A 104210-nucleotide genomic window follows, 5' to 3' on the forward strand; every position below is an offset into this window, starting at 1 on the left:
CCTAGAAAGAGGCTTTCCCAAAGGAAATCCGGAACCTACAAAATTCAAAACCTATTCCTAAAGACAGTCACATTTCTTCACTTTCACCTTACTTGGACGAGGAAGGGATTTTGAGGGTAGGGGGTCGACTGAACAAATCTGGATACAATTCATTGGAGAAGAACCCAGTTATTCTTCCTGGCAAACACCATACAGCGAAGTTAATCGTTCTTCACTTCTATGCCAAGGTTCATCACCAAGGTCGACACTTCATTGCAGGCGCTGTCCGCTCCGCCGGTTTCTGGATCACCGGGTCCAAGAGGCTAATCTCATCTCTCATCCATAAGTGCGTTCGTTGTCGTCGTTTACGTGGAAAGACCGCTGTTCAGCTCATGGCTGATCTGCCAGCAGATCGCCTCACTCCTTCGCCCCCATTTACATACGTTGGAGTGGACATTTTTGGACCATGGCATATCTCCTTTCGTCGAACCAGAGGATCCCATTCCCAGCAGAAAAGATGGGCTGCGCTATTTACGTGCCTAGTCATACGGGCGGTACACATCGAGGTCATTGAAGATATGTCGTCATCCTCGTTTATCAATGCCCTTCGCAGGTTCTATTCGATTCGTGGACCTGTCAGTGTTTTTCGGTCGGACAGGGGGACAAATTTCGTCGGATCCACCGATGCTGTCAGAATGGTGTCGATGGTGTAAGAACGACCTACATAAGGCCAATTACCCAGTTGGTACCACTAATTTCCACAGAGTGAGGTGTTCATTGATCTCTCAACATGGATTGTGCAAGATAAGTGATACGTGCAAACAACATTTGAATTTTATTGTAGTTGTGTTTATCGAAAGACACGTTCATCATATTTGTGTAGTAATAGATGCAATTGTATGACAATATATTAGTGACGTGTTTCACACGCCAGGAGGGGAGTGTGATGTTATAAAAATATATGTTTTCTGCTGTATTATGGAACGCGCATCTTTAAAGTTCTGCAAGAGTTATCGGACTTGTTGTGATTTCCAGTTTGTTTACATGTGTTTTTCAGTACAGCTAGGAGCTGTTTTACTCAATTATCTTCATGTGTCATTTAGATCTAGTGCTAACCATTGAGTAAGTACCATGTAAGATGTATGTACATAACAGTAATTTAGTGCATTAACTGTGTCAAAGTCGATAATCTTAGCTAGAACTGGGATTTATTCGAAGCGTGATTTGTAAACCGGAACACGTGTTTGCTTGGTAGGCCTTCTAATGCATTGAGATTTCTGTTATAGATCGAACATTTTATTAACTTCAGTTTCTTACCCTCTCCGGAGGTTCTGTGTGTGATACTGCTGTCCTCCCCGGAGACAACTCTTGCATGATAAACAGATAAATAAAAGTTTGAGACACCACACTTACAGTTGTTGAAATGTTCCCAAAACATCATTCTAGTCACAAATAATTACGGGAGATATTTCTCCTGTAGTCATATATTTTAGTTACATCTGTTTGATATTTATCTTTCAACAAAACAGATGAAATTAAAAGAAATTAAAATATTTCAGATATAGTATATAATCAAAGTACTGAAAGTACTGAAAGGCTAAACGTATTGAAAAATGTTCACAAATAACCGCAAAGCTATATTACTACAATCCAAATGATAAATAGCTCTGTGATGAAGTTGACTAAACAGAACCTTTGAAATACCCAAGATGTTGCAATTACTATCCTATCAATATGAGGATTTAGTCAAATCGAAAGGACTTTATACCTACTTCTTTATTTTGAATGTATTGCAAAGTAATAGTCCTTACTTATTATAACTGTATTTGTAGTTGAGGAAAGTAGATAAGGTGTACACAGCATTTCAGATAGATTAAAGTGTAAGTATTTACATTAAATGTATTTACATGCCTACCTTCCTTGAAGTATCATGGTTAGACTTTTCTTCCAGTAATTATGTCTATAAAAACATAGTTCTTTGAAATTAAACCAAACTTCCATATATATACAAAATTTACAACATTTTCACTATAGCTACTACTATTTCTGATTTCCAATGCATTAGATAATGTCACCATGACACGCTAAATGAATAAATATGTTATGGAAATATTTCGTTCTAGTTAATTGATAATTATAAACATGAATTTTTTTTATACGCGCTTTGTTTGAAGGAACATTTTCATTTCAAGGAACGTTGATACACATTAACAAACCTTGAGAAATCAGCACAACCAACCTTCATCAAATAAAACTAAAAGACAAAAAATATAAGTTATAACAAAGTCAACATCATGATCAGTACAATAATAAAAATATATTATTCATAAATCATGAGCACCAAATGTACCTTGCCTACGAAGCGCAAACTTTTTATCTACAAAAACTTGAAAAAGTGCCATGGCGGTGGGAATGAAAAACCTGAAAAAGTGTCATATCGGCGGGTGTGCGCGTGTGACGAACAGTCCAATTCGGTGACGTCTAATGAGGTAAAGTGATGCTATATATTAAGATGATCATGCCACAACGACAAGGATTAAAACAAAATTGATGTTCTGTTTGTAAGTTTTGTTTGTTTATAAGTGTTGTTAGTTGATAATTCAAACCAAGCCCCCAGACTAGCTTCTTATCAACTCGCACGTACAGTGTTCTGTACGCTTACGTCATGTCGAGAATTCCGTAAAATATATTGTTCAAAATTTATCACTAGTTCAACCACACTGTGCTTCTTTTTTGAAGTATATAGTAATCGTGTTGTTATTTAAAAAATAAACTAATTTTTGATGCTTTTAAAATAGCGATTTGAAAGATTGCGGCATTATTTACGCAGAAAATTGCCGCTAGAGGTCTCTAACTCTTTTCGATATTTCAGCCAATGAGAAGGCCAGGATCGGTAAATTTTGTCTGAAAGGCCGTCGCAATAGGCTATGCGTACTGAGTACGTTTAGCCTAAAAAGGATAAACGAATTCAACATTGAGTTGCCTCCCTTGTTTTGACTACTAAGAGAGATAACTCCGACAACCCTACACATCACTCAGAGAAAGAAGGCCATACAATTTTGACGGATGATATTGGAATTGTTTGAATTGGAAATCAATCTGATGAAAAATTCATTTAAAATTAATTGATTATTTTAATGGGATTTAATTGTAGAAGAAGTGCATCTAAAATTCACAAAAAATATTGAAAGTTTACTTACAAGTAACATAATCTTCAAGTGATTTATCTACACATAACTTACAGCAAGCGTATAACATATTAACAGACGAATATAACTTTTGCCCCAACTTTAATAAAATTCATCTCCAATAACGAAACACATCACCTGTATAAGATTGTACAAAAGACACAAAAATGAGCAGCACCTTTCAAGAAAATTTAGAATAAGATGCAATAATGTCAAATGATGAATTAAACTGCATCTTACAGCTGATTCGTCCTCCTAGGACAAAATTCTTTATCAGAGTTTGCATATACACGAATGTGTTTGTTTATATATACATATATAATGAAAAGTTATGCAAAAAATAAGTTGGATATATAAATGGAAAGGACGGAGAAGAGGAAAGAGAGGGGTTGTCAATCATGTTATGAAACTAATTATTTCATGATATTTAGATGATGATGATAAAGAGAAGAGTTTAAATCGACAGCCTGCATTAGGACCTAGACAGACAAGTGAAACCGGTAACATAACGTGATGTAAATTACCTCTAATAGTTTTAGTTTGTTGTTGTTTTACGTCCTAATAACAGCCAGAATCATTTAAGGATCTGTGAAATTTGGGTGGTGAAGGAAAGCCGAAATTCCTGTATGAAAACCAACGACCCGTGCTCAGTACCTGGCGACAGTCCCGTCCATGTAGGTATCGAACCCGTGACCCAGAGGTGGAGGGCAAGTGATAAAGACGGCCAGACCTCTCCACCACTCGGTCAACGCGGCACCATCAACTAGGTCAGAATGAACTTTTGTGAAACATTCCAAGGTGTTATCATCGTATTCTAGGACGGATGGGCGGGAATGACATTTGTTTTTGTGTTTATTGTTTAACGTTTCAATGTTTAAGATTAAAATTTCCCAGCTAACTTCCCAATAATTCATGGATATTTATTAGTATCATAATTCAAGGGGGCACCATGGTCCAGTGGTTAAGAAATCTTAAAGTGTTTTGATTCACAAGCTCAAACAGAAATGAATCTAGCTGTTAAAAGGACGTAAAACAAGTAACAGAGTAACTGTATAAAACTGTATAAAATATTTTACTCAAAAAGTAGATAAAATACAGTGGAGTCAAATAATCGATTAAACTGCATCATACAATTGTTACAACCTTCTAGAACTGTGGGGGAGGGGCGGGGGACGGATACAATATTCTGTACATGGGGGAGGGGCGGATACAATATACTGTACATGGAGGAGGGGCGGGGGACGGATACAATATACTGTACATGGGGGAGGGGCGGATACAATATACTGAACATGGGGGAGGGGCGGATACAATATACTGTACATGGGAGGGGCGGATACAATATACTGTACATGTGGGAGGGGCGGGGAACGGATACAATATACTGTACATGGGGGAGGGGCGGGGCGGATACAATATACTGTACATGTGGGAGGGGCGGGGAACGGATACAATATACTGTACATGTGGGAGGGGCGGGGAACGGATACAATATACTGTACATGGGGGAGGGGCGGATACAATATACTGTACATGGGAGGGGCGGATACAATATACTGTACATGGGGGAGGGGCGGAGGTGGATACAATATACTGTACATGGGGGAGGGGCGGATACAATATACTGTACATGTGGGAGGGGCGGGGAACGGATACAATATACTGTACATCGGGGAGGGGCGGGGAACGGATACAATATACTGTACATGGGGGAGGGGCGGGGAACGGATACAATATACTGTACATGGGGGAGGGGCGGATACAATATACTGTACATGGAGGAGGGGCGGGGGACGGATACAATATACTGTACATGTGGGAGGGGCGGGGAACGGATACAATATACTGTACATGGGGGAGGGGCGGATACAATATACTGTCCATGTGGGAGGGGCGGGGAACGGATACGATATACTGTACATGGGGGAGGGGCGGGGAACGGATACAATATACTGTACATGGGGGAGGGGCGGGGCGGATACAATATACTGTACATGTGGGAGGGGCGGATACAATATACTGTACATGGAGGAGGGGCGGGGGACGGATACAATATACTGTACATGGGGGAGGGGCGGGGACGGATACAATACACTGTACATGTGGGAGGGGCGGAGGTGGATACAATATACTGTACATGGGGAGGGGCGGGGGACGGATACGATATACTGTACATGGGGGAGGGGCGTGGGACGGATAAAATATGCTGTACATGGGAGAGGGGGGGACGGATACAATATACTGTACATGTGGGAGGGGCGGATACAATATACTGTACATGGGGAAGGGCGGATACAATATACTGTACATGGGGGAGGGGCGGGGGACGGATACAATATACTGTACATGTGGGAGGGGCGAATACAATATACTGTACATGATCAATCCATTGTAAGCACCAATCTGAATATTATGAACAGGCTTGTTAGGATATCATTGAAAGTGTTCCCGTATTGAGGCGAGTATCAACGATACAACATATATAGCTTCATTGACTAAATTGAGGATTCACATGATCTGGTCCAATAATTTGTTTATGACATCTACAGCTAGTATGTTAACGTTGGAAACTATCGTATACGGTTTTTTTTAATCCTTTTTTTTCTTACCGATATTTGTTTTGTCTATAAACTCCGTCTATGATATAATCTTTATTGTAATACAAACATAACGAATAAAGCTGTATCAACTTGTAGTATCAATCAATCACTGTTAACTCAGATAAAACTATTTAAGGGGTCTTACCGTGGGAGGAAATGGAGTAGCTTGGAAAAGCCCATTTGATAGGGCGGACGAAGAGTGCACTACAACATTTGGTTGGATCGCACAATGATGAACGTATAAAAAGATAAAATTAAAACATCGTTTCAACACCCCCCCTCCCCTTCGCTAGCCCCATTTCACAGAACATTTGACGAGAATAAAGTTTTCGAGTCAATTATAGGAAGAATACGAATCAATAAAGAGCGGGTCTAAACGACCGTTAAGTAGTCAGGGGACAATGAAAAGGTCCGGACAGTGTTTAAACTATAATTACAATTTTGATACAGAGTTCATTGTTCATTTAAATGCCATTAAGAATGGCACTCGACTATGGGGAAATCACCACCTACCTACCTATATTGTCAACAAATCAAAATGGACGATTTTATAATCACAATAAGGAACAAATACAACCTGATTAACAATATCGATGGTTGGGTGGACGTTTTCTGTGTGATTTTAAGTAAGTAGTTCTCGGCATGATGAATGCGGCGACTCGGTCACGCCACCTACAGGTAAACATTGACGGTCCTGACTAAAACCAAGAAATCGGCTAAATTCACTGTTAGTCAGTATATGCCAAATAGAATTACAGAAATAAACTTAGATATTGTGTTTTATCAACCCATAAAATTTTCAACAAAAAACAAGCAAACATGTTGTGACGTGACAGGCAGGCAGGCAGGCAGGCGAACACATAAACAGACACACAAACACAAAATGTTAAAAAAGCAAAAAAACCAAACAAATTAACAAACAAAAGTAACTGTATACAGACAAACAAAAGTAACTGTATACAGGCAAACAAACAAAAAAGGAAAAAAAAAACAGCAAAATATCAAAAGGAAAAACATCAGTAATTCCAGCTCCGGTCGATTTAACGAGGTGAGGTATACGGGTTTAATTAAGATTGTTGGAAATGAACAATAAACCAGACAAGATTTACCAAACGTGTGAAATAATTAATATCAATTGATGTAGTAGAGGCTATGTATACCGGGTATCACACCAAATTGGTATTGTAAAGAAAATATCACCAAGGTCAGTTGATTACAACGTACACATCCAGAGTGAACATCCTATTTCATCGCCCTGATACAATACACATTAACAAGTTTCACGATATCAAACAAGGGATGATAATGACAATACAAACTAGACATAACAAACTAAGGCATATACCAGTATTTTTCTAATAATTACGTTCACGATAACCACGTTATGAAAATAAAAATACAAAAATGACCTAGAATCTTCTTCGTTTAAATATGCTTATATTACAATACGGCAACAACTACTCTTAGAATCAATAGATAATTCCATGAATATTTTAAATACTTTTCGAAAAGGTTTCCCAAAGGAGAATAGATCGATCAATTTATACCAGTCTTATGTAGAGGTGGTAAATTGACAGATCCGAAACCAAGACTAAACGTCGGGTTTATTAATCATACTCTACAAGTCTTTGTATTGATCGCGGATGTATTTCTGATTTGAAATATTACATTTTGATATTTTCTGTCCTCTTTCACGTCATAATGAAAATTCGTGACGCGTTCCTGGTCTGACGTCACAACATGGAGAAAAAACAGCCAACCACTACCGATTTCATCGCATGTGATATCTTATCGTAAAAGATTGTTGGGGATGGACACGGTATTTCAATTGGGAAGAGAACCAAGAACTCCGACCTCCTATGAATATCCGGAGTTAGTGGTTCGATCCAGAGCGGTGGTATCCGAGGTCATGGAACCTCCTCTCTTGCCATTACTGAAACCTTAGGGAAGATACTTAACCCCAGTTTTTTTCCGTATATCATAGAGTGGTCCTCCCGCTCGGTTTTCATTGAGGTAGTTACCGGACTATTACCAGGCCAACCTGGTATCAACATTACGCGGGCTGTTCTCGGAGCGATGACAGAGATCTCAACAAACAAGTAAATAAACAATGACATGAAGAAATCGATGTAATCTATGTAATATTTGGAAAGGTTTTTTTTTCTTTTATTAGGAAATAGAAAAAAAAAACCCGCCGATTCAGTAGACGGCTACCATCGACTTGAGATTCCAATATACAATTATACACAGAAAGTACATGTTCCATTGTGTGTGGCTGTAGATAAAATACCATTGTAGTGTTGGATGTCGATACGTCCGTACCTTAACCAGATGCTGGTACGTAGTTTTGTGAGTTAATTCTACGGAGACCTTCCTACTGTTCATCTATCGGTTTCTACTTTACGACCCAATAAAACGTTAATTTTCTGACGGGGACGTGCCTAGTAAAGCAATAAGACATTTACACTGAAAACACTACACTTCTATTTGCTAGGGAGTTATTGATTATCTGCAGGCTTTAAGATTGTACATACCTTTTAACCGATGTAATTTCTTTTGCTTCGGTTTGTTATCAATCAGATATTAAATGGTTACCTTGTAACGTTTGATAAGAGGGTTATCGTTCCTCACATGACTGCAGAGGGCGTTAGAATCGATTGTTTGCCGTCTGAACAGTGACATATACATATAGCATAAAAAAGCTAAACAGCACCAGAACACCCCATATAAATGTTAGGTGATTCTGTCCATCTCCTTTTGTGGCGTTGGCGGGAAAATTAATCTTCATGTCTAGTGATCGCTCTCTTTATGTATCTCTCTCTTTATGACTCGGCATCTGTCTGTGGTTATGTCTCGGCATCTGTCTGTCGTTATATCTCGGCATCTGTCTGTCGTTATGTCTCGGCATCTGTCTGTCGTTATATCTCGGCATATGTCTGTCGTTATGTCTCGGCATATGTCTGTCGTTATGTCTCGGCATCTGTCTGTCGTTATGTCTCAGCATATGTCTGTCGTTATTTCTAGGCATCTGTCTGTCGTTCTGTCTCGGCATCTGTCTGTCGTTATGTCTCGGCATCTGTCTGTCGTTATGTCTCAGCATATGCCTGTAGTTATTTCTAGGCATCTGTCTGTCGTTCTGTCTCGGCATATGTCTGTCGTTATGTCTCGGCATCTGTCTGTCGTTATGTCTCAGCATATGCCTGTCGTTATTTCTAGGCATCTGTCTGTCGTTCTGTCTCGGCATCTGTCTGTCGTTATGTCTCGGCATCTGTCTGTCGCTATGTCTCAGCATCTGTCTGTCGTTATGTCTCAGCATATGCCTGTCGTTATTTCTAGGCATCTGTCTGTCGTTATGTCTCAGCATCTGTCTGTCGCTATGTCTCAGCATCTGTCTGTCGTTATGTCTCGGCATCTGTCTGTCGTTATGTCTCAGCATCTGTCTGTCGTTATGTCTCAGCATCTGTCTGTCGTTATGTCTCAGCATATGCCTGTCGTTATTTCTAGGCATCTGTCTGTCGCTATGTCTCGGCATCTGTCTGTCGTTATGTCTCGGCATCTGTCTGTCGTTATGTCTCAGCATCTGTCGTTATGTCTCGGCATCTGTCTGTCGTTCTGTCTCGGCATCTGTCGTTATGTCTCAGCATCTGTCTGTCGCTATGTCTCGGCATCTGTCTGTCGTTATGTCTCGGCATCTGTCTGTCGTTATATCTCGGCATATGTCTGTCGCTATGTCTCGGCATCTGTCTGTCGTTATGTCTCGGCATCTGTCTGTCGTTATGTCTCGGCATCTGTCTGTCGTTATGTCTCGGCTTCTCTCTCTCTTTATGTCTCAGCATCTGTCTGTCGCTATGTCTCGGCTTCTCTCTCTCTTTATGTCTCGGCATCTGTCTGTCGTTATGTCTCAGCATCTGTCTGTCGCTATGTCTCGGCATCTGTCTGTCGTTATGTCTCAGCATCTGTCTGTCGCTATGTCTCGGCTTCTCTCTCTCTTTATGTCTCGGCATCTGTCTGTCGTTCTGTCTCGGCATCTGTCTGTCGCTATGTCTCGGCTTCTCTCTTTATGTCTCGGCATTGATCTATCTAACTGTAAAATATGTAAGTGATCGGCTGATTTGTCATTTAAACATATTTATTGCCGTTCCATAGCCAAGGGATTAGGTACAAGTTAGATAAACACTGGAAAGTATCTCCCTGCAGAACCGACCATTTAAACCAAACTCAAAATGGCAGATTTATCACACTACTATATATTATCCACTGAAATTATGCAAAATCAATCTACACAAATATGTACAGCTGATATAATGTTTTTGCATTATTTTGTTTTTATATTGCACGTCTGAAAAAGAGAAGTAGATTCACGATAAGATGAATACCTGTATTAAGCGAACGATCAATAACTCAAGTTTCTTTGTTCAGCGTAAGTATTACAGTTAACGCGTTCATTGGCGTCAGAATGTTTGACTTTTTTCAGTTGTTTGCTTTGCGTGTTAATCTACGTTTTTATGCTGCTATCTGATAAGAATAGGTTACAAAACTGTGTTTATATACCAAATTCCGGGGGTTGGGGTTGGGGGATTCTAATTCAGTGACAAAATTAACAATCATCAGGATTTTTTTTAGGAAAACCAGTCTATTCAACCTTCGCATCGTGTGCGTCGGAACAGGAAAATTGGTAGTCTCGATCACCCAGCCGCTTGATCAGGTGTTAACACCGTTGATGTAACGTAGGCAGACAAAAAGAGTCTTGTTGAACGAGATTAGAAAATGGACGAATTTCAATGCAGTGATCAGAAAGCACCATCAGGAAGCACCACTGTAATTGGTTAAAATTACGAAAGTTATATCACCACTGGAAAAGTGATATAATATTTAGATATTTCAAAATGATGAATTCCTATACTTCAATGGCAGGATGTATTAGGAAGTAGATCAAGCAGGTTAAGCCATTTTTCTCTCCAATGTCTTATCTCAACAATACAAACATACTTCACAGCAATATTCAAAGATCGGAAGAATATTCTAATTCATGGACGTCGCTAATGGGTATATCTTATATATCATATAACGCGAGGGAAAGCTCATTGATAATATATATTTTACTTATATGATCTACGTGATTTGTCATCTTACAATTTGATTCCATGATAACTTTATTGTGATAGCCGAATCATTTGAATACTGACATAATTAAAATGAATTTCAGTAACATGACCCAGCTCACTACTAGATATACAATGCCAGTATACCGTACTATTATGAACTCAAAATTAAGTATTTTTAAAGATCGGTATTGAATCTCAGTCCGATCCTTTGTGGAGATCTATCAGACCATGAAAGATACATAAAAGAAAGACAGAATGAGTGACAGGATTTTTATATTGTGTGTGTAAAATAAAAAAACCAAGGGCATTAGACCAGGCCTGAAGTCTGTGTTTGTAGATACGCACACTCCTGAATCCTTCGATTTAAGTAGTATATCAATCTAAAATTACTTACTTACTTTTACGTTTTAAGTTTGTTTGATGTCATTTCCTTCTTGGATCGGTTTGTGTTTTACCGGTTGATGGCCCTGATGACGTTTTATGTGTTGACGGGCCGTTAAGATTGTAATAATAATGATAATAACTTACTTACTTGTATACATACATAGAGTCCATATCTAATAGCGAGGTTAAACATTTCTTCATTAAAAGTTTTTCAAAATAGACTTGTGCGTGTTTCAATAACCCGTAATGTTAAACTCCTGGAAGATCTGTGGTATGTATCAAGACTCTATCTGTCTGCATTTACTACTGTACACGCGACCAGCTTGTCAAATTATACGTACATAAAGTGTATACATGTGTCTTTTTATACACGTATTCACTTCATCTCTATAGAACCCATTGCAATAACTCTTAACACAAAAACCACAAATTCTTGACAAATTTCTTGCTACACAACAGATCCAGCAGCTTGTTTGATCGGTGAATAACAAAAAAAAAGCATATCTTGTGAACATGGTTTTCAAAAGTTTTTGAATCATCACCGATTTTAACCTTTCTTGCTTGTCAAAACTAACATAACATCAAATCTGAGTTATATAAGAGACAGAATCGTGTGTTTTTCGCTTAGTGTCATGTAGTTATTTTTATCTCTTCGAGGGAAATTTTTGAAACACATCACAGTTCACTTGTTTGAATTTTCTGGTTCGTGAACATAAATTTGCAGTTTTCGTTCAATGTGTAATTTATGATTTTTTTTTGTTTTTGTTTTGTTTTGTTTTATTGGTTACTAAGACAAATCGTTGATACACTTCACATGTCCTAACTGACGAGTATAAATAACCTTGTAGAAATCCGTTCCTTAACATTTCCGTCGGGTTTGCGAGTTTTCCGAACACCTGGCCTTCGGACTATTTTGGGTTCAGTGTAAGAACCCGGTAAGATCTATATATGCATCTGTCTGAACCCTTTCCCCTTTGGTTATACGGGTTCGATCCCTAGGAGAGGTACTCTGGTCCTTTACTGTTAATTAAAAACAAGGACAAATACTCGTCAATTGAAATATTGTCTTTAACAGTTCATGAACCATAACTGATTATTAATTTGTGCATGTTTGTAAAATAGCAGTTTCAGTGGACACGTTTAGATAAGTACACAGAATTGTATGTTGCACATGTTAAAATCCTTGATTCCAGACTCAAAATGTATTACTCGATAGCATTTTTTCTGTTAATAAATCAACTTTGATCTACCTATAGGCATCAAATTAAAAAAAAAATCTATTTATAAAATCAGGCAACGCGTCTTTATTGTCCAAACAATGCTGTTTTGATAGGTCGCGTCACGCATGATCTCCAGGACGGAACCGTCTTATCAGATCTGATATCAACTACAGGTTTGTATCGATAATAGCAGTCTTCGCCATTGTTTTTAAAACTTATCTTTGCTAACGTGTGAATACACAGTCGTACACCGAAAAAAGGAACGAGCGTTTAAAAAAAAAATCGACACACAGTCATAAACCTTGTCGTGTACGGACTCGGCTACGCTGTTAACTAAATTCCGCTCCGGCGTAGATGTATAAACACAAAACGATATTTTCAAAAATACGCAAATAGACGACGAAGAGGAACATAAATGCTTGAATTCGAATCCAACGTTGTTTACGATAATCTTAGTTACTGTTGCTTAGACCTGGAGTTCGATCCCGTTACAGAAGGAGAATATTTTCAATCGAGCACAACGCAAATACGGAATTTAAAGGAAGGAAAACGACAACACGGCGGACGTTGTTTGTAGACAGTGAAGGTATTGAACGATATTGTAGGTATATGGCGACCGTGTGGTAGACTGTCGATTCTGGCACAGCTATCTAGATCTATTATTACGTGGTTGGTGTGTATTATGCTGTGTCGTATCCGTATTAACGGCTGAGCGAGTTCGGTGCAGCAGCCATCTAACAGGTTGAGTCTCATTGTAAACATACCGATATATATACAAGGTATTAACTCTAATCCCAGACGTGTGCTTCACGTTATGATGTCTGCGAATGTGTCAAGAGCTTTGTAAGGAACCAATAAATAAGGACTTTGAAGCTTTTAACGGTGTCAAGCGTTTTATGGACACGGAAACATTTTATCAACACTGATCTAGATTGGATTGAGACATCGATATATTTAGCCACAAAGCATCAGAAACATTCTATTCGTAACATCAGAACACATCGGAGAGTATACAGGTCTATAAAGCTTTACCCGTTCAAACGTTAATTGTTAGAAGGAAGGAAGAGATCACGGAGCCCCTCGTGTTGATGCCTTTGTTTCACGTGAAAGTGTCAAGTTTTTCCGAAGGTGACCATGTCCGCAAAATCCATCATGCTTTGCTTTCAGCTGGAAGAAACACAGACATCGGATGACGGTAAATATTAACATTTTTATCTTAATGTTTGTTCGAATGTCAATTTATTGTGATAAAAGCAAATTTGTGGATACCTATCAATTGTAAATAATGTCTTCTAATCGGCAATGAAATGTACATGAACAATATCAAATTCGAAAATAAAACTAGAAACTAAAGCAGATCATATCCTTTGCTGATGGCTTTGTCAATCAGCCTGTCGATCTTTGATCTTAATAAAGCAGTCACGAAATAATTGTTATGTAACTGCGTGAATGCCCATAAGGTTATAAGTTAGGTCTTCATTCATAGGTCGCGATGACCAAAAGTGTAAGTGGTCTGACTGTCTTTATCACTAGCCTTCCACCTCTAGGTCGTGCGTTCGAGACCTAGGTGGGACAGTCGCCAGGTACTGGCCTCAGATCGGCGGTTTATCTCCTGGAACTCCAGCTTTCCTCCACCATCCAAACCTGTCACGTCCGTAAATGACTCTGGTTGTTTATAGGACGTAAAACAACCATGACCTAAACGTTTATCTAAAATTGGACATCATCAAAACACCCTACGTTGTAAGCTTTATCTATTTAACAATAATTGCGAACAAGCCGATGAGCATATATCACACACTCTTTTTAACTCTGTGGTTAAAAAGAGTGTTTGATTGAAGCACACAGTGGGAGAAAGTTAAATAAAACCCACGTGGTCGATTAGGTAACCCCATACTTTTCACGCCCAGTTGGGAATCGAACCCGAGACGTCTTCGATAGGTGAAAGGCGAGTGCGTAATCGCTTTGCTACCCGACTGAAGATACACTTTAAATTAATGTGTATCTTTTCGTCTGTAAAATGATGGTAAATTGTTTCATTAATATTACTTGGATGTAGAAATCATAACCACGGTTTAATTTTGAGTCAAAACATATGATATTCGGCATGCAACAAGGAGAACCAGATACATGTTTTCTATCTAACACCCTCTCTCACTCCTGTACGTAAACAAACGGAAATGGACAGAAAGGGAAGTCAGGAAGAAATCAAAGAAAAACATCAAGAATTAGGATATTCTGTTGATCCTGGACATTTAAAAAAAATCAGAAGTCAAATAAAATATCTGAAATGTCGATATATATATATATGAAAATGTATATGAGATAGACTTTTCCCTCCAAATCACATTTACAATCTTAAATCATCACAAACATCTACACGGTGCAATGATACCAAAAAGTACAACACGGATAACGCATTCAAGCTTGAACAATAAGGTGTGATATTATAGTTACGCCAAATTAATAATTGATTGATTTTTACGGACCGCTGCTCTCACTGAATCAAGCAGATTGTCTGACAAAGGAAAATACTGTGTTGATTTATATGTGAAACTCGTGTGACTGTTAAGATATTTATGGTAATATAACCTCAGAATGAATATGTCCCGTGACAACATGTCGTGTGCGTTTGATTGTTCGTCCCCGTGTATGTTTATTTTATATGTAGTCAGGGAGATAAGTCAGGGAGACGGAGTTTGTCCAACACGATATACTAATATGGTACATAGTTAAAACACAAAATAAAAGATGACCAGTCAAACTCTAAAAGAGTCGTTTGCTTCAACCAATTTGAAATTGGTGGAATCCTAGAAAAGTCCCACGTGCCGTTTACAAAGTTTAGCAGAAGAATCCCGAAAGAAAATGACCGGAGTTAATCGATCGCGGTCTTCACGTCATTGTCAATACAATGCTTTTTTACGTCATGAAATACACGTTTTTATCATGATGTCATAAATGTGTTTTTCTTTGTACTTGCCCTTGACCATACTGCTGTGACCGTTCATTTGAGCGAATGGCCATCTTCGTGTACTTAAGACAACATGCGAATATCTAAGTCGTAGATTTTGGAAAGAAAACCCCATAAAATTACACTGATAATGTATAGTAGACATTTTTTAATGCAGAGTGTTCACTGTTTCCCTCACACAATACTGACGTTGTAATGCAACGGTCATGTCAAAGCAACTCGTACCTTGAGTCAAAACCTCTTTCTCTTTAGTTATATAACAGTAACTACAAAATATCACATTCATCGCATTTCCTACTCGTACACAATGTTTCGATAAGATATACTTGTATTAAACAGTTATAAATATTGTTTTCTGTTTTGACAGTAAATTTAAGTGAATGTCGAGCTGTTCTGCTGTAATTTGCGCGTGTCACATGTGTGGCTCACATTTATTCAGATATGAGTGAACTGAGAAAGTTGACGTTAGCAGATCGTGAACCCAAAAATAACACTTACATTAAATTCCATTGAATCGTCAGAAAAAAATCTAGGGTTAAAAGAAGTTTGTCAAGTAAACAGTTATTTATGAAAGAATTACAAAAAAATCAGATTCTTCTGTGAAATGAACAAACGTTGATGAGAGGTTTTGTTAATATAACGAGTCAGTGACGTGACGTCAGTGAAACTTGATATGGAAACTGTTAGACATTGTCCACGTAAGACACGGCTATTATAGTGTCAACATACTGAACTATCATAACCTTGGTACAGTATTTAAACAATCGATTACATTATACTGACAATGGTATAACAAGATCATCCCTGTATCAACCAGGGATTCCTGGGCTGTTCACGATTAGCCCACATTTCTAAAGACAAAAGAAGGTGTTGCGAATAAAGATATAGCATATATTGCAGTCAGTTTTACTGTAAAACGCCATATCTGGGTGGACTGTCAGCTCTATATTGACATTAAACGTGTAGTGTGAATGTACTGTCAGCTTAACACTGAGGTGAAAAGTGAAGTGTGAATGTACTGTCAGCCTAACACTGAGGTGAAAAGTGAAGTGTGAATGTACTGTCAGCCTAACACTGAGGTGAAAAGTGAAGTGTGAATGTACTGTCAGCTTAACACTGAGGTGAAAAAAGAAGTGTGAATGTACTGTCAGCTTAACACTGAGGTGAAAAGTGAAGTGTGAATGTACTGTCAGCTTAACACTGAGGTGAAAAAAGAAGTGTGAATGTACTGTCAGCTTAACACTGAGGTGAAAAAAGAAGTGTGAATGTACTGTCAGCTTAACACTGAGGTGAAAAATAAAGTGTGAATGTACTGTCAGCTTAACACTGAGGTGAAAAATGAAGTGTGAATGTACTGTCAGCTTAACACTGAGGTGAAAAGTGAAGTGTGAATGTACTGTCAGCTTAACACTGAGGTGAAAAATGAATCACGTAATGTCCCATAATTAAATGAACAGCACGTACATTTTTATTATGGGTATCTTACATATAAGGATTCACTTCAAATATACGAATTAAACTTTAAAACAACAGAGTAGTCTACTTTTACACAGAAATATATTAAGAAGCTGATTACTGAAAAATCAAAATATATTTCATTGATTTGCAAACAAGACAAATATTTTTATTCGAAATGTTTTTAAATATTTAAGTGATATGATGGTCTCAATCTTTCAATGCGTAGATTCTAATCGTCGAAGATCCGGATATATGACATGTAAACACCGACACACGAATGCGTACATGCCATTCAACCTATTTCAGGTCCAGTAAAGCACACGTATGAGCTTGTTTTGTATCGTGATAATCTACGTACGTTGTATGTAAACATCACAGGAACAAGACACTAATTACCACGAACCTAGATCACAGTATTTTATAGAAGTTGTTTTTCTGATGTAACCCTTTGTATCATCACACGAATCAGCTCTGTTCCCAACGTCGAGATAATTTCCCTGTCCTAGTGACAAGAATTTGTCGTTAATGCATTTCTTATGGGATGCTACACATCATGGTCTATAAAACGAGCGCAGTATAATTATCCCTCTCACTGCAGTGTTCGGTGTCACACAGTGCACGTTCATACGGCACAAACTGCACATGTTTTACATGTACATATTGACAAGTACGCGCTTGTGTTGACAAGTGTATGCAATGGTATATATGTACCACGGCAGATCATATTTCAAATACATCCACAGCGAATTGAGCAATTGCTTATTATCGCACAGGGTATTGTGATGATGTATACCATTTTAAAGATGAGTATGGTAATATTGCTAATGTCAATCACAGGGAATAGTACAAATTTAATATGGTGTGAAAGAAGTGGGTCGGTGTGGCTTGTAGATATGGTCGCCCTGACACAGTGATGGAGCTTGCTTCTGTAGCCTAGTTAGTCGCGCAGTGGGATATCAGACCGGGGACCCGAGATTGAATTAGTATTGTCCTTGATTTACGTGTAATGAAAACTACCACCGCGGGATATTATATACAAAATATAGATATGGAATGATATTCGTATCTACCTTATAATTATTCATGTTAACCACAAAATAGGTGTGCTTATTTAAAACTCTTTCTCGACGAAACGGCCCATCAATTACGAAAGTTTGTGTTAGTGTTTATGTGAATTTTGAGTAAATAACAACAAATTCATTATTAAGCGAACGGGTAAACAATTTTTTAAACATCAATCATTGAACATTATATGTACAATGTATGTAGCTTAGCTACTGAAGCGTTAGAGATAGTGGTCTATTAAATATTTAAATGTCAATGACGTTTCTGTGTGTATGTGGTGGTGTTGGTGGTATGTGTGTGTCGGAGGGAGGGGGCATTTAGGATTGTTCATCTCTTGAAGACCTTCAGCATGATGTCTAATTACGTTAGAAGCTACTGCTCAAACATTATTTCATTAGGAACACACGTTACGAATTCTATTATATAATTGACATTCCCAGTCAGCAATAAAATTCGTTTTAAAGCTGTTTAAAGGAACGTACGCCGTATCAATATATATATAATGTATTTACCCTCATTTATTTATCTATAGAAATGATACCAGTATTATCGAAATGACTCTAATGACACACATCGCCGACATCTTTTCTGTCTAGACCTCTCAACTTAATGATGATTCGTATGTCGCGCAGTCTGTTCACAGGTGCACTGTGTACGAACTAGGGATTTTATAACGGGGTTTTACTGTATGTAAATAAGGGCATTATATCGAAATTTTACTGTATGTTAACAAGGGGCATTATATCGGAGTTTTACTGTATGTAAACAAGGGACATTATATCGGAGTTTTACTGTATGTAAACAAGGGGCATTATATGGAGATTTTACTGTATGTAAATAAGGGCATTATATCGAAATTTTACTGTATGTTAACAAGGGACATTATATCGGAGTTTTACTGTATGTAAACAAGGGGCATTATATCGGAGTTTTACTGTATATAAACGAGAGACATTATACCGAAGTTTTGCTGTATATAAACGAGAGACATTATATCGGAGTTTTACTGTATGTAAACAAGGGGCATTATATCGAGATTTTACTGTATATAAACGAGAGGCATAATATCGGAGTTTTACTGTATGTAAACAAGGGGCATTATATCGGAGTTTTACTGTATGTAAACAACGGGCATTATATCGAAATTTTACTGTATATAAACGAGAGACATAATATCGAAGTTTTGCTGTATGTAAACGAGAGACATTATACCGAAGTTTTGCTGTATATAAACGAGAGTCATTATACCGAAGTTTTGCTGTATATAAACGAGAGATTATACCGAAGTTTTGCTGTATATAAACGAGAGACATTATACCGAAGTTTTGCTGTATATAAACGAGAGACATTATACCGAAGTTTTGCTGTATATAAACGAGAGACAGTATATCGGAGTTTTACTGTATGTACACAAGAGACATTATATCGAGATTTTACTGTATATAAACGTGATACATTATATTGGAGTTTTGCTGTATATAAACGAGACATTATATCGGAGTTTTACTGTATGTAAACAAGAGGCATTATATCGAGATTTTACTGTATGTAAATAAGGGCATTATATCGAAATTTTACTGTATTATATAAAAACGGGGACATTATATCGAGAATTTACTGTATGTAAGAGAGGATCATTATATCGAGATTTTACTGTATGTAAACAAGGAGCGTTATATCAAAGCTTATTATATAAACAAGTCATTTATATTGAAGTTTTACTTAATAGAAACAAACAACACGATATCGAGAGATATTTTGTTAAAGTTTTATCTGTATAGATGATAAAAACTTGACTGAATTTCGTGATAGCTGACACGTTATGACATTATCTGAATACTTTTGAGGGTAAATCACGAATGCTGACTTAAAAGACTAGTCTTTTAAGATAACACTGTACACACCATTTCACGGTGCTATATACGATACTATTTTACTTTACCATAGATGTGCTAAACAAGCTCAAGGGTGTACCGGAAATGTGTCTATCCGGCCCTGTAATTGACGTCATCACACGGAATTTTGGGAAATCCCAAGGCCATATGGTCGTGGCAATGTCTGAAGATGGAAGGTAAAATTATATGAAAGTGTCTTTATATTGACGTAATTTGTCTTCAATAATATTTCAGAAATTGGCATTCCGTCCCATTGAAAAAATAAACGATAAATGTCAAAACTTTATCCTATTCTTCATTTCAAGACGAGGCTTTTACATTGAATTTATACACAAACATAACTGAATATCGTCTTACGAAAATTATTTTTCAGTCGAAGAAATATCTTAAAATACGCCTTTAGGTCCGGTTATGTTTAGTTATGAAATTAAAGTACTATATGCAAATATTGCAATATCAAAAGGGAGAAAACTCTTTAACAAAAACGTGTAACGTACTAAGTTGTACATATACTTAATGACGTATCGATGTACATCTAATGTACTGTAACAAGAGGCACAAATAAAATCTCCACCACAATATAATTCCGGAAGTGACGATTTAACGGTTGTAAAAACCATAAAAACGTTAAAAAAAAGATTTAGAATGTGTTCGGTATTTAACGTACATTATTTTTTTTATCATAGTCACGTGACAGTGAGGATGTATCCTACAGGCCTCGTGACGGTAGACGTACAACGACTAGTGGAGGGCGACTCGTCGACACCTAATAACAAAGATATAGCCGTGAGTATAATGTTACCATGGAGATAGAGCCGTGAGTATTATGTTACCATAGAGATAGAACCGTGAATATTATATGTTGCCATGTAGTTAGAGCCGTGAGTATTATGTTACCATGGAAATAAAGCAGTAAGTATTATGGTTTAAGTGATGGAACATACAATGTTACTGTTATATTACCATACCATAGATTGGTTAGACTTCCTTTAAGTGTGTGACGTAACTGATAGTCCAAGTAACCCGACCAGATAAAGAATATGTAGTGATTTGTGAACAAACCAGACGTTGATGTTGAAAGGTCATTCGATCGAATCGAATGATCTTTAAAAAAATGTATTATTATTAATTTTCTGCCAACTTGGTTGTAGGTAGTGAAAAACTTGGAGGTGAAACTGAAGAAATATTTCGGCAGTCTATGCAAGTTTAGTCGCAGGTAAGGTTCACATTTCCTCTAAATCATTCTGGTAAAAAAATGATCTACTAAATTTTTCCTGTTCCTGCTGAATGGAGTCTTTCCTAGATCTTAACATGTCAGAACATGTACGTACACATGTATGCAGTTTTTAAGGGGCGTGTGCAGTTGTTAAGGGATGCGTGCAGTTGTTAAGGAATGTGTGCAGTTGTTAAGGGATACGCGGAGTTGTTAAGGGATGTGTGCAGTTGTTAAGGAATGTGTGCAGTTGTTAAGGGATGTGTGCAGTTGTTAAGGGATGCGTGGAGTTGTTAAGGGATGTATGCAGTTGTTAAGGAATGTGTGCAGTTGTTAAGGGATGTGTGCAGTTGTTAAGGAATGTGTGCAGTCGTTAAGGGACGTTTGCAGTTGTTAAGGAATGTGTGCATGTGCAGTTGTAAAGGGATGTGTGCAGTTGTTGAGGAATTTGTACAGTTGTTAAGGAATGTGTGAAGTTGTTAAGGGATGTGTGCAGTTGTTAAGGGATGCGTGGAGTTGTTAAGGGATGTGTGCAGTTGTTAAGGGATTTGTGCAGTTGTTAAGGAATGTGTGCAGTTGTTAAGAGATGTGTGCAGTTGTTAAGGAATGTGTGCAGTTGTTAGGGGACGTTTGCAGTTGTTAAGGAATGTGTGCAGTTGTAAAGGGATGTGTGCAGTCGTTAAGGAATGTGTGCAGTTGTTAAGGAATGTGTGAAGTTGTTAAAGGATGTGTGCAGTTGTTAAGGAATGTGTGAAGTTGTTAAGGGATGTGTGCAGTTGTTAGGGAATGTGTGAAGTTGTTAAAGGATGTGTGCAGTTGTTAAGGAATGTGTGAAGTTGTTAAGGGATGTGTGCAGTTGTTAGGGAATGTGTGAAGTTGTTAAAGGATGTGTGCAGTTGTTAAGGAATGTGTGAAGTTGTTAAGGGATGTGTGCAGTTGTTAGGGAATGTGTGAAGTTGTTAAAGGATGTGTGCAGTCGTTAAGGAATGTGTGCAGTTGTTAGGGAATGTGTGAAGTTGTTAAAGGATGTGTGCAGTTGTTAAGGAATGTGTGAAGTTGTTAAAGGATGTGTGCAGTTGTTAAGGATTCCGTAGTGTTGCTCAAATTTCATAATAGTTCGATAATCTACGAAGTTATCCAGGAGTCCTTACATTTATTCTGTAATCCACAAATTCAGAAAAAAAATCAGAAATGTACATTCGTTCAAGGAATCCCTATAATTGTTGGAAAACATCTTCATTTGTTTTGTGTACTTGTTAAAAACACCATATAGCTTTTAAGGAATCAATTTGATTGCTTTAGAATCAATTTAGTTGTTCTGGAGTCATAAAAAATAGTTGAGATCTTTTTCATGAAGCCCTTTTAATTACGGTTGTACATGAAAGCCTACATTAATTTACATATCATTTTATGTATATTGTGTAGTAAACGATGAAATGTACAGCATTCAATATTGTCAATAATACATTGATGGAATATACAGCATTGTCAATAATTCATGGTTGGAATATACAACATTGTCAGCAATACATGGTTGGAATATACAACATTGTCAGCAATACATGGTTGGAATATACAACATTGTCAGCAATACATGGTTGGAATATACAACATTGTCAGCAATACATGGTTGGAATATACAACATTGTCAGCAATACATGGTTGGAATATACAACATTGTCAATTATACATTGTTGAAATATACAACATTGTCAGCAATACATGGTTGGAATATACAACATTTTCAGCAATACATGGTTGGAATATACAACATTGTCAGCAATACATGGTTGGAATATACAACATTGTCAGCAATACATGGTTGGAATATACAACATTGTCAGCAATACATAGTTGGAATATACCATTGTCAGCAATACATGGTTGGAATATACAACATTGTCAGCAATACATGGTTGGAATATACAACATTGTCAATTATACATGGTTGAAATATACAACATTGTCAGCAATACATGGTTGGAATATACAACATTGTCAGCAATACATGGTTGGAATATACAACATTGTCAGCAATACATGGTTGGAATATACAACATTGTCAGCAATACATTGTTGAAATATACAACATTGTCAATTATACATGGTTGGAATATACAACATTGTCAGCAATACATGGTTGGAATATACAACATTGTCAGCAATATATTGTTGAAATATACAACATTGTCAGCAATACATTGTTGAAATATACAACATTGTCAATTATTCATGGTTGGAATATACAACATTGTCAATTATACATGGTTGAAATATACAACATTGTCAGCAATACATGGTTGAAATATACAACATTGTCAATCATCCAAAAGCATTGTTTTCATCCTTTGATCTGATAGATACACATATCCTCGATTACATCAGAAGCGAGACGAGTCTGTAACAAAGTCCATCCATTATCCATCACGACGGAAGTCGTCCCTTTTAAAATACGTACATGTATAAACGAGAGAGAATTGAGGTGGTTTTAAATCAATATCGAGTGTCACTTCCTGTAGTAATTGTCTATGAGCCTGCATGTTTTCGAAAATCTTCAGATTTGTATATCAACTGAAAGCAACCAGCATTCTTTGAAATACAATATTTATGTTTTCAGTCGTAAATAAAACTATGAATATTCTCAAATTGAAATTGGGGCGAAATTTAGTAACCTATCACAAAAATACACTATTTTTTTAATTAAATTTATGATTAATTGAACGCAGAACCAGATGTTTTTAATACATACAGATTGTTAGAGATACATTCAGTATGTATATTTACGGAAAGGCATTAGTAATAGTGAATTTAAGAAACAATACCTTAGTTATCAAGTTTGTTATGTCATTATGGTCTCTTTCAGTATCCTTGGCCAGATCTGTCGCGGCGAAGTGTGTCCCTACTTCTCATCCGGGGAGGATCTTCTGTTTGAATACGGATCATTGAAACTAGTCTGCGAGAAAGAATCAAAATGGCAGAACATCAAAATCTACCACTCGGAGAAGTTTGGAAACATGTTGTGTTTGGATGATGATCTCAGTAAGTATCAATCACGTGATGATATCTCTGTGTAAACCCATGATGTATGATTTATTGTGAGGTCATGACTAGATAATGAAATGACGTCACATATTCGCTAACCACCTTATGGAGCCGATATGACAAGGATGAAGGTGTTTACTTCAATATCTACCGAGTTTATTGGTCATGTGATCAAAGTGATTCTGAACACGAATCCATTTTAGATATTGTTCGTGAAATCCGTTTCAAAATGATCTTTTTGATGATATCTAAATAAAATAATATCTCAGACTTGTTTCCTTGTTTATAAAAAAACAAAACTCATGGTTGGGTGGTGGAGAGGTAACGAGTTAGCCTTCCACTGAACGACCGAGGTACGATTCCTAGATCGGAAGTGAAAAAGCATGAAGTTGCCATCTGAGTCAACAAGAGTGATTATGTTTTTAGTTTTCACCCAATTTTTGTAAAGATCATTAACAAGAAATGGATCCCAGCATCTTAGAAAGGTTGCTGTTGCAAAAAAAAAAAAAAAAAAAAAAACTAAAATTTTCTTTATTTCTAATGAAATGTATATCAAAATAGATTTTTTTTTATTAGAAAGTATTTAAATAAACAGAAAAAATAAATAACTGAAAAACCCTGTTACAGCCATTCATGTTTTTAATTTTACTGATGTTGCTTTACGCACCTAACGCTGTTTGGGATGGTCTTAGAACAACAAAATCGTTTTTTCCGTGCTGGGATCGTTGACGTCACACTAAAAGTCACGTGACCTAATAGTTTCATTGTACATTGGGCGAGAGTTTTTTTTAGATAGTGTGTGGTATCTATTATAATATGTTGTAGTTGTATTCTGACAACAAACCCGAAGGCGGTCGTAAATAAAAATGACTATTCCCTGTTTTTTTCCTCTGGGACAATTTTAGTCGATACTAGGTACATATATGTATAGTAAATATTAATATCTAAACGTGGCACAATTTTCGCTACTCCTATTGAGATGAAATATTTATACGGCTTTGTCTGGTCAATAAATAAGCCGGGGTGTTGCACATCGTATCGATAAACCGCGGGAGAAAATGTTACCAGTTCCAACTTGTAGCTTTAATTCACATTTCACAAGTGAGTTCATTTATTCCTAATCGATCACGCATGTAGACGTTGTTGTGTTGACGGGCTTTGACTACCAGCAGAACTTGGCGGCATGTATTTTGCCTTCGTACTATATGCTAACAGAAATGACTATCCTACCCACTGCTGAATCTGGGGATTTGGGGAGGCCTGTCGTTAAGGTCTGTTAACCGCATGTTCACTGTATCGTTGAAGTTGTGACGTCACAGATGTGGGCTACTCTTCTTGAGGCGATCGCCCTTAAGTAAAAAATATCTCGCAAGCAGAACTGTTTACGACATTCGCACTTTCTATGTCTTTTATTGTATAATATGAGGTAATTAAAGAATTGTGCTGCGTTCTCACAAAATAATAAAAGCTAATCCTGACGTATATTTCCGCCTGTTGTACATGTGTTCTTTTCCTTAAATGTATAATATACGGTGGTGTGCTTCGTTGAAAATAAAGGAATGCATTACTTGAATGTTTGATTGTAATGATGTAGCGTGTACTTGGCTGGTGTCATCGATGAAGCACAAAAGCTTATTCTTCCGAAACACCTGGTCTGGTTCTCCGTTTACTTTTTCAGGGGTCTACGTGTAAATCATCCTGTTGTTCATATTTTGCCCGAGTTTTTGGGAATTTGAGTTTGGATTATGGCTGTATTGATATCTTGGCATTTTATTTTCGCTCTTATCGTCTTAATAAATGACAAAGAATGCAGTTACATATTTAGCGTTTGTTTACATGTAAAGCTCTGGCAGTCATATCGGCTATAAATGTAACAAGACAGTTCATTGTTTTTATTATTTTACATTTCCTCTGCATGTTACTGGCTAATGCTTTGGTAAACAGATCTAGAAATTTTGACGGCGAACTGTCTATGTTTTCATGTCTATAAAAATGTCGCGCTAGATGTCATTTATTGTCTAATAAATCCCTCTCCTTTCTGATAATTTTGGATAACGACAAACCGATATGAATGTTAGTGTAGTCAAATATGATCTCGTATAGGGCCGTGCAAATGAATCACCAGTAGATGTAGTTAATCATTTTATGTTTTGTTCCGACGTTATCCAAAGCTTGTGCATGTAAATTATAGCTAGCAAAATGAAGGGAGATAACTACAGATTGTTTATGTCTGTTAAACGTCCAAATACATTTCAGTACTTCAGTCTTTTTGACCCAATACTTTTGCTTCACTTTTCAGTGTTAGGAGAAAGTGACCTTATATACACACAGACTCTCTTGGGTGTCGGGCGTAACGACTTCCGGGACAAAACAGTGCTTATTCTCGGAGGTGGGGATGGGGGTCTCCTGTATGAGCTACTCAAGATGGAGCCACGACACGTGCTTATGGTGGAGGTATCCTTCGGTCAACACAACAATGACGTAACAGTGACGTCACATTGGAACGATCGTATTTAATTCTTTAACATTGCTTTATTTTTTGAATATTTTATATTGTAAGATCTATTTTTAGGTTTTATTCTTGACACCTCTAAGTAGTAAATGTAAAATATAGCTAAACATAGAAGATGATATAAAATGATGCAGTCGATGAAGGACCAATCACGGAAATTTAAAACTGATCGATAAACAATCGATTTTCCAGTGATTAATCTGTCTAATTATCTCAGAAATCAGTCACTTACTAATTATAACTCCTCAACAACTGAAAGATTGACGAGGAAGTGATCAAAGCGTGCTCCACGTATATGAGAGACGTCTGTCACGAAGTCCTGGAGAAATACGAAGGACCAAACCACAAGGTAGTGATCGTGTGATGATTAACGAACAGTTAACTATATACTTAGACCGTTGATAAGGATATCAATTTAGTAACTGTTAGTCATTTTGCACAAAAACACACGAAGATTTTATCGGAAACAATTTTTCACCTATGTGGATGGTGATATCATTCAGATAATGACAATGTGAAAACAAAAATTCAAAATATCAGAGAAATTGGAAAAAAAAATCCAGTGAATCATTACATCATTGTTATTTCGTTTCGTTTTTTTTTATTTAATGTCTAATCAATAGTGTTGTTCATTTAGGGACGAATTCGTTATCCATAGCGATGAATGCAGGTGTTGAGCGCGTGTGTTGAGTGCATGTGTTGAATACATGCGTTGAGTGCAGGTGTTGAATACATGTGTTGAATGCAGGTGTTAAGTGCATATGTGTTGAAAGCGTGCGTTGAGTGCGTGTGTTGAGTGCAGGTGTTGAGTGCAGGTTTTGAGTGCGTGTGTTGAGTGCAGGTGTTGAGTGCATGTGTTGAATGCGTGCGTTGAGTGCAGGTGATGAATACGTGTGTTGAGTGCAGGTGTTGAATGCGTGCGTTGAGTGCAGGTGTTTAATACGTTTGTTGAGTGCAGGTGTTAAGTGAATATGTGTTGAGTGCATGTGTTAAGTGAATATGTGTTGAGTGCGTGCGTTGAGTGTATGTGTTGAGTGCGTGCGTTGAGTGCAGGTGTTGAGTGCATGTGTTGAATGTGTGTGTTGAGTACAGGTGTTGAATACGTGTGTTGAGTGCGTGCGTTGAGTGCAGGTGTTGAGTGCGTGCGTTGAGTGTATGTGTTGAGTGCGTGCGTTGAGTGCAGTTGTAGAGTGCATATTGTTAGTACGTGCGTTGAGTGCAGGTGTTAAATACGTGTGTTGAGTGTTTGTGTTGAGTGTAGGTGTTTAGTGCAGGTGTTGAGTGCATGTGTCAAATACGTGTTTTGAGTGCAGGTGTTAAATATGTGTGTAGAGTACGTTTGTTAAGTACAGGTTTTGTGTGCGTGTGATGAGTGCAGGCTCTGAGTGCGTGTGTTTAGTGCAGGTTATGAGTGCTTGTATTGAGTGTGTGTTTTGAGTGCGTGTGTTCAGTGTAGGGTGCGATATGTTGTGCAAACTCTTTTGTGATTGCGTGAAACTTATGTATCTAATCAAATGCATATGCTTCCTTGCTTGCAAACATCTAGCTCAGATTTAAAATCAGGACTTCCCTCTCCAAAGCGGTCAAATTGCCTGGCCCCACTTAAGGGTGTTGGAAAAACATCTGTTTATTGTTTTGATTGTTTTAGATTCAGATTGGAGATTGTATGGACGTTCTCCGGGAGAGTGTTGCATCAGGGAGGAAATTTGATTACGTCATCAATGACCTCACAGAGTTTTTAGTCGGCACGGAAAACTGTAAGTTGAAATTGTGACTTTAAACCACGTTTATCGGCTATATTTACCAGACACCCCCGCTATTTTGTATTTTATCGATTATATGATCCCGACATTCTCGACCTTCTCTAACTCACACAGCCTTCCTGGCAGAAATATCCGATTCCGTGCACAATGATAGATTACACGACTATTTCAATCGGACAGCTCAATATACCAAGGGAGACGTCATTGAAGTAGCACTGTAGGCATCAGGGGAGAAATCATTGTCAATATAGAGGAAATTAATTTCTTCTGCTCATCGGATACAGTGTGAAATTTTCACGTCTGCAGACACATTCTGTGTAAATCTATACTAAATTTAGAAATATATTTCGTACAAGCGGCGACGTCTTGGTACAATAACAAAAAAGGTATTCATCTGATCTGGAATAATGAATATCTACAACTAGAAAATCCGCATCATGTGTTCTTGTATCTGTTTGTTCCCTAACATATCCAAGAGGACGGGAGAGACAAGAACGAACGAAGACAGTAAATAAACGAGCAAACAGAAAACAAAATGCAATAGATTTAGTTTGGGTTATTAACGGGCGACGGTGTCAAAAAGCTCAAAGAAAACGTATGTGCACCTCTAAATAAAACATGTGAAAACGTCTCGGTTGTCTTCTGTGCTAAAGACGTTCGTAAATCGTCCTGATATTCATTAGGTGTGGACTTTCACCCCAGATCAAGGAATAGACTGAATACATGTACCAGACTTGGGGCCGACATCTAGCATGGGAAAAAGATTGATTGATCTGATCTGATCAGGGTGATCGATTAATTGATTGATTGGTTCACAACATGCCAAACACACAATATCTATGAAATTATAGCTAAACTTATTTGAACATAAATGTTGGTGTTATTTTGATGAAAATACCGGAATAACTATCCGGCGTTAATTTCTTCAGATAGTATGTTTAATGGTTATCTCATTTAAATATAGGTAATGAAAAACTACATAACTGGAATTTGGAATTACTGATAACAACTGCCGTTTGAGAATTTACTTTGTCGACGAGAAACTAAGCACAAAATCGATACGACTCTAGTTCCTGCTTAATAGCACAGTCAAACGTGACTGTCTCCAGAATAGGAAGGTTTATTCTATTTCAGTTAATCTTTTATTGCACGCATGTCAAGCGTTCTGATGGACACTGATGTACATAATGTATGCATAGTGTGTGGCTTTACACATACAAATGTATAGAGTTTGTTGGTCTGACAGAAGAAATACGTTTCGTTGACAAAAATTTGAGAAGACGATTTGCCTGATGTTAATACAACTTATAAAGGCCATTTAAGTATTAAATTTTGGTATTCAAAATTTTTGCACTTGTTTTCCCTTTGATCTCAAATTCCTCTTGGTTATGTAAGTTATAGTATTATGACAACAATGAATTTTTTTTTTCTTTAAACATTTTACGGGTGTTATATAGAATAGTTATAATACATCGGATATTTCTTATGTTGTTTGTATGTTTGACACAATCATATGTTGATAATGACTTCAATATTTTGTCTTCCACAGCGTATATATATGACCTAGAGACATCTTCTCATAGTTTAGAATTTTCCATGAAGATTCTTAACAAGGGAGGGAAATACTTGTCACGGGTGAGTTATCTTCCTTGAAGTTGATATGGTTAGATTTAATTTCCAAATCTTTGATGTCACATGATAATGAATTAAAAGCCATTAAAAAACAGAAATTTTCTGTAAGCTTACTTTTAACTAGGTTCCAACGATCTGAATGTAAATTATTTTATCACTACAAAAAATTAACGAACACAACCGTTTCAAAATTAGAGGAATATTTGTAAGTAAAGTTATCTCCCTTCAAGTGAAGCGATCTTGTACGTTTTTATACACGCTTTAGTGAGCATTGCCTAGCTTGTTTGATTATGTCGATATCAGGGGTTTGCAATGTATTCTAAACGAAGATTATGTTACGTAAGATCTTCCGCCGTCGCCATATCGAACACCTTTAGAAGAAATTCAACTACAGATTTAAGCAAACTGAATTTCAGCATGATCATAACTTCTTAAAAAATCCAAAATATTTCCATACATCTGATTTCGTTTTCCCCCCTGGATGGGGATAAATCTCCTGTTGAGAGGAGTCCCGCGTTGAGTCCGCCATTTGGATAACATGTGGCGCAAAAGTAGTCTCCCTTCGTGGGTGCGTTCGTATGGAAAATAAAAGGTGCGTTCGATAGGCTGTTTTACCGATGATCGATCATAATTTTTCCATAATCGATCATCGAAACCGGTTGGCCTAATTAACCGCTAATCGATTAAAACCGATGATTGACCCATCACTATCTCAATCCGATCTGATCCGTTTGTGAATAAAACGCTATCTATTTTCGTTAAATGTACTTTCCTCGTTTCCGTTTAAAAGAGGGGAATGATCAATTATTTTTAGACTTCTTGGTTTATCGTCGAATCAAACAGTAATTTCGGCCGAGTATGTGCCTTTTGATGGTTTACAATGAGAGATTTTTGCGCAATATTTATTTAGCGTGAATATATGAATAAAACGAGAAGGTGTTTATTCCGTTTTGCTTAACTCTCCTTTGTTTTCAGGGAAACACTGTGCGTGCCAAAAACTACACTGACAAGTTTGAGGCTGACATCCGGGCTCTACAGCTTGAATTTAGTCGGTTTGAGGTTGACGTGCCTTCATTCCAGGAAACGTATCCTTTTCATGTCGACCGCTAACAAATCCGTCGACTAAGCAGGTGCTAACTAGGCCAATTTGCAAATGACAAATCTACGGGTTCAAAATTAAAAGTTTAAGTATATATAGATATAAAATAAAAAAAAGTAACCAATTATCTTTCTAATTTGTTAATTGAATACTATTAAAACAGCACATACAAATGCATTTCACTTTTGCAATCGGATATCTTCAGGCTTTTCCGGTATGCGTCTTACGGAAAACCCCGGACAATGCCGATGCTTATTATTTTGTTATTCACAATTTTCTGATAAAGGCATTATGAATTGAATTTTGAATTAACTACAAATTATGCACCTATCATATGAGCTGTTTTGTCGTCACTTGTCTTTTAAAAAACCTACTAAGCCATCATTATATATTTGCCCTTGACCTTCTGCAGCTATTGCCTTTACGAAGTATGGAAACCATAGCAACCGACAAACCAGATTTTTTTTAATTGACATTTTGTAACTTACTTTTTCTTTTAAAATTTAGTGATTTTTTCTAAAAAAAATGTCGTTTTAACATTTGTATTAATGAATTATATGCAGAAATTCACTATTGTTTATTGATTAGCAACAACAAACAACTTAGAACCAAGTGTCAAGAGAAAAGGAATTTAGGAAAGCTATGCAATATTGATATGGAGAATACACACTGTGATTTTGATATAATAGTATCCATTTTTTTGTTGAAATTTGTATTTCTTGACGCAATAGATTATGTTAACAGTACATTTTTACCCAAATCGTGGACATATTAGATGGTTAAGAAATTACTTTAATTTTAACATGGTGGTGTCTTTCTTGAAGTTTAAATTTTCAAATATTTTCTTTAATGATAGGAAATTGCAATATTTTAAGAGAGAGAAAACAAACAAACAAGCAAAACACTGGCAATATTTACAGAACTTTTCAACTGAAGCGTAACAGGCTAGCGATACACGTAAAGACATACTTGTTCGGTGTACCAGCGTATCGTATGCTGGAGTTCTGAGGGACCAATATGTGTAGAAGAAGTCATTATATTTTTTTTTCAATGCCACTGCTGGGATTCGAACCCGGGACCTCAGACTCACTTGATTCAAGTTCGCAACATCGAGCTAATTGCGGTTAGTATTTACCAGGATTGTACATTTAGTTTGAAAAAAAATTAGAAATATGGTTAAGTAAGTTTTTTTCCAACTTTTTGAAAACTTCTCCGAAAAACAACAGGACCATGCGATCTGATCCATAATGGTACCCTATTGTAAGGAAGGCAACTCTAGTAGAGATTGACAAACATACAGGGTTTTTGGAGCAAAAATTCCAAAATCTACCATACATATCTGATGTTTATAAATGGCAAATGCATTTTCTTTTATCATAAAATATTTCTATCTATGCACGATTTATTTAATACTCAAACCGTAGTTTTAATGTTTAATTAGAATTGATAAAAGTGTGTTTTATGAGCGTGATTTGGAGTGGATGTGTTTTAATATGAGTAATTGAGCGCGTGAATTTTACTCGTAGTTGGTTTTAAATTAACTACTTAATCTATTTTTCACTTTCATATCCACGGTAAAAATAAAATTGAGCGTTGAACGAGAGAATTTTGTTGTTTTTTTTTTTAAAGAGTAGCCTCCCTTCTTCTTAAATGCCAACATCAAGCGAGATACATACGGTAAATGTTAAACATTATTTACCACTCTGAAAGAAGAAAAACTAGTTTGAAACAAGAAACAAAAGCAATATATATGTACTTTCTCTAATATTTAATTAGGTGTGCTTTTGAACATTACGTATTTCGTAATGCGCAGATATGTTTGGATATTGATGTAAAAAAATCAATACTGATATTCATAACAAAATTCACATCATAGTTTTTTTTCTTTTTTTTGCCATTTCAATTTCGCAGCACTTATGACAGAAATAAAATCGACAAGCCAATTTTTCGCAGAGATAAGATTTTGTTTCCAATATCGCTTTTATTAGTACAAATGTAGTTTCGAGCTCAGACCGATAGGGAAGTATCGTCAGGGATTTGGCGCGGAAGACTCTTAATGTTATCAGCCAAGGAGATAGTTCACATAAAAAAGACGAGGACGTAATACACATACCTGAAGTAACCAAAGCAACAACAGGAAAGAAAATATTCTATTCAAAAAGATCACTGTCGAGAACCTCACATCAACAAGACATTTTGCCAAACGTCTCCCTTGTACTGTGCAAGTGAATTATAACCACTCCTAGTTTTCTTTTGTTTTTGAAAGTTAAACAGTACAATACTCAGGTAAAATGACTTTTGAAACATGATTTAAAAATGAGATGTTTTTAATTTTCTTGAGATGTGTCTTCAATTATTTGAATCTCTGCAGGAGTACACGGGTCGAATGCGCCCCCACACGGCCAATAATACTTGTCCGTCTTCACCTTCAGACAAATAAAACAGAATTTTGTTTGACAAAATTTCCGCGGACAAGTCATGTGTTTACAACTTTCGACCTCGTCGTATTCAATGACACAGTTACACACTGGGCATGCGCGAACGGAAGGGCAGTTCGGAACACCAACAAGTGTTCGCATTGAACAATTAACGAGAAGCTGTTTAACTTTCGGGATACTTTGTTTACATTCTGAATTTTGACAAGTTTTAAACATGACGCCAACAGATCCTAAACATCTAACACAGAATGAATATTTACAATAACGACACTTTACCACACTCCTCTCACATGTGTCTTGTTGGGCTTCATCACATTTCGGACACAAATATACATTTTTGTTCTTATCTTGCCAATTCAAAAACAATTTTGTGAGGAACAGATTTGTCTCGTCACATGACAGACAGGCGCGCGAACAAATGCTCTTGAACGTCCAAAGTTTGGCGCATTGCTCACTCGGTCTATTGTCGTCCGGTATGGCAGGGCACGTGACCTCAAGTTCGCCATTTGTTATTTTATTCCAAGCATATGTATAGAGGTTCTCAGGTGCTGAAACACAAGATGTAATTGTTGAAACACAGATACACGGAAGTAAATACAACACAACGAGAAGGTACCTATATTTCAACACATTCGCAGTTCTACTTCATTATAGGAAAACAAATCGTCAAAAAATGCCAAAAATTCATGAAAACCCTTAAAAGTACATGCATAATTAGACCGGACGTTTCTGAATGGTAATTTCAATGAACATCATCAACAAAAATCGATATACAATATATGTAGTTTGTAATTACAGAAATGATATGTTCTTGAAAGGAGAACTGTGTTGGTAACAGGGAAACCATCCAATATTTGTAAACATATCTAAATTGATATATGATTAAAGATTACATTTCTAAATTAGATCATAACGGTGTCCTTTATTTTCCGTAGGTATCTTTGGGTGAAATTATTTGATTAATCTTTTGTGGATTTATGTAAATATATGTCGTATATTTACACCGGAATTCCCTCATATCAGGTGATATTTCACAAATACGCGAACTGGATGTCAAAATGAAATTTGTGTACATCTAAAGTATGAACAGACATTTTCAACATTCCCTTGATATTCTGTGGTAAAATTTATGGACAGTTATCACAATCACCTCTATCTGACTGAGAAAAATTTATATCACACTTCCAAAAAAGGTAATGTATCAAAACACAGTATATGAGTCCCAGTGAAAATTTGTATCTAAATGTTTAAAATAAAACTCACATATCGCATGACCACATTCCATCCGAACACAAGTGTCGTCACTGAAAGGATCCGTGACGTCATTGTCCGACGTTTGGAATCTTAGAGGTGCGTTTCTAAATTTAGGTCTTCGAACTACATACAACTTTGTCAGTCCGGGATAGTCTGAGAGTGATTTCTGGTCATCTAACATGATGCTCCTGTTTTTTACCCAAAGGTCAAGTTGAAAAACGCCATTGTCGCCATTTTCTTTTAGTTCCCTTCGAACATTTTCGATGCATTTTGAAACACTCCAAGACTAAAACGTAATAATGCGAGAAACAGGAGAAATCACGAGATTGAACAATAAAGAGCGTTTCCTCTGACATAAACATTGAAAAGTTATTCAAGAGTAAGAAAAGTTAGCTAGTTAACAATTAGAAAAAAGTCAAATGATAACAAGTGGAGAGAGGGAGAAAAGTACATATCTTTAACCAGGAAGAATTGTACGAAAGTAACACAAGATAGTACAGCCATTAAATATACATTCAGAGATACACACGGTTTAGTCAAATAATTAAACTGCATCATACGACTGTTTCTTGTGGAAGTTGGAATGAGCTATCTCGCCCCCTCGACCTATAGACGACACTAAGGGCGTAAATTGTGGGGACCTTTGAAGCTCTTCCGAATTTAAATTCTTCTCAAATAAGATCGATCAGGCATGTTAAAAATTGTTTAATGTATAAGAGGGGGCTGCGTTATATAAATTCCTGTCACTGATTAATCACATTACTTCGACAAATCAAGGCGTACTTACTGAGACTATCAACATTTCAGATCAGAATATTTATAAAATAGCTTACCTTTAGGACTGTCACGAACAAATCGTTCTCTCCGAAACGCCACACACCGATGGAATTCCACGGTACTTTCACGGGGGATTTCTCAGAACTTGGACTAACCAATTTTTTCTTAGATATCGGGACATCTTCTTTATTGTTCCAGGGTCTCTTACTCATTTTCAGCGACGACAATATAACCTGTTAATTTAGAATTAAATAATTAAAACAGGGGCCTGATAATTAACACCTGAAACAAATAATTATCACAGGGATCTCGCAAAAAAAAAAAAAAAAAAATGTTTTCCCCTCGAAATATGCTGACGTCACAAATTCAGACTTATCTCTTTGTTTACCAAATGATAATAATTTCATCTATTAATAAAATTCTTGATAGTGGGTAAGTGTTATGTTATCAGAATAGTGCAGAAATTATTAAATAATTGCTGACGACCGGACCAGACATGCACAAACGCATTCTAAATAACTACTTAATAGGTTTTGTCATACGAACTGGCCTCGAAAACATCGGTGATCTTTCAAACTTACTCCAGAATTATACATCATTAGATGTGGTTTTGGCAGGTTTGTGTTTACTCGATGGGATTAGATAAGAAAACAGAGAGCAGTGTTCACAGATTTGTTAATTATATGTTAAGAAGGTTATAGTTGGGGAAAGCGATCCGCTTTACACATGATGTGTTTACTACTCTATACGTCTGTCTTTAAATAGGTTACAAATTCTTATTGACAGAACGTCACACACTCGTGCACGTGTGTTGTCTGGATTATAACAGTCTACGTGCTGGAGATTACCATTATCGATCCAAACTGCCATTTCAAAATACAATATCAATCCCAACCTTCCTATCTAGACAATATATACTGTAAACAAAAAAAAACAGTGTTAAGATCAGTAAAGAATCTGATATTACACTTACATTGCTCCAACATCTCGTTCACGGCTATCAACAGGTTTATATACGTTCTGTCTATGTGACAACTACGCATTCACCTGTACGCATGTGTCAGGTTACATTAAATACCCTTCGTTCTATTGACATTGACTAGCAAGCTCTAACTGATAAGGGTTTTAACTAGGTATATTTCTTGTACTGGGTTTTTCCTACTTTCACTTTCGTTTTCTAATATAGCTCCACGTAATATCAAAAGAACTTGACACATCTTCTTTTATATGTGTATAAAGTTGTTATTGAAAATCCCGACTCTACTGGTTTAGGTGCGAGTCTTTTTATACGGTTCAGTGTGTTGGTTTTAAATGCCGCCTTTAGTAGGCCATTAGACGGGATTTACGTAGGTATTGTTTGGTATTGTATATGACTAGAGTCAGATACCCCTGGATTTAAATTCCGAACATATGGTTTCCTCAATTCTATGATTAAGACATTTTGTAGATTGATTTATATATACATTTGTGTCTCTCCATTGTTTTTGACAAATAATTCATAAGTTCATAACAATATACAGCATTCATGATATATATATATACATATGTGTGTGTGTGTGTGTGTGTGTGTGTGTGTGTGTGTGTACGAAACAATTTTATTGTAAACAACCAAATCCAAAATATGAACACTTGGAAAGTTATATGGATTTCAAAATGATTATGAAAAATGACCCTTTCGATGTTTATAATGTACAAGCAATTATTGTCATCTGCCCGAGCTGTTTGTCCTTCAGTCCGAGAGAAATTATGTACTTCAGCTCTATATCTATATATAGTTTGTATGGTTGTTCTACACACGAATACAGACGTTACACTAGTATATTGCTTTCGTCGTTAGATATAAATTTTGTGGTTGTCTTAGCGTGAATGATGTGTTTATATTATCATTATTGAGGGTTTAAGGAAAAGAGAAGGACTCTTATGGAAGGTACTTGTTGTTGATGTTAGAAAACATTTTTGCATTGATGCCTTAAGATGTCTTTGCTATAATTTAAATCGTTTGATATTTATTACAAATATCAATGCCATTTTACAACAGAACAAATTTATGAAGTATTTTAACAGTATAACGGAGTCAGTAAATCAAGGTTACACTCCGTAACAAGGAACATAATACTTTAACATCATATATTTCCATTAATATTTTAACAGTTCGTTGACATATAAATTCGTAAATTAAGAATACCCTTGGAAAAATAAAAATAAATTGCTACCGAAAAGTAGAAACTACAGAGCAGAATGAATGACGCTGTATTAAGGTTTTACTGTATCAAGGCCTTACTGTATAAAGAGGGGCGCTATATTAAGGTTTTACTGTATCACGAGGGACGTTGTATTAAGGTTTTACTGTTAAATGATGATGTTATATTAAGGTTGAACTGTGTCACAAGGGGCGTGATATAAAGGTTTTACCGTATCACGAGGGACGTTGTATTAAGATTTCACTGTTTAATGAGGACGCTATATTAAGGTTTTACTGTTAAATGAGGATGTTAAGGTTGAACTGTGTCACAAGGGGCGTTATATAAAGGTTTTACTCTATCACGAGAGACGTTGTATTAAGATTTTACTGAAATAGAGGGCGTTTTATTAAGGTTTTGCTATAAAACGACAGGGCTATATGTGGTAAAGACAAAATAACATCATGTTTCATTCACATGTATTATCAAAACACTACCAAACATATATATATACATTGTGTATATATATATAAACGATGTATATTCTTTTTTCTTGCCATGGAAATAGTTGTGATGACGTCATATTTTGATTGGTGTTGATAATCACAGAAAACTTACAAATAAATACAACAATAAACAAAGAAATTAGGGTTTGATATAAAACCAAACAGTGTATGTTGATATAAACAGAATACTAGTGCTAGATAAAGCTGTATTTTGAAACACTTACCTGTTGAAGGTCAACCTCGTCATTCATCACCGTAGACTGGGGACGTTTGTGTTTAAACTTATTTTGTTTGCCCTCTTCGTCCTCGTTAATTGATAGATGAGGTGATATATATTTGCTAGTTCTGTTCATCCACTTATATGGTCTTTTATCAGCTTCTTTTTCAATCTTTGTAGTAAATATTTCTGATTTCTCCACCGCAGTGAACGATGACTGACTAGCACTCTGTGATTCTCGATTCGGTTTTTTAGTAGGAAGAGGAACGCTGGAACGCACATCTGGTTCTTTTCGAGGACATAACTCAGTGTTTTCTTCATCAATTGTTTTCTTTGAACGGTGTGTAGTACTTTGTCGTGTAAGGAAAACTTTCTCTTCTTCCAGTCCATTAGAGTACCTGCCTAAGGATTTTGTAACAGACGCCGGAAAACCTGGACCCAACGACGAGGGAGTGTTAGTTTTTGGAATAGATTTTCTACTCCATGCAGATATATCACTTAATTCAAGTCTGTCGTTGATAAACATATCAGATGGTTTGCTTTTATAGCGAGACTCTTTATTTCCTTCTTCGATGAAGCGTTCTTGAAATGGACTTTGTCTCTGCTTGTTACTTTTTTTATGAAGGTTTGGTGACGTCACTCTTTTGTTTCCTTCCTTAGGTCCGCCAATTGCGTCTTCTTGAACTCGATCGACGCACCTTTTCTTTTCTGATTGATCAGCGTGTGGTTTTCCGTTCATTTCAGAGTGTAGCAGTACCGGATGCTCATACAGAGAACATTTTCCTTTAAAACGTCTAGTTGGTAACACCTCGAATTTCTCAGATTCATTCTGACCCAGTCCTGCCTTTTCAACAGATTTGTCCTGTTTTTGGATATCAAGTCTTTTGTCGGCTCTTGTCTTTAGGCATGTGGTAAAAAAATCCATTTTCGTTTTGTTTTCTGTAGCGTTGTTTTGTTCAGGAAAACCTTTCTCAACTTCCTTTCCTCCACCTTGATTACCAGACGCCGGAACACTTGGATCCAACGACAAGAGAGTTTTAGCCTTCGGCATAGATTTTCTCCTCAATACGGATACATCTCTTAATTCAAGTCGGTCGTTGATAAACCTATCAGATGGTTTGCTTTGATAGCGAGACTCTTTATTTACTTCGTCGATAGAGCGTTCTTGAAATGGACTATGTCTATGCTTGTTACTTTTTCTATGAAGGTTTGGTGACGTCACTCTTTTGTTTCCTTCCTTAGGTCCGCCAATTGCGTCTTCTTGAATTTGATCGACGCGCCTTTTCTTTTCTGATTGATCAGCGTGTGGTTTTCCGTTCATTTCAGAGTGTAGCAGTACCGGATGCTCATACAGAGAACATTTTCCTTTAAAACGTCTCGTTGGTAACACCTCGAATTTCTCAGATTCATTCTGACCCAGTCCTGCCTTTTCAACAGATTTGTCCTGTTTTTGGATATCAAGTCTTTTGTCGGCTCTTGTCTTTAGGCATGTGGTAAAAAAATCCATTTTCGTTTTGTTTTCTGTAGCGTTGTTTTGTTCAAGAAAACCTTTCTCGACTTCCTTTCCTCCACCTTGATTACCAGACGCCGGAACACCTGGATCCAACGACAAGAGAGTTTTAGCCTTCGGCATAGATTTTCTCCTCAATACGGATACATCTCTTAATTCAAGTCTGTCGTTGATAAACCTATCAGATGGTTTGCTTTGATAGCGAGACTCTTTATTTACTTCGTCGATAGAGCGTTCCTGAAATGGACTATGTCTATGCTTGTTACTTTTTCTATGAAGGTTTGGTGACGTCACTCTTTTGTTTCCTTCCTTAGGTCCGCCAATTGCGTCTTCTTGAATTTGATCGACGCGCCTTTTCTTTTCTGATTGATCAGCGTGTGGTTTTCCGTTCATTTCAGAGTGTAGTAGCACCGGATGCTCATACAGAGAACATTTTCCTTTAAAACGCATCGTTGGTAACACCTCGAATTTCTCAGATTCATTCTGACCCAGTCCTGCCTTTTCAACAGATTTGTCCTGTTTTTGGATATCAAGTCTTTTGTCGGCTCTTGTCTTTAGGCATGTGGTAAAAAATTCCATTTTCGTTTTGTTTTCTGTAGCGTTGTTTTGTTCAGGAAAACCTTTCTCAACTTCCTTTCCTCCATCTTGATTACCAGACGCCGGAACACTTGGATCCAACGACAAGAGAGTTTTAGCCTTCGGCATAGATTTTCTCCTCAATACGGATACATCTCTTAATTCAAGTCTGTCGTTGATAAACCTATCAGATGGTTTGCTTTGATAGCGAGACTCTTTATTTACTTCGTCGATAGAGCGTTCCTGAAATGGACTATGTCTATGCTTGTTACTTTTTCTATGAAGGTTTGGTGACGTCACTCTTTTGTTTCCTTCCTTAGGTCCGCCAATTGCGTCTTCTTGAATTTGATCGACGCGCCTTTTCTTTTCTGATTGATCAGCGTGTGGTTTTCCGTTCATTTCAGAGTGTAGTAGCACCGGATGCTCATACAGAGAACATTTTCCTTTAAAACGCATCGTTGGTAACACCTCGAATTTCTCAGATTCATTCTGACCCAGTCCTGCCTTTTCAACAGATTTGTCCTGTTTTTGGATATCAAGTCTTTTGTCGGCTCTTGTCTCTAGGCATGTGGTAAAAAATTCCATTTTCGTTTTGTTTTCTGTAGCGTTGTTTTGTTCAGGAAAACCTTTCTCAACTTCCTTTCCTCCATCTTGATTACCAGACGCCGGAACACTTGGATCCAACGACAAGAGAGTTTTAGCCTTCGGCATAGATTTTCTCCTCAATACGGATACATCTCTTAATTCAAGTCTGTCGTTGATAAACCTATCAGATGGTTTGCTTTTATAGCGAGACTCTCTATTTCCTTCGTCGATGGAGCGTTCTTGAAATGGACTATGTCTATGCTTGTTACTTTTTCTACGAAGGTTTGGTGACGTCACTCTTTTGTTTCCTTCCTTAGGTCCGCCAATTGCGTCTTCTGGAATTTGATCGACGCACCTTTTCTTTTCTGATTGACCAGCGTGTGGTTTTCCGTTCATTTCAGAGTGTAGCAGTACCGGATGCTCATACAGAGAACATTTTCCTTTAAAACGTCCCGTTGGTAACACCTCGAATTTCTCAGATTCATTCTGACCCAGTCCTGCCTTTTCAACAGATTTGTCCTGTTTTTGGATATCAAGTCTTTTGTCGGCTCTTGTCTCTAGGCATGTGGTAAAAAATTCCATTTTCGTTTTGTTTTCTGTAGCGTTGTTTTGTTCAGGAAAACCTTTCTCAACTTCCTTTCCTCCATCTTGATAACCAGACGCCGGAACACCTGGATCCAACGACAAGAGAGTTTTAGCCTTCGGCATAGATTTTCTCCTCAATACGGATACATCTCTTAATTCAAGTCTGTCGTTGATAAACCTATCAGATGGTTTGCTTTTATAGCGAGACTCTTTATTTACTGCGTCGATGGAGCGTTCCTGAAATGGACTATGTCTATGCTTGTTACTTTTTCTATGAAGGTTTGGTGACGTCACTCTTTTGTTTCCTTCCTTAGGTCCGCCAATTGCGTCTTCTTGAATTTGATCGACGCGCCTTTTCTTTTCTGATTGATCAGCGTGTGGTTTTCCGTTCATTTCAGAGTGTAGTAGCACCGGATGCTCATACAGAGAACATTTTCCTTTAAAACGCATCGTTGGTAACACCGAGAAATTCTTAGATAGATTCTGACCCAGTCCTGCCTTTTTAACAGATTTGTCCTGATTTTGGATATCAAGTCTTTTATCGGCTTCTCTCTGTAGGCCTGTGGTCAAAACATCTTCTATTTTCGTTGTGCTGCCAGTAGATTTGTTTTGTTCACGAAAAACTTTCTCGGCTTCCTTTCCTTCATCTTGTTTAGCAGTCGCCGGAACACCTTGACCAAACGACGAGAGAATAAAACTCGTCGGCAGAGATTTGCTCCTCCACACAGATAAATCACTTAATTCAACTGATGGGTGTTGTTTTCCCTGATTCATGTGGTTTCTCTTAATTGCCTGTTGTTTGACATTTTGTCCATTTAGTGAACAGTTTTCTTGCAGATTGTTTCGTTTTGACATCTCTACTTTCCTCCTCTCCTTCGTATGGTGAAAGTAAGCTTTCTTCACATTTTTCAATTTCTTAAGTAAAACTTTCTAGTTTCCTCAACAGATATGACTGGTTAGTTCTTTATAATGTTTATTTGACTTTGAAGTAAGACAATGAAAGGTGGAACGATCATTTGGCTCCTGTTAAATAGAAAACTGTTTTAATCATATCAAAAAATTACATGTTCAATGGCAATTATCTACTCTTAGAAACAGGGACAAGTCTATCAAAAGAAATAAAATGAATAGTTCCTATATCTTGACAATAAAATCCTATCGCTGAGATTATCATCGGATTAACAAACGTGATTAGTTAAGAGTGAAATTTGTCATTTTAGTTTTTGTTAAAAGAGTAGCTGTAATGTTGCTTACCATAGATGAATATTCCAGTTTGATACTCGTTAATTTGCCTGTTGGATCCATTGTTGTAAACCATGTTCACATTTGAGAACGTGACATTACTTACTTAGATTGACCAAGGTTTACATGGCGGGAGTCGTCGATGAAGCAAAAGACGATTACTCTTTGAACTCCTTGTCTTTCTTTCTTTTGTACATATTTTGCCATAGCTTTATAAAATTTGAGTTTTGATTATGTTGCCATGTTTGTATTTTGTGGATGTTTTTGATGGCTCGATATATAGAAATATGCTATAATACAAGACAGTGAAAAATCTTAATATTTGAGCATTGACATTTTTACCTAAAATCTACGCAATATGTCTATTGATCAAGGAAGTCCACGTGGTCGGGCCGGTGACCTTTTGACGTCTGTTCCGGGAACCGAACGCAGGACGCGATAGGCTATTGCATTAACACTGTGCCAAACGAAAACTAAGTTGAAATTCTTAATAATCGAAGAGGCTTTTTAAAACCTCAAATTTTGTCTTTAGAATTCTAGATTAGACACAGTTACTGTTTCGCGTAAGTACAAATGCAAACATACAATTAGGAGACGTTAAGAATATGACTTATAAAAACATATCCTAGCTTTTATTCATGGGCTTATGCGTTTTTATTATAATTAAGATTTTATCTCAATAACATTGACAATAAGAATTCAAACACTTACCAACGTGAAACATGTTCATGTCTTTTCTTATCAAAGTATTATACATACAATGAAAATTACGTTGTGTCAGGGAAAGTACATTCTTCCACTTTCACTTACAGTGCATTTTACCTGTTCCATATTTAGACACACGTGATATGCTTCGTCCGGTTTTTCCAGAGAAAAGTCTATATTTAACGGTGGCTTTATAGCATTTACCTGGATGTGTCATTGCTGGTTTTTTGATATTATCTCGTGACTACCAGTCATTACAATAAACAATGGAGCGTTCGACCTGAAATATTTCAGCTAGAGGTAATCGAGGTGTTAAGATTTAGAGGGAGACTTACCAAGAATTCCTCACCCATGAGGTCAATATATACATAATAATGACAGGAATTTACCATGAATTCCAATATAACGGTCCATATATATGTATTATAATGACAAAGGGACTTACCACGATTTCCAAACCCACGGTCCATAGTATGTATAATAATGACACAGAAACTTACCACAAACTCCCAGACCACGGTCAATATTTATGTATTATAACGACCAATAGATTTACCACGATTTTCCATACTTTCTAGTGAGTATTTGATGAACGAAAGTGGCTGCGTAATGACTAAATTATGTCCTGATCAATACGGAAATGCGGAAATGTTTCTGTCGGGTTGAAATACGCTTCCAATAAGTGCCCTCATATCTATGCAGAAATCACACAATCTATTGCTAGATGTATAAAGTACCCACATACTTTTCTTTAATGTTGTGATGTCATGTGCATTATATACTGTACAGATTCCATAACATAATCAAGGTGTGTACTTTCTTTACCAACAACAGCAGTTTGTTTCCTCTTGTGTCATCAATGATTGGTACAAATTTAGTGAAAGATTAAAAAAAATATTGAAAAAAGATCAAAGACATAATTTCCATGTTTTGTAGTGTAATGCCGTACATAATATGAAAAAATGACTATGAACTAAGGAGGCTACAAAACATTAAAACACAATTTAACAATATGACGAAGGAGGTTAAAGCGAAATATCACACCATGACAGGCTCTTCGTATAGCCGTATAACTGAAGGTTTTCTTGTAAAATGAAGAATCTTATTGTTAGATGTTATTTGTTTGTATAAACAGTGAACAGACAAGGTGTACAGTTGATATGAAGCCAATGCGGGTGACAGGTAACGAGAATGGCATGTGGTAGAGAGACATGAATGTTTATCTTCCACTCTGCTGTAGCTACACTGATCAGGAATAACCCATACATAAAGGCGACAAGTTCTTCTTGGTGGTATAACACGATAATTCAAATCATTATTCAAGAGAGGCATAACAAAAATGACAATTTTGCATGAACAGAATAAGGATTTCAGATAGTAATTAAATTGCATATATTAGAAAAATGTTTCTTTAAACGACTGGGACTGGAACGACACGGCTCATAAGCACTCCCACATGTCCAATAACTCTGGTCCGTTTTCACCGTCAGACAAATGAAACAAATTTTCGTCTGACAAGAACTTCGCGGACATGTCATGTGTTTACATTATTCCTCCTTGTCGTATTTAATGACGCAACTACACGCTGGGCATGCGCGAACGGAAGGGCAGTTCGGAACACCAACAAGAGCCCTCATTTGGCAGTTCTGTAACAAAGCTTGTATCTTTGGCACACCCTCCTGGCACTCTGATTTGTAGCATTCTCTTTTCTAGCATCAGCCCCGTTACATCTGACACAGTATGAAAACAAACTTCCTCTCATTTTGGAGTAGGTGTATTTAAATACACTTGTACATTTACTGAAAATGGCTTAATCACAACCTGGACACAAGAAGCTGTTGGCTTCTCTTTCTAAGAAATTCGAGAAGAGTTGGATACAGAACAAGTAATCTTCATCGTGTAAATATATCAACATCTGATCAGAGAGGAAAACAAACTCCATCAAAAAGCATTCACAACGAATGGGCATGATGTAAATATTGTGTTTAAAAAGTCATCTGAATTCTAAGCAATACAATCAGGTTAAATAAAATGTGTTGCCACTAACGACGACTGAGATGAGCCGTAATTTCCGCAATAGGCACACAATTATTTTCCAGTGTTTCTGTGTCGTGTTGGTCCCAAAGTCAATTATGGTTCTTTTTTTTTAAACATTTGAATGGCAACACAATATGACTTTTATCGTTTAGCATTTACCAAACCTTTCAAAAAACACAGTATGCAAATAATGATGGGGTACAACACGATTCGATTCAAAGGATTAGTGGTGGTTGGGAGGAGAGAGAGGACAGTCTCTTGTTAATATATCGGTACCAACTAATGATGTTCGATTGCTAGATCAAATCGATTGTCGGGTTGATATAATGTTTGATCAACTTTGATTTCACTTTTGAAAAATGTATACAAAATAGCTTCCAGCTCTATAGCGAATAGAATGAAATCTGTGTTAGATAAAGTAATTAATTGCGACCAAACTGGCTTGATTTCGGGTAGGTACATAGGTATCAATACAAGATAAATATAGGACTTAATGCATTTCACTGAAGAGAACGATATTCCTGGTATGGTACTCATGGTCGACTTCGAAAAAGCATTCGATTCTGTGTTTTGGGTTTTTATGGACAAGGTTTTACGTCTTTATGGATTTGGAAGTAGTATTATTAAATGGTTCAAAACCTTACATAATAATGTCCAATCAACCATTAATCAAAGGGGAATTTATCAACATTTTTTATATTAAGAGAGACTGCAGACAGGGGGACCCTATTGCACCTTATCTATTTCTTCTTTGTGCTGAAGTTCTAGCCACTAGATTAAGGAATATCAGTGTTGAAAATATCCCTATTTTATTGTCTCAGTATGCAGATGATACATCATTAACTCTGGACGGGTCTGAAAATTCTTTGGAGGAGTCAATTTTAGAGTTGACAGAATTTGCCAAAGTTTCTGAGTTAAAGATTAATGCAGATAAAACACAAGTGGTATGGATAGGGAGCAAAAAATAAAGTACAGACAGTTTCCTTCTAGAACTCAATTTACAGTGGGGTAGAGAAAGATTTGTTTTGTTAGGAGTAGAATTTAGTGTGAATCTGCATGAGATCCCAAAGTTCGATTTTAATAAAAATATGGAATAGGAGATCTTTTACACCTATTGGAAAAATTAGTATTATTAAATCTCTTCTCATATCCTAATTTAATCACCTGTTTATCTCTTTACCTAACCGTGATGACAAGTTTCTTAAAAAGTTGAACTCGGTTCTTTATGACTCTCTTTGGAATGGTAAGCCAGATAAGGTAAAAAGAGAGGTAATTACTCAAAATCATAAAAGAGGGGGATTAAAAATTGTTAACCTTACTACTTTCATAGAGGCATTGAAACTTACCTGGATAAGATTCTTCCGAACAACAGAGAAATGGCAAGCTATTTTAAAATCATGTATCGATACATGTGGCAACATGCGGTATTAAATATATTAAACTTTGTATAGGTAAATGCAAAAATAAATTCTAAGTGCTAAATGTTTGGTATAAAGTTCAATTGCAATATCATAACTAAGTCTTTCAGGAAAACATTAGCAAAGTCCCAATTTGATATAACAGACAAATTCTGGTAAGAGGGAAAACACTTTTCATAAGAAAGTGGCACGAATGAAACATGATTATTGTAACTGATTTGATGATAAAGCCGAACACTGGAACTTTTTTGTATTTTGAAGAATTTAATCAAAAATACAGAGTCAACACAAACTTTTTAAGTATCAGGGTCTTATCTCAGCAATAAAAAAATTGTCCCAAACAATAGTGACAGTTTTGTTGACATACATTACTCACACATCCCTACCAATTTACAAAAATTTCTTAAAAAAGGTTCAAAAATATTCTATAATATTTTAAATAATTCTGACCTCATTCCTTCTGGCACTAAAATGGAACACATTAATACAGGACATTGACCAATCATCCTGGACAAGATATTATAAAATGCCACTTCAGGTGACAAATAGTGCAAAGCTTCAGTTGTTTCAGTACAGAGTATGTCATCATATCTTGTTTACCAATTCTTTACTGTTTAAGTTCAGGTTAGTTATCTCCCCTTTCTGTGTTCTCTGTTATACTGATATTGAGATAATTACTCATCTCTTATGTGAATGCAAGAAGTTTAAAACTTACTTCAATCATTTGAATCTTTTTGAATGTTAACAAATCTGCTAATCCTTTCCCAATTAATAAAAAATCTTTCTTGTTTTCTCATTTAAAATCCCCTTCCAAGTAACCGTGTTGTGAATGAAATAGTTATAATTATCAAACAGCATATTTATAAACTGAGGTGCTTTCACAACTCACTGAATATAAATGCACTTATAAACACAATAAAAGACAATTACTCAATCCAGAAATACATTCTAAATAATAAAGGGGACAAAGAAAAACACAAATTTGACAAAGAATGGGGAAATTGGGGTAAATTAATTAATCTGTAAATATATATTATTTATCCCACTCTAACTACACAATACATTAACGAAATATACACCGTATACTTATATACTCTATTCTTTTCACTCTGTGATCTCCCTGATACAGACGAAAGATATTAAGTTCTAATATGAAAGTTTATTATGTAATTAACCAATAATTAAATGATCTTGCACCATCTGCCCCCCCTTTCTACTCTCCCCCTTTCCCACTCTATATTCTAAAGTGTAAGTGCGAGAATGTGTGTGAATACGTTTTGTGTGCGTGCATACATGTGCAGGTGTGTGTAAGTGTAGGTGTGTGTGCATGTGTAAGTGTTCGTTTGTCTACGTTACGAAATGCAAGAATGTGTGATTATATGATGATGATGATGATGATGATGATGAAGATGATGATGATGATGACGATAATGTGATCGGGTGTGCCAGGTAATTGATGTCTTGGTTCTGTGATTTCTTAAAAATGCTTTGAACAATCATATAATTATAAAAAGAAATGTTGAAGTCACAAAAAAAATAGTAAAATTAAAAAAAAAAATTAACATTGGAGTAGAAGAATTCTCACACCTATAGCCAAAATAACTGTTAAAACAACGTAACTAATCTCTCAATTAAACCATTTATTTATTGTCCTTCCTAAACCAGATGACAAATACATTAAAACAATTAATAGCCTGATACATTAATTCCTATGGAAACGAAAAACCGATAGAATTAAAAGAGAAGTGATTATCAAACGTCATAAAGAAGGAAGATTGAAAATGATTTACCTTAAAACTATCATTACTGCTTTAAAAATAACATGGGTAAGACGACTATATAAAGATACAGGTAATTATACTTTTGTAGTTGAACCTTTATTGAAGAAATTACATTTAGCTAATTGTGGTTTGGTAAAAATGAAAGAAACTATTTCAGAAGATTTTAACCGGTTTTGGAAGGATGTAATTACCGCGTGGATGAATACTATTATTGCAGAGAATATATATAATTCAAAAATCATTGAAAACCACATCTGATGTAATTCACAAATAAAAATAGGTGGTCAACCAGTTTTCAATAAGAAAGGCATCTATTCTCTTCATATCTTTCTTACAGCTTATGGTAAATTTCTTCATTTTGAGGAATTTAGAGAAAAATATAAGGTAAAGATAGACTTTCTCATATTTTATGACCTCAAATGTTCAATAAAATCTTTGTTACTGAAAACCATTTTCTTCCCTTACCACAACTCCAAATGAATCTTCCAAGTATACTTATAAAGTTAAAATTATTGTTAAAAAGTCCTTAGGGTGAGGGGTCCTAACTAGACATAAAAGTAAGCCAACAGCTCAAAAGAAATGGGAAAGACTAATCGATCTAAATGGCAGCGAGTGGGAAAAGTCTATAAAATCTCTTTTCTGTCATCTTATCCAAAATTACAATGGCTTCAATATAGAATTAATCATTGAATTTTAACCACAAACACCTTTCTGCACAGATTAACCTTGACACAATCCCCTTGTCGTAGTTTTGTTAACTTTTCCTGAGACTTAGGACCATTTACTTACTTTGTGAGAAAATTCAAAGTTGTTACGTACTTTGTCATAGATATTCAAAAGTAATAATATTTATTTTGATTTTTCAAAAGAATATTTCATTTTTAGTAATGAAAGAGATAATTTCCAAAAACTTGAACTGAAAGTAACCAAAATTAATAATCAAATAGAACTTGAAGTTGATAAATATACTTACCTCACCAAAATAAATATACATATCTAATTATAAAACATATCTACTACCTCAGCAATGCAAATGTAGAATTAGAGGGGTTGCTGGTATATTTATTTTGTTTTTAGCATATATTGGCATGCTTAGGGCCAAAGTCAATAATAATATTTAGCTGTAAAGTAGTTTTATCAATTTTAACTCAAATTTACTGATTTCATTACTTGTTTTCAATTGTAGAAGTTTAAGTTCTACAATGCTATTAAACACTGTTGGATAAAACAATAAATAACAAGCAAATTTATGGAATTTATATCTCCCGCTTTCCAAACGTATTGTAAGTAAATATTTTAGAGGTTAGAAGTAGACACCATAATGCTATGTAGAATGATATAGTTTATTAATAAACTGATAATATTTATTGGACCTCAAGTTACATCTAAATCAGATTATATTTAGGAAAGTTAGAGCACAAAAACTGACTGACCATAGAAATGAAAGGATATCTTATTAGTATGCATAGATATTTACAGATGATGCTGATAGCTGAACTCAGTCTTATGTGCCCTAATATGCATCTGCTGACCACGTTTCATCTAAATCGAATTATATTTAGGGACGTTAGAGCACGGAAATGGACCGACCAATGAAATCAAAGGATACCTCATTAGTATGCATAATAATTAAAAGATGACAATGATAGTAATACTCAGTTGTAATGACCCCAAGATGCATCTGCTGACAAATTTTCACCCAGATTGGATGATATTGCGGGAAGTTAGAACACGGAAACGAAAGTGTGATAGACAGACTGACGGATGGACAGACGGACGGACAAACCCAAATTGATATTCCCCATTTCGGTGAAAGCGAGGGATAAAAAAAAGGAAAGTATAGAGCATAAAAGAAACTATAGTATAAAGTGTACATGGTGAATGAAGACAACAGGTGTATTGTGTACATCATGTTTGTTATGTATATGTTTGCCTGTCTTGTTTTGTCTTGTAAACTTGATGGGAATCCTGGCACATCTAGGGTATATATAACAGATCACTTATGGTAATGATAATAAAAAAAGTCTGCGTTTTAGAAGAATGTCGTAAGAAGGAAAAATCACGACACCGCCTCCAAATGCGTTCCTGATTTTTCTGAATATTGTCGGAAATTCGTAAGAGAAAGATCAGAATCAGAGAATGGCGGATCAAAAACAAGTAATCGAAGAGTAGTTTGTTGTTGATAGAGCAGTGAGATCAAATCGATATCTTAATGTGTGATGGTGAAGATGAATGAAAACATGCCTATTTTATTAACAGAAATTACCATGGCAATCGTTCTGTCGGGAACCTATACACATCACATGATCAACCACACAAGTCAAACATGTGGAGACCTACTCTTTTCCAGACGTCATCTTTGGGAGAATGTGCCCTACTATGCCTCAAATGGTTTGCTACATGTTTGAATTCTCTGAGGTGACTAAGGATTGTGACGTCTATACCGGAATCGCCACTGTCAACACTTTACCGTGTATAAAGGTAAAACAAGTGAGTAATGTATGTTATGTAGATCATCTTACCACTAAATGGTAGGTACTATTCATCTCCAAATGTGTCAATTAATCATTCAAATTGACAGCACACAGATAAATTTAACCTTAAACACGTTTTGATTAGTTGACACTGTGAACTGTGACCGTAAATCCTTATCAACATCACTATGCGGAACGCATGAACACAGACTGCAGTGAACAAGAAGATGGGAGATTACTTGTGCTGACCTCACCAACAAAGATTGACGAAGCATCGAAATATTTAACAAGTATGCAATAAGTCGATAGAAAATATACGAAATCAGATATGAAAAATATTTCGTTAACTTTTCCCTTAAGAACCTTAGGTCATATGGAGATAGGTACCCAAATGGATCTTAATGAAACAAAGAGCAGACATCATTTCTCATATACACATAACCTAGTGACATCGATACTTGAATTAATATCGTACTCATATCTAAATCCTAAAGTCCCGTCAACAATATTTAATCATAACTTTGCATGGTGCGCGAACATCACCGTTTGAGCATATTCCGAAAAATAGAATTAAAAAATAAAAATTATTCTCGACCTCTTCGGCTGTTAAGCTAATCGATATACCATCACTGACAGAGTGAAAACGAAGGTAGTAAATCTGGGAGGTCATAGGTCATGTATCTATTTAGTCGTAAACTATTGTGCAAATGACGAACTAAGAGTTTTAATAATCTGCATCAGCGCGGTAGTTATCTCTTATTCTTTTCTGTTCTTTTCCGACAGTCATGCTCATAAAAATATTTAATACACAGTATATTTACGGTTAACAGACTACAGTGTGATTTACTTTTCCCTTGTGCACCTGTATAAAAGTGGGGATTCATGTCCGATCAAATATTTAGACGATAGTTGCCATTTTACAGAGATACGGCTGACCTATCACACTCGGTCATTCGGAACGAAGTCAGGAAATGTTAAGCCGAAACTAGGTGACGCCTGAATGTTCGACTTTAGAAGGGATTTACTACCAAATATATTCAACACAAACACAGTATTCGACTCAACAGTGTTCGAATTATCAATTATTAATTTACTAAATCGAAGAAGAGGAAACATCTTGACCAAACAAAACATTCGACTCATCCGATTTATTTTAAATTTGACACTAGTGAGGTTAAATGTTTATATTTAATGTTAATTGTTGTAAGAGTTTTTCTATCAAGTTAGTGCTTCATTATCCTTGAAATATCAATTCTTCTATATGAGTTTTCATTTATATAATTGATATAATCATTCTATTGTCATCATCACTAAAAGTAAGACCAAGATGTTTATCAATAATTACAACTTTAAGTGGTTCATTTTATTTATTGATGATTGTAAAAATAATAATAAAAAAATGAATCCGATTTATATTCCATATCTTCGCCCAATGTTCAATATAAGATAAATCAACAATCAGGTTATGAGCCAATTCAATAGGGGTATCATCAGTTACCTTAGTTTCCTATCAATTGAAAACTTTTTTTAACCATATCATTAAATCCATGTGATAGAATATTGTTGTAACTTATATAAAAGTCATTTATGTTATACCTTGTGAAATGCTTTGCTAATGCCAGAAGAAGTAAATATGAAATCTTTATACTGGTGAAATCATTGTACCGTTGTGTTATGAACAGACAGGACTTGATTAACATTAAAATCTGAAGGCATGAGTCCTTATAGAGGTTGAGTAATAATATAATGACTTATGAGATAATTGTACAAGTAGTTAAACATATATATTTTCAGTCACCTAGCTAAATTAGGAAATGATATATATGGGTCAAGGGTTAGATACATCATTCATCAAATCGTTTTTGTTATGTATCGGACTTGTATTGAGAATATTGGCATTTTTTTCGAACTAAGAGGAATACCTTACCTTGTAATGTGTTGTCAAAGAGTCAAGTGAGAGGTAGAGTGAAAGAGAGTTCAACTTTTCTGTTGATTATTTCAGGTACATTACAATTAGGCCAAGCTGTTTATTTCCATTCATTAATAAAAGTTGACATCTAACATCTCACTATGATATTGTTATATTTTCTGTAGAATAAGAAAGATTTTAATTGATATAAGAAACAGGGTCAAAGTCTTCAGAATAGGTAGGTATAGAGTAACAGTAATCCTTAAGGAATATGGTTTGATAAAGTGGCTGTTGGAATAAATAATCTTCATGTTCAAGAGGAGGATTATGTATGTAGGTTTAAAAAAGTAAAAATGTTAAAGAACAGGCCGAATACATCCTGTCTGGTTCATTAGTGATATGAATACTTGTGAGCGGCGAAAAATCAAGGAGAAATACTATTACTATCTAACTATACTCATCTGTATTCTAGGTATTGAGGAAAGAGGTAATGATCTAGATACTTGTATAGGTTAACAAAGATAATACCTAACTATTAAAGGACATTTAGTGTTTTTCAAAGGAAAAACGTACCTATCAAAGGAAATACCTACCTATGAAAGGAAATTACTATCTATCAGCAGAATTCTGAACCCGTAAATCGATTAAAAATGACTAAAGAAAACTTATTTACTCAGTGACTTCCAAAAAAATACAATGATATTAAGTAATCTGGAAAATAAGTTTGTCTTACAAAATGTTATCTGCTATTTTCTTTCCTGAATGTGATGTATGTTCTTTACCTGTTTTACTGACCAGTTTTATAGATTGTTCAACCTTTGGAGCTTGACATGCCCCCGCCTTTAGTAAGGAGATGTAACGAGGCACCGTCATCACAATTGTCTGATTGATAATTAGTCTATAAACGATATAACATGGGATCCTGATTACAACCAATAAAAGTCGTTGTTGAGAAGTAGAAAATACCGCAGGCTGGAGTCATTAAGATGATATCCTTTTACACATTTTGCTGTACTTGGGATCTCAAACATTGGATGGATGCATAATATAGTTCAATAAAGATCTGGTAAGTAAACATAACTCATTTTAAGGAGACATGTTTACTTGATTACATTAAGTTTTAGATCGATATCTAGATCACACGTGATCTGTTTGTTATTAAATATCTAGATCACACGTAATCTGTCATGTTTACTGGAAAAAAAGTTGAGTGACGGATTTCAAGAATAGTTTAAGGGACATTAATTAATACAGTTTCAATGACCGATCTTTCATTTCTATAATAGGAATACAACGATAACCTAACAAATGCAAAAACAAATTAAAAAATTAAATGCGCTGTGGGCATTTTGAAATATTTACGGTATGAAATGGAATATGGAGAGATATGTGTATGATGTAAATCAATGGATTTGTATTGCTAGTTGATGCTGAAAACTAAGTATTCAATATTTCAGTTAATAACCAGAATATAGCAATATTATGGATTACGGAAATATTTTCGGATATCGAAATATTATGTCTACAGAAGTAATATAACATAAAAAATAAATTAAATGAGTTAATGCCCTTGGGCTGTTACAGAAGTGTTTTTTAAGGAAAGAAAAATAATATGACCCTCATTAGCCAGTCATTTATCTTATCCATACTTTCATGTTTTGTCAAAATGATAAGACAGGATGCTTAAGACATTTTCGAAGCTTGTACTTGAAGTTTTAAAACAACTTCGAATAAATGTTTTGAACTATTCAGATCAAAGTAAATTAAGATAGCATCCCTGTCTGCCAGCCTTTTAAACCATAAAATCAATTAGTATCAAGGATACCAAAGATTATACAAAAAAAAATTGCTTTCTCATTATCCGCCACAATAATACTGTTAAAGATTGTTTTTTTGTCTTACTGATCATGTATATAATGTTTTTTGGTGGAAACCACATCGAGGGTAATGAGGAATAATTTGTTATATACTTTAGCGTTAATTGACACTGGAAGGGGGACTGTGCTGACAGACTAGCATGGCTAATGACTTAGCCGGGGAGTTTGACCTGATATCAATGGGGCAGTCGCGGCTTTAGAGTTATTCCCATATACAACTATTAATTATGGATGTGTAGGGGATGTCTTCTCGGGGCACGGGGTGAGAGTGGAGTTCCTCTCTGTGTGTGACTGTCTTCGGATACTTAGCTGAGGTCTATTAGAGAAGGGTTCGAACTCTGTAGAGAACAGACGTGTGTGTGACTGTCTCCGGATACTTAGCTGAGGTCTATTAGAGAAGGGTTTCTCAGCTGGTGATCTGGACTAATATAGTTTGTGTTTTATAAAGTGTAAATAAGCCTGTTAATAATAGTATTGGTATTGTGATGTATTTTCACTGGCTCTGCAGATATATATCCACCCGGTCACTTTACAATATTAAAATATTTACCGTGACGCCCGACAAATAGTGGTGATATTTTAAACAGTACTTTAGTCTGTTGAATTCAAAGTTCCTATAGCCTCCTTGGCTGCCCTTCGTGTGAATGTTTTGTCGTTTATAAAACGGGAAATATGTCACGTCAACGTCCTCAGCATTCTTCAGCTTGCCTGATGTATTATCGACCATCCAACCGAGATTATAGGCCTGCTTAATCCTTAGACTTTATAAAGGAAACTACTTTGTGCTTATCAGTTTATTTGATTGTTGCATTTCTTTCATTCATAATTGTTTTTTGTTTTTCATATTTTCCCATCGAATTTATGTTTTAATAAGTTCCCGTTAACATATCGGCACTTTCTTCATTCCCACACATAACAACTATCCTTTTCCAAAATATGATATCTTACAAACAAATTAGTAATAAAAAAAAACATTTTTGATGTTTCGGAAAAAAACTTGATTCAATAAAATATGTAATTTAATATTTTGATCTAACTATATATACTCACATATATTCCATTATGGTAGAATTGACATAAACAATTTTTTCAAGTGTACATAATTTCAAAAGATACGTGGCAAAGGTTTGTTTGATTATGTTGAGATCGATATTCCCATTGGCGTATAACGCGTATAGCACACTTGATGATAAATGGATTTTTGATTGGGATATCACACAGTGTTAACCAGGAGAGAGAGAGAGAGATACAGAGAGAGAGGGGGGAAGAAACAGAGACAGAGAGAGAGAGAGAGAATGGGGAAGAGAGAGAGGAAGAGAGATACAGAGTGAGCGGGGGAAAGAAACAGAGACATAGAGTAGAGACAGACAGACAGACAGACAGAGGGAAAGAGAGAGAGATGAAGAGAGAGGGGGTAGAGACAGAGAGAAAGAGAGAGGAAGAGAGAGAGCCCATTATTTCTCACTACCGGATACGTTGCCGAAAAATAACGGTACATTAAAGGAAACTCCGCTAAAATGTACCATATTATACAACTGGCAACCGTAAACAATAAATGTGTCATCTGTTGGCATCCAAGACAAGGGAAGCTATGGTTTGTTTTTGCCCCCTAACTTAGAATACATAATGTCATTGAGACGTAAACACATATCGTGAATAAAAATCACGTGATTTTCAATGTGTTCCATATCTATTAGGTAATTGTATCCTTTTGAAATTGATTGTTTAATTACATTGGCTTAAGAGTAATCGAATTTCGCAAATTTTAATTTGAATACCTACATTTTATTGTTTTACAACATTAATTGTTTTGTGTCTAAAATTGAATGCTATCAAGTCAATAACATCCTGCTTTGTTGGTGTTTAGTTGGTAAACACCCACATCGACAAAGTTATAGATAATGTAATTACATCAATACTATGTACGTAAACTATCAAGAGATGAATCGCTAAAGTCATAATACAAAATCGATATCTTAATGAACTTGTGTTTTGAAGATAAATGAATGTAGTGCTCTGTAATAACAGAAATTATCATGACAATTGTTCTGTCGGAAGCCTGGACACATTACATGGTCTACAAGTCAAACATAAGGAAATTGTTATTTTCGGAAACAACATCCTCCTAGAGAGCATGTGCCCTCCTTTGCCTCCGAGGTGACGAATAACTGTAATGTGTTCGGGAAATCGCCACGTTCAACATTTTACCGTCTCTGTTGTGTATATGGAAATCGGCTTTTGATAGTGTTATCATACTGCAACGTCATTAACCTGATGGGTTGAACATTCACAGGCGATAACCAAGGAAACACAAACTGACCAAATAGTATATACCCAACAGTACCTTAACAATACAAGGTCAAAGATGTTTGTCTGGTTCTGATAATACAAACATATTTGAGTGTGACGTGTCGATGACTACATGATCATCCACCAGATTTTTTGTAATGCCTTTGTCCATGGCTACGATTACGTCTAGTTTGAATAGTGAATCAAGCTAAAACATTAGTGTTACTGCATTCAGGACTGAACTGTAGCAAAATGGCGCAGCAGAGCCAAAGCGTCTAATATAGTGTTCCTCACGTTGTCAACGGCACTCTGTGCTCGGTGTTAGGTCATATTTTTTTACAAAGTATGGACACTCATCGACAGTACAGAATGGTCCGGGAGGTTGAAATGTTGATACAAATATTGATGCTCTCCATGTTTTACTGCTGAATGACCGTTCATACGTTGTATTAAGTATCCCTTCCTATACCAACATATATTAAACCACACCGAGCATACTCAATACCATAGATAACATTGTTATCTGGTAATATAAACTTTACTGGTCAAAGAACTATTGTATCCATTTTCAGTAGTAATCAAAACGGCTTCAACGGCACATTGCCCCTTAAATTGTGTTATGTCTCTCGTGTGTTACAGGTATCAGCAGACTGTATTTCTTCATCGGACTGACGGATTGGGTGATAGAAGGAAAATTGGACTGGATTAATGGAACTCCACTTGATATTCAAATGTGGCCAAAGTAATCATGAATGACTTCAATTGAAATTATTCTAACGACAAGCAGATTGTGCTCGATCTTGTATTGCTTATTTGTAATGCATTTCATTTTTATTATTATTACTTTTGTTAAAAATGCAAACGACGACGTATCGCGTAACTCACGCTGAATTATCATCCGTTACAGAGGAAAAAATAAAATGTACTTGTAGTTCCAGACCAGTGATCATATTGTGTTGGTATTACGTAGATAATGGCACGAGTCATGTGTGATAGAATTTCGGCTGCTGATACAATAAAAGAAATATGAGAGGCTGGTGTAAGTTACAGAAAGCAGTCTGCTCTCATCAAGACCCCATATCAAATTACATTTATAATGTATGATGTTTATCCAAACGCATTTGAGGCAATCGAATAAAAAATTACGATGTCATCGTTTAAATGCTGTTTTAGATATTTTTGATATTTTAGGACGTCCATCTATCGTTACTTTGAGTTAAAATTTTGTTGTAGACAATATACATGTATGTGAATTGGTAATGTCGTAAAATAAGTTTTTAATTTCGATGTTGACTAACTTTTACTGAAATAGGTTAAATTAAATAAATGTAAAACAAATATAACGCAGCTTTCAACATCAAATTACATGAGGCTGACAATTAATATTTCAAGTATTTCAACATTTGAAAATCTGAATGAAATTATACACAATATACAGACTTTTGTTATGAATTCTTATTCAACATTTTTCCAAAGTGCTCTTAGAAAATTCTAAATCGATTTGAACTTTAACAAAGATGGTAGAATTACGACTAATGACACAATGCAATATGTATGAGAGGTTGGTTTGTTACAGAAAGTAGTCTGCTCGCATCATGTCCCCAATATCAATACGTACGTATAACCTATGAAGTGTGTCCAAGCGCAGTCGAGTCTAACGACTTCTTAATGGTTACATAATTACTAAAACATTAGACCCTCACTGCAACAAATAGAAAGCCATTGTCGAGAAGTGGAAACTACCACTGGCTGTATTTTTGTAAGTAGAACTGACTCATTTCAAAGATACATTCATCATTGTTAAGAAGTGGAACCTCCGCAGGGATCATGCATATTTATATATTTTGTAAACTTCAATTTGAAACCTTTCAGTTTTTCACAAAATACATTTTTTTAAAATCTAAAATGGTAGACAAATGCAAATTCAGAACATCCTGGTTTGTTAGTGCTTAGCAGTTAAACGCTGTCATCGAACAAATTCTAGGTTATGTAGTTCTATTTATATGGGAATATGGCAGGATTTACTTTTAATATAATTTGAATTGTATTGTTTACGTAATTGTTAAATCTTGTTTATTAGTTTACGTCTATACTGTATCTTGTTCATTAGTCTCGTGTATACTTAAGTGGTTAGTCTCATTATTATATTTTTATATAATGTCATGTGGCCATTGGTCAGCTGAATTTTGTCTTACCTCACAGTCTTATGTCGTATTTTATTGGTTCTTTTGATTTCGCGGTTTTTTGTAAGTTGTGGTCATTGTTTGACTGATCGACAGATGGATCGGACATTTCAGTAACAGCGATCGTGAAATACCTGCGAACCAGTAAAATAAGCAATATTTATTTTAATATCCGCCACACTCTTTATTTGAACTTTGGCTTAACTAATCTGTAACAGGTACAACTATGTACGTCGTGTAAAGATAAGATAAAGTCGACATCTTAATGAATTGTGTGATAAAAATTAATGGAAATATTTCTGTGTTATTCACAGAAATTACCATGACAACCTTTATGTCGGAAACCTGGACACATCACGTGATCAACCAAACAAGTCAAACATGTGGATATTTGCTCTTTTCGGAAGCAACGTCCTCCTGGACACAATGTGCCCTACTTTGCCTCCTTCAAATGGTTTGCTACATGTTTGAATTCTCCGAGGTGACTAATGATTGTGCCGTGTACACCGGAATCGCCACTCTCAGCACTTTACCGTCTCAGTTTTCTGTACCACGTGTGGTGTATAAAGGTAAAACAAGTAAGTAATGTATGTTATTTAGATCATCTTACCACTAAATGGTCGATACTATTCATCTCCCAATATATGAATGAATCATTCCAACTTACAAAACACAGATGAATTTAAGCTTAAACACGTTTTGATTAGTTGACACGGTTTAACAGACGAAGCATTGTTATATACCCTACAATCTTACGATAAATAGTCTCTTGCCAAAGTAAGGTCAAAATATGAACTGTTTGTAACATCCAAAATGACAAGGCTAAACCCAACAAATAAAGATTAGTACCGGTATAAGGAGAATGAACATTATTTTCAATGCGTAAATCCCTATCAAAGCACTTGTATGTCGAGGACGTTACATATATGTATATGTTATAACTGTCTGATAAACCAACACCAAGATAACAGGCAGTAAAATCATTTAAATGGTCCTGTAATCTTTACCTATTGGTTCCATAGGATATTGAATGTCGAGATGGTGTATACTCAAATCTTATAATGCTGTTGCAGATTGTCAACGTTCAGGATACACGTTCTTCGAAGACGGGAATCTTTGCATCAATGTAGTAGAGAAAAAAATGATTTGGGATAAGGCCAACCAGACATGTGAACAGGAAGATGGGAGGTTACTCGTGCTGACCTCGCCAACAAAGATTAACGGAGCATTCAAATATTTTAATAGTATGCATTAAGTCGATAGTAAAAATACGAAACCAAAAATGGATAACATTTTCTTAACTGTTCCCTTTAGAACCTTTGGGAACTTGATAAAAGTCAGAGAAGTTTGGATCAATAAAGGCACAACTTCAGTAGGAACAATCATTGAATTTTAACCTTAAATCTAAATTCTGCCGATTTCAATTTCTGTTTTTCGAATTTCCAATTATTTGAAATTGCAGATGGTAGACACTGTTGGTGAAGATTTTGTCATGTTTAAAAGGTCATAATTTCATTTTAACATGGGCTTCTTGTGAAGATTTTGTCATGGTTTAAAGGACCTTATTTCATTTCAACTTTGTCTGTGAAGTTTTCAGCTGTAGAAGTTGTTACAAATACAACATATGATATAATTATAATAGATGAAAAATATTTTTCTCTCGTAGTTTACAACAAAGTCCTGATGCAACAACAAAGTCAAAGGTTCGGTATTTTGTCCAAGAGGTAACATGCTTGAAGGAAGTATAGTTATATAATTTCACACAGGACAGGATTGATTGTTTTGAGGTTATCAAATTGTTAATCCTTAATCTCGATGACTATGTTTTTCGTATAACGGGTATCAACACCGAGAAGTTATACATTGGCCTGACGGATGCTGTGATGGAAAGACAATGGAAATGGATTGATGGTACTTCCTTTGAGACACAAATGTGGTCAGAAGCAGTTTTCAATAACTTCGATGCGAATCATCCTAGCATGCGCAGTGCAGACTGTGCAGTACTCGGTGTGTCTCAAAAATGTTTGATGTATATTGCAATAATCCTCGCAAATTTATTTGCGAGAGACCTCAGCTTGTGTAGATTACAATGGAAATTTCTCCATGTATCACTGGAACAGGGAAATCAATATGGCAGATGTTTGTGAAATATTCGAGATATCGGTCATAACTTATTTCAGCATACCATACCACTGTCATCATACCTGTCGCCTACAAAACAGTAATGAAAAGTGCAGTATGCTTCAAATTAAACAGGTGATTTTAATGACTTTACATCATTAGTCATTCAATTTATGGATGTAGAACATGAGCTTTAGTGTTAGTGATGGAGTAGTCTTTGATAAACCATAATGATTCTATTGTTTTAATGTTTTTTTTTAGATATCTTGCGTATTTTAGGACGTATGTTTTTTATCGTTTGTTTCTGATCGTTATTTTGATTTAAAAGTCTGTACACACATCATCTGTACAGAATTTGTTGCTTCCATACCAAATTAAATATTGAAATAAAGAACTGATTTTGATCTTTATCCACACTATATGCCGACGATTTGGAAAAGTAATACACAGATACAGTAACATGTTATGAATTTACATTTAAAATCAATACGTTCTGCTCTTAGAAAATTCTAAATCTGTTTGAACTGTAAATAAAATCCGAGGGAACACAGAAGTGTCCTATTTTCATCGAGATCATGTAGATGTGGCTTAATAACTTCTTTAAGACTTGGTTTTTAATAATTTATAATTTTAGGCATAATCAATAATTTATGTTGCTTTTTGCTTGATTCCAGATAGATTCCTCTGTAAAATCATTGTATTATGTTAGCAGCGTCAAATTGTAATGATTCCAATATTTTTTACAATATAATGAACAATTGTTCCATACGATAACAGTATATTCAAGTAAATGTGTTACAGTAAAACACGGATATGTCAAAGCCGACCGAACCACATTAAATTTTCGACTGATCCGAAGGTTCGACATCGCCGTGTTTCCATTAATTCTATGCATGGAGACACTGTGTTTGGAAGATTGACAATTTTTTGTTGTTGTTTACCGGATACGTGTTTCATAGCATTGCGTGACAGTAATGAATGAGTAATAAATTGATAGAACATGTCATATATGTTTGTACAATAACAATATTTTTATTTGAATAAATAGTTATAAGTACGAACAGGAAACAAAAGACGTGGAACACTCGTCATAGCAGCACACGTTTGAATATTCATCAATTCTCATATACAGAAAACCTAGTGACATCGATACCTGAAGATTGACCACAAATACGTATTCCACTCAACAGTGTTCGAGTTATGTATTATCAAATTACTTACTTGAAGAAGAGGGAAAATCTTGACCGAACAAAACATTCGACTCATCCGATGTATTTTAGATTGAAGCGAGCGTGTTATACACTAATGAGTTTTACTGTTTATATTTAATGTAAATTGTTGTAAGAGTTTTTATGTCAAGTTAATATTTCATTATTCTTGAAATATCAATTATCTTATATGCTTTTTGATAGATGGAATTGATATAATAATTCTATTCGCATCAGCACTAAAAGTTTATCAATATTTACAACTGTAAGTGGTTCATTATCAATATGTATCTATATATTTTGATGACTGTATTTATGGTTTTTGGAAAAAAAATGTATCTGTTTTATTTGAATTCCGTTTTATATTCTGCCTCTTCGCCAAATGTTATCAGTTTATTTATTAAATATTAGATAAATCAACCATCAGGTTATGAGCCAATTCAATAGGGTTATTATCATCAGTTACCTTAACTTCCTATCAATAAGAATATATATAATTATATATATATATTCAAATATAAAAGTTGAATTTTCTGTGTCCGGTGAAATATGTTAGAATAACTTAAAACAATTAAGATGTGTAACAAAATGTGGAGACCAATATATAGTGGAAGGAGAAACACACCACTTCAGAGGAATAGAATTCTAAGCGAATGCGAACATGTAATGCTCATCTAAAAACCTAATATACTGTATATATACCGGTTGCGACGAATATTGCATCGGACAAACTGGTACAACACTACGGGCACGCGTACGAGTCCATAAAAAGCACACCAAATATCCAGAATACAGAAAAAATAAAGTGAACCAAGTTAACATCGAGACATTTTCGGAAAGAAAACATTTAAAATCTTTACTTTCTACAAATTCTATTCGGAGAATCCCATTGAAAAAAAAAGAAAAGGAAATGTATTTTATTAGAACTATAAATCCAAACTAAACAGTATTGTTTAAGAATCATATAAAGTACGTAATGATCTCCTGTTCAATTATGACGTCACATAATCACTCTTGTTATTACGTCACAGACATATTATTCATCATGAAGATTCTGGAATGAAAGCGCTAATGCTTAATTCGATGTGTTGTTTTAAGTTATTCTAATATATATTATTTTTCTTTGGGACTGTTTGGAAATGATCGTTCTCTCCAAAACGCCACACACCTATGCAATTCGACGTTATATTAAGGTTTTAAGGTATAACGATGGGGCGTTATATTAAGGTTTTAAGAGGTTTTACTGTATAACGATGGGGCGTTTGATTATATATCACTTAATTAAAGTCAACCATTGAAACATCTATCACATTGTTTGCTTTTACACCGAGACTGTTTTACTTCCTTCATCGATGGAGCGTTCTTGAAATTGACCATGTCTATGTTTGGTACTTTTTCTATGAAGGTTTGATGACATCATTGGTTTGTTACTTTTTCGAGGTATATGAATGCCAGTTGTATCTACTTGAATTGGGTCAACACGTATTTTCCTTTCTGTTTGGTCAGATTTCTCCTGTTTCTCAATATCAAGTCTGTCATCGGCTTCTGTCTCCATGCATGTAGTAACAATCATTTGACCGAAACGATGACGTCTGACTAGTTTTCTGTGGCATTCAACTTGTTTTTGACTCATTTACAAGATCATATTTTTCTGTCCTGCATCAGGCACTGTTTCAAATGAGCCAGGCGAAACATTTACTCATGGCAAGAGAACCTTCTGATCAACTCTTATGGTAGAAAGTACGTTAGACGATTTTATAACGGACCCCGAATTATCTTAATCAAAATTAGCTGCAGATTCTGGACCCTGACTGACGTTTATTTTGGTAACAGATTTGTCATTTGTTTAGACCTATCACTGGTTGATGTCGAAGAAATATTAGTCAGGATCGGGACACTCCTTAGAAGGGCTACGATTCTCTTCAACAAATTCTGGGTGATGTCAATATTGAATTGATGAAGATATATGATTTTGTTCTCCAGTGATTTGACCGATATGTGTTGTTTTTTCTTGAATCATGTGGTTTCTCTTTTGTCTTAACTAAGTGTTGTTGGACATTTTGTTTATTTAGTGAACATATTTTTCACATTTCTTAATTCCTTAAGTAAAATTTTCTAGGTTCCTCAACATAAATGACTGTTATTTGTAATGATTATTTGGCTTCGAAGTAAGACAATGAAAGGTGAAACGAACATTTGGCTCCTGTTGAATAGAAAACTATCTGTTTTAATTGTATTCTATCAAAAGAAATAAAATGAATAGTTGCTATATCTTGACAATAAGATCCTATCGCTGAAATTATCATGGAATTATCAAACGTGATCAGTTCAGAGTGAAATTGATCATTTTTAGTTTTTGTTTAAAGAGTAGCTGTAATGTTGCTTACCATAGATGAATATTCCAGTTTGATACTCGTTAGTTTGCCTGTTGGATCCATTGTTGTAAACTTTGTTTACATTTGAGAACGTGACATTACTTACATAGATCGACCAAGGTTTACATGGCGGGTGTCGGTAATGAAGCAGAAGACGATTACTCTTTTGGAACACCTGGTCTTATTCTCCTTATAATTTTTCAGAAGTCTCCTTGTAAATCTTTCTTTTGTACATATTTTGCCATAGCTTTATAGAATTTGAGTTTGGATTATGTTGCCATGTTTGTATTTTGTAGACTTTTTGATGGCTCGATATATAGAAATATGTTATAATACAAGACAGACATATTTAAATATTTCAGCATTGACATTTTACCTAAAATCTACGCATATATTTATTGATAATAGAAATCCACGTGGTCGGGCCAGTGACCTTTGTACGGGAATCGAACCCAGGACGCGATAGACTATTGCATTAACACTGAGCCAAACGAAAACTAAGTTGAAATTCTTAATAATCGAAGAAGCTTATTAAAACCTCAAAATAAAATGTTTGAAATTATCGGCAGTTTTTTTTCTTTAGAATTCTAAATTATACACAAGTCCTGTTTCCCAGGTCCAAATGCAAATATACAATCAGGGGATGTTAGGAATAGGATTAAAAAAACATATCCTGTTTTTTAGCCCACCATCACCAGATGGTGGGATATTCAAATCGCCCTGCGTCTGTGGTCCGTCCGTCCGTAAACAATTCTTGTTACCGCTATTTCTGGGAAAGAGCTGGATGGATCTTTCTCTTTCTCAAATTTCATATGCAGGTTCCCCTTGGTTCCAGGTTGTGCATAGTACCTTGTAAGACTGATCCGAATTCAAGATGGCCGCTTGTCGGCCATCTTTTATTTTGAAAGTAAAAGTTTGATACCGCTATTTCTGAGAAAGTACTGGATGGACCTTTGTCAAATTTCATATGGATCTCCCCCTTGGTCCTTAGTTGTGCAGTGTACCTTTTTTGGACTGATTCGAATTCAAGATGGCCCACAGACGTCCATCTTGGATTTTGAAAGTAAAAGTTTGTTACCGCTATTTTATAGAAAGTACTTGATGGATCTTTGTCAAATTTCATATGAAGCTTCCCCTTGGTCCTTAGTTGTGCAGTGTACCTTTTTCGGACTGATTCGAATTCAAGATGGCCCACAGACGTCCATCTTGGGTTTTTTAAAGTAAAAGTTTGTTATCACTATTTCTGGGAAAATACTTGATGGATCTTTCTCAATTTCATATGCAGGTTCCCCTTGGTCCCTAACTGTGCATTTTACCTTTTTCGGACTGATCCGAAATCAAAATGGCTGACAGGCAGCCATCTTGGATTTTGAGAGTAAAATCTTGTTACCGCTATTTCTGAGTTAGTACTGGATGGATCCTTCTGATTTCATAGGTATTGGTTCCCCTTGGTCCCTAGTTGTGCATTGTACCTTTCTTGGACTGATTTGAAATCAAGGTGGCCCACAGGCAGCCATCTTGGATGTCAACAGTAATATAGTAGTTTGTTATGGCTGTGACAGGATCCTTCTCAAATTTCATATTTACCTTGTTAAGCATTTCCCATATTTAAGATGATCTGAAAAACAAAATGGCCTATAGCTCTCCATCTTGGATTTGAACAGTGAGTAATTGTTTTATGGCTATTTTTACCTACATGTTCAGTCATTCTCAAGTATCAGATTTTCTAAATTGAGTAAACATTGATAAATACACTGTTTAGGGTATGTATACTAAACCATGCAATGAATTGAGTTAATGGCATATGGGATGACACATGAGAAGTAACAGAAGAATTGGTTTATTAAAAACGTCAATAATTACTAATATGTAAGTGTTGTTGTTACAAAAACATTAATGTAATAAAATAAAATATAAAATTAAAAAAAAAAAAAAAAAAAAAAAAAATAAAATTATATTATACTTGTTGCGCTCTCAAAAAGATTTATAATAAGACTTCGTATCAAAGTATTGTACATACAATGAAAATTACCTTGTGTCAGGGAAAGTACTTTCTTCCAGTTCCATATTTAGACACACGTGATATGTTTCGTCCGGTTTTTCCAGGGAAAAGTCTATATTTGACGTTGGCTTTATAGCATTTACCTGGATGTGTCATTGCTGGTTTATCGATATTATCTCGTGACTAACAGTCAGTACAATAAACGAGGGAGCGTTTGTAGAAAAAGAGACATAATATCGAGGTTTTATTGTATCAAGAGGGACATTATATCGAGGTTTTATTGTATCAAGAGAAACATTATATCGAGGTTTAACTGTAGAAAGAGGGACATTATATCGAGGTTTTATTGTATCAAGAGAAACATTATATCGAGGTTTAACTGTAGAAAGAGGGACATGATATCGAGGTTTTATTGTATCAAGAGGGACATTATATCAAGGTTTAACTGTAGAAAGAGGGACATAATATCAAGGTTTTATTGTATCAAGAGGGACATAATATCGAGGTTTAACTGTAGAAAGAGGGACATAATATCGAGGTTTTATTGTATCAAGAGGGACATTATATCGATGTTTAACTGTAGAAAGAGGGACATTATATCGAGGTTTTATAGTATAGCAAGGGGTAGAAAATCAAGGTATCAATGTTAAAAGACGACCATCATGTCGATGTTTTCAAGTTGATGAATTTAAAATAAATCGAGGCATAAACATGGTTTGCTGTGAAATATAGTATATTCCGAGCGATATCATGTCAAGCTGTTACAGAATAACTGGAGAGCCTGTTTTAAAGTTTTCTGTATAACGAGAGGTAATACAACAGGTTTTACAATAGAAAGACATTAATGTTCCACAGTATAGTGTTATATGCAGTTTAGCTGTATAAACAAGTGTCATTTGATTGTGGGATATCTTTTAAAACCTGGAGCATTTTATTGACGTTTCACTGTTTAATGATTGACAGCATAACGAGGTTTATAGTGAATAATAAGAACATTAAGGCATTTTTTCTCTGTTGTGAGAAAATAATGAATTATCCAATCATGTTGACATTTTGCTTTCAAACGAATTATTTCATATCGTGTTTTATTATGTATTAACGACGGACATTTCACCATGATTTTAAATGTTCTGTATAAATGGAGGACAAAATCAATCATGTGTATGCGTTTTTATTCCTGAACAAAATAAATGAATAAAATAAAACTTGAATTAGAACAAATGTCAGTTACATTTTTATACACATATGTTATTTAAATATGACTCCACATACAATGTATCCGGACAAACAAATAGTTTGTCTTTGCAGACGCACACTTAGGAACTTCTGCTCGCTCGGTCCGGATTAACGAAGATTTTCTTTACATACATACAAAATATATATCCGGACTAACCAAATTGCGAATTGCAGACGCACACAAAGAGGCACCTCAACACTTTCCCCAGATCAACGAATACTAAGGAATATCTTCTCTACAATCATACGCAATACATTCAGATTAGCGACGATTCAGTCAACTTATTCACACTCTGTCCGGTATAACGGGTTTCTTTGAACACCGCATAATCAAACAGTATTCTGACTAACAGGGTAAACTGTACATATTGTACTGAAAAAAGGCAGACGAGGTTACGTTTTTCCGAACTCACATAAAAACAATAGTATATAGTACCACATATCCGGACAAAAGATTTCAACTATGCATGAAAATACGTCCTGTTTAAAAAAAACCCATCCTTATCCTTCCATGCCGGGTGTACAATGAGTAATTAATTAAGGTATATTTCCGCGGGTTTGATTTATTAATTTTTTTTTTTAATATTCCAGTTATTAAATTTACGTTTAACAAATAAAACAAAACAAGAAATCTTTATTACGAATATTCAGTCAAATCTATGTTATTTGGCTTATTTCTGATACATTGAACGATAGTTCGATTTATTCATGAACAGCATTTTGAAATTGACGGAAATATGAAAATCGTTCAAGAACGGAAGAGCGATTTAAATACATGGGTATGTCAATGAATTGCACAATAAGAAAAGAAAGGTTTCTTTAAACGATTTGTCTTGGAGTTGGACTGCACGGGTCGAAAGCGCCCCCACACGGCCAATAATACTGGTCTGTCTTCACCTTCAGACAAATAAAACAAAATTTCGTTTGACAAAAATTCCGCGGACAAGTCATGTGTTTACAACTTTCGGCCTCGTCGAATTCAATGACACAACTACATTTTGGGCATGCGCGAACGGAAGGGCAGTTCGGAACGTCAACAATAGTTATCATATGGCAGTTCTGTAACAATGCTCGTATTTTTGGGAGACTCTCTTTGCAATCAGGGTTGGAACACGTATTACGATACACAGCCTGGTGGCATTTGACGCAATATGAAAACGATCTCCCACTCTTTTCACAGTAGGAACATTTCAATATATTTGCACAATTACTGAAAATGGCTTCATTACAACCTGGACATATATGAATGTTTGATTCTCTTTCTAAGAGATTCGAAAAAAGTTTGCTACAGAACATATAGTTTTCGTCGTCAGAAAGACAGGCAATCTTGCTAATAGACTGAAAATCCCATTCCTTTGAGCATTGTTCGGCAGGTCTGTTAGTATCGGGAACAGCCGGGCATGTCACTTCGATTGTGCCTTCTTGTATCTTTCTCCAGGCGTATTGGTATAGGTTATCAGGAGCTGAAATAAGAGTGCAATATGTATTTTTTTTATTTCTTTTAGTAGCAAAAGAGGAGCAACATCTAATCCCGTTACAAGAAGACTGGTATTTCACTTGTATATGTGTATGATTTCGAACAACCAAACCAGATCCTCTGCCAACAGTTTATAAATAACAAAAGTTGTTCTTGTACAGAAACCAAATCATTCAAGTTCGTAATGCTAAACTTTCAGTCAGTGACAAGCAATCTTTTCCGATGTTATTACGAGGCATCGTTTCCCTTCAAAAGTGGCTGGTGACGCCTACCACTTTCATTTTGCACTACCTTTTTTCACATTTGTTTATCCTTGATGACTTAAATATATAAAAAAAATCTGACATTATTTCTATTTAATTATTTCACGTGAGATTTAAGGAGAAGGGCTTTATTTTTCCACATCATCGTTGAAGTCATGTAACTTTACATTTTGTTATCGTTATGACATCATAACATTATCTGTAAATGTATGATGTCATTATCGCTATATGACGTCATCACACGTCATGTTACTAGAGTTTAATATGCAGAACTATGTCATGGGCGTAATAATTTTATAAAATTACAACCATGTAATCTATCGGCCCATTTTTCATCAATGCAGAAAAGATGTGTTATGTGTTTCAAAATGGTTATTTAGACGATATGACAGTAGCTTGCATTTCATTTGTGAATTATTAACCGTGTAAAGCTAAAATTAAAAATAGTTTCATGAATCTTCTATCAATGGAAACGAATCCTTTATAAAACATCATCAATCACTTTGTCCAATATTGCAGAAAATTGTTCATGCCATGCTACAAGGCCTCTGAACTTTATCATCGTCATTGTGACGTCATAATGTGATGTGCAAATATTTGACGTCATTTCCCAATATGGTATATCAAACGACGCTATATTAAAGATGATTAATTTACTTTCTCAATATTTGTATGAAATCCACGTCCTGTAAAATATTACGACTAAAATCGGCGAATATTGATAACATCAATAAGTCGGCTAATATCATTCTGGCCGCGGCCTGGTATAAAGAAACCGCGCCAATCGAACGCACTCTCACGTTCGGAGTGCCTTGAAGGTTATTATCAAGAGATCCCAGTGGGATTTTGGCCCACCATTTGAGGATCTGTTTTCAGTTCTTGAAGATTTGTTTATTTTTTTCGTTTGCAGGAGTTGTAAATGTTCATGAACTGGTCTTCATTGAATGTACTCAATGATGGCACAAGATATTTTTATTAAGCACCTATTAGCAAATATCATTTGAAAAAGATCCAAAAGAATTATTAGATAGCAGTCAGTTACAGGTGGAAATAGACATGCCATTAACTCAATTCATTGCATGGTTTAGTATACATACCCTAAACAGTGTATTTATCAATGTTTACTTAATTTAGAAAATCTGAAACTTGAGAATGACTGATCATGTAGGTAGGAAAAAGCCATAAAACAATTACTTGCTGTTCAAATCCAAGATAGAGAGCTATAGGCCATTTTGTTTTTCAGATCATTTTTAATATGGGACAATGCTTAACTAGGTACCAAGAGGAAGCTAAATATGAAATTTGAGAAGGCTCCTGTCACAGCCATAACAAACTGCTGTAATACTGTCGACATCCAAGATGGCTGCCTGTGGGCCACCTTGATTTAAAATCAGTCCAAAAAAGGTACAATGCACAACTGAGGACCAAGGAAAACCAATACCTATGAAATATCAGAAGGATCCATCCAGTACTTCCTTAGAAATAGCGGTAACAAACTTTTACTTTCAAAATCCAAGATTGTTTTCCTGTCAGCAATCTTGATTTCGGATCAGTCCAAAAATAGCGGTAACCAGAATTGTTTACGGACGGACCACGGACGCAAGGCGATTTGAATAGCCCACCACCTTGTAATGGTGGGCTGAAAAGGTACCATTCTGATTGCGACCTTCCATGTTCAGCTCCCCGGCAGACGACAAAACAAAATTGACTTGATGTAGAAAAGGTCTAATAAAAACTTAAAAAAAAGCAAAAACAATTCCTTCCGTCATTAATAGGTTAATTTAAGATTGGCCTAGTTATTGGGCCTCTGTCTGTCATATTGGCCTATTTATTTGGCCTCTATTTGTCATATTGTCCTAATCATTGGGCCTGCCTGTCATATTTGCCTAGTTATTGGGCCTGTCATATCTTCTGTTTGTCATATTGGCCTAGTTATTGGGCCTCTGTCTGTCATATTGGCCTAGTAATTGGGCCTGTGTGTCATATTGGCCAAGTTATTTGACCTGTGTGTCATATTGGCCTAGTTATTGGACCTCTGTCATATTGGCCTAGTTATGGGGCCTCTGTCTGTCATATTGGCCTACTTATTGGTCCTCTGTCTGTCTTATTGGCCTAGTTATTGGGTCTTTGCCTTTCATATTGGCCTAATTATTAGGCCTCTGTCTATCATAATGGCCTAGTTATTTGGCCTATCTGTCATATTGGCCTAATTATTGGGCCTCTGCCTGTCATATTGGCCTAGTTATTGGACCTCTGTCATATTGGCCTAGTTATTGGGCATGTGTGTCATGTTGGCATAATTATTGGGCCTCTGTCTGTTATACTGGCCTAGTTATTTGACCTGTCTGTCAAATTGGTCTAGTTATTGGACCTCTGTCATATTGGCCTAGTTATGGGGCCTCTGTCTGTCGTATTGGCCTAGTTGTTGGTCCTGTCTGGTATATTGGCCTAGTTGTTTGGCCTCTGTCATATTGGCCTAGTTATGGGGCCTCTGTCTGTCGTAATGGCCTAGTTGTTGGTCCTGTCTGGTATATTGGCCTACTTATTGGGCCTCGATCTGTCTTATTGGCCTAGTTATTGGTCCTGTCTGGTATATTGGCCTAATTATGGGGCCTCTGTCTGTCGTATTGGCCTAGTTGTTGGTCCTGTCTGGTATATTGGCCTACTTATTGGGCCTCTGTCTGTCATATTTACCTAATTATTGGTCCTGTCTGGTATATTGGCCTACTTATTGGGCCTCTGTCTGTCATATTGGCCTAGTCATTGGGCCTCTGTCATATTGGCCTAGTTGTTGGTCCTGTCTGGTATATTGGCCTAGTTATTGGGCCTCTGTCTGTCATATTGGCCTAGTTATTGGTCCTGTCTGGTATATTGGCCTAGTTGTTTGGCCTCTGTCTGTCATATTGGCCTTAGTTATGGGGCCTCTGTCTGTCGTATTGGCCTAGTTGTTGGTCCTGTCTGGTATATTGGCCTACTTATTGGGCCTCTGTCTGTCATATTGACCTAGTTATTGGTCCTGTCTGGTATATTGGCCTAGTTATGGGGCCTCTGTCTGTCGTATTGGCCTAGTTGTTGGTCCTGTCTGGTATATTGACCTGCTTATTGGGCCTCTGTCTGTCATATTGACCTAGTTATTGGTCCTGTCTGGTATATTGGCCTAGTTATTTGGACTCTGTCATACTGGCCTAGTTATTGGGCCTCTGTCTGTCATATTGGCCTACTTATTGGGCCTCTGTCTGTCATATTGGCCTACTTATTGGGCCTCTGTCTGTCATGTTGGCCAAGGGCCGAGAACTAATATTCAGGCATATATAAAATTGGCCGATTAATAACAGTGTAATATTACATAACACATCTGATAACAAATGTTATTAATTGTATTTATAGTCACCAATGTACAATAACTTACAGATAAAATGTCCACACGACATCCCTACAGTCGTGCTGTCACAAAACGGGTCAGTGTCATCCTTGCATGATGTCGCATATGATGGATGTGGGTCTCTAGAAAGTGGTCTGCGGACCACGTGCAGTGATTTCAGGCCTGGGTAATCCGATAGGGACTTTCGCTTATCCAACATGATGCAGCGATTCTTTATCCAAAGGTCAATGTCACCATACCCATAACGTCCTATTTTGTTTCGAACATGCGTAATGCAATCGGAAACGGTCCATGCCTGTAAAATTAGAAATAGAGTTGTATAAATAGTTTTAATACACAGCTCAACATTCCGAAATATTTTAACGTTGATTGTTCTTAAAATGGAGGTAAGACATCACAGAGAAATATGGTTTTCTCTGAAACAATGGCAATCTATTGCTTTATAACGGATATGGCAAATGATCACACTGGTATAAGATTTTTTATACAAAATTTGTTTTCCGTTACTGATAGTCCAATTTAGAATATCGACTACTTATTTTTACACATCATTTTATACCTTTGGAACGGAAGTGAAGAAATTTTCATCGCCGAACTTCCACACACCAACGCTGTTTCCAGGAACTTGCATCACTGTTGGACTCTTCAAGGGTGTTAGAAATAATTAAAATCTTACATAATATTGCTGAATATTTCAAATGTAGATGTATCATTACTGACGTAATTTTGTTCCGATATTTGGGATCATTTATAACTAAATCATTAATATGAATCAAGCTTTGTACAGCAAAAAAGCTTATACAATTAAATCTTACACTTTAAAGTTTTCCAATTCAACCCCACGTTCAGCAAACATTCACTTACATACAGATTCACCATTTTGACAATCCACAATGGTCATTTACATGATTACGACATTCATGTAAGAGAAAAACTCTATATTGATCGAACAGGACCGCTTAACACAAATTATATTCAACTTTTCGTTTGTTCCTTAGTTCACACTAGGGGAACACTGTACGTTGTTCACTGAACACAAATGCTCCTTACATTGCCTTATTTCCATTAGATAAAGGCTCATTTTATTCTAATCACTTAACACGACTTTATTTTAGCTACCATTGGTTGCATAAATTATCAATTAGGGTTTAGTTTTGTTAATTAAATACGGACACGTTTTACTTCACTCATTTATTCTTATTTTTTAAAAAAAACTAATTTATCGAACCATACTATTCCGTCTTTTCTTAATGCAAAGTTATCTATCTGCTCTTCTGAGTAGAAATTAATTGTTAAGTTAAGGGTTTGTGAAAGTAACAACACATGCAATCAAGTGACGTAACAATCAATAAATGACGACAAGAGCAGATAATTCTGCATTATGAAAAGATTAAATACACCTCGTTGACGAGATCAGCAGTATTCGAAAATTATCATACTGGCTATCAAAATGTGGAAACATTTACCATACTTTAGGAAACATTCGTGTATTTTACTTACGGTAGAGAAACTATGTGATGTTTTCCTGTCGGCCAAGGCAGCATCTGAATCCAAACAAAAAGGATTAGTAGACCTCTTTACAAGACCAATCTTTGCTCTGGATTTTGCTTTTAATTTAGGTCTATCATTGGTTGGTACCGTTACATAATCTTGCATTCCGAATTTAGACTTCGCATTGTCAACTCTGAGCCTCCGACTGTCTCGCATAGACATTGTCCTCTGTAATCCACTTGGCTGCAATTCCGAGCAAATAGAAAACGGATTTCTCATCGCTGTTGTTTCCTTCTTAAGGGAGGTTTTGTTCGCGGGTGGCATTTGTGTTTTAGGATGTCTAGGGTTTGATGCATATGTTGCTTGATATGTTGGAAGCGCTCCTTCATGTGAAAAGTCTGAATACGGACGATATCGTGGTTCTGCAGAAGATTGGACTAAATCGAATGCTTGTTCCGAGGGTTCAGTATATTTAACAGTTGGATTACAATCTAAAAGTCCATTTGCAATCAAAGGTTTCTCTCCGTCAACTTGTGTGGTTGGTCCTATCAAAGGAATTTCTCCTTCTTCAAGTATGGACAAGTCTGCAAGTGGTCGGCAGTCGAGAAATTGTTCCTTACTTTTTCGGTCAAGGTCGGGTGTCGTCAATGTATTGTAATCTTGCATAGGTACATGAATTTGATTTCCTTGGATTCTTTGGTGATATTTATCATCGGGTTCTGTGGTTAAAGATGTGTTTTCTAATGTAATATATTCTGCATTCGGATTATCGTCTTGTGAACTTTTTTGGACCGTCATGTCAAAACGCGGGTAAAAACCAATTTCATTCTCCATCTTTAGAGAAAATGATGTCAGTTTAGATTGTGGTCCCCGAACTGATTGTGATCTACGCAAACGTAGGCTAGCCGCTGATAGAGACCTGACCCTATCACCTTCTTTCTTTTTCACACTAAAATGGTTATTCCATGGGAAGTCGTCTTGAAGTCGAATTGCATTATTACAAGTCTGCTGTTCTCTCGGCTGCTCTTGTGAAGGAGAATGCTTTCGAAATGTCTCCTCCGCAGGTAAACGTTGAATTGTTGTCCGATTTTCAAAGCTTTCTCTTATTGTTTTGCGATCTTTACTGTCAGCGGTTGTTGCTTCAAGTGGTGCAGTTACACACAAATCTTTTTTAAAACGAGGAGAAGGCATAGGTGCGGTCCGCCGTGGTGTGCGAATAGATTGCGATCTCCGAAAAGGGCTTGTGACAGGAATTACCCGTTCAAAATCTCTATCCCCACTCTCTGCCGACTTCATGATGTTATTCTTTTTCACAATTTTATCAATTATCAGTTTTACAAAGAATAATGAATTGAACCGTTTGCTGAAGGGTGAATATCCACCTCTATCTATGACAATAAGTAGTTTGAAAATACACTTTAATCTTCTAAGGAATATTTGAGAGTTTACTTCACATGCTGTGGTGTTGTCGTATCTGCAAACAAAAGTCGACTTATCCTTGATATTTACATTTTAAAACGGATACCAATATTTCAGTTTCCTTCACCGTCCCATAAAATCACACTAGTTACCAGATAAGAGATTGGAGAGTTATATTATCAGAACATGTCATTACAGCAACAGACCTAACATCCTTAATAGACATTATATACTGGGACATTTCATTTCAAAATATCTGATTAAATCAAAAACATTTGATGGGAATTGGGCAACAGACAATGTCTATATCAGTTGTCTCCCTTAGACTCCATACATTTCAATCAATAATATAATACCATTGTAAATATTGTTAAATTTCTTGGCTTGGAGCAGGAAGTAGTACTTTTAAAGAAAATTTTAAGTTTTGATGAACAGTTTCTAGAAGAACAGACTAATATGTATAAACAGAATGCAGGTAAATAAATAATCATTATGCATGCATATTCCAATGATATATCTACATTGTGGTATCAAATTGTGATAAAGGTTTAAGTGAGGCCTGTTTTAGCCCTATTCGTAAAAATAGTAAAATCTCTCATACATTAGACGGGTTGACAGAACAGAAGACTACAGGTTCTAGATACAACGGAATTGATCATTTGTTGGACACTAAACATCAAATACGTTCATGTAGTGAAATTGTTGACAATGTTGCGAATATAATCGCAAATCGACGTTAAAAAATATAACATTTTTGATTCGTTGAGAATACCAACAAAATGACAGACAATGAAACCTCATATATAAATTAGTTTACCGTACGTTATGATGAAACCTAAACGAATATAAATAATTTTAGTGCTTTATGAAGAAATCTCCACGAATATGAATTAATTACACTTTATGGTGAAATCTCCACGAATATAAATTATTTAACTGTACTTTATGATGGCTGGAGTCAATGAGTTTACATTTTCACGGGTTCATATTCAAATGCTGAACAGTTTGAAGTTCACGCAGTTGATTTTAGTATAACTATAGAGTTACTTACATTTCATTATGGTATTCAAATACATATGAATGTGACAAACAGCATGCTATATTTTTTAAAAATGTTTTTAATATGTTTCAGGGAACGGGCACAAGGGTTTCATATTGCTGAATATAATTTCATATTATCTTTTGAATGGAATGACGCAGTTAAAACTGAGCATTAAAGAAATATTATAAATATTTATGATTTCATCGGGACAGCAAATCAAAAATGATTTTCTGAAAATAAGCTAGTTTGATTTCTCAGATTATCCTACTTTCACTTTGCAATCCTACTTTCGTTTTACTTATAACACAAAGTGTATCCCCCATGATATATCTCTATATATTAAACTATCAAGCAATTGAACTCTAATGTTACAAATGTGCTAACTGCTTAAATGATCAGTATCCACTTCAAATTGTTACGGAATGTTCTCCAAAGTCAGTGTCTATTTGACATGTTAATTCTTGTGACCTAGGCAATTTATTGAACTGAATCCATTGCTGAATTTCTATAAATTCGTTCAGGAAAAGGTTAACCTTAAATTTGAAAAGATTTACTACTTCATATTGTCATTATTGTACTAGATGTGTATACTCATGTTGTATCTACAGGATATGATTATATATTAAGGGTTTAATATCACATATTTCCTTTGTTTGCGAAATATTTACAGGACTCTATTAGCTTTCTAAAACGTAATAGTATATACGCTGTACGAAATTCATCAAGAAAAACTCAATATTTGCTAGAAAATACCGACTTTATTTGACCAAATGTAAAACGTAATAGTTCAAAATACAGTAGACTTTGAGTTTGAAGCACGTTTAGTTTAAAATATTTGTTTTTAGATTAATATAAAAACTAGCAATATTCTACATCATTAATGAGAATAAGACACTCACCATCGAGATACTGTATCCGCTCCCTCCGAGGCCAGATAAATGATTGACGTCACGGAAAAGCCTTTTCTTTCACTTTAAGTTTCTGAAAATGTTCTTTTTTTAGACACATGCAATATGTCGCATTGGGATTTTCCACGAGTGTGTATATTTAGTTTCGTTTCGTGTAAATTATTGATATCCCGCCACGAAGTACATATAGATCGGCTTTGACGACGAATTTGGTCCAGTGTCAAAAAAGGTTTTTAATTCTATTGACACAAACTATAATTAAAACATCTACAATCATTTGAGGTAGATTATGACTCAGCATTCAGTATTTGAGTCCAGTTTATCTATGAACTGACGACATCAACAAACGTCAGCAAGATCATTTTTCAAGTGTTTATTAAATATTAACACAATCACTACAAATTGATTTATTATTTATTTCCGGGGAAATTTTCAACAAAAAAGTATCAATAATAAACAATACAAAAGTAAAATTTTTTTCAGTAAACCAACTACTGAAAATTCGTCATTAACATTGAATGGATTTTTGATCATTTTTATAGAAAGAATAGCAGCAGCTACTTACATATCCAATGGTGTGAGACCATCTGATTATTTCACGTGAAAATTTGTATTCATAGTATTTTCATACTGGTTTTCATAGTCTAATGTTCGTCATTTTCAGTTGGTAGATTCATTAAGAGAAACAACAGTCAGAATGTGTATATATTAATGTTACAAATAAAAATTCCATATTTAAAATACAATAGAACAAATGTATTCATAAGTCATTTAATACTCTTTTTCCGTGATCGTCAATAAAATAAAACGATAGAAGTAACCTGAAAACGATTGTTTCCCTTGTTTTTCACGCACATTAGTAAATTTGTAATCCACGGGAACCACTGAGAGTGAAAATATTAAAGGAATACTCCATATAATCAGCTCATTATAGAAGAGACGGATTCTTCGTTCCTTTTAAACGAAAATTGAATCCTGGTGAAATCCAAAGAAAGTAAAAACAGAACTTGTCCAGTTGTCCTTCTTTCCGTTGATAAGGATCCTGAGGTTGGTTTTATTTTAGTTTTCATAGTGTTACATAATTTTCGAACATTTTCACGCACCGGGTAATTTCCTTCCTCATTTTGGTCAGAGCAACTTCATAAGGTCATAATGAAGAATGTGATGTCATCAAAGCGCTAGGTATGATATTATTACACGATATAACAATACAACACTTGTAGTAAGAAAGTTATCTGATGATTTAACATAAATTCAGTTTGCATTAATGCAAAATGAAGAACATGTTGATATAAAAAATGATAAAACTAAAAAAAAATTAACAAAAGACCAAATATAAAAGTACTGGATAAAAGACTTACCTGTGTCGTCAGAGTCACCGGTAGTATTAGCAACGTTTGTTTCTGGAAGGTAAATAAAAAATGGAATAGTACACTGTACAGGAATAAATATTATTATAATATACATGTGTAATTAACAATGAAATTGCGTCTTGTATTTCTGATCGTTAAGATATGTCTGATTTTAGACTGGTCCCAGTCAAAAGGAAAGTGTAATAAGTAAGTGGAAAATGCAGTAAGTATTACCTAATAAAAGTTCAGGGCTGGAAGCCAGACTAGCCGTACTGTTTAATACAGCGGCAACGAAAACATTTTAATGTATGCTATTACAGTGGCTTCTGCTTATTGGTATTTTACATACCATAAGATAAATAACTTGGTCATTGAAGACTTCCCCTTCGTCAACAAACGGGATCATCGGGGAATTCCCTTGTCTGCTTTCACTTTCAACTGGGATTAGGATAGCGAAGAGTATAATTATCGTAAGAATTTCATAAAACGTTTTACAGTATTGGTTATGTACATGTGTTATTGAATAGAAAACGAAAGTGAAAGTAGAATTTAAACTTTCTCGACGGTCCAAGAGCCTTATTTTATCAGTGTCTGTCTATTCAAATGTAGAGTGTGGATGTGTATTCGGAGCACTGATCAAAGTTTTTAAATCAAAATCCTGGAAAGGAGGGCAAATAAAAATGATTAAATATAAGAATTATGGGAAAGTAAAAAGTAAAAACTAAAAAACCGATTGTGTAAGAAATTCGGAAATGTTATTTTAGTCCATCAAGCTCAAAAAGTGCATTTAGATCAAATTTCATATTATTTTATTTTTATACTTTGTTGAAAAGTTAGTTGAGATTTTCATACAGAACAATTTAATGTCGACGATATATTTTTTGGAGGAAGATGTTTTCAATATCCATACTATAAACGAAACTAATGCAGATCTGAATTATATGAAATCGACGGTAACAAGTTTCATTATATAGTCATAATGAAGAACAACAGTTTAATGTAACCAGGAACAGTTCAACAGAATGTTCTATTTGTACTTTCACTTTCGATTTTGAGGTACTGAATTAACATAGTATCAAGTATCAAAATATCTTTACCCGAGAACAAACTTCCTGTTCATGGTGACCCTGAGGTCTATATAGTGACATCTTTATGATGAATCTATTTGAATCTTCACGGCTTGCGCTTTAAAAAAAACAAAGCAATGACTATTTAACATGCCTTGTACGCACCACCATACGTTTCGGTGATAAAGCACGTGTTGTGGCCATAAACCTATTCTACTGTACTTGAATTAAGGAATACAGTTACCTGGAGTATCGTTGAGCGATTCTCCGTCAGTGGTTGTTTCTTTAGTTCCTGGTTTGTTCACAGTATTTTCTATACATATTTTAACAATTAGATACAAAGCAATTATTACTAGTATCTCCACCAACATGTCTCTGATAAATAACACAAGATCTTTGAATCATCTAAAATCGAAAGTGAAAGTACAAATGGATTGTTATATCCAACTTACTCTCTTATCAGGGTTAAGAACATCAGATTACTGTTCGAAGATTAGAATCCTATGATACCACGTCTACATTTAAATGTTGCACAAACAAACTCTTATTCAAACATTGCAGACTTTATAACTTTACAGTTACAGTGATATCTCAATAGGAATTCTTGTTCCCCATGATTGACTGAAACAAAGACCAGTAAATCTTGAAGATCAAAATGCTCTATGGGTAAAAAGTCCTTATATGCATTTTGAAAAGCTAGAAAAACATCTATCCATTTTGAAAAAAAAATCAGAAACAGTTTTCCAATAACAACCACTCTTCTTTTATGAACATGAACATAAATGCTTCATCTCTGAGGAAGGCGATCAATATTACAATATCGTTGATGAAAAACACGGCTAAGAACAAAGAATATACACTTAAGATGAAAGCCTGATAGTAAATATTTCGTTAACTATATATTCATAAACTTTGCTGCTAATATTTTTCAGCACGTGGTATGTGTACGTATATGAATAATAAAACAGTTGTTGTCTTCATAATGATCTATTTTGGAAACAGAATACCTCTGGATATGATAAGGTTGATACTCACAATTGGTGCGTAAGATCATTGAAATTTTAATTCATTCAAACATTGACATGGTTCAGAATATATGAAGGTACTCAAATGTTTTCTAAAATTACCTAATATATTGAAATTGTGATTTTTCATGAGGTGCTAATGCACATCACAATCTAGAATTTGAATATCGATTTTGATTTTCCTCAGTCGTTTTCTAAGTTTCAAATTTTAGGACCTTAGCATCACTGGTGAATACAGGACTGACGACACAGTTGTATCATGCAGTTTAAACATTACTTGGCTCTACCGTATCTAATTCTGAACTAGTATTAATTGGGATTTTTGTACAATCTCTGAAGTACGTTTAGATGTCCTAGATCTGGTCCCTTCGGAAGCTAAACACCTCTTACATTAAAAAACTGATTCTGAACTAGTATTAAATGGGATTTTTGTACAATCTCTGAAGTATGTTTATATGTCCTAGATCTGGTCCCTTCGGAAGCTAAACACCGCTTACGTTAAAAACTGATTCTGAACTAGTATTAAATGGGATTTTTGTACAATCTCTGAAGTACGTTTATATGTCCTAGATCTGGTCCCTTCGGAAGCTAAACACCGCTTACATTAAAAAACTGATTCAGCTTTTCTCTTTCATTCAAGAGTCGTCTTTTATATACCACAGAAAAAATGGATAAAAATGAATAAATAAATGGAGATGGACAGCGCTTACTTATCAGGTGGAATACGAGACGATACCGCTTTGTAAAGAGAACCCGTAACTCGTTCAAATTTTTAATTCCATCTCAAAGTAGATGACACGATTGGAAGATATGAACAAACAACGATCTACACAGATATGCTTAAACCGCATGAAATGTATCGGACCAAATATTACGGAAAGGTAAACGTCTTCTCCTTCATTGATGATAGCCGACTTGTTAATCCTAGTAAGTAATGTCACATTAACGGAACTACAAAGCATACTGCTGAAAATCAAATACAGTCGAACCTCGTTATCTCGAACTCGCGGGACCATGGGAAGTAAGGCAGGAATCGTCAAAATGCTTCGAATTAAACAGGGTCTTGGAGTTATACGAGTTCAACTGTACATCAAAGGTCATATCAAAGAATGAATTAGAACATTTCAAAAGGAGTTTTCGGTAACGACCATAACGCTCTCCAGGTCGTCATATGTCTCTCGAAACCTTGTGCTGTAATATTTGGAACAAATCGTTCAGTATCAAATCAATATCATCGTGTGAGTACCGCAAGTTCGTGATACATGTACTCACAGGTAGAGATTCGAGATAACCACGTTTAACATACAGCCTGGTGCAAAGTGGACACATATTTCAAGACTCATATGTGTTGCGATCAGGGTTATGTGCTTAATTTTTTAAGTGTTTTGTCATTTTTTTTTACAAACCTCTTTTCTTTCTTGTACAGCGATTCGATGTGTTAAAATGTTGATCTCCGTTGTCGTTTGCACTCCTACCTTTTACCACTGCTCTTTTCCGAAGTGTCTTGGTCGGACTGTTCAGCAGGAATGAATAAAGCAGAGAAATAAAACTACAACTATATGAACGGTCATAATGAAAATTTGTATCTCAATCTAAAAAATACTACGTATTCGTACCTAATAGATGAAAGAATGGTTCGTTTCAAAAACCGCCCTTATCCCAAACATTTCCATTGATATCACATCTGAAGTGGTGAACAAGGAATATGAAGATTTCAACTGCAGAATCGGAGCCTCTGTGACATCGACAGACGTGAAATGTATACACGCCTTGTTCAGTGATTACATCCGATAAATTCAAATATTTCATACAATGGCTGACTATGTTGACCACTAGTTTCTAATTATTTTGTTTAAGAAATAGATAAACAGCTTAATTTTCAGGTATTCATTATATCTTGTCTGCAAGATAATTATATCAATTTTCAAACAATGAGTTTGTGTCTATATTAACGTTATGACTAATAAATCACATCATACACAACCTGAGTCCACTATATCCATAAATATTCTACATCAAATTTATTCATTCCAATATAAGATTTTCCGTTTTCTGTATTTGCCTCCGGTCCTCTGTCTTTACTGGAATAGGAAAAATAAATTACTCTTAAAATATTTCAAATCTATTCCATTTCTACTTTTTAGTGGCATACAGTGGCATACACAGTATAGAATATATTCTGATTACCTATCTGCATCAGGAACACTCTCACGTCTCCTTGCTTCCACTGGTGCTGTATTGGTAGTTCTTGGTTGCGTTCCAACAGGATCTCTTTCTCTTCCTGCAACAAAATATTCACAACAAAAATAGTTTTGTTTTTATTTCATGTAGCTTTTCATCCTATCAACATCAAAAGTCATCTAAGGAAGACCATCCTATGTATGCTGGGCGAGTGCATGTCTTGAAGGGTGTGTGTTTCTCGGAGGCTGTGATATGTACGTGTAAGTCCCGTTGTGATAGCGCGGAATTTATGTCGTCATTATAGTGCTATCTCTATGAAACATATTGTCGGACATACATTATACAGCAGTACATCGCAACCGTACGGCGGAGACAGACAAGACTCTATGCTGTGGAGGTAATCATTTAAAAATACGCAATAAATATATTTTCATTAAAGTAAACGAAAAGGTATTAAGCATGAAAATTGTTTGACCCCGTAAGTTCTGTGATGCTTGAATAATTAATATACAATTAGCGATCCCTTTCATAAAAGTATTGTTGTAATGTTTGGGAATGTATTGATAATCCTATTGCTTGTCTCTAGGAAAGATTCAATATATAAATCGCGTATTTTGATATACTTGTATCAAAGTTAGATATTATATCTTTGGTCACAAATGCTGTGTTAACAGTGACGTCTTTGATCATTTGTATATATTCGCTTACTTTTTAACTGTTTAATAGTACACTGTACTTACGAAGAAAATAGTTATGACTTCAAAGTTTGAAGTAGTTACCATGTACTGTTGAATAATTGAAACTTTTCCATGGGACACGTAGAAATTGGTATCCAAAATAGCTAAGGTAAGACCTTTGTTATAAAATACACAGGTAACTCGTACCTGTCCTTTGTCTTGTTCCTGTGTCATATGTCTCTTCACTCAGTTCTCTTCGTCTTGACCTCTGGGGAGAGCTGGCAAGGAGAAAATGGAAACATTTGACAGGTGTGTCTAAAAATTGCGAGGATATTCTTATTGATAATGTTAAGTAGACACTACAGAACTAAAGATTTATATATATATACATATATAGGTAGATAGATAGAAGATGTTTGTTTTGTTTTTTTGTTTGCGTCTTCGCACCAGTCAGGGTCATAACATTACGGACGTCAAGATGGATATCAGGAGAGGAATATGAAGTACGGAAAGGAACAGCAGATAGTAAAGATAGGGCTCACTATTAGATAAAATCTCTCCAGACCTGCTGCAGACGGCCGCAACAATTTGCCATTTATCACCAAGTTGTGAAACACATGAACCGTATTTACTTCGCCGTCTTCTACACAGATGTGACACCATGCTTCTGTGAATTCACGCCATAAACAATTAGGAATAGATAACATCATTTACACTTATTACACTGCTCAGTGGTAAGATATCCCTGTTGGGATGTACGTTTTATAAGATGTATACATGAATATTGAGGTGAAAGGTAAGAGCAGACACAAGCGTATGCCATACATTCATACAGTGCTATTCACAAGTTAACTGCATTTACAATATGTAAGTGGTAAATCCATACAGCATTACGGATTGATCAATTGCAAAAAAAGGACAATAGTTCATGAATGACTTCCCTTATTGAATAATAGAAGGAAACTGCATTTTGTTATATACAATAAGACGACTCGAAATGGAATTCGCCATATGACCATTCCTTGAACTATGACTTCTATTGATCATCGATTGTGTGAATTTGTGAAAATTAAAAGTGAAAGCAATTATAACCGTTATGTATTATTGTTGTAAGATATGAAAGCAAAGGTAAAACAAATGGTTGTAATAAACATGTGTAAAATCCTGTCGCGATATTACCTGGCTGGTCCTGATTCTCCCCTAGCTCTTGTTCCTCCTCTATGTGTCTGTTCGGACGGTCTACCCCGTCTAAAATAATAAATTACAAAGCCTGTCACAACCCCAATTACAATACCAGTTACCAACGCCATTTTGATATTTTCTGTTAGGCACCTCATGTACACTATATATGTGTATATATCGGCAAAGGGTATGTTTAGGCATTAACGGGTGCACGTATTTGTGTTTTTAATCGATTTACTCAATACAAAAGCCACTGACTGTCGAGACAAAATTATATGATCAACAGTTTGGTTCAAGCAAGGAAAATACATGGTGTTTAATGTACCCAGTGTTCACATCACATGTGTAAACACATTCCTACTGGGAGCACAGCTGGCCCGTGGTTCAGCCAGTAACAAGTTATATAAAAATGATCGTCTTGATTTGACTTTCCTTCTCATGCTCAAAACAAGAACTTACTGTGAGGACGTTTGATTTTATGGATAAAGTTAGCAAAATAAATCTGCTCAAATATGTCACGGAGATTACGGCGAACCTCGCAGAGTAACAGTTAAGTTGTCTACCACCTGTAGTGTCTACCTCATGTAATGTCTACCACCTGTAGTGTCTACCACCTGTAGTGTCTACCACCTGCAGTGTCTACCACCTGTAATGTCTACCACCTGTAGTGTCTACCACCTGTAGTGTCTATCACCTGCTGTGTCTACCACCTGTAGTGTCTACCTCATGTAATGTCTACCACCTGCAGTGTCTACCACCTGTAGTGTCTACCACCTGCAGTGTCTACCACCTGTAATGTCTACCACCTGTAGTGTCTACCACCTGTAGTGTCTATCACCTGCTGTGTCTACCACCTGTAGTGTCTACCACCTGCTGTGTCTATCACCTGCAGTGCACCACCTGTAGTGTCTACCACCTGCATTGTCTACCATCTGTAGTGTCTACCTCATGTAATGTCTACCACCTGCAGTGTCTACCACCTGTAGTGTCTAACACCTGTAGTGTCTACCACCTGCACTGTCTAACACCTGCAGTGTCTAACACCTGTAGTGTCTACCACATGTAATGTCTACCACCTGTAGTGTCTACCACCTGCAGTGTCTACCACCTGTAATGTCTACCACCTGTAGTGTCTATCACCTGCTGTGTCTACCACCTGTAGTGTCTACCACCTGCTGTGTCTATCACCTGCAGTGTACCACCTGTAGTGTCTACAACCTGCAGTGTCTACCACATGCAGTGTCTACCACCTGTAATGTCTACCACATGTAGTGTCCACCACTTGTAGTGTCTACCACATGTAATGTCTACAACCTGCAGTGTCTACCACCTGCAATGTGTACCACCTGCAGTGTCTACCTCATGTAATGTCTACCACCTGTAGTGTCTAACACCTGTAGTGTCTACCACCTGCAATGTCTAACACCTGCAGTGTCTAACACCTGTAGTGTCTACCACATGTAATGTCTACCACCTGTAGTGTCTACCAACTGTAATGTTTACCACATGTAATGTCTAACACCTGTAGTGTCTACCACATGTAATGTCTACCACCTGTAGTGTCTACCAACTGTAATGTTTACCACATGTAATGTCTACCACATGTAATGTCTACCACCTGCAGTGTCTACCACCTGTAATGTCTACCACCTGTAATGTCTACCACCAGTAGTGTCTACCACCTGCAGTGTCTATCACCTGTAATGTCTACCACCTGCAGTGTCTACCACCTGTAATGTCTACCACCTGCAGTGTCTACCACCTGCAGTGTCTATCACCTGTAGTGTCTACCACCTGCAGTGTCTAGCTAAAAGTCAACTAGAAGTGTCTACCACCTGCCATCTCGGGGACTAAAAGTCAACTAGAAGTGTCTACCACCTGCCATCTCCGTGACTAAAAGTCAAATAGAAGTGTCTACCACCTGCCATCTCGGGGACTAAAAGTCAACTAGAAGTGTCTACCACCTGCCATCTGCCAAAAACCACCTGAAGTGTCTACCACCTGCCATGTCTACTAAAAGTCAACTGAAGTGTCTACCACCTGTATCTCCGTGACCAAAATGTCTACCACATGTAATGTCTACCACCTGTAATCTCTACTAAAAGTGTAGAAGTGTCTACCACCTGTATCTGTCTAAAACCACCTGTAAGTGTCTACCACCTGTAATGTCTACCACATAAAAGTCTCACCTGCAGTGTCTACCACCTGTATGTCTACCACCTGCAGTGTCTACCACCTGTAATGTCTACCACCTGTAATGTCTACCACCTGCAGTGTCTACCACCTGCAGTGTCTACCACCTGTAATGTCTACCACCTGTAATGTCTACCACATGTATTGTCTACCCCCTGTAGTGTCTACCACCTGTAATGTCTACCACATGCAGTGTCTACCACATGTAATGTCTACCCCCTGTAGTGTCTACCACCTGTAATGTCTACCACCTGCAGTGTCTACCACCTGTAATGTCTACCACCTGTAGTGTCTACCACCTGTAATGTCTACCACATGCAGTGTCTACCACATGTAATGTCTACCACCTGCAGTGTCTACCACCTGTAATGTCTACCACCTGCAGTGTCTACCACCTGTAATGTCTACCACTTGTAATGTCTACCACCTGTAATTTCGCGGATAAGTACAGCTCAGTAATTCTGATGATACTAATTCATCAACTCGAGGACGCATGAATTCGATGAATAAAAATAGAAATGAACGAAAAGAAAATCTCCACGATTATTAAAGATTTCGGTGTAATATTTCATATACCATATACTTTTAACATGATCAAGAAGTTTCTTTTGTTCATGGGTTTCAAGTCATTCAGAATAAAGTGGTGTTCTGTTATCGCAGTCAAGCTGAAACCACATCTATCTGTGTCAATTGTGGAGCACTATCCTAGTCGTTTAATGGTAGTATAGAATAAACATCTGTGAATTGTAGACGTGAAATCGAATCAAAACTTATTTCAAATATCATGCAGTGCTATATGAATCCCCTAAACTCTGAAAACCGTTCAGAAGATCGACGGTAGAAAGCGACAGATCTGTGGAGAAAAACAGGTGATGTCTGTTTATCCAACTTGAACACTGTGTATACATTGGTCGTACGCGACACGCTCTCCACATATACAGTACGCGTGGCAGAGATGTTTACTCGCGGTCCAGGTCATAGAGTGCGTATTATAGACTCATGTATCATGTGCGAATACCTTATCTAAGTTACTAATCTTATGTATTTATCATAAATAAACATACAACAGATTATCTACTTGGCTACATATCTAGACGATGTCATTAGGAAATAAATATCATTAGTTTCGATTTTCATATAAAATACATTCTGTTTATCTACATTGTAACAGCCAATTTTAATACACAACACACAGCATATATGGTTCCGTGGTGTAGTGGTTATCACGTCTGCTTAACACGCAGAAGGTCACGAGTTCGAAACTCGTCGGAACCTTGTTATTTTTATGACAGTGATCCAGTGCCGTTTTTTTTTTTAAAATCATTTGCAGGAATCTATTTTATAAATGCGTACATAAAAATGTACAATAGAATTTGAGATATCACGTGATTTTCAAGGAATTGAGATTTTCTTTCTTCTATTCAAGCTTCATGAAAATAAAAAAAATATCCAATCGTTTGACTTCTGACGAAGTACCTGCCTCTTTATGTGGATACAAACTAATGACGACAGATCAATGATTTAGACTGTTTACCGACTAGAAATGTGCTTTTACATTAACATAGAAGTAGTTAGAACATATCACACCAGGCATCAGAATCATAACACGGCCTTATAGTTGGATATCATTGTATACGTAAGATTGAGTAGATATGGAGGTAAGTGCAAGCGGAAACCTATTTTGTAACTAATGTGGAGTACTTAAAGTGTACCCTGAGAGTAATTTTATATTTAGATATAATGTTAAGAATGCCGTAAAAATAATAATAATGAAAACCCCGTCAAAATCCGTCGCCCCAGTGTCGAGTTATTAAAGCTCAAAGTTGTCGATTTTCACCTGTCCGCCCAGACCTAATCAGCCGAATCGTCATTTCCGCGGAATCGAGGCTCTTCTACTCGTGACGTCATAAGTTCAACAGAAATGGCAGTCAACATGACTGACAGTGACAACGACACCGCAACTGAGAGCGATTTGAGCATGAGTTTTGAGGAGTCTGATTATGGTGTGAATGATATGTCTGAAGACGAAATCCAGCCCTACCGATTTGAACTGGAATTACAAGACGATGTATCCAGTGAGGAGGAAAATGACCCTTCGAAAAGTGACGATCGCTTGGGCAACATAGATTGGCACGTACTTCACTGGGTCTCACCAGTAGTCGTGAAAGTAGTCGAACAGTGAATCGTCGTTTCAAAGAAACAAAATGAAATTGGATGTGGTTTTGGACTAATTCTACTATCCTCAAGTCTCGATCAACAATTTCTGACGTCGGGAAATCGCGTTTGTGCAAGACTATGCATACATTCACGAGGTGTCGGGAATTTTCTTACCGAAGAAGTTTCGTCCGAGGGGAATTTTTCTTTCCAGGGAATTTTCGTAGCACTATGGATATATATAGATAGGGTGTCAACAACCAATTATAACACCCTCCGCTGTGTTGATAATAAAAATTTGATGTTTTAGAAGTTTAAACAATTATTTGACTGGTTTTTACCCTAGCACTGGTACGCGTCTGTTGTTAGCCGACAGGCGTGTCGCCTCACAGGTGTCACAATTGTTTTTTCCAGCCACAGAGGTGCTAATTACCTAACCTGGCACAGGTGTGATTATGAGTTTAGATGACATCTCTACACTGTGAACTGTGTTTTCAAATCAAGATTGGTGATCTTATTGTTATTTTTACGATCGCAAAATTAATAACTAAACAACATCGTCTGCTGGAAGATCTAAAAACCAAATACACCTTATACAAACAACATACACACATAACCTATTCTATAAATTCTAATAATTCTATTCTATACTATATAATAGTAGTATGAAAATTCTCGGGTGAAAATTCCCGTGACCCATTCACGACTAGGCCTTCTCCGAGTATTAGGCGTTCACGATTACGAAGGAATAATATTCCTATGACCGCCCAAGTCATAGGCTAGCCTATCAATTTAAAATGTTTAGTTGTAGAATTAATAACAAAATATCAACCTAACAAATATACTTTTATTTAATCAACAATCAGTTTTATTTATCGACGTCATGCATCGACACCCCATCCGTGTTAGTGTTAGGACAATCATACACACCGCTTCCCTCCTCGATAGGAAACCATTTTAGCGGATTTAAGCGCTAATTCACCGACCCCTCGTTCACTACCTCAGATATTGCGAAGATGTGAAGTACTTTCACGTAAATAAACAAAAAAATTACCACGGAAAATCCCAAAATAGATCACAATCACATGTAGCACAGTAAAGACAATATGGCTGCATCAACAAAAGCGTTGAACTTATGACGTCACAGGTTTGGGTGACCGAAAACGAGGTCAACGCCTCTCAGCCAAAGGTGTGTTTTTCAGAAAAGTCGCAATTAACGGAACATTCCACGGCATTCGCGTTTTCGGCATAGTGTATTTTATGTGCAGAACTATTTTTCAAGGTCAACATAGCTGACCTCTCAGGGTACACTTAAGAGCGTCCCCACGCGCAGATGGTATATAAAGGATATGGTATACAAATATTTATAAAAATGGCGGACCACTGATCGCAATTATATAGTCCAGTATAAATAATGATGGCGTATTCCTTCTTAAAGTCCATTATACGATTTGATTGAATTTTGTCAGATATATTACTTAGAGGTGTTAATGGACCTACTAAACGAGAGGTTTCACCAATTGGAAAAATCCAGTTTGACCTCAAGTGAACTTGAACTACTTAGATATTGATCCGAGTTGTATTTCTTATTGATCGAGTTTTCAAAATGATTAGTGGAAATTAAAAAGGAAAGCAAAATGATGGATTATCCAGTTATGCCTCAGAAAATGAAAGTGAAAGTAAAAGGAATGGTTATTTAAAAAAAAAAAAAAAAAGCACAAAATCATTTGAACGAGTGTTCTTTTGTCGTTAAATATCTTTTGTTCGTTTCAAATTCCCACAGTGACTCGGGATATCGCAATACGTTATATATCTTCAACAACGCTTATGACACCCGTGAGTAAGGCAAATCCGAGAAAAACGAAACAGAACAAAACAAAGAAGCAAAGACACAAGACAATAACAGGGTGTGGCAAACTTATCAACCATGCCTTTTACATGGAATATTATGCTTACCCATGTGGGCCTCCTCAATCTCCATATTGATACTGACGTTGTCTCATTCGATAATATTCTACCGCAGTTACTACCAACGCCCCGACAACTACAACCACCATCACAACAATCTTCCAACCCGAAGCTGCTTCAGATTGTGTTACTTTAACTGATATAGAATTTTAACTTGTTTTCAAAGGGTGTCGATAGATAAGTCATATATATCCCCGCATTTAAATACAGACAAAAAACAAACAGGAGCATGGTTGACTGATATCATAGTCGTCGGAACCTCTAACATTTACAACTGGCGGTGATAATAAATATTTCATGAAATAAAAAAAAATATCATAGTGTTTGTTTAACATTCGAGAACTTTCGTCACTTTCCGTTAGACATCGTCTCTTACACGGAAGCAGCCGAAAGGTCCCGATTTGGCGAAAAACTTGTCCCGTCTCCTAACTATATTAATTCTGCAAGATGTGCATGTTCTTTCGATAACTGTTTGCAGAATTACAATGTATGACAGAATTGTCTCAACAGTGTTTATAACTTTACCCTCTTTTTGCTACTAAGACAAGTTAGCATTGCTTAAAAAACTGAAGGTTCTGATGCATTTTATGATTTGTTATTTAACAGAACGAAAGCAAAGAGAAAAGAATACGGTAGGAGAGAACATTCTGATTTTAATAATGACAACTTGTTAAATATATAAGCATCGCCTTTACAAATCCGATTACAACGATAATATATTGTCTTTAACCATATTTTGACAAAATCCTTTATTTTTTAAAGCAAAGATGATAGATAGTTCTCTCTGCAATATCTGTAACTCTCAAAGGGAAACACTTGTACATTTGTTTTGAAGATTTTTTTTATCAATTGTTATAGTCTAGATGTGTTGTCAAAACTTAATTAATACATTTATTGTTACTATTGAAACCGATGACCTTTATCACAAATTTAAGATTTTCTGGGCCACTACTCTGACAACGTAATTGCTTAAAACCCTTATCACTTATTAAGCTAGTAGTCCCTTTTGCTATGGGGAAGTTCACCAATTAAATACTGTTTCCGTTACCATCGGAACAGATAGGTCAAATCACCAAGTTTTTTTTACTCTTAACCCGATCAAGTTAATTGCCTGGTACTCAAAACATTGTACAGGCATAGAGCTAGTACTCCAGCCGAAGTTGTCCATTTCAATAATTTGTATGGAACAATTAGAAATAACAAATAGAAATTCACTTGATGTAATATTAATATATATATATGATTGTGTGTCAGGTGGGCGAAGGGGAAATGCCACGTTGTGTCAATTTTTGTTTTGTTCTTCTTTGTCTGCATTCATGTTGTATGATTGTATGTGCATGACTTACATATGGAAACTTCAATATTTCAACTTATAAAAATCGCACTTGTTGTACGCATGAAAGGGGTCTAACTTTGGGAGGAAACCAGTATCCCTTCGGGGAATCGAACCCTGAACGGCTTGGTGAAAGACACGTGTGTTACAACTGTGCTATCAAACCACCGCCTGATCATGGTGATACATTGTTTTCTCTCATTTCCGCGACGTGTGACGTAAGTGACGTCATCTCACAAGCAAACCAAGAATTCCATTCATAAATGTGTAAGATTTATAAGATTACTATTGGAAGTGAAGTAGTATTAATAACTTGACCAACATGTTCAAAGATGTTAAATGTGTTTATGATATATTATACACTGAACAATAGTAAATATTAAAAAGAAAAGTGTTGTTTTATTGCGTGTTTTAAGGCACTATATTTGAAAGCGTATGCATGTCTCTGGGTGACATATTTGACAGGGTATTTGACCCGGCCCGTTTGAAAAAAAAGTTCAACATTGACGTTGGATGTTTACATTCACAGTCCATATTATGTTTTCGACCGCAAACAAAGTTTGCAAAATTCGGGGATGAAGAATCTATTTCAGCAATCTTTTTATGTATATAACCCAAGAAAAAAAAATAGAATTCTAAAAAATGGCGGGGTCCAGTGCTGGCTACCGCGAGGTGAGTGCAAATATTTGATAAGCCTCGGGTTTTACCATATTTTGTGACCCCTCGGGTGGAATATCCCTATCCCACATATCCATATAGAAAAGAGTCTTATATTCTAGAATAAGAAGAAGACGTGTTGTTGCTGCTGCTGCTGATATATTGGTAAATGTGTATGTGCCGATGTTTTATTCAAATCTTGCGAAACATACAACAAATTTTTAAAAAATTCTTCAGTGCAGACATGGATCAGACTGTTCAAAATGTGCATCTTGTTGGCCAACTTGCGCTCGCTTTTAGGCAGTGCCTATTTCATATTATTATTGAATATTCAGCTTACCTTACGTCCCTTCCCCTCGATCCAGGAGCTCCTTCTCCATATTGATATTGATACTGTTGTTGTCGCCATTCATAATATTCTACAGCAGTCACTACCAATGCCCCGAAAACACCTACCGCAAACATAACAATATTCCACCCCATTGTCACTCTAGACTGGTCAGTCAGTGTTACTGACTAAGAATGAATCATATGTTAACGCTTGATAACACTTCACGCCAGGTGCCGCGTTCCGCACGGGCGCAGGTCGTTTCTTCATGAACCACTGACGTTTTCAAGTTGTGAAGTGTTCTGTTCTAAGGGAGATAATCCCGTCAGGGAAGCGAAGTGACGTAAATGGGAAGTTGATTGAGAAGAAAATTCTGATTTATGTCTTGTTTTATGAGCAAAAGCAACACTACAACATCTAATAATTTGTTTCGTTTTAATCATGGAAAATACTTATATTTACGACATAAGCCGCCTTGTGACCGGCAGACGATGAAAGTAAACAAAACCACGTTGGTACTGCTAGACGACAACAGGGAAGCGTGACAAGATAAAGGTACGTTCACTAGAATTGGCTGCACACAAACTATAGCCAGGTTTTAATGTCTAACAACAGTTTCATCACCACAAACTTTGTGCTCGTAATGCAAAATGACGTCATATGAAGAGGATATACAGAACTGAAACCCACCCTTTTTACTCCGTCTCAGACTCGTTTTTACCGGTATGTCGTTTTATAGACAAGTCAGAAACCATATTCCCATACTCACTGAGAATACATTGTTGGTCATGACCATTTGTGCATAAATTCAAAATCAAGTCAATATAGTGACTAAACAGAAGCAAAATTGATCAGACTGAAACATTTGGAGAAGAGAGTTAACCTGTTTGTTTTCCCTCTATATCCGACAGACATAATGACTTGCATCCTGTCTATACATAAAGGTATGTACTATTTATCTAACTATACATAAAGGTATGTACTATTTATCTAACTATACATAAAGGTATGTACTATTTATCTAACTATACATAAAGGTATGTACTATTTATCTAATGATTTGTACGAATTTAATTTGGGTTTGTATTTACCCCCCCCCCTCCCTCCTCCAACCACAATATTAGTTTCCACATAATCTGACACCTCACAAAATATCACTTGACATACTCATGCGCTTAACTGATACAAATAATAAAAAGATTATACATTGCAGTCTAGAATAGTGAATATTCCCACAATATAATCCACTAACACAACATAAACAGAAGTGAGTACTGTTTATTATAAAGGAGTATTAAATCATATCCTGTGCACTGGGGTGGCTTTTCTCATGGATGAACTGGGTATAAAACAACTATGTTTCATTGTTACTGGACACATCAATATCTTTGTTTAAAAGATTTTTTTGTTGAAATCTCAAAATAATCTGTCAAGTACATGGAATTTTCATTGTTTACTTTCCTAAGATTGTCCATGCCATCAATTTTTTTTATAGCTTGTCTCATGACAGAAGCATCCTGATGTTGTTTTATCATCATTATGATGACATGTAGTGATGGTTTTTTGATTCACTTGACTTTTATAAAGGGAAAAATATTTTCTTCTGTTATTCCAATTTTGAATTTTGGTGAAGCTGTGGTTGCTATACCTTGTGTATTAATGATTGATTTTATATATAGTGGTTCTTACCAATTTGACCATTTCATTTTACATTTTTTTAATAGGATGGAATATAGAAATCAGTTTTTGTAAGTCTCCTCTATCAGTGTTTATCATATTAGATAGACTTACTCCATCCTTTTGATTTGTTAGCCATTGGAAGAGTTATTGCCCTTTATAAATTTCAGAATTTCATTTGGTAGCAGTCAACAGTACACTTTGTTGCCATGGGTGATATTTTTTTTTTCATTTTATTACCCCATTATAAAGGGGGTTTTAATTCTAATCAAATTGAAAAAATTTTTTTTGCTAAAGTTGGTATTTTCATGTTGAAGTAGACAATATGGGGTTTCATATTTTCCAGGATTATATTTTTACATTGTGTTGGAGATAATTGTTTGGGCAGTCTCGAATTTGTGTCTCCACACCAAAAACTAGCTTTACAGGAAGTGACATTTCCTTAGTGTTTACATGTGGTCATGTTGATTTGGAATTTGCTGAAATGTTACTTTGTTACCATGACAGTGATACTGAGTTTAAGACAGGTGTTCACAAATCAAATCCCTCCAGAAAGGTGTATCATAAGGTTGGAATTAGCAGTATTTTTGCATTTTTACTGTTTTTTAAATTGGTATCCATGGCAAGAAATGTTTGATTTGAACAATTTTTATTTCTCTACTATTAATGTAATTGATATGTAGTTCATAAATATATATACATGTAATAATGTATTTTTAATAACCAATCTGCTATACCTGTACATCTCAAACATGACCAATATTATCAGGAAAAATGAAAATTGAGTGTTTCCTAGCTGCTACTTCATAGCACATTTAAAAAAATTGATATAGAATGTGCTTTACTATGCTAAATTAAGTTTAATCCCATTCGTAATTAGTACATGAATATATAAAAACATACTGAATCTTGTTAATAATGATTCTGTTTTTATTTCATCTGGGTACATAAAGGGAGGTAATTCTGGTGTTCTTGTGGGTGAAAAGTTCAGCTTTTTTCAATGGATTGGTATCAATACAGTAGAAACAGATATAAAATAGGTCACTATCAATCTCAGTATGTATTTCAGGGCAAATTCAATAATTTAGTTTCTGGCATCTATGGTAACAAAGAAGGAGAGTGTTAATTGTTTTGATGATTTTTGCTCAAAAATATGTGTATTTCTCATAGATTGAGCAAACAATCATGCCAGTATTGTCAATAAAAAACTTTTTGATAGTTAAAGCTGTAAAAATTAGTATTTTTCGAACAAGAATGGATGCTGGTACAGTTTCTGATAATTGAAGTTGAAGGAGGGTAGGGGCAGTAAGCATAGGTGTTTGTGATGTCATACACGTGACATTTAAAGAATTACAATGTCATATCACTGTTCATTACTTCTGAGAAATATGCCAGATGCTAACCTGAAGATTTTGTGTGATTTCTAGCCTTCACAATGACATCACAGTGCATTGGTGACCTCATTAATAGCAATGGATGAGGTCGTAGTACTTGATGACATCATCAGATACTATAACGTCATAAATAAGACTATATATTTGTAGTATCACTCTGCTTTTCAATAATTGTAATTCACAGAATCACAAAATACTCGATTAAGTTTTGACTGCTACTTCATTCAAGAAAACTTAAGTCTTATTGAGATTTCAGGTTTGCTATTTTACCTCCCTTTGTTCCTAATTTGAGAGCAGAATTGGTCAACATACACCATACACCATATGTTATCTATTTGTGATACACAGTGTAGCAATATATTGATTGATTCATCTTATGTTTTTCTACACACTCTGAGGGATTTTAATGAAATTTAAAAAAAATATGAATGTACTGTATAAGGTAGCAGTACACAGTTTCTCGGTATGGTCATTGTTCATGAGAGTACCCAATTATAAAGGTTTTAATCAAAACTTTAGAAATAAATCCTTGCAGCATCCTTAGGGGTAGAGGAACATATTGTATATAGATGGTGTCTTTGTCCCCTAGTGCCTGATGGGCAGGGTCCATAAGGGGAAATTGATCAATTTCTTTAAAACCCTACCCCTTCTGTGGGAATGAATGGATTTGCCCAATTTTTGTCTGAAGCATTATTGGATAAAGCGGAATCAGTTGTGTATAAACAATGGGTCTCGACCCACTTGGGCGGGAGGGATGGGTCCAAATAGGAGAAATAGAGTTAATCTTTTTTTTGTAATTTTTCATTTTTAAGCATTTTTTACAGGTATAGTTAACAACACATAAACATACACACTCCACAAACAGAAACTTGCATATGTGTATAAGATTGCAACTATTTGTGGATCAATAACTTTATTATATCGTAGATAATATCCTAGTTTACACAACATTCTTATCCTCATAATTGTCATCAGCATTAGAATATTGCAATTCATCCATAGATAGATAATTAAGAAAATATGGTTTACAAAAACCAATTACCATTTCTATATACACAACGAAACACATGCCTTTGTCATCTTTATCACACACACACACTTTCCTTCCACAGAGAGAGACAGAGAGACAGAGAAAAAGAAAGAGAAGGAAGGAGTGGGGGGTAGGGGGCTAAACATTCATATCACATCTATGTATCTCACTCACCAACAATTTCTTATCTGTTTCACTTACATTTTGAAACCCTCACACACCCTGAATCTATATTGAAACCATTGTAGTTTTGTATTTTTTGTTACTATAAAAGGAATTTTGTAGATTTCTTCCCATTGCAAACTATTTAATTGGATCTTATCCTCCCATTTTTTTCTACCAGCGGGAATATCATTTTTAATCATAAGATTATACAAATCTTTAGACCCTGTGTAGTGAAAGTAGGAGGCTGGCCTGCTGTGTACGTGTAGTCATGTACAGAAAATTATTACGGAAATGGATTGGTGTAGGCGGCCAAATGATCAAAGAGGATTGAAACCATTGTAGTTTTGTATTTTTAGTTACTATAAAAGGAATTTTGTAGATTTCTTCCCATTGCAAACTATTTAATTGGATCTTATCCTCCCATTTTTTTTCTACCAGCGGGAATAATATCATTTTTAATCATAAGATTATACAAATCTTTAGACCCTTTTGTCTTTTTTATGAAAAAATAAACATTGATAGGTATAAAAGGATATTCAATTGAAACTGCCCTGGTATGTTCAAGATCAACTTGACCTAAATATGTTTTGATAGAAGAAAAGATACCACAGTATGTAAGAAAATCTGTGTTTATTTGACATAAGTGGATAAATTCCTCAAAAGTATAGAAAGTGAGAGTATCACTGTCTTTTATTAAGTCATTCACAACAATAACCCCCTTTTTATACCATTCCTTATAAAATATAGTTTTCCCCTCAATAGTTAGGCTCTCATTGTACCATAATGGAGCTGTTAAGATGAACTTTTCCCATACTTGCTTTACACCACTTAAACTATTGAATCTTGTCCATGCCAGAAAGACATCCTTCCTGAAATCATTTTTACACTTATTTTGACATAGTTTAATATACTCGTTACCACAATTTGAAAGCATATGTAGGTCAATATATGTATTTAAAATAATTTGCCACTTTCCAGACTTTTGATACAGCCTCCTTAACCAACTTAACTTAAGCGAATCTATAAAGGATCTTATATTTACCATTTTGAGACCCCCTCTGTAATATTCTTGGGTTATGATATCCCTCTTAGTTTCATCAGAACTCCCATTCCACAAGAATTGAAAAAGCATTTTATTTAACCTATTCAAAAATTGATAGTCTGGATTCGGTAAGGAGATAAATGATTGACAGTCTGGATTCGGTAAGGAGATAAATGATTGACAGTCTGGATTCGGTAAGGAGATAAATGATTGACAGTCTGGATTCGGTAAGGAGATAAATGATTGACAGTCTGGATTCGGTAAGGAGATAAATGATTGACAGTCTGGATTCGGTAAGGAGATAAATGATTGACAGTCTGGATTCGGTAAGGAGATAAATGATTGATAGTCTGGATTCGGTAAGGAGATAAATGATTGACAGTCTGGATTCGGTAAGGAGATAAATGATTGACAGTCTGGATTCGGTAAGGAGATAAATGATTGACAGTCTGGATTCGGTAAGGCGATAAATGATTGACAGTCTGGATTCGGTAAGGAGATAAATGATTGACAGTCTGGATTCGGTAAGGAGATAAATGATTGACAGTCTGGATTCGGTAAGGAGATAAATGATTGACAGTCTGGATTCGGTAAGGAGATAAATGATTGACAGTCTGGATTCGGTAAGGAGATAAATGATTGACAGTCTGGATTCGGTAAGGAGATAAATGATTGAGCAAAATGAGGTAATAACAAAGATTTACTTAGCTAAATTTTCCCTATTGGAGTAAGTACTCTTCTACTCCATGTTTTAATTAGTGATTTTAGTTTAATTATTTTCTGATCAAAGTTCAATTTGGGGATCTCATGCAGGTTAACACTAAATTCTATTCCAAGGAGAGTAAACTTATTCTTTCCCCACTGTAAATTTAATTCAAGTAAAAACATATCTTCACTATAAATTTTACTTCCTATCCAGATCACCTGTGTTTTATCTATATTCAATTTTAAACCAGAAATTCTCGCAAATGTATTTAATTCTTCAATGGATTCTTTCAAAGATCTTTCTGTACCATCTAATATGAGAGACGCATCATCTGCATATTGAGAAATTAGGATTGGACTATTATTTATCCCTATACCCTGAATCATCTTATTGTTTCTTATCCTTATGGAAAGTATTTCCACACACAAAATAAAGATATATGGGGCGATTGGGTTGCCTTGGCGACAACCTCTTTTAATACTTACAAAAGATAACAAATTACCTCCTTGATTGATAGTTGAATGAACATCTGTGTGTAAAACTTTCACCCAGTTTCTCAGACTATAACCAAAATTGAAAAATGTTAAGACTTTAGATATAAATTCCCATGACACTGAATCAAAAGCCTTCTCAAAATCAATCATTAATAACATACCTGGAATATTGTTTTCCTCAGTAAATTGCACACACATAAACTAAAATATATATTTTCCCTAATATATCTTACAAAAGATAACAATAAATCCTGATTGATATCATCTCTGATTCATGTGTGTAAAATATTTTTTATTCTACTTGCTATAGATCCTGAAGCAATTTTATATACATTATTTAACAATGATATGGGTCACCAATTTTTTTAAGTATTATAAACTAATCTAATATTTTCCCCAATATATCTACCCGCAATAAATCCTGTTTGATCATCACTGATTAATCTTTAATTAACCTTTATCACACCCACAATTTATGGACTGAACAAAAAAAACACCTAATTGTTTCCAAAAACATTTAACCCGGACTTTTATTATTTTTCATATTTTTTAATGTTATTGCTGCTTCTCCCAAAGTAAGTAACCCTTCTAAACTTACAGATTGAATATTATCTAATTTTGGAACATCATATGAGTTTATAAAATCATGTAAGTCTATGTCTTCGATATCATAACTCTCATAATATAATTTTTCATAAAAAGATCGTACTTCTTCTAATATTTCATCCTGATCGGTAATAGTAATGTTTGATTTCTGTATCTTCGGGATGATCTTGGAGGTGAAATTCCTGTTTTCTAAACTCAAAAAATATCTAGTTGGCTTTTCCCCTTCTTCTTGCCATCTGGCCCTAGACCTTATAATACTTCCGTTTACTTTTTTAAGCCTCAAGCTTTCTAGTTCCTTTTTCTTGCCATCTAATTCTTCTAAATCTACATCTTCTTGTTCTTCTAATTCTTGTATCACTTTTTTCAAATTAAATTCATGCTTACTATGTTGTTTCCTTTTATAAGAAGAGTAAGAAATACTTTTGCCCCTAATTTCCACCAGAAGTGTTTCCAGAAAAAGTTGATCATCGATCATAAAAGTTAAATCTGCATCTGGAATATTTCTTATGTTATTAATGTTGTATACTGGCAGGCAATATTGTACTTTTACATCCAGAATAAGTTATTTTACCATATCAAGATATTCTTGATCATATAGGAGAGATAAATCAAATTTCCAAAGCCCTTTCCCCCTTCTAAATTCATTAAATTTTAAAACAATGGGACATTATTCCTGGGTCATATTTTTGACATGTAGTTAAAATACCAACCTGATAACCATATAAAATCTGACTTGGAATTAAAAGAGAAAGACAGTAATGATATAAAAATTTACCCATCAGTCTTACCCTATGAAAGAGGGTAAGTGATTGAGGTCTAATATGGGAATATTTGAAATACCCAACCTATAGGCGTGTATACCATTTTGCTGAGCTTACAGGCCCTTTGGACCTCATGTTATTTTTTTGTCAAGGGAGAGAACTCAGTACACTGACCTATTGTTTGATCTCATAGTAATATGTATAACATCTATTGGTGTTGAGTATAGAAAAATGTTAGTTAGCAGAAATATTTTAGATTTACATTTTACCTTAAAATACATACATGGTAGAATCAAATACTCTTCATGAATGGGATCATCTTCAGGTGCTTTACCAAAATTGTGAATTTCATGGCCCAATGTCTCACATTTCCCCTTCGGGAGAGGGTAAAGTTTACTATACTTTATATAGGAAAACTAGATGTTTGAGTATAATTTGTTTAATTTCCGTTTGAAATATTTCAAATTTGGTTAGAAGTATAAGTGAAGGGTGACGGCTTGATGGTATGCCCACTTTGATCATGACTGACACCTAGGGGCTGATGGGCGGGGCAAAAAGGGGTCAAATTGACTTAAGTTCCAATAATCTTCTTTTCAACACCCAGATATGATAAACACATATTGAGGTGTTTTACAAAGGTTATGAATTTCATGGCCCCAAGGTCTTGCATTTTCCCGTGGGGAGAGGTTAAATTTTACTTTAGTTTATATAGGAAAACTTGAATTTTGAGCTTAAATTGTTAAATTTTATGTTAGAAATATTTCAAACCTCAAATTGACTCAAATTTCAAAAATCTTCTTCTCAACACCCATATATTGTAGAATCAAATGCTCTGCATGAATGGAAGCATCTTAAGGTGCTTTAAATTACCAAATTGAATCTCACATGTCTTCCTGGGGAGGAAGATTTTTTTTTAAACTTTACTACAATTTTCATAAAGAAATGCATTTTTAACAACAACAACAACAACAACGTTGGTTATTTCCCCCTGGAGATAACTTTGTAAGAATTATTAGTATAGGATGACAGTTTTGATTGTATGCATGTATTGACACTGGCTTACTATATTCAGTGGCACAATTTCTGTTTTATGACACTAACTCTATCCTTTATATTCAATATTGCTTATTTCAGATGACCGTCAAAGCCTCGAGGCCTCTTGTCTAGGAATTGCAGGATATTGTTCAGATTTGGTCTGAAGCATGCTTGGGTGTAAATCATATAACACAACCAGTAGAAGATTAGAGTGTGACGTCACCTTCATCTTATAACACAACCAGTAGAAGGTTAGAGTGTGACGTCACCTTCATCATATAACACAACCAGTAGAAGGTTAGAGTGTGACGTCACCTTCATCGTATAACACAACCAGTAGAAGGTTAGAGTGTGACGTCACCTTCATCTTATAATACAACCAGTAGAAGGTTAGAGTGTGACGTTTCGATGACTACACGATCACCTTCATCTTATAACACAACCAGTAGAAGGTTAGAGTGTGACGTTTCGATGACTACACGGTCACCTTCATGTTATAACACAACCAGTAGAAGATTAGAGTGTGACGTTTCGATGACTACACGGTCACCTTCATCTTATAACACAACCAGTAGAAGGTTAGAGTGTGA

General features: G+C 35.7%; 4 protein-coding genes and 1 non-coding gene across 5 annotated transcripts; 3 read left to right on the top strand and 2 right to left on the bottom strand.

The window, feature by feature from the left end:
• Positions 1-13472: 13472 nt before the first annotated feature.
• LOC132554466 (spermine synthase-like) lies at positions 13473-32724 on the top strand. Its single transcript, XM_060218784.1, has 11 exons — positions 13473-13671; positions 19918-20041; positions 20552-20651; positions 21017-21081; positions 23942-24117; positions 26420-26574; positions 26892-26981; positions 28281-28389; positions 29945-30030; positions 31003-31112; positions 31539-32724. The coding sequence occupies exons 1-11, from the start codon at positions 13611-13613 to the stop codon at positions 31567-31569; spliced, it is 1107 nt and encodes a 368-aa protein (XP_060074767.1). The 5' UTR covers positions 13473-13610; the 3' UTR covers positions 31570-32724.
• A 729-nt stretch (positions 32725-33453) lies between these two features.
• Positions 33454-36630, bottom strand: LOC132554449 (uncharacterized). Its single transcript, XM_060218767.1, has 4 exons — positions 36569-36630; positions 35652-35828; positions 34828-35104; positions 33454-34112 (listed from the first exon to the last, which is right to left on the bottom strand). Exons 2-4 carry the CDS (start codon positions 35805-35807, stop codon positions 33454-33456), a joined length of 1092 nt encoding a protein of 363 aa, XP_060074750.1. The 5' UTR covers positions 35808-35828; positions 36569-36630.
• A 23502-nt stretch (positions 36631-60132) lies between these two features.
• Positions 60133-61752, top strand: LOC132554451 (asialoglycoprotein receptor 2-like). The gene is given in 5 exon segments (XM_060218768.1): positions 60133-60247; positions 60743-60913; positions 61336-61393; positions 61561-61678; positions 61681-61752. Coding segments are annotated over 5 exon segments (534 nt in total).
• A 7678-nt stretch (positions 61753-69430) lies between these two features.
• LOC132554475 (E3 ubiquitin-protein ligase RNF19B-like) lies at positions 69431-78594 on the bottom strand. The gene is made up of 5 exons (XM_060218792.1): positions 78585-78594; positions 75234-75277; positions 74293-74376; positions 73761-74028; positions 69431-70074 (listed from the first exon to the last, which is right to left on the bottom strand). Exons 3-5 carry the CDS (start codon positions 74362-74364, stop codon positions 69431-69433), a joined length of 984 nt encoding a protein of 327 aa, XP_060074775.1. The 5' UTR covers positions 74365-74376; positions 75234-75277; positions 78585-78594.
• Positions 78595-89472: 10878 nt separating this feature from the next.
• Trnav-aac (transfer RNA valine (anticodon AAC)) lies at positions 89473-89545 on the top strand. Its single transcript has one exon. It is a non-coding gene; the product is annotated as a tRNA-Val (tRNA).
• The last annotated feature ends 14665 nt before the right edge of the window (positions 89546-104210 follow it).

The sequence above is a fragment of the Ylistrum balloti genome, unplaced genomic scaffold, assembly GCF_031769215.1.
Source record: "Ylistrum balloti isolate Yb309-2 unplaced genomic scaffold, AGI_CSIRO_Ybal_v1 Utg370406, whole genome shotgun sequence".
Taxonomy (NCBI): Eukaryota; Metazoa; Mollusca; class Bivalvia; order Pectinida; family Pectinidae; genus Ylistrum; species Ylistrum balloti.

What these genes read in the sequence shown, in the direction of transcription:
- LOC132554466 (XM_060218784.1), top strand. Translation starts at nt 13,611, where the DNA reads ATGTCCGCAAAATCCATCATGCTTTGCTTTCAGCTGGAAGAAACACAG. An exon ending in CTAATAACAAAGATATAGCC is followed by an intron (nt 20,652 to 21,016) that starts GTGAGTATAATG and finishes ACTTGGTTGTAG; the next exon opens with GTAGTGAAAAACTTGGAGGT. An exon ending in TTTAGTCGGCACGGAAAACT is followed by an intron (nt 28,390 to 29,944) that starts GTAAGTTGAAAT and finishes TGTCTTCCACAG; the next exon opens with CGTATATATATGACCTAGAG.
- LOC132554449 (XM_060218767.1), bottom strand. Translation starts at nt 35,807, where the DNA reads ATGAGTAAGAGACCCTGGAACAATAAAGAAGATGTCCCGATATCTAAG. An exon ending in TGTTCGTGACAGTCCTAAAG is followed by an intron (nt 35,105 to 35,651) that starts GTAAGCTATTTT and finishes ATTACGTTTTAG; the next exon opens with TCTTGGAGTGTTTCAAAATG. An exon ending in GGAATGTGGTCATGCGATAT is followed by an intron (nt 34,113 to 34,827) that starts GTGAGTTTTATT and finishes CTTGTGTTTCAG; the next exon opens with CACCTGAGAACCTCTATACA.
- LOC132554475 (XM_060218792.1), bottom strand. Translation starts at nt 74,364, where the DNA reads ATGCAAGTTCCTGGAAACAGCGTTGGTGTGTGGAAGTTCGGCGATGAA. An exon ending in TCTTCACTTCCGTTCCAAAG is followed by an intron (nt 74,029 to 74,292) that starts GTATAAAATGAT and finishes CTAATTTTACAG; the next exon opens with GCATGGACCGTTTCCGATTG. An exon ending in GTCGTGTGGACATTTTATCT is followed by an intron (nt 70,075 to 73,760) that starts GTAAGTTATTGT and finishes CTCTTATTTCAG; the next exon opens with CTCCTGATAACCTATACCAA.